Source organism: Copadichromis virginalis, linkage group LG7, assembly GCF_057382275.1.
Source record: "Copadichromis virginalis isolate Kocher_CV1m ecotype Utaka linkage group LG7, C_Virginalis_male_GT1.1, whole genome shotgun sequence".
Classification (NCBI taxonomy): Eukaryota; Metazoa; Chordata; class Actinopteri; order Cichliformes; family Cichlidae; genus Copadichromis; species Copadichromis virginalis.
The window spans coordinates 17089560-17211858 of NC_140624.1; the positions used below are offsets into that span (position 1 = coordinate 17089560).

Genomic DNA, 122299 nt, shown 5'->3' on the forward strand with positions numbered 1-122299 from the left:
GAAGCTGTAGCTCTGAATCAGAACAGAGCCACCTCTGTGTTTTACTGAGTGCTGTTGACTCTCACTGTTGTACCTCACCTGATGAAGGCTCAATCAATTAATGTTACACTAAAATCTGATATCTGAGAGAAGCAAGCCAGGTCACTGTGCTGTTGCTCTTATGTTCTCATCTTGGAGAGCCCAAAATATGACACCACTCTCCAAACCATCTAAATATGCCTCAGTTCATTCCCACCAATTTAGGTGTTTAGAGGTCAAGTGTGTTTGGTTCTTTTGTATTTATTTGTATTTTCAGTAAAATGCAAATTCTCCGCTGTTTACATTTTTCATAACGTTTAGATGGATTGTTGCTGTTTTATACGATCCTCGGTCTATCACGAGAACCAAAAAAAAGACAGATTTGTGGGATTTATGAGTATGGATTTAAACTCCAACTTGCAGAAATGGATTTTTTTTTTTTACATCTAGTTTTGAAATGTTAAACTGTTGGAAGGCGCTCCTTTAGTTGTCCATAAAGATTAACTACTCAAGTGCAGACATCTGGGGAGACTTCCTCAGCAACTGTGATGCTTATGACTCTGCCTGCACACAGCAAACACTTGATGGCTTAAAAGGAGAGTTTGTGAAGTGCCACTTAATATACTGATCATCACCTACTGTAAGTGTGAAAGTCCAGGCATGTCGCTCCATCTGTTAAGAAGAAGCAGTGATTATTAGCTCGCGTTAGGGTTGTTGTCACTGCTAGAGCTGCCCAAAAAGCAATGTGTTCAAAGATTAACCTTAAAGCTTGGAAGATTTGTGCCACTCCCTTTCAACATGTAAATTAATCAGAATGTTTTTTTGTATGTAATTTGTATAGTATATTTTTTTTTCTCTCATTTCTTTTCTAAATGTACTTGTATATTGTTCACATGTTGAAATAAATTACCAATCAATCAATCAATCAATCAATCAATCAATCAATCAATCAATCAATGTATGAGAGGGGGAGGGGGTCAGAGTACTGCATGTATTATTCAAAAACACTTATTTAATCATCAAAAAGAAAGAAAGAAATGCATTATTGACCAGTTGCTCCTCAAATAACTATGACTTTATTTGTTTGAAAGCACCGGATAGCAGTGGTAAGAATCGGATAACAAGCAAGGGCGCCGATGCAGTCTCCTCGTCTGTCTCTGATCCTCCTGACTTTCTCATCCCGAGAGTATAACCGTCATCTGTGGGCTAAGATCAGTGTCTTAGCTGAGAAGATCTTCTTTCCTCATATGCAAGCTATGCAAGTGTTTTATTTTGTGGGTACAGTCACAGGACGATCACGAATGGTGACAACCACGTATTTAATGATTGGTTGTTTTTTTTCTTCTATGGAAGATCAGAAAGACGTGCTCTATTCACACTAAGTTTTCTATAAAGATAATTTTGCATTTCTGCCACATTGGTTCTGTTAGACTGGACAAAAGTTGCACAGTTTTTGTTCAGTGTAATTTTGCAGAAATATTTCAATGATTTTTTTTTTTCCTGTGGATGGCTGAAGGAGAATAGAACAGTCTGGCAGACTGTGGCATAACACTCTTTCTTATTTACATAATATGTCAAATTCACTGGAGAAGCAATGATATTAGAGTCCACTGGTGCTTTTGCAGCTTTTAGTTAAATGTTGGGGGGGGGGGGGGGGGGTTCTTGCTTCTCCATCACAGCAAGAAATTTTTTTCTCACTTAACATAGTGAGATTACATATCCACTATGACAGAAAATAATACACAATCGACATAATCTTCCCTTTGCCTGGAACAGTGAGGAAAGAGATGAGCAGGTAGCTGATAGTGAAATAAATATATAAATTTCAGAATCAATTTTCCTCAAAAGTGTATGTCACAGAGTTCATCAAGCGCCATCTCTGACCTTAGAACTTGAGGCGAGTGAGCGCACCTACATGAATGAATGTGACAATTACGTTCAGGCTGCACTGCGCTTGCTGATCAGATCAGCCCTGTGTTTACATTCCTGATGCCTCCCATTCATCACGTGAAAAGAAGACTATTTTTTAAGCGCTAAGCATCACTATGAATGAATTATGCGATCGTTTTATAGCTGAACGTGGCAGAAGTCCTTTTTGATTTGCACTCCAAAGATAAAGAGGTGTGTAATTCAGCAGTGCTTTTGCTTATTTTATCCATTTTATTTTTTAGACCTAGTCAGCCTCGTTGATTTGTATTGAATCTGGCAGAGATGCAAAACTCTTTATTATCTGCTTTGACTGGCTAAGAGCCTCAATAAGTGGATTGCATACATGTACAGATAGTAGTGCTATAATACGTAGATATGTAGATTAACTGAAATGTCATCTTTCCAACTTTCTTAGATTTTGCAGGTATTATGGGGATTACTGAAACATGCTGCAGAACATAACCATTCAGAAAGCGATGATAGCGCAACCATCAAATGGTCTCTGGCAAATCCTGCAGAGACCATATGTCAAGCAGTATCTTTGAAAGAGTTACAGCTGGGTATTTTCCTCGCACGTTCACATTTTCCTTCAGTACTGATGGCTATAAAAAAATAAATAAGAATAAAACTGGGCTAGTCTCTTGGCGCTAGGGGTTCCAGAAATACCTGCAGGTGATAACTAGCTGAGACTTTGTAGCAGGTGTCCTGTCACCTTCACCATTATCATAGCTGTGGGTGGAGGTGGTAATTAACTGTTGTTTGCCTTTTTTTAGAATGTTGCCATGACAGCTCTCCCTGTCTCTCTCTCTTTTCACCACTATTTTCTCAATAACTGTCACCTACTTCCAAATGTCTCTGCTTCTACATTTTTACCCTCTAGCTATGTGCCATTACACTTGTTCCTCGTTGTTACATATTTTTTTAAAATAGAAAGTCTGCACAATGCAGTTAAAATAGAATCATCTCATCTTACAAATGTGTGTGCATGTGTTTGTGTTTTCTTCAAATAAGGATGGTTTTGATGGGCTGACAATGTCATCCATCACGGTCAGGTCAGTTCATGCACTCTGCCCAGTGGGCGGTGGCCTGCAGGTAACAACAGCTGCAGCACAGTGTCTCAGTTGTCATCGGGGTACCGAACATCAGTGCGACAAGCCCTGCCCATGTCAGCCTGTTGTAATTCAATGGGCACACACGTAAAAACATCCCTGTTCTTGTTGTGCTCTGAGCCCTTTAAAGCCTGTTCTTTGATCGATGTTGATATCCAGGCATGTGGGTTTTAAATTACAGTCTTGCAAAAGAAGAGAAGATTTTTTTATAGTTGGGTTTATTTATAACAGTTTGAAATGATTAGTAATTATTTGTTAGCTGAGAGACAAATGCTTAAAGGGGAACTATTAGAGTCATTTCTGGCTCCATATTTTTATTCTTGAACTCATCACAGGTCATCACAGCGGGCGGCTCCGCATATCGGATTTGGCTGATTTTTTACGCCCGCTGCCCTTCATGACACAACCCCCAAGGGATTGGTGTCTCCTCCGGGGGGCTTTCACTTGTCCTTGTTTATCTTACCTACTGAGCTTGTACTCGTGCAGCCCTTCAGTCCATCCACAGTCCAAAACGAGTCGTTTTAGCTCCATTCTCTTGAAGCCAATTTTCTTCTGACTGGCTGCACCTTGCAGGCAGTAGATTTGAAGAGCATAAGGGAGGGCTTGCTGTGTTGACAGCTAGAGCTGTGTGCCTGACATGACTATATGAAGTATATCTGCTCTCACTGACATGATTCAGAGCCAAGAAGAAAAAAAAATGGAGAGGTCTGACTCCCGATCTTTTCCTCACTGGGATTACTTGCACATATGCTGCCCACAGGATTTGAAACTTTTACCATGTTTAACATGACCATCCTCCATTGTTACAGTGCAAAGATGACAGAAAATACTGAAAAGCATATCAGATCTCTTCGAATTCTCAGAGTTTCTGCAGAAATCCTCGTAATTTTTACGGTCCACAAAGCTATTCTTGCGACCTTTTTCTTTTTAGCTCTTCCTCTTGTCTCATTCAAATGCACTTACTGCAAGTTGCTTTGGGCAAACGTAATTGTCCCGGGAATGTAATGTTAAGGTTCAGCCATGTATTGTGCTCAGAGGGAAATGGAACACTTAGAAATGATTCTCAAATAATCTGTAATCTACTGTACCCGTGGATTTGTTTTTTCTGTGGAAAGATGATTCGGTGTTGCTGCTGTTGGCTTCGAGGTTTCCTGCTCTGTGTGGATTTAGTCATATGCATCTTACAGCGAATAAGCATGTGGTACTACCTCTGCTTGTGCTTGTCTCCCTTCTGTAGCACTATAGCTAGATGCTGAAATTCCACTGTCTTAATGCGGGGATGAGGATGAAAAACGGGTGTATAGAGAGTGCAGGTGGGATGATGGGGTGACATTACTCTGTAATTTAGTGAGTGAGTAGCCCCGTGAACACCAGGCTGCGGCACACAAAAATGAACTCACTTCATATCGTTATGTATTAAACTCCTATTAGGTCAGTCCCAAATCATTCCGGCCCACTTCAACCCCTGACTGTGCTACCTCCCTTACTACAGATGAGTTTTTTTGTGATGACAGTTTGTCATTCAGAGTCAGTCACTGGTGAGTGAGCACCATCATAGCCATGATGGACAGGTCCCTTCGAGGGGACCCTTTCCCCCAAAGGAGCAGAAGCTCAGACTTGTCCAGGTCGAGTTTTCAGGCAGTCCATCTCAATCTGCTCTCAGATGTCAGCCAGGCAGGCATCAATCTGCATGGAGTGTAGCGTATCTGGGAGCAGATAGGTCAAGGAATATGAGGACAGAAGAGTCTGTAGCGGAATGAAGCTCTCGTGCTACTGCGAGGATAGGCAAACTAAACTGGTGGGGATCTAAGAGGTAAGCAATTCTGTTTTGGCCATTTGTGGGTCCAGTGTGTGTTGACAGTGTGATAGTGATAGCGGCAAATTTGACAGGAGTAGAAAAACCAGACAGGTTTTGATAGGGTTGGTCCAAAAGGAGAGAAGGTTGGAGGTGACAGACTAGTGGAGGATAGATAAATGGTAGCAGGTGGGAGCAACTGGAAGTCTAAATAGGAGGCGGGGTATAAGATTGGATTATTTTAAATGGAATTAGATTGTCCAGGTGTTACTGAATGAGCACGTTGTTACCAGTACAAATTGTCACATTAAAAATTATGTCTAACCTCTCTAGTTCAGTGACAAATGAAGTAATAACATGAAAATAGTGTCACGGCGAAATATTTGTTATTTAAAAACCAGGATAACAGATATTAATATTGTGACTGAAAATACTAGTGCAGCATCATCAAAAGGTGAGTATTAGTTGAAGAAGGAGATGATGCTTGAGTAATGATATCTCAGGTCTGCGAAAGCTCTCCTGTGCATCTGCTTGAACACTGGTGATGGAGAACAAAGGCGATAAAGAGCAGACATGCCAGCATTAACATGCTACTGTAAATCACTCAGGCTTTGGGGGCCTATTTTGTAGATTGCTTGCAAGGCTCAAGCGCTTGTTATCTGTACATGTTTTCACCATCAGAGAGTAAAAGGTTATATCTTCTGTATTTCATCTTCAGCTGGTTGATTGAACTTGATTTGATCCTGTATTCTTCTGTGCTGAAATTGATCTACCACAATGATGTCTAAAGTGTGCTGTGTTAAATCTAGCAGACCATAACTCAGACAGCACTGTAGCACATTTTAATGGTTTTACTGCTGGGAGTGTGCGAATGAGGATGATCTGTTTGGTTGTTAAGGATGTTTTACTGAATTAGACACACAGCCCCTGTGGAAATGCAAAATAGCTGTTTTCAAATCATGCAGACTCTTAATTCTAAATCTCTAAAGCAGGGGAGTCAAAAAAGTCAGTCAAAATTGGCCTGTAAAGACTCCAATCCAGCTAACTGAATGGCTTTAGAAAATGTGAAGGGGCGCATACATTTTGGACTTTCAGCTTTTGCTCCTCTATCATGGTCATTCAAAGAATCCTTTCTTTTATTTACCACAGCAGCATGTCTCTATCATGTAGAAAAACTGAGACGTACTGTTGATTTTGCATTTCTTATCTTAAGATATCTCTGGGATAAGATGTGTAGTTAAACTCTTTTACACTGACAGGAGGGAACGTTTGACTGCTCCAGCCCTCTTAAGATCAAAGTGGGCTGCATGTGGCTCATGATGTAAAATGAGTTTGACATCCTGCTCTAAAGAGACACGTATGTTTGCAGGAGCGCTACTAAAACTGACAGTAAATTTCATTCTCGTGATTCCCGCCAGACATCCGCGAGAAGCCGATATTCTGCAACAGCATTGATTTTTTTTTTTCTTTCTTTTTTTTTTTGTACGGTCTCAAATTACAAACTTCAGCTGGTGTTTTTGGAAATCTTTGTTGAATGTACTATATACACTTGATGGACAGACCCGATATCAAGGATTTAGCCATACCAGCGGGCTTAGAGCAGCAGCTTATTAGGTTTTCATTAATGTCTCCAAAGATTCAATAAAAGATAAAGCATCCAGATCTGAAGCAGTGCTTGCCCCTCTTCTTCTGTGTCCTTGGCACAGACTAATTCTCACTCATGCTGGCATATTTATGGTGTGAAGCACAGGTTGACTGCCAGGTTAAAAGATTTACTTTTGAATTTAAGAGGATGTTTGGAGTGAGGGGGGCTTGAAAGAAAGTTCATATTATGTGGTTGGGAAATAGGCCTGTATATATTGTGAGGCTATACATTTACCAGTCTTCAGATATTTTTACTACACTGTTTACACCGTGACAGCTGTCACTTTTATAAAGGTAGCTTCGGATGCAGAAGGTCTTTGTGCACTATGTTCTAAAGTACTGAGGGCAGCAGCTTTATGGCAGTATTCGATTTTTCAGCCATTCTATGAACTCAAGGAATGTCACAATTTATCTGCCTGCCAGCCTGTCCAGAATAAAATCTCTATTTATTGGACATACTGCTGAAATTTGTCATTTCTACGACATAAATCTGGATGTTTTTTGACAATGCCTCGATTTTTCAACCAAAGCTTTCAAGTACAGTTAATCTTTGCATATTTTATGGGTTTGTTGGATTGCCAAAAGTTATTTATTTTACTTATGCACAGTTTTCAGGTCAGAATTGATCTAACATCTATCTTAGGTCCATTGATGAAATTCCCTTTTGCTGTAACTGGTGTTAAGTAAGTAAGTAAGTAAGTAAAGTTTATTTATATAGCACCTTTCACAGACATGTGTCATAAAGTGCTTTACAAGAAAGGTAGGAAAACACAATACCGTCATAAAAACATCATAAAAACCCCGGTCTAATTAAAAGCTTTTTGACATAAAAATGTCTTTAGCTGCGTTTTGAAGGCAGAAATAGAGGAAGTGCATTCCAAACAGCTTGGAAAGATCGGTCCCCTCGAGTTCTGAAAAGAGTGTGGGGGACCACTAAAAGGTTTGGATTCGCTGACCTCAGGTTACGAGAAGAGGTACGTGTACAAATCAAATCAGCAATATAGGGAGGGGCCTGTCCCCGTAATGCTCTAAAGGTTAAAACTAAAATTTTAAAATGGAACCTAAATCTGATTGGTAGCCAGTGTAGCGACATTAAAACAGGGGTCATATGAGCTCCCTTGTTCGAGCGGGTCAGTAGCTTCGCTGCAGAGTTTTGAACAACCTGTAGACGAGCTAGCCCTTTCTTGTTTAGACAAGTAAACAGACTGTTACGGTAGTCGAGTGTTGTAGAGACAAAAGCATGGATTATCATCTCAAGTTCACTTGTTGACATGATAGATCTAAGTTTTGAAAAGTTCCTCAAGTGAAAAAAGCAGATTCTTACTATCTGATTTAAATTTCCCTCCAAAGAAAAAGCTTAATCAAAAATAGCATTTAGATTTCTAAGGTTATGCTTCTGTGAGGAACCTAAATCACCCAGTCGCTGTTTAATATCAGACATTGCACTGTCTGGTGCAATAATCAAAGTTTCTGAACTTTGATCTTATGAACTTCAGAAGGCTTAAATGAGTAGTATAGCTGAATATCGTCAGCAAAAAGATGATAAGATACATCAGGAAACTACAGTATTATCTAGCCTAAAGGAAGGATGTATATTGAAAACAGAATAGGTCCCAGCACGGAGCCCTGAGGAGCTCCCCACAGCAGCTATGTAGATTTTGACATAATCTGGTTTGCAGATACACTAAAACTCCTTTCAGATATGTAGGATGAAAACCAGTCTAGAACAGAGCCAGACATCCGAACCAGGTCTCTCAGTCTGTTTATCAGGATGGTATGATTAACTGTGTCAAAGAAAGAGGTAAGGTCTAACAAGACTAGGACTGTGATGATAAGCTGGTGTTAGTAGGCCAAAGGGCTAAGCACACAAGATGAACAGTTGTTTCCATCATTCTTTGTCATTATACGCATGATCTGCTGCCTCACAGACCTGCTACCGCTGCTGAAGACTTACAATATGCTGACAGGCTGCAGGGTCCTGTGTTCGAGTCTTGCTTCCTGTTCACCCTCTATTCTCCAATCAAAAAAAGGTTGATATATTCCTTTAAATACTGTATAGGAATACTTAAAATGACATGTACTTTAACAGAGGCTTTGGTCTACAATGAACCCCCCTGCTTTGTGCAAAGGCATTGTCATTGCCTGTCTATGGAAGCATACAAACACCACTACACACAGTCATTAGCGCTGAAATTCTCCTTTTAATTCATATGTAAATTGCTGGAGCCTGATTAAGTCAGGATTAAGATAATGAAATTAAACAGCAAAGGTTCAGAGATGGTAAAAAGGTTTTGAGAAGAGTGTGTAAGGCACCTGTGGGAGTTTAGTAACAACAATGTCTGGATGTCTCAGAGCAGCAGTGTTGTTAACCTGTATTGTTACCCTTCTCTGCGGCTTCCTGGGCTTTTGTTTGGGATATTTAGTATCGTTATGTAGTGTAACACAATAAAGGACCCACGCGCACAGGGTTGTAGGTTGAGTATTATTATTTTCAGAGTGTCTTTGCGGCAGCTTTCAGCTCACCTCCCCTTCTGTTTCACGGTGCACACAGTTTTGTCTTCTTATTCCAGCGACATATTCAAATGGAGAGACATGATCAAATGATGGAGGTCAGATGTGTGAGTCAGCCTCCCCTGACACCACACCCTGAACTCACTGCTCCACCCCTCCAGCTGAGCCACAAACCACACCCCACAACATGCTGATTAAAATGATTTCCTTCACAGATTCATAGTCAAATTAATCTCTCTCTTACTCTCACTTATTAGCAGTGCATCAGATGGTAGCTTATGTATTAGTTAATGAGTCACTCACACTTGAATTTATTTAAATTATTGCTAACATATGTCGAAATACAATATATAAGTCAATTACTGAGCTTCAAAGTCAATACTTGGTATGAACACAGCCTGAACTCTCTTACGTTTCTTTAAGTAGTCTTCTTGAAGGACATCCAAAGCTCCACTTTGCCTTTTTTTTTCTGTTCTCTGTCAAGATGATCCCACACTGCTTCAATAATATTAAGGTCCAGGCTCTGGGCTCTGGGGAGGCCAGTCCATGCCTAATAGTACCAGTATTCAGTTGTGCGTTTGGGTTCATTGTCATGCTGGAAAATTAAGCTATTGCCAGTGTGGCGTGATCCACATGGTATTGCATAACAGATGAAAATCTGACAGCATTTTTTTCCACTCATACTTCTATCAGTTTTAACAAATCTGCTTCTCACAAAGGCTCCTGAGCAAATAAGAGGGCAATAACATTATGTTGAGGTAGTAGTGATTTAATTTAATAAAAGCATTTTTTTAATCCACCTAAACATATGAGAACAATCAATGAATTATATTTCCCAGTGAGACCTCATTCTACCAGTATTTTATGGCACCTTATAGAAAAACTATTTATTAAGCATCCATTCACTCTCAGTGAACCCACTGGAACATAATGTGAGCAGAGTCTGATGCCTGACTCCATACGTCTCTCTTTCATGTCTTGAAGTCTCATTAGCTGCGTGCTCTAGGGCTATTGATCTCGAACAGACGTTAATTACATTATCAAAGCTCGAGTTCTATCCTTCGTTATAGTAAACACAGGAAATGAGCATATGAGGCTGGTTTTAGTCATGTACTGACTCGGGCCTCTAAGTGAACCTCCAGTTTCACTGCTTGAATAATATTAATCAATTAATATACGAGCAGCAATAAAAGCTCCTTGTATCTTGTTTAATATTTTCCTGTGAGAGATGCCTTTTGCTTTCTAGCTTCCTCTCTCTTACTTCCTTTACATTTGCAGTGAACTAACAGTATTTTTTCTTGATTGTTAGTTTTTGAGAATGAATCACTGCACCACTTCCTGTCCCAGTCCCAAGATCCACGCTCATTCTGTGGGTTATTATTATATGTTGAATACAACACATAACAGGCAGTAAGCTGATTGGTATCACTTCTAAATACATTACCACTGAGTAGACTGATCATAAATGTCATCTGTGACAATTAAAGATTAATGGATTCAACAATCATACATCGTTAATGATACTTTAAATAGAATATCTACATTGTGTTACTGTGTTCCAGCAGCGTATTGGACCTAATGCAAGTTTTTCTTAGTTAAAGGCTAATTCATCAGTACAAAAGCTCTTTTCCCGTCCTGTTAGCACAGCTGATAAAAGGAGTAATAAATCTGGCTAGCTGGATGCCCGGAAGCATTACCCTGGTACAAATGTCTCAAAGTGGGGGAAAAAAGGCTTGTTTTAAAACTGTCAGAACACTCTCGGGGTTAAGAAATGCAGGCTACTTTATCAAGGACATTTCCAAATTTCGTACAAACATTATATACTACTCTATTCACAGAACACCACAAAATGGGAAAATGGGTCTAACCTTAATGGAAGAAATGATGTCTTCTCTGGTTGAGAAGCAGTTGCCTCACATGACTTCAGCTGGCAGCTTTGTTAAACGGTACCTGCAAACCATCAGGATGTAGGCCTTCTCGCTGTAGTAGGACATAAAAAGAGTTGGAGTGACCCATGAAGCGAGGGATTAAGATAAACACAAGAAGACAAAGAAAAAGAAGAAAAAGATATTAACAGCAGACAAATTAGATTCTAGATGCTTGGATCAAAATTAAGGACATCTGTGAACAGACAAAGACATGCTAGAGGAGTGCTTGAAGTCTTTTTGTTGGGAAGTCTAGATATTTACTGAATTATCCTGATATTTTGACCTGTACTGTAGTGGATCACAGTTGTTTTGGTGATTCTTTGAGTTTTTATGTCTCCTGATAGATTTTAACAACACTCACTAGATGAAGTGACGCAAAAATGACACATTCTAACAACTGTCCTCAGGTTTTCATGATGTTGACATTTTACTTTGTACCATAAGCAGCTTAAATTATATATTAATTAACAAAATTAATGTTTTAATTTTTCATTGCCCTTCTCATTCTCTGATCATTTCAGCCCCAGTTTACTTGGTTTTTAAAAGGTTCTGTAACCCAATTGTGACACAACTTTTTTTTCATACTCCAAACTCAGTCACGCAGAAACATTAACAGCTATCGCACATAATCCAGGGCAGCAGCTACTCTTTGAGCATTAGTGTAGATTAGTCTGAAACAGCGGCTTCTCTGGAGCAATGTTCAACTCGTGTGATTTCTGTCCTTTCAGCTGTTCTGTTGTTCAGCTGTCAGAGCAAAGTGCAAATTCTATCAGCAGGAGTTTATTCAATCCAGTTTTCCCCAGCCTGAAACCTGTGGACCGAGAAAATGGAACGATTTTCCCCCCTTTCACAGTGTTCACGCACCATCCAATTAGAGCGCCGAAACACAAGGGACAGCGCAATAGGCAGGCAGAAATGTGGGCAGTGTTAAAGGACAAAAGAATGGTAGTACGGTAGGTCATAGAATATTATTAGAGAAGGAAGGACACACAAAGAGGCGCAGAAGTGGTGTCCTTGAATGCCAATTATGTGCTTGTATATGAAAATTAATTGAATACACTAACAAATGAAAGTTCACTCTGTAAGTACATGTGTTTTCTATGTGGTGCAAAAACTGAGTATTTTAGAGCTAGGACCAATATATTGCCCAAGATTTTCTTTTGGTTACTAAATCAGATATAAATGTTCAACTGCTCATTATTGCAAATATCCAATTAGCCAATCACATCTCACAACCAGCTCTAGTGTTTACAGAAAATGGTCCAAAAAAGGGAGTAAAATCTCCAGTGAAAGACAGGTCTCTGGGTGAACATGTCTGGTTGATGACCTGATAGGAAAAGACCTATAACTGAAAAAAACGATTACTCAAACTAAACTAAACAACCAAGGTATGCGGAAGAGCATCTGTGAACACACACCACGATAAACATCGAAGCAGAAGACCACACAGGTACACTGCTGTGAGCTAAGAACAGGAAACAGACTACAATTCCCATGGTTTTACTACAACTCAGCAACAGAAGAGGCCTTCCAGCTGTTCTGTTTTTCAGCTGTAATAGCTAATTCTATCAGTTCAATTCAGTTTTATTTACAGAGGCTTATATCACGGCTGTGTGTGTCGAGATGGGCCAAAATCTCTGAGGAATGTTTGAGACTTTAAATAGTAAAAACACTCAAATATCTTTTAAATCGATGTTTTCTTTCAACTGCATTAGGATTGATTTTAAAAGTCCAAGCTGTCTTATAATTTAATTATATACACTTAAATCTATAGATCAAGTTCCAAATCTCTGACATGAATAAAAATGATTAGTGTTGTTGCGATTTGGCACTACATGAATTGAATCGAACTGAGTAGTGCGCAGGATAGTGGATTTCTTGGTTTTTATACCATACGTGAATTCTAGGGTGCATGTCTTTGTGGCATGCACTTTCCCACCAGACAGATCTCCTGCTACATGCTGCCACTGCATCAAAAGGCGTCCCCTGAATCATCGTTAACCTCGGCGAGCAGAGATTTCGTGATGATAGGTGTCGGTCCTTCCCACACAGCACTGATGGAAAGGACCAACACCTTCTTCTTCCAGCGGTCAATTTTAAATCACAGGGAGTGACTGCGTTTCTGCTTGAGTAAGGCAAAAGTGGCAAGTTAACAGTCGCTATTCTTTTCTGGACTCTTTGCAGGTAGAACAAAAGCAAAGTGACAAATATCTTTTAGGGTCGGTGCTGAGCTTATCCATCACTTTGGTAGCAGAGCTGTCAAAAATCGGAGTGTTCGGCAGCCAAATTGGGATTTATGTTTTGTATTTTAGGGCAACTAAAAGAAATAAAAGTACTGACTTTTCTCTGACGCAACTAAAGTGTAGGTTTTTTTGTCTATTTCTAGTATCAGTTAAATAAAAAAGAAAAACACAGCAATGTGTTTTTCAGCAATGTGAAATTGGTAATATTAAAGTGCTTTTCAGTAGACTTAACACGGCTGAAAAAAGATGCAGGGGCATCTCACTCTTCCAAACCTTTTATTTAATATGCATCAACTCCTAATGAGAAGTTTGTGCATATTAGATAAAGATCACGAGCTCGTCTTTTTCTTAAATCCCAACCTTTAACTGTTTTTTATGTTCTCCGAGTCAGACTGTTGCGAGTGATAGCTTTGCATTTTAAAGCAGCATTTAAAATTATTCACTGTGCAAGTAAAGTTCAAGGAGAATTAAGCAACCAAGAAATTTTGTAGTAGGATGGGGGAAAAACACTCAGTGCAGCAATATATCCTATCACATTCTCTTGTGACATGTTATATACAAACTGTATGTTTTTGTAAATACATACAGACGTTCTAAAGAGAACTCTAGTCCCAATTTTAGTAATATCACCATAATGACCAACTGACTGTAAAGAAGAAACTCAAATAACAAGGGAAAACATTTCACTAAGCTAATTAAGCTGGCACATTATTGGAATTATACTTATTATTATTATTATTATTATTATTATTATTGGAATAACATTGATAATCCTTATACACACTGATGGAATGTAATGAATAAATCCACAAGTTTTGCTTTTTTTGGCCTTTGTAGTGTTGTGTTTATTTCTTGTATCTTGTGCTCCCTTAATTCAAACATCTATCAAACAGACATGATTGTGTGGACTGGTGGGGAATAAGTGGACCTAGATTGCCTAAAAAGCACCCTTTTGTAGCTCACTTAAGTGACACATACGTCTTTCCCGTCACTACTGACAACCCAGTGAGCCTGCAAACATGTTCAGCTCTCTTCAGATGCCAAGGCAAAAGTGAGCTGCTGCTGATGGCTGTAAAGACTTGCCTTTTTACAAGTCATCTCCTTTTTTTTTCCCCCTAAATCGTCAAAGCATCTTACACTGCGACATGTGACAAATAGGCCTCTTGCATGCATTCAGCAATCTACTCACATAATATCACACAATGTTTGTCCCACAGAGCTTCTTTTTTGTGCTTTACCAGATTTTAAAATGTGTAATGCTTAGTGTGTGTTAGTGGGGGGGGGGGGGGGAAGGCAGCCATGTATCCATAAGAAAAATGTCATTAACACATTACTGCCAAACACTTTGCTCTTACAAAGACACCAAGAGTCTGCTATCTCTCAGTGAATTACTAAAGCTAATTGCCCCTAATTAGAAAGCCTTGATTAAGGTGCAGCTTTTGATTCAGGAGGAAGCCAGCAGTGATGATCCCCTGAGTTTCTCGCCATTCTAATTTTTCATTTTAGTATTCGTCATTTCTTCCTGCAAAAATAAAGGGGCTTTATGCATGAAGGCAAGTCATTTGTCCATGATTGCAATTTTTCTGGATGGCTGTGTGGATTGCAACTCAGCGACCTCTCACATGAATTGTCTCTATCTTTATTCGTTTTCTAGAAAAATCATCCAAGATGGCATTTTTGTACGATTTTTTTAAGGGTTTCCATCCTTTTGTTAAACGTGAGAGCAAGAGCAGCAGACCTTTAAAATCCAAATGTGAGAGGACACAGCTTATGGGTTTTTACTGTTAGGTGTCAGGTTTGCTCACTGTCCACACCTTAATGTTCATAAATAAGACACCACAGCCGTTTCTGTGTTATCCTTATGGCAGTGATACATTGTTTTAATTTACAGAGCAGTGACAAGATTTGAAAAATGCTTTTAATTTTCCACCACAATTATGACATTCTTTAATTCTCCTTTCAGACGTACAGCAGCGTTCAGCCAGAAGCACGTCAGACTCAACTTTTCATTCCCCTCAAAACACCATAAAGTATTAAACATCGACTATTTTAGAGCAGTCTGCTATGGATATGCTATAATTAGATTCCTATGCTTGAAAGGCCTGCAGGGTGTTGATCATTGTTATTTTATGAGGCATGTTTTTCTCACCAGTTTTAAAATTACCATTTTGTGCTAGCAGCCAAACAGGGACCCACAAAAATTTTTATAAGCATAAAAATGCTTTTATTTGAGCACCAATCACCCGAGGACTATATTACTCTTTTATTGTTTAATTACAGTAAGGAGAAAGGAAAATCATTTTCTTTCTGTTTTTCATGCTGAAGCATCATTTTGTAAAATTCACACATGCTTTTATACATGTTCCCTTTATGATGACCTAGAAATCAGGGTATTTTTTATAAAGAGAAGATTGACATGGAAGAATCAAAAAGCAACTGTCTCTTTACAAAAACTGGGTGATTGCACCCTCTGGTGGTAACCATACATATATATATGTAACGCCTAAAATGACTGCTTAGATTAGACAGACAGACAGACAAACGGGCGCATGCCAAGGTCAGATTCCACTGAGCATAAGATTCAGCTAAAACCTTTAACGCTGCTGTCATTCAGCACAAGAATGAATTCGGCACACTTCCAACTTTGTACATGGTGGCTTTGGTGTGGTAGACAAACAAAAGATTAAACTGCATTAACCTGTGATGAAACTGTCAGTCTTTCCCAGTTGGACTTTCAGCTCAGTGAATATTAAGAGCTTTTAAAACTTGCTCATGTAGGAAACTGATAATTACTCAAAGGATTACCAGAACAAGCTATAAACACGTCAAAATATATTCACACTTAAAGCCAATCACCAAAGAAACACACAGCTGGAGAGAATTTTAAAAAATTATTTATAATATGATACAAGGATATTTTGTGCAAGAGGTTGTTGGTGCTGTAAAACCTGTACATTATGAACAAAAGCATTTAAAACTTAAGAGAAACCTGAAAGCAGAGCATGGCTGCTGGGCCACGATTGTGTCAAATGGCTAACTGTCAAGAGACGAGCTGTATTATACAGTTTCCCCCTGTATACAATGGCTGTATAGGATTAGATTACATATTTATATAAAGTGCAGAAGAAATAAACACTTACAGTGAAAGCCTGAAGTGCTTTATGACTGAGTATAAACCCACCACCGCATGCGGAAAGCCCTGTCATCATGTGACCGGGTGGTCGGGCAAAAACGACCTAAAGACTTGCAGGGCAGTAATCACAAACTGTTCGCCATAGTTCAGCGGCAGAATATGCTGTATACTGTAATACAAAATGTTTTAATAGATTATCTATCTGTGCAATATACTGAATATTAAAAATATCCCTATGAACAGGTTTGAAAAAGTTATCTGAAATTCCCCCTTTTGTCTTTTTTTTTTTTGACTGAAGCATAGCACCACAGGCTCTCATGTTTTCCCACCACTAGATATGAAATAACCTGAAATTCATTCTTATTTCAGAGGAATAAGACCATTTTTGACATTAAAGATATAAGAAAATATATGCACTGTTAGTGACTAGATTAAATGCTTTGTATATATATCTCATAACTCTGTTTTGTCACTATAATGTTTCATGGTTATAAAAAGCAAGTGAATTCAGCATCACAGTCGAGTCTCAAGAATACAGGAGAGCAAAGAGGCATCAAGCGGTCCATCAGACTCTGTCCAGCACCTCTCCATGCCAAAACAACAGCAGCCAGGGATGTGGGTAGATTATCTAGGTCTGCTGGGAACCCTGTGCAAAGACAACAGGAGTTGTAGATACACAGCAGACTGGACCCATGTTTAAAACCATAAAAATGCAATGTCAGTGTGCAATGTGGAATCGGTTGTGAAATAGAAATCGGTGCGTGATATCTGATTTTGGTCCTTACCGAGTTGGTTCTTTTACGTTTCCAACAGTCTGGATTGAGCCTTTTCTGCTCTTCGGCCAGGGCCTTGGCCTCCATGGTGTACATCCTCCTCTCCTCGTTCTTCATCTTCTTCCACTTGTCACCCAGAATGACACTAATGGCTCTGGAGCGAAAGGTTAGAGACAAATCGAGATTCAGTTTTTCAGATTTTTGACATGCCAGAATGTGTCTTTGTTTTCCTTTTAACACCGTCCCGTTTGCTCCTTCTGTCCAGGATATAGAAAAAGCGGCCCGCATACGTTTGATTAAGAAGTGAAACTAAATGTCTTTAGAAAAAAAATGTAATTTAATTTAATCTAAACACTGTCAGCTGTCAGTGCTAAATCTGTGACAGAGTTTTAGAGTGGAACCCCAAGGTGTAGATTAGCCTCATCTACATCTAATGTTTCATGTCCACTCTAACTTTTGACCTAAGAAAATAAAAACAGCTACACTTGGTTTTACTATTGCTTTTTTAACAATTAAAGCTGGTAAGCCATCTGTGGGTGGAGAATAAAGCCTTAATTATAATGTGCTGGGAGACGTGTGTCTTCATACAGGGTTTGGGTTCCTAAATGAGAATAGAGTTTTAGTCCTTCTGGTTTTCTACGACTTGTTTACAGCTTGTCTACATATCAGAAATTCTAACCCACCACTGAATGAACAGCTTCTCTATCAGAAGCATGACCCACAGTGGCTCTGCTGTTTTGTTTTGTTTTTTTGTTTGTTTGTTTTGGGGGGAAAGTTTGGGTTTCTTGGAGTGTTATTTTATCCTTGCTGTCAGGGCTACAGTGGCCAATAAGGAATTATCTTTGTGTTCAACTACAAGGCAACCTCTAACACAAGTTGGCGTGGGAAGGGAGACACAAAGCGACCATAAAGCTGTGGGCATTTTGAATCATGTGAAACTGTTCCACATGTTCCTTCATTGACCTGGGGTCACAATAACCCATTTGGCAAACAGGTCAAAGGGATACATTTTGATCCAAGGTCACAGAAAAATTCAAACTAAAGGTCTGATAAAAATTAAATAATTAAAAACATCTAACCAAAGAACATCTAACCATGACAGGGGGTTGGTTTATCAAGTCACTTAATGCTCACCTATGACTCATTCAAGCATTTAAAAAAAAAAAAATTTTTTTTTAAAAAATCCATCTTGAGCAAATCTGAAAGTCATGTCCCTGAAAAAAGTGCATCAAAGCTCTGGCTGTTAAGTTAATCCATCTATTGCTCAATGAAACCTCATCAGAAGTTATCTCAATTGCACTCAAGAGTCCATTATTAAGGAAGGGAAACAAGGAGGAAAGGCTGAGGTATGCCAAATCAGAAGTAGAAGTAAAGTGAAAATCAGTGAGAACAGGTCTGATGGATCCAAATGTAAAAGTTCAGGTTCAAATCATCGTCAATATGCACAGAGGAGGTAAAACGTAGAGTGTCTACAGCCACCTGTAAAGTATGGTGGAGGCTCTGTCATGGTTTGGTGCTGCATTTTAGCCAGTGCTATTGGAGATCTTGTCAAAACTGATAAAATTATGAAAGGTAATGACAGATTTTGATCACAATAGAACACGAACAGTCATGGTTTGGGCTCCCCAGAGCTCTGACCTCAACATTGTTGAAGCAGTGTGTGATCATCTTGAAAGAAAACAAAACAAAAGAAAACATGCAACATCCAAAAAAAGAGCCTTGAATGTCCTTCAAGAAGCCTGGAGAACTATTCCTAAAGAAATGACCAAAAAAAAAAAAAAAAAGAGTTCAGTCTGTATTGAAAAATAAAGATGTTGATACCAAATATTGGCTTTCAGCCTTGTTAGAATTGTACAGACTGAGTCTTTGCCTTACATAATCTATATATTTCCAACTATGTTTGCACGTTTCATGAAATTATTGCACTTTTTTCATATTTTCCTAGCAAAATATAGAAAAATTAGTGGTGGCACAAGACTTATGCACAGTGCTGTAACTGGGAATATCTGTAAGTATATTGTATTTCAGTGACATTCACACACCTGTTGTCCTTTCCAGGATACATCTGTGTGTACTCCACCCTGTACTTCTTGGCAAAGAGCATGAAGGCATTCATTGGCCGCTTGCATTTCGTAGGTGTGGCACCACTGGCTATCCCTGAGTTGTGGCTCCTGTTCGATTTGCTACTGGAGGAGTGAGGGGAGCTGGAGCGCTCGAGTTTATCACAGTCTGGACTGACAGCACCCCCACTGGACAAGGAGGCCCTCCGTTGACGAGCCATGCTGCTCAGAACATACACCGCTGAGGAATCTAGTGGGGTAAAGTCATAGCTGCAGGAGACAGAAAGGAAGGATTCAATTAACCAATCAATAACCAGAACCTTCTTCTGGTGTGTGGAACAAACAGTATTTCTAAACAGCCAGGTTTCATGTGAAAATATTTACAACTACTTTGACTTATCATGTATCCAAGTGAATGTGAAACGACTGCAAAAAAATTACATGACCATCTAAAGAGCATACCTTCTGAAAGTGTCAAAGACGACTGAGTCATCACAGTTAATGGCATCTGGGTGGTTTGGCGGCAGGCACACATCACCCAGCTGCATCTCATAGCAAGGGATCCCATGGTGCACCACAGTAAGACTTGGATAAAAGGAAGACCACCCTGAAACAGGATATTATATATTAGTTTGATCCTAAAGGTGTTTACTGAAATGCAAAAACTAAATAGATTGGATTCAGCAAATTGTTTAAGTGGAAGATTCTAACAGCAAAGATCAATTTAAAAGGAAAGAACATGTGTTTTTGTACCTTTGTTTTTGACAAAAAAGGGGTGATCCAATCGGCATTCAGCTGTTAGCAGGCCTTCATCTTGTGAGCCCGGGTCAAAGGTCAGTTTCAGAACTGCCTGCCCAAAGGATAATGTCTCCTCGTGGTTCACCAGTTTAAGCCCATCAGAGCCATATCTCTGTAAAGGAAACATAAATGCAGATAAGAAATGTTTCTATTAACTGGAAAAACGTGCATGACAAATTCACTACCAGAGAAGAATTAGTGTAGATACAAATCAGTGTCCAACTGCTTAAAGACTCAGTACGCGAGACACCCACAGTGCTTAATGTAATAGACCACCTGTGATTAAATTTTTTTTTTTTTTAATTAAAAAAAAATTTAAAAACCAAATATTTTTAGAAATCTGTCAAAAACTAAAAATAACTGAATTCATGTTTTTATACCCAAACTTCAGCCACCACTGGAGAATTTAGAAATTACTCAAGCGTAATATTTGACCACTAAAGCTCATTTTTCTGTTCGGGAATGCAGTTAAATTTATTTTAATTAACAAATAATAATTTGCTTTAATATTATTAATATTTATTTATTATTTATTTATTTTGCAAAACCGGAAATTTGAAAATTTGTGGAGTAAAGACACTAAATTGATTAAACAGTTTGTACACACTGGTGGATCGACCATTACAGAAACATAAAAGATCATTTTAGTTATTACCAATACTGTTAATTTAGGACAGCTGTGGCATAAACCTTACTTGGGTGATAGTCTAATAAATTAGTTAATTACTTTACACCAACACACACACATATATATATATATATATATATATATATATATAAAAACGACCATTGCTGCAAATCATTTGAGACTCATTTGTGCACACAGTTACTCAAATTTACTGTCAGTCACTTTCTATAAAGTACAAAGTAAACTACATATTATAAAGCACCTTATACAAGTGTCCACAATGATTTACTCATCTAGTCAGACTATCAGAATTTTTAAGACATACTAAAGGCACCATACGTTGCCATACCTTGAAAGAGGATGAGGATGGAGGCATGCTTTCATCATCTGAGTCATCATCCGAATCCCCGAGTTCATCAGCTTCCTGCCACTCCACATTTGGACCTCGATGGAAGCGCAGACGAGTCCCTGAATAGCAACAGAACAATGAAGCATGACAAATTAGCATAAGTGTGCTGATGTTGCAGAGAGGATGCTAGAAACTGGATGCAATGCTGCTGTTTGGACACCAGAGGTAAGAACTGGTCTTCTTTGCAATTTGTGCTAATCCTAGTGGAAGAAAATGTTAACAAAATCATCCTGAATGAATCTCTAGTTGTCCTCAGCACATTTTGAAGGATTTTCCTGCCTTCATCAAGTGATGACATTTGAAAAAAAAAGTGAATTTTGCATTCATGTTTAAATATCAAGCAAACACTATGAGGAATTTTCAAGACAATTGTTTCAAGTACTTCAAACGTTCACCATTAACTCCAACATGTGTGACTGAATTGACTTCTAGGTGTGTGTGTGTATGCACTGACGGATGCATATGGTCATGTATTCTTATTTATGCACCTTTTAGGAAACAATGCCAGGCTGTGGAGGGCCAAGAGTGAGACCATGCCATGTCTTCATCATCAGAAAACGATGATGACATTGAGAAAACCCCAGACTCTGATTCACTGCTGGCCTGTTTTTGATAATTAAGAAAGACAAATTACAATCATATCAGCATTGAGACAGGTTGAAAATCCATGCTGAGTCTGTCAGAATGAATGATTATCAGGTTTTTGAGTGAGAATGTTAGAAATGAAAGGTTACCCTGACACGCCTGCGCTCCCTGAGGTGGCCTCTGGACGGGTTGGGTGCACTACTGGCTAACGGGGGCCGGGCATAGGAATGTAAACTATTGCTGTTGCCAAAGATGTGAACTGGAGATGATCTGAAAAACAGTGACAATGTCACAAACATCAGTAGTTAGTTTGTTACGCAAGTAGATATATTTGTCACACACTCAAATGCACTTATATGCAGCTTTATGTGATTCTTTTGTAATTAAAACAGATTTTGCTCAGTCTTGGTCATAATGTTGCATGTCCCAACTGCAGTTAAAAATCTGCACAATTTTAGGGGCTATTTTTGCTGTTGTTCTGCTAAACTGCTACTCTTAATCTTGTGAAATTACCCCCAGGTGTACTGGGGTGTACTGTTACTACATGTGTAAAGGCGTCTCTGTGTTTACATCACACATGCAGGCATTCCTTAAACATCTACAAACCTTTTGTGTGGGGCGTCCTTCAGTAGAGGGCTCTGAGGACTGGTGGCTATGTTGGCCAACTCGGCAAGCCAGTTGGTGCTAGGAGAGCAGCTGAGCTCCTGGTGAGACACTGCTCCAACTTGAAATAACCTCGGAGACCTCTGGTCCTCCTCCACCTCCTGCAGCTCTGGCATGTCGTCTAAGGAGATAATTCAGTACTTTTCATACGCATATCTGAAGGGTTCGGTTTGCTTAACTGCAGACTGCACATTCTTTTTGGCTAGTTTTACCATACTCCATGTGGCACCCAGGAGGGGAAGGCAGGTCCTCATTACACTTGAGCGGATCGAACGACTCGTCCATTTTCAAGATGTTCGGTTTCCTCTCTTTCAAAATAAAAAACGGGCTACTGTCCAGCTTACTCAGCATCCATCGTCATACTCTGACACATCATCTGGTTTTGGGCAAAACCAAAAGACAAAGTTAGAGCTAAAATGGAGCTACTGCTGTCATCTGAATCAGGGCTGTGCAATAACCAGTTGCACTTGAAGCCCTTGAGGCAACTGTTGTTGTAATTTTGCACTATATATAAATATATAAATAAAAATTTAGCTCCGTTGAATTGAAATATGAACTAAATCAAAATAAAGTCTTTGCAGTTATAAAGTTGTATGTATGTCTGCGTTTGTTTGTTTTTTTATGGTAATATGGTTTGAAAGAATAATCAACTGAAAGAAAAACACGACTATAACACCCATGAGCTATCAAAGATCATCACCACAGCAAAACAAAAACACCACAGTTAGTACTGAATCATTGCATATCACGTATGACATCAATATTACGGAAAAGGCACAAAGCCTTTGGGAACTCCTTTGTCTCTGAATCGACACAGCAAACCTCTGTGAATAGTCATGTGACTCCCTGCGTGGAGGCCTTGTTTATAAACTTAAAAGGGTTTGACGCATGCGTACCAGAGCTCATTCATTCATAACTGCGCAGCGAAAGCGAAAAATACCAGAAATTCGTCTTAAAAAGTGTCTTACCGACGGTGGAAAACATCGTTTTTGAAAACAAAAGTATGTGAGTGTCAATGACAAAGTAAAATATATCATTCTTATTGGGAATTTATATTGTGTTAATCGACAAACAATGTATGGAAAATCGTTAAAATATAAAGGTGACCGTGACTTCCTGAATTTAACACATTTAAATGAAAAACTGACGAACACTAACGGTCTGCCAACCGATCAAAGGCCGCAGGTTCGGAGACACCGTTGTTTCGACTTCGTAAGCAAGGATACACGAACAACATAATACCGTTCAGAAAACGCTTCAACAGTCTTATATTGTCGAAAAAGACGGTTGGGGACTCGGCCTGCTCTTTCTCCAACATTTAAATGCAGCAGTACTTTCCTTCGCTCAAACCTCGAAGCTCTGGGGTCTAACACTGTAAACAAAAGAATGTCAACAAGTTGAGGCATGACGCAACATCTTTGCCCCGTTCAAAATGAATGACACGAAAACCTATAGAAGCATTTTGACGGCATTTTCACACTATTCAAAGCATATTCTACTAATTTGAAGACTTGTTTTAATACAAACAACTGCTGTCGGATGGGTTTCTTGCAACAAAAACAACGAGCGTCACAACGGAGAAAAAAAAAGCCCCACTGTCGATCTCAATCTTTTAGTCGACGTCAAATTAACGCGTGACAACCTCGCTTAAACATTATACAATAATTGCAAAGACACGAGTCTCACGTGGACCGAGTTAAAAATTACTTTCAACCGTTTATTTCTTCGAAAAAACTCACCAACTTCCCACTTACCAGAGCTGTCGACATCAAGTAACTCTGTGGCATTCACTCGAGGGGAGGGATTGAATGGCTCCAGAGGAAGCTCCCCATTGGTGCGTAACAACGTCAACAAGACGAATTCGGATATTCTATTGGTTGATATGTTTGAGAAAAATAGGAGAGGTGTCCCCTAGTTTGTTGTTTATCCTCTCATTGGATAAAAGTACACGCCTGTTACTAGCCAGTAACAGCTGATTGGCAATAAAAGGAACAATACATGACTATTTTTTTATCTGCAGTGTTGCAGTTACAGCAAGAATCACATGGACACATCGTTTTAAAGATTAAATTCTCTTTTTCGTAACGAAATAATCTCGTAGAAGATATGGGGACTGCCATGAATAATGAGTGGGTCAGTAAGAAACTGACTCTTTCATTCTTTTAACAAATACTAACCGGAAGCACAAATACAAAAAAAAAAATCTTTATTGACATGAAAAGTGAAACATACAGTACTTTTAGCCAGTATTGTGGGTATGCCTTCAAAAATGACCAGTCCTACGGGGAAGGGTGGGGGATAAAATCTGCATGTTTAACCAGTTAAACCATGTAAGCTGCAGACAAAATACAGAAGACCTCAGTTACTTTAAAAAGAGAGAAGTAGTAAGAGAGAGGACCCACTTTAGATTCCTGTTGAGCGTAAAACTGTAGAAGTTGTTGGCAGAGGTAGACAGCAAATATGGATGTCATAATAATGTATGTTTCACCTATGCAAAAACAGTATTACCTAAATTTTACATTGAAACACAGAAAAATGAGTTGCCTTAAGATGTTGCCTGTAATGACTACTGTCTTGTTGGGCAACTTATGAAGTTTAAAGTGGGCCTATTATAATAACAGTAAATACTCCGTTTTAAAATTATACAGCAATGTGTTGTGTGTTGTTACAAAACTATCAGCTATCTCTCTGAACTTTGCTTTTTTGAAAAAAGAAAGAGCATAGTACTCAGCTAACTGCCACAAACACTTAGCAACAGTGATACGTGGTTTATGAGCATGTATTCCAGGGACTCCATCTTATGCTAAACAGGAATGTATTTTTGTAGAAATTTTAGGATACTGCCAAGTTTTTTTGTTTTTTCATAATCAAAATGTCAAAGATTTTATCCTTTACAAACCGTTTACCCTTTCTCAGGTTTGGGCCCTTTTGTACATGTGACGTTTGCTCGCACTTATCCAGTAAGAAATCAGCTTTGGCTTTTGACTTTGACACGCAATGTTTAGAAATTTACAAACGATATATATAATGTTGTACGTGTGGCTATAACACTGTGGAGAAAATGTGAAAGTTAAAAAAAAAATGCTCAAATTACAAACAAGTAATGCACCCAACACCGACAAGTAAAATGCACACTTACATTTTTTTTTTTTTTTTTGTAAGGTGAGTGTTGTGGAAAATGTAATTTAAACAAGCTTTAAGCAACTCTGCTTTGGCTTTACTTTTCGGCCATAACCTTCCGACAACGTGTGTTTTATATATCTGACGCTCAAATGGTTTATGTAGGTGGATATTCACATTTCTTGTAAGAAAATCTGTTTAAGTGGTTACAAGCCTTTTTCCATCCACCCATTTACAGTCCACTGCAGTCGCTTCATGCAGTCTGTTGCTCAATTTCAGGGCTACTTCCAAACAGGGTCACCAGCTGCTCCTCATAGTTAGCAATGTTTCTCTTCATGATGTCCATGCATGGGCCTAGCAATCTCTCAAAGGCTTGAACATCCATGACTGATAAAGAAGAAAACAGATACAGTCAGGACTTGGAGGTGAATTTGAAAAGGATGGTACAAAATAATATGTGTTTTACTGGGAGATGTGCATCTTTGGCGCGATATATGAACGAACGAGCACAAAACTGCACAAAATTTACCCAAGCATTTGACACTCCCCACAGCATAGGCAGATGCAGCTCTGGGTTTGTTTGTGACGAGAGCAAGCTCCCCAAAATACTGGCCCCTGGAGCATGTAGCGATGTCCACCTCCTCTTCTTCTTGGTCTGTTTTTGTCTAGCAGAGAAAAAGAAATGCGTACTCTAAGTTTCCAGAGATTTTTTTTTTTAATCAAAGGCTTGTCTAAAGGGTGGCGGTGCAAACTTACCCGACTTCTCTTCATAGTGATTCTAACCTGGCCAGATTCGACAATGTAGAAGCAATCCGCTAAATCACCCTATGACAAAAAGCAACACAGCAATTGCAAAGGAGCACAAAAACATGTAGAATTTTTAAAAAAAAAAGTCCAATAAAAGCAGATTGTACGAAGACATTATTCACCTGAGCAATGATCTGCTGCGAGTCGCTGTACACCCTGGTGGATAGCACGTCAACTACCTTCATTCTCTCTGACACCTGTGCATGAAACATATTTGGTTTGCAAATGTTTTACTGTAAATATGTAGTACACTGTGTAAATGCTGGAGGACAATGTTAATCTTGACCTCTAAAGATGTAAGCAGGGGTAGAGTTTCAATGAATGCCTCATACAGCTTCCTCTTCTTGGCATTGTTTTTCACTATGATCCTCCTGAATGTCAGACGATCCTGAAACAGATTTAAAATAAGGCTTCATTAAACACAATTTCTGATGACACTGACCCTGGGGTTAGACAAAAACTAACAATTCACACATTATAAAATATTATTCATAATAGTGCTATACAGTAATAAAAATAATAATAAACATAATGATGAAAAATCCCCAACCAAGAAGTCCAGACTGATCTCATGTTGTGTTGTGTTGTGTGCAGTGCCGACGTGGGACAGTTTCCAAATTCGTTATACTATTGCACCAGGTATGACTGTGCAATGACAATAAAGAGTTATCTTATCTATCTTATCAAATAGCTCACATAAAACAATAGTGTGCACTTATAGTTTGAATTTAAGAAAAGAAAAGAAACAGCATCATCCATGTGTCATTATGTGAATGAAATGAATGAAAGGACACCAAGCCTGAACACAAAGAAAGGAAAAATATCACAGACAGCATGGTCAACAAAGCTTGCAGTAACATACTGTGCTGCAGGAAACATATGTGACTGCAGAGGGCGCCCTATAGCTGACAAACCTTTTTCCCCTCACCCAAAGGCGCAAGCAAGGCTGGAACCTCATGGTTTAAAGGTTGCTAAAGTTGGACCCACTTCAAGTTCATATCCTATCGCTTGTTTACAAAATGAACAAGGGCCATAAATAAATTTTCGACTGTTTGACTGGATGCATTTTTTAGCAGCACTCTTCCTCCTTGACCTAAACCAATTGGTGGTCAAAAGGGGCTTCCTGTTTGAGATTAGAGACTCAAATAAAAACAACCTACAAGTCCTCAGGTGAGCACAGGACATGGCAGCAACCTACCCAGCTGCACTGAGAGGACTTAACTGAGACGTTACCCGCAGTTCAGCGATGGCTCTCATAGTCACTAATAAACAGCAGCTTCTCAGAAACAAGTCAGACTGCGACTGGATACTTAACTGGATGTTTTGCCAGTTTTCCTTAAGTAAAATAGCATCCATGCTGAAATGTAACAATAAAACGAACAGAGCCTGGAGGTAAAACAGCTGCTTTCGCCTTAATTTGTGTTCACCTAATGATGGTTTCCACACCGTCGCAGATAAACTCCCTGCTTACTTAAATCATGACAGCTGACAGCACAGCATGCTATAAAAACCCGATTAAGGATCCAACTGTGCCATTGCAGTGGGGTGCGGTGTAATGGTTTACTCACTAGGCACCAAAGGGCTCCAGGTGAAGTGGCGATTATTGTGGCCGCCCTGGGGGTGTTGTACATCAGCGCCAGTTCTCCAAAGCTGCCTCGGTTGTCATAGCAGCCCACCAACTTTTCCGTGCCATCAACCTTCACGAAAATGTTAAACGTGCCACTGAATGGAAAGGCAGCGGGGAAAAAATATCTTCAGTTAGCACAAAACAATGATTTCAGCAATTATTTAGCAACTGTGTTCACTTTTTCAAGTTAAATAACCAACTATGATGCGATTTGAAATTCACGAGCAAGTTAAACCCACCTTTCGATAACGTAGAAGTTGTCCCCGTCATCATCTTGATCAATGATATGTTCCCCTTCCGTGCAGAACTTCTCGAACATGGCATCCAGCACCTGAGACATCTCTTCCTGTCATGGGGGCGGGGACAGCAGTCAGACAGTGAAAGAATCATGCAGAATGCACTCAGAGTTTGTTTTCGAGTTTCCAAAACAAATAAATAAATAACTATCTCTAAAAAAAAATTAGGCACGGTGTACTGGGCATGCAGCAAAAAAAAAAGAAGAAATTTACTGGCCTTGGGCCATGTTTCCCTTTGTTTAATTTAGGATATGGCAGGGCACAAACCAGAGAAGAGCTTATGGAATAATCCACTCACTGGATCCAAATTCTTGAACAGAAGAATGTCCCTACATGCTTCCTGTAGTCTCTGTCTCTGCTCGTCAGTTTTGGGGTGAGTGACCTAAAACAGATCACGAATCACACTTATAACCTCTGAACAGTTAAACCAGTTGTGTAAAAACAATAATCACTGGATGGATGCAGTTTACCCTTGGCTCTTTATCCTCATCATCTTCATCAGGATTGAATGCTTCAGCACACACTGCATGACACAAACACACGAATCACATTTACATTTCTCTTATTGATGAGCAGCAGCTATTTTGTCCATATAGTGTTTTCGACTCTGGGGCAGTTTTCTTGTTATTAGCGACAGTAGATGTTAAAGGTGTTTGTAAATAGAATTGTTAATTGATCCCTTATTAATTGCTTGTTTCTTCCCGTCCGCGAATTATAACGCTGAAGTATACTAGCATCTCTAGGGTCTCTGAGAGCTCACTTCCAGTGGAACTGTCTACCAGGTCTTTATTTGAAAAAGCTTCACTTTTTCTTTAAATGAACTTTTAGATGAATAACGACACCTTACATAACATCTGAAAAACAAATGTTCATCTTCAGGTGGCCCACGGCACAGACTTCATCCCAGTCAAACAAAAAAGGCAAATTCCAGGGATGATTCAGGACCAGTTCAGGCAATAAATCTTTCAATAAAAACAACTTTTCTCATCTTGAGTACAGGAATATGCGGTGATGGATGACAGCACTCTTACCACATTTCCTTCCTATATGTTAACAGAAAGATGGGGTAGTGGTATAAAAAACTTTCAACTTGACACAGGCTAACGTGGAATATGGTAAGTGACCAGCTTAATGTTAACTTAATTGAATCTGTTTTCATTTCATGTGCAAGATTTACGGTTTGCTAAGTAAAAGATGTTCGTTCCCCGTCTGAAGTGATAAGAGGTAAGGTAAATACCCAAGTTATTAATAAATAATTCTTTCCATTCAGAAAGGCAAACCAAGCAGCTATCCAAACACAACTAAGTTATGTGAAGCCGCAACTTTACTATTGCTACATTACTCACTGACGGGTTCGAGACAAAGTGGCTTCACAAGCTGTAACATATCAACACTATTACAATAAGTGGAAGACGGTAACAAAAGACAGATGGAAAAATACTTAAGTATCACTTGTACTGAAGCCAATCTGACGCAGCCTCGCTAGTCATGTGTCACAGAAGGCTTTATTTAATGTTTTCAGCTCAGACACTGTCCAGAGTTTCCCTCCTTGACACAACAGGAAGATGGTAACTCACCTGATGCTCTTCGGATGAATCTGTTTATCACAGGGGCTGGAGAAAAGAAAAAGAAAGATATATATCTGTATTTTTTTTTTAAAGCATGTTAGATTTCACCATAAAAGATATCCATCCATCACAAACTGTTATTGCTAGTAAGGTTTGAGGCCGTTGTATTTCGTTATCTACAGCACAAGTGGAGCATTCTCATTAGGGTCTATATTCATCTGAGTAAAAACTGAATGGGGGACAGCTGCTTTGAAGTGGATTTTAGCCTTTGAATCAAATTTAAATGAGAAAAACAGTGCCAAGCTGCTACACAATAGGTCAGTATGAAATATACATTAGATAGGTCTCGTCCATTAATGGCCTGCCAGCCAGTGATGACTGGGGAATCTCATTGAAATATGGGAGGCATTAATGGTGGTTGGTTGGTTGGGGGGGCACAACAATGACCCAAAACACAGACGTTTAACAACTGCATGCGAGGCATTTCTCCTTATGTAACCATTGCAGCCAGTCTTGCAGAAGCCACCACTCATTGGGATGCTGTGTCAGAGCTCTGGGTTGCTTCTGGCTGCACCTCATTACACTCTGGCAGCAGTCACTGTGTTAAATACTTCAGGAAATGTAGGCCTGTCGACAGCACATTGTGTACTGCCTGCATCTATATAACAGCTAAAGCTATAGGCCTTTATATTTTACAAGCTTTGTCTTTTTTTGGGGGGGTACATATGAAGGGGAGGCCCACCGGGCCTGCACCTGAGACAGAAAACATTTAAACGGTCCAGATGTTTTTATGACTATCATAATTATTTATAAAGCAAAATAAGCCGCAGTGTGCAGGTGCTATTCTCTGAGCAGAAACGTGAAGAGCATAACACGTTCGTGAACCAGCATTGAGCCTCGGTGACCATATATGGCAAATGACAGAGCCGTTGTAAATGTATGGCGGCAGCATCAGCGCGCTCGATGTGGATTTTCATTCTCTCCCACGGCCATCCATCCATCCATACATGCTCACAATTCAAAGCAAAGCATCTCGAGTCAAGTTCAGCATCCCCCCATGACAGAAACACGCACGGTGAATGTGTTAGCCCACCTATGAATTCCTCGTCATCGTCGTCGTCCTCCTCTCCGTTTTCCGAATCGATCTGCATGGCTTCGTCAATGAAATTGACCGCTTTCCCAAGTCTCGGGGCCGAATTTTGGTCATTGCCAAATGAGGCCTCTTTGGTCTCGTTCTCCTTAAGCTGGGTGAAATACTGTAGCGCAAACTCGAGCAAGTCCCTGGGCTGATTCCTCAACACTTCCACGGTAAAGCTCTGTAACAGCTCCGTCAGTCCTTCAGGAATTTCTATACTCATTCCTGTTATCAGTCTATGGATGTGGACAAAACCGGTTTGCTGCGAATTTCAGTGATTCAAAAGCACCCAGATCAGGTTTTCTTCCCGTCGTGTTTTTTGGTTGGCTTTTTTTTTTTAAAGATGCCGAAATCAGCAGACGGGTGTGTAGTCAGACCACCCGCTCAGCAAGCCCTCCACAGCGGATCCTCTCTTTTTCTTGAATGAAAATGGCTCTGGATTTTTGGTCCGAACATCTTCTGCTGCTTCTGGCTAGGAAACCCACGCATGTGACCCAGGAATCCATGGCAACCACCTATCCAGAGATTGCGTACGAGCAGCAGCGGCGCAGAAACTGCAGTCAGTCGCAAAATACAAATGATGGGAAAGAGAAGCCCTGGGGAAGGCTCTTTCAGTCATAGATCGATTTTTCACTAACAGAGATTAGATCAAATATCCTGCGGTCTGGCATGTATGTTTGCCGTGGTTGTTCGCTCATACTTACCCTAAACGATTAAAAATATGATTAAATAAGAAGGGCAACATCGCATATTATTTAAAAAGAAAAAACAACAACAGCAGCAGACATAGCAAGGATAAAGACAAAAAGGTACTGCCATGCAATGATAAACACTGAATCTGAGGGAAATGTACTATTTTTTGTTTACATGTAATTCATATTTAAACAGGTAAACATTAAAACCTAAGGCCTCTGTAAAGACCTACAAATCAATAAAGATTCGTTCTGTATTTTTATTTAGGCTTTCTTCTTTTTAAAGGCGCTAATAAGAAAAGATCGTTTATGATAGTTTAGAGAGTTTGGAGGCTCATTTCTTAGGGAGAAAATAATAATACATGTGCTGGATATTTTAATGTCACGGGACCTGTCAGAACACTTTGACCACGCCAGAATGAAGTTTCATTTCAGAATCAAACGTTCCCCCGTGATATCACGGACTTGTGTAGCTGAACATTTAGAAAAACGGCTCAGACAAAGAAAAAATAAGTCTAGGTCTCAAACTAAAGGCCATTAATCATAGACTTCATATGGGCATCTATCAAGAGATGAACTAATGATGCTTTTCTGTGGGTCACAATATGACTGAGCCACAAAAATGTACATCCATAATATGAGTTCAAATTTGGTTGACACTTTCTCATTCCAGAAACATTTGTAGGAGTGACATGAGTTCACAAGCCTGCAAAACTACATTCTGTCAAACAGCTAATCCAAAGAGCTTAGCAGAACAAGGGGAAGTAGAGCAAAACAAGGGGGTAAGGGTTAAACTGGAATGCAGAGCAAGTGGGAAGTCTGCCCACTTGCTGAGGTTGGGTGACCTCAGGTGAGTTTTAGTCATGGCATGTGGTGGCACTACTACTACAGTGTGAGAAATCCCCCCCAAAAAATCCCGTCTCATATTGTGTTGGAATTTCAAGGCTTCCAGCAGAGAGAAGGTTAGTTTGAGGGAACAGATAATAATTGTGCTAAAGGAGCACAGCTATTATCTGCCATGGTTATCATTCCACTGTGGCTCCACTATGACACCCCTCCCCCTGCTGTGGCCCATATCTGTCACCCTTTATTAAGAAAGGCGCAGCATTTTCTCACTCCGGCGAATGGGAGCATGTCGATGGAGCGACCTGTAATGCTCCACTGCTGCAGTTTAGCTGTTAGCTTTCAAACTCACTATTTCAGACCACTGTGAACTATAAGACACCCCCCACACACACACACACACATCTGAATACAGCACAACGCCATCATTTCATACTGTAAGAGTCAGCTGCACAAACACACACACTGTGCGTCAGCCCTGTTCACTGAACCATAGATCCTGAAGACTGTTTCTACTTTAAGCTTCACAACAGACCAGTGGAGCTTGCATTGGTGTAATTGTTAACTACACTTAAACAGCGAATAAATAAATAAATAAATAAATAAATATATATATATATATATGTATATGTATATATATTTATTCGCTGTTTAAGTGTAGTTAACAATTACACCAATGCAAGCTCCACTGGTCTGTTGTGAAGCTTAAAGTAGAAAGTAGAAAGTAGAAAGAGTCTTCAGGATCTATGGTTCAGTGAACAGGGCTGACGCACAGTGTGTGTATATATATATATATATATATATATATATATATATATATATATATATATATATATATGAAGAAGATAAAAGAACACATAACTTCTAGCTACTCTTCATCAGACGTAGATTGGTTTTTTTAGGCCTGCAATTTTTTCTTTTGTTCTTCACTGGCATTCTTGCACGTGTATTTAAACTGAAGAAATGGGGGGAAACATGTCTTTTTGCAATACTTAAATAATACTTGCCAAGTGAAGTGGGGCGATATCAGCTTCGAAAGGGCTCCGTGTTTTTATTCTTTGGCTTTAACTCAAAAATGTAAAGCTGAAACCTCTTAAGTCAATTTAATGACGTAATGATTGAGTACGTCCTTCTTTAATTCATTGGCTGCTAGAACCCATTTTGAATGTATTAGTGTCACCTACTGGACATCCCACTACATTACAATGTATTGTTAAACTAGTTAAACAGTTGATGTTGCTTCCTGTTTCAAGTGCCATTAAGTTGCCGTCTTTCCTGAGTGTGTTGGAACAAATGTATTCCTTGGGTATTACTAAGGGTAAAATAAGCTTACTGTGTAAAATTAGATAATTAATTCAGTGGTGAAGCTGTTCCACATCCTTGTGGGTTTCATTGGTGCTTTCCTGTAAACCTTGAAAAGCCTGTGGTCTGCATGTTTAGGTCATTGTAACAGATTCTGAGATAAACCCACACAAGTAGATTTTATTAGATTTAGCATTTAGTGTACAATATTAATATAGTCAAAATCACTATATCCAACAATTAAGGCTAGGCACCTAGTTCTGCTCACGTTCATGAAAGAAAGAAAGAAAGAAAGGAAGGAAGGAAGAAAGGAAGAAAGGAAGAAAGGCATGGCTCAATGGACATCCTGTACAAGATGCATCAGTCTTCATGACATTTTACCAGTAAGCCATCTCCCTGGGGTTGCTGTAGAGAAACCACAGGGGTGTCACCCTCAGTGCACTTAATTTTTTTTTTTTTTTTTTTAAATGCATCCTTCCTCATTAAATTTGCATAAATGTGCAACCGAAAAGAACAGTAAAGTATCCTAAGTGTAGAACAGCTCATGTCACCATGACTCTTTAATAAGAATAATAATAAGAATCACTTTATTTATCCCGAGGGAAATTCTTTTGTCATGTACATGCTCAAAGTAGCAGGAGAGACAGAGGAACAGATGAATAAGATATACAATATATACAATAAGAATAGTAGTATAGAGTAATATACCGGTACAGTAGGATAGTGCAAGACATAGTATCAAATAACTCTAACGAAGTAATATATATAACTATAACCTGGAGAATAAAGAACTATCAGTGCAGGCGATTCTAGAAAGTGGCAGTATTGTGCAATAGAATGAAGGGAGTAGCAGCGTATGATGGGGGGATGAAACAAATATTCAATAAGGTACTGTTGGATAATATTGCACGGTCTGAAAGGTAACACAATAACGCTGGTAATAGTCTCAGGAAAATCACCTACAGAGTGAGGAAGAGTTATACAGTCTTATTGCCACCGGTAACGCGTTACTGTAATCTGATTACTTTTTTCAAGTAACGAGTAAAGTAAGGGATTACTATTGCAAAAACGGTAATTAGATTACAGTTACTTTCCCGTAGGAACGCTGCGTTACTAAAACCGTGATTTCTTTTTGTGAGAACGTCTCATGACATTGGTGACAACAGCTGTGTGCAGATCAACAACGGATCATATGAGTGCGGGAGAGAGTATGAACATGCCGTGTTTAAAGCGTGGAAGTACTGACCTTACTTTGAGTTTGATTCCATAAAAACTGACAAAAACATTAGTGTCCATTGTGCGTGGGAAGAAAACTTCTTTTTACACCGAAGAAAAACCCCTAAACTTCCAAGCAAGCACCGAGTGCGCTATGACATAATGGGAAACTCACGGAGAAACTAGCGGATTCTTCCACTGACCGCTGCGGCACACCTGCACCAGGGTAAACCTCCGCCTACATCACTCCTGCTTTACAGGTGAAAATAGAGCAAAAGGACCGCTAGTCTTTGATGTTATTTATTTTCTGCTGTGTTTTACTTGCATCTATTTGAAAGAGTGTAAACACAAAACATATTTTATTTTATGTGCTGGAATGTGCAGAAAATAGGTTTAAATATTAAACAAATTTCTTCCAGTCAGAGAATATTGCATATAATTAAATTTTTGCTTGATGCATAAAGTTAAAAGATTAAAACTAATAAAACAAGTTTTAAAAGGGGACCTTTCTGTTTGATTACATTTTGTATGATGGATTATGCAGAAAAAGTAGAATTGGGCTGAAAGATCTATCGCTTTTTCACCTATTCAGGTTGTAAATTGTGTTTTTAAAAAGTAAGTAATTAATTACTTTTGAAAATAAGTAATCAGTAAAGTAACGGGATTACTTTTTGGGGGAAGTAATCAGTAATTAGTTACTGATTACTTTTTTCAAGTAACTTGACCAACACTGAGCCACCGGTACAAAGGATTTACTGTGGCAGTCAGTTCTGCATTTCGGGGCAATGAGTCTTTTGCTGGGTTTGCTCCGATGGTCCATCATGGGGGTGTGCATGGGGTGACAGGGGTTGTCCATGATAGAAAGCTTTTTTTTTTTTTTTAAAGCATTCTCCTCTCAGACACATCCAGGTTCTCAAGTCTGACACCCAGGACAGAACCAGCCTTTTTAATCAGTTTGTTCAGCCTGTTGGCATCAGCTGTCTTCACCCCACTTCCCCAGCACACTGCTGCAAAGAACATGACGCTTTCCAACACCGAGTGATAGAACATGGTCAGCATTTTCCTACCAACATTGAAAGACCTGAGTCGCCTCAGTAGGAAAAACCGACTCTGCCCTTTTTTGAAGATAGCATTGGCGTGCTTGGTCCAGTCCAGTTTACAGGCCAAGTGTACCCCCCAGGTACCGGTAGTCCTCAACGATCTCCACATCAGCCCCTCTGATGGTGACAGGGTTAGGAGGAGCCTGCTTCCTAAAGTCCATAATCAGTTTTTTTCTTTGTGATGTTAAGTTGTAGGTGGTTTAGCTCACACCACTCGACACAGCTCTCCACCACACTCCTGTACTACTCCTGTCCATCCCTGATTCAGCCCACAATGGCAGAGTCACCTACCAGTGGGGCGTCCACCTGCATTTCCATGAGCTTATTTACATCGCTTCAGTCTGAAAACAAACTGTAAAAAGTGTCATGGCACCCTATGCATGAGTAGATGTATTACACTGCAAGCTACAGCCAGACCGTACTTTTGATATGTTGGGATTAAGATGACTGAAAAAGAATAGTAGCCAAGACCTGTCTGAAAGCAACTCTTTCAGTTTTGAATAAAACCAGAAACGATGCAAACATTTTTCCACGAAACATTTATTTGATCAATAGACAGGATCACATCTTTCCATAAACAGGTCAGTTAAATATTAACAAATTTACAGTCATGAGGAATGTAATACAAAAGAAACAAAAACAAATATTCGCTTTAAAAAACCCCAACCCAGGGACCCCACCCAAAATAATGTGACCACGGTGGCACTGAAACAGAGACTTAAGTCCATTTTCCAGCGCCACTGTTACACGCTCTTCCCTTCAGTGCTTCACAGTTCATCCTTGTCTTTTGTCTGCAAGCATGATTAGAGAAAGGTCAGAAGAGTAAACCACTTCAACATCTAGATTCTTAATTTTACATTGTCCTCAAGCAAGAGTGTGTGAAGTCTTCTTACCGTTTCTTCGTCATCATCCTCATCCACAGTCTCCTCTTTATCTTCAGAGTCATCTTCTGCTGGTCCTTCAGGCTCCTCCTCAGGTTCTTCTTCAATCTATAAAAGAGCCATGATTATTAAACATATCCTACAGTCTTAAAAATCACTGCACAAATACTTAACATTTTACAAAGAAGATTTAAAAAGCAGAGACAAGACTAAACTCAAAAAAGGCTCACTGCTGGAAGAGGAATCATTAGTTCAGACACCAAGACATCTGCTATGCAAATTAGTACACCATACAAGAGCTGCAGTGACTTGCCTGTTCATCTAGTGGTACATTCAAGCTGAGTCGGAGCATGCGCTCTATTCTGTCTCCATAAGCTTTTGTATCAGCGAGCTGGTATCCTGAGCGCAGTGTGGCTGTCTCAAACAGAACCACAGCCAGATCTGATGCAGTCTGGTCCTCAGCATCAGTCTGGGGGGTGTGAGGAAAAGAAACTGTTCAACTATGTGCTCTGATTGGTCCATTTTAAGTTTATTCATGTAATGAACTACATTTACTAAGTAATTTGATGGTAGTCTTAGTAAAGGACCATTACTATAGTACAGATAGACAAAAATGACAGTGGTTAAACTCACATTGACTCTATTAAGCAACTGCTTGACAAGAGGATGTTTGGGGTTGAGTTCTAGTGTTTTCTTCTGGCTGGCGTAATAACTGGAAAGATTAAATGGAAATACAGATTTAGAACAAAGCAATAGCAGTGGGAGTAATAAATGCAAAGATGAGCCCAGGATTAACACTCACTTTGTGGAAATGTCCTTTCCTGTCTGGTAGGCCTGTGCCTTCATGATCCTCTCCATGTTCCCTGACCAGCCGTACTGGCTGGCAACCAAGGCGCAGGGTGAGTTGGTTAGCCTCTGAGAGAGAACAGCCTTCTCAATCTGTTGGGGAATAAAAAAGCAATGCATTAAATGTTGCAGACATAAATGAGCAGGTAGAGCCAAAATTAACTGCTTCTACAGCTGGCGCTCATGCCCCATTCTTTTAATGTCACAGAATTACCTTGTCCTTTAGAGCTTTGTCCTTCAGCCAAGTTGTGAGAGGTTCGAACTCCTTCTCCAGGGCCTCCCTCTTCTCCTTGGTCTTTTCACTCTCGTCAAATTTGACACCTTCCTTGGCCACGTTCTGGAAGCGTTTTCCATCAAACTCTGGCAGTGCCTGGATGCAGTACTCATCCACAGGCTCTGTCAGGTAGATGACCTCATAGCCCTTCTTCAGCAGCTTCTCAACAAAGGGAGAAGACTCAGCCTGTAGTGGATGGAAGAACAAGAGACATGAGAATTTCAGCTAGTGTAGGATAGTTTACACTTCTTTCTCCTGACCAATAAACACACATTCACTCACCTCTTTCCTGCTGGTGCCAGCCATGAAATAGATCTTATCCTGCTTCTCTTTCATGCGCTCCACATACTGTTCCAGGCTGGCCAGGTCTGTTTCACTGTTGGAGGTCTGGAAGCGCAGCAGCTTAGCGAGACGGGTCCTGTTGGAGTGATCCTCGATCACACCCAGCTTGATGTTTGTGCCAAACTCCTTCCAGAACTTATCGTTGTACTGTTCCTCTGCAATCTTCTTAATCATGTCCAGAGTCTTACGGACCAACTTCTTGCGGATAACCTGAAAAAGACAAAGTAGGTAATGACCATTTCATACTGCATTAAATCTAGCGTTAGTTATTCAGAATCTTTAATTTATGGTTTCATTTAACCATGTTCTAGTGCCCCCTGTTATTCCTGAAAGCACTTTGTGATTTGCACTACATAAAAATTGCTTTGTTGCTTCATTATCCATTTTAATCAAAGGCTTCATTGGTTAATGATGACTAAATGATGGAATGGGAAGCGAACAGGGCTGCACGTTGAGCTCACCTTGAGCAGTTTGTGCTGCTGCAGAGTTTCTCTGGACACATTCAGAGGAAGGTCGTCAGAGTCGACCTAACAAAATAAAGTTTCCCTTAATCACAGTGCAGGTGATAATGTAGAGACCAAGCACATAACATTAGCATGAGACCAAATAAGAGTTAAAAATAACTCACCACTCCCTTGATGAAGTTCAGGTACTTGGGCATCATGTCATTGAAGTCATCTGTGATGAAAACTCTCCTGACAAACAGCTGCGAATGGAAGGCATTTACTTTGAAACTCAGTTTTTGGGGAATTGCTGAAAAAGTTGAATAAATCTGATACCAAATATTGCTTAGAGTACACACCTTGATGTAATCGTTCTTCTTGGAGCCATACTCGTCAAACAGCCCACGGGGAGCTGAAGTGGGCACAAACAGGATGGACTTAAAAGTGACCTCACCCTCAGCTGTGAAGTGGATGTGAGCCATAGGGTCATCATTGTCCTGTTGGAAGATGGGTAAGGTTTATAAAAATCAGACATTAGTATACCAGCCTATAGAGCCGGTTTGATAAAGTATGTGTGCCTACCTTTGAGAAGGTCTTGTAGAAAGCCTTGTACTCATCTTCCTCAACCTCCTTAGCAGGCCTCTGCCAGATGGGCTTGATATCATTCATCAGTTCCCAGTCCCACACAGTCTTCTCAACCTACACATCACACAATTATATAACTTTTGAAAAATATACATTTTAGATCAGACATATTTTCACAGACTTCTATTTGAGTAAAATAGTCCACAAATCTTAATGACTCAGTGGGACTTTAACCCACCATAAAAACTGTTAATGATCACACTCACACATAGTCTCAACCACCATTTCTTCATCAACATACCTTCTTTGTTTTTGGTTTGTCTTTGTCTTCTTCTTCCTCCTCTACTTCAGCCTCATCTTCAGAAGCCTCTTTCTCTGGTTCCTCTGCTGCCTCAGCATCTTCATCAATGGGCTCTTCAACCGTCTCAGTCTTGAATGTTAAAAGAAATTATGCAACCGTTTGTTCATTTCCATATTTGTCAGTTTCAGTCTGGAATTAAGTCTGACTCATAGTGTTGAAGGAAATGACAAAGTAGTCACCTTGCTGGCCCACACATAGATGGGGAAGTTGATGAACTGAGAGTATTTCTTGACAAGGTTCTTGATGGTCTCCAGCTCCAGGTAGTCTGAGGCCTCCTCCTTTAGGACAAGTCTGCAATTAAACAAAGACAAGATTAAATGTAAAATTCCAGGCTTTAACATTTCAGACTCATGTAGCAGCATGAAAATACTCTGCAGTTCTTCTTCAATAGAGGCTGTACATTAACAACACAGACATTAACTACGATTTCATAAGCTTTGACAAATAAAATGAGCCACGCATTGAAATTAATTTCACAAGAGCTGTTTAAAAAGATCAAGAAACCAAATCTGGTGTGGGCAAATGTTAGCACATAAATAACATACGTGATGGTGGTTCCTCTACCAAGTGTGTCCCCACGGGGGTCCTCAATGACAGAGAACTGATTTGAGTCAGACTCCCAGATGTGCTGTGTGTCATTGTTGTGCTTGGATGTCACAATGACCTTGTCAGCAACAAGGAAGGCAGAGTAGAAACCGACACCAAACTGTCCGATCAGCTCTGAGGTAGACTGTTCCTCTTCCTGCATCTCGGTCATCTTGTTAAGGAATTCGCTGGTGCCTGACTTGGCAATGGTTCCCAAGTTCTTTACTAGCTCCTCCTTGGTCATTCCAATACCAGTGTCAGTGATGTGCAGCATGTTCTTCTCCTTATCAGACTGGGGATAGAAATAATGAAATTCAATTAGTGGATGCACAGCTTTTCCATTAAAGGTGTCAGCATTCAGTAAGTTAATGCATACCTTTATTTTGATGGTCAGCTCTTCATTTGTGGCCATTGCATCCTCGTTGGTTAGGGACAACAAGCGGATCTTATCCAGAGCATCCGATGCATTGGAAATCAGCTCCCTAAGGAAGATCTGCAGCACAAAACAAAGTGATGAACTCTGTGAGAAATGTCTTAAATAAAAATATGTAGACACAGGTTTGAGTAAAGATTATTCCTGCCCACCTCCTTGTTCTTGTAGAGAGAGTTGATGATCAGCTTCATCATACGGTTAACTTCAGCCTGAAAGGCATGTTTTTCAGACTTTTCCCTGAGTTCCTTAATCTGAGCTGCATTCAAACCGTCCAACTGGATTGCCTCCTCCTCTCTGAAGGCAGACAGATGCAAATACAAACAGGGTAAGAGAGGAGAACGACAGCAAATCTTTGCTGCCAAACAAATCTGTTGTCCTTTCAGATAAGACTGATGATGAAAGCAAGATACATACAACTTCCTATTATTACAGGCAACTTTACAGTAAAACTTACACACCTCTGCCTCCACTGTAACGCCAAAGTGGCCCTGAGCACTTGTACACAAGCTTTATCTTCTTGACCTTGTTCTGCTAAGATTTAGTGGACTTTTCCCTGATACAGTAACTGCAGTTTTCTAGAAAGATATATGGACTTACGGAAAGTAACACCTACCTCTGCACCACTTCATCGTCTGTTCTGGAGCCATCCCTGCTTTTACCCAAGTCCTCCTCTACTGTCCCGTCAACGTCAAATTCATCATCTGCCTTTACAGCAGCTGTCAAGGGAGAAGTTGCTCGATTAAAATTCATTATCAATTACCGGGAACATGTGGTAATTTTAGACTCATTAAGTTTTTAAAGCACTGTGCAAACACATGCTCACAGTCACCAAATTAATTAAGACGTAACGTCTGACCGTGTCAGCCTTTTAATCATTATTTAAACGTGCATGTATGCAACAGTGGAGGTTAGCTAACATGAGACAGCTTCAACACAGGTGGTGTTTCTGCTAGAAAGTTCTGGAAAGGCAAGGAGATTAACGGACACTGGCGTTACTCTAAAATAACAGGTAAATTAAATACGCTCTCCGTTGCTTTGACACCTGCAAGCCTTTTAAAGTCAAGTACAGAGAGAACGTACAAACGCCACAGTGAATGAAAAGAAAAGCAAAAACCAAGTTAGTGCTAGCATACGGGCTAAAGGTAGCTAAAATAATGAATAATTAAAAAAATACCGCTACTCACCAAATGCTAAGAGTGCAAAAAGAAGCCCTATCACCCAGACTCGTTTCATTGTGAGATGCTTCCTGACTGACTGCCTGACGACTTGAGCCTTCAGTTGCTGAGACAATAGCCGGGAGATCAGCGCATGCAGCACTGGCTTTTACAACGAGGAATGACTAGCTGTCTCTCCCACCAAAAGAGTCCACTCGCCTTACCCCGTGACTACCGACCAATGGCTGTGCACCACGCACGACCGTCGACCAATCACAATACAGTCTACGGTACATGTTGTCCAATCAGTTTCTTCAACATATGCCTCGACCCGAAAATCGTGGCTGGACACCATTGGCTAGGAATGAATAATCAGCACATCACTTCCTAAAATTTACCTTTCATTGTAGGGAAAACATCACTGACAGCACTTCCAGTTAAAGTTCCAGAGCCAAGGAACACACTTAGGATTAATAATAGAAAGACGGCGAGTGTTTGGTTTATGGCTCCAAGGCCGTTTCAGTCTCTACAAAAGTAAATGATGCAATATTTCTTGCTGTGTATATGGCGCGTTATTCTGGAATTTTGCATTCCCTTTCCTTTAAATGACTGGATGCATCGTAATGCTGTGGAAGCATAAATTATAATGAATGAGTCTATTTCAAGTTAGTCACCGAATCTAATCCACTTGGTGGCGCTATATAGTTAGCAAGCTGAAATGGCAAATGCTAATGTTTCAGGAACTAGTTCTAAGTGTTCTCCCGCAGATCAGGATATCATTGTGCTGCTTGCTCAGTTTGTTTTGTATCAGGGGTGTTAGCGATCGTGTCAGCAGCGACATTTAATGTGAATCTTATTTTAAAAAAATGACAACCATCGTCAATACTGAACATCTCAAATGTATTACACTTGACTGTCTGACCAGTGTCAGCTCCTATTAAGTGTGATGTTTCTCCAAATGTGAATGGAAAAAAGATCAGAATTAACAATTTAAAGATAAATAATAAAATACTGGGCTAGTACTTTTTTGTTATAAGGTCAATAGTTTGATTTACTACATTACAGTAAGTCATAGTTCTATCTTAAAAATGATTTTTCCAGTCTAATACAATTTTCATAAAGCATCTTTTAAACAACAAAGATTACCGAAGTTCTGTACACAAAAAGGTGGATTACATAATAAAATACAAGATATACACATGTGCGCACATGCCCACACACATCAACCTAAAAGGACTGCAAAAAAACACAAAACAGCCTTAATGCCTTCAACTCTTATGCTGGGTCAAAGCAAAAGAAGAAAAGCTCGTTTCAAAGGTGGACTCAAACAAATGTTGCGCTTATGGCTGAGATAGCTTGATTCAAACATACAATGCAACATCAAAAATCAATTGTAAAATACACAGGAACCAGTGAAGGGAGGTCAGGACAGGGGGAATATGCTCCATTTTATGGGTTCTATTGAGAAGGTGAGGAGCTGCATTTTCTTTTTTTTAAGCAGAATTAATTTGTTTACCCAATTTTAAGTCATAATCCTTCTGCTTACCCAATCCAAGATCATAATCCACAATTCATTGTGAACCTACACAGGAAAAACATGCAAACTCCACACAGAAAGGTCTCAGCTGGCTGGTGGATTCAAACTCTGGACCTTCTTGCGTTTAAGTGTCAGTGGTAACCACTACGCTGCTATATCATTATTAGTCTTAGTCTCTGTTCACAACGATTGATTAATTTAGAAAGCACAGTGGATTCTAAATCAGACAATCAATATGTGCTTGAAGTGCACACTTTCATCTTTAATTCACTGTGTTTAACAAACCCTTTGCAGACACTGTTTAGAAATTACAGCACTTTTTATACATAGTGCCCCATTTTCAGGAGCTTCATGGCCAGGTGAGGCCTGTTCCCTCATTACTCCATGACAAATCAAGGAGATCTGCATTTCATTCCAAGTGCTGAACTTGTATTTGGTTACTCTTCACTGGAAATCTCAATATGAGTTCCAAAGAGATATTGATGCAAGTGAAAAAACAACAACAATCATTACACTAAAACCCAAATACATCCATCAGAGAGATGGCAAAACCTTCAGGAGTGGCCAGATCAATGAACTGATACCTTCTTAAAAAGAAATACACTGGCGAGTTCAGCAAAACCAAAAGACCTGAAAGACCACAAAATAAAGTGGATGATCACAGACTTCTTTCCTTGGATAACTTTGATGAAAGGTTGAGTCTTTTCATTTGAAAAGCTCTCATACGTATGTGAGATACTTAATATCTATCTGAAAATGTTAAATGTTTGGACCGAGAGATTTTGCATTTTCTTTTCCTTTTTTGGTATCAACTAATGAGGCAGACTAATTATGTGATTGGTTTGGTAAGAGCATCCCAGAGAGGAATGATAAGTTATCAATTAAGGAATAGCTTTCCACTTACATTAATATAGAGTAAACTGAACCAGACAATGTTTGTTGTCTTTGGATATAAACCTTGAATTTGGAAAAATTAGCAAAGTCCCAGAGTATCTAGTGATATAAGACTCTAAGCCTGTTCACATGGGATTTCACAATTTCTGCTATGTAGCTAGTCCATCTAGCTAATATTAGATAGATGTGATGTCATCTGCTAAAAAAGTAAGAAGCACATACTGTATTAGCCTAATAGCTATATTGTGAGCTATCTGGAGGTGAAATAATGACTTTTGGTGTTGCACTGATCAAAAGTCTTGAGCCTTCTCTCCACCTCTGCATAGGAGGTGAAAGTTTTAGTAGCGTTTGCATGCATATGTGCACGTCATACTTTCAGTCTGTAAACACGATAGTGCCAAAGGTTTTGAATGAATTATGATAAAACTTTGTAGGGGTGTAGATGATGTCATGTTCACAATCCATTAAAATGTAGCTCACATCCACCAAGGTCTTCAAGGTCAGCTTAAGAATTAATTTATCAAAAATCATCCTGTCATGTCACATTTTACCTCTGACCTCTCCCTCAAGATCAGTAGATTGAGGGAGAGGTCAAATTGATATAGAGCTACTGCAGTTGTTAGTTGGTTAGATATATGGGGCAGCAAGTTGGCATGGTGGTGGCACTGTTGCCTCGCAGCAAGCCTGAGTTCATTTCCACCATCAGGCCGGGGCCTTTCTGTGTGGAGTTTGCTTATTCTCCACGTGTTTGCGTGGGTTCTCTCCGGGTACTGCAACACACGTACACACCTGCTAAGTAGTGTTGACGGTGAGTATTACACCAACTCATCTTGACAATGCTGTACAAGCATACAGCGAATGAGTGCTGATCTTTATCCACTAAGCGGCACTATTTAGCTACTGACTTAAAATATACACCTTATAGTAAACACAAATGATAGAAAAAACACTGGTGCAAGTTTCTCCCACGAATGTGCATATTATTCTACTGCTTGCTCATTCTGTTTACATGTTTATGTGGGCAGCGGAACAAACAGAAGCTAAAAGACACACAACTCTTTCTGATAATCCTCGTCCCAAAAGGATAGATAGATAGATAGATAGATAGATAGATAGATAGATAGATAGATAGATAGATAGATAGATAGATAGATAGATAGATAGATAGATAGATAGATAGATAGATAGATAGATAGATTTGATTCAGCATTCAGTCTTTTATTGCTCTCATATTTTATTGGATTTCTACTCTCTAATAACACATTTACTACGTGTTGGCTACCTGTGATCCCAAATGATGGAAGGGCAGTAAGGAGCAAGCATAAAGTATTAGAAATATGCATCTTATATGCATTTATAAATATATTCAGGCTATGGGAGGCACTGAACGTCAAACGCACGAGCTTCTGATTGGCTGGCTGGTCGTAACCTTACCAAACAGGGAAGTGACGTAAGAGCAACTACACAGCGACAGTTTCTGTTTTTGCCGAGGGAGCCCGTTGCCGCATGCAGTCGGCTGGGGAGTACACCGCAACCTCCGCACGGTCCGCCACGCTCTGAACAAAGCTATGGCGCCCTGGTCTTTGCCGCTCTGTTCTCTTCTGAAACACACGGACTGTCTGCAGAAGGCCAATATTTTTTGTAATGTCGTACAGGGGTTACACCACCACTACCATCCGGTAAGGTCTCGGTTATGGAAACGGAATTTCAGAGCGGTGTCCCAGGGAGTTGGTCAGCTACTCTCCCACGAGCCCAGAGCCGGAAAGTGCGCAGCATCTGTTTGTAGCAGCTCCTTAGACGGTCAGAACACGACAGAGAGGCTGTGGTCTGTTTACGATGAGACCAAAAGACAAACTGGAGGTAAGGTCACTGTTCACAGTGAGGCGGCTCCTCATTAATAATTACAGCCCTGCCCTAAATACAAAGCTGCTGTTTCTTTATAACTCTGTCATGGCTTGTGTTTCCTGCTGACTAACTACATCTCGCCATTGCTCTATATTAATAGCTTCTCAGACAGCAGACTCTAAATGTGGAAAATAGGTTGTACCTGTAACTTGATTTATTTGTGTATCACTGATGCTAACAAATCCCCAATGTCTACATTTCGGAACCTTAAAACCTGCATGTTTATATTTATTGCATTACTGATTAATGATCTTTTTTAAAGGTCAGAATTTGTTGGGAAGTTGACATTGAAGGGTTAAATCAACGCTGTGCTGATGTTTGACTGAGGTGTTCTTTTACACACCTTTTGTCCACTCCTGAATGAGAGTAACCTTGGGAGTTGGTGTGATTAGCACTGTTGCCTCACAGCAAGAAGCTTCCCGGTTTCCTCCACATGTTTTAGCTTCCTTCCACATTCCAAAGACATTCATGTCAGGTGAGTTGGTGACTCTAAACTGGCCATGGATGTGAGATAGATAAAATATGTTTAGGTGCATAGAATAAAATACACGTGACAGTCAATGTAGGCAATATACTTATTAATTATAGATGAAATATATACAATAATGCAAGAATTTATTATAAATATTTTTTAAAAACACAGATGTTAATAATTGCTGTACATGTGTCTGTGCAAAGTTTTGCTGAGATTGGCCCACTTGTTAAGAAAGAGGTAGGATATATACAGATACATTCCTCATCTGTATTATTGTTTATATTTCTGAATTCAAATAAGCTGAAGAAAGCTCTTGTGTTTTTATTTTTCTTCTCAGATCTGATCTCCGTTATAACTGCCAACTCTGTCGACCCAGACACTATTTTTGCCAACAATGAGATGAGTCTGCGAGACATAGAGATCTACGGGTTCGACTACGACTACACTCTGGCATTCTACTCCAGCCATCTCCACACTCTCATCTTCAACATAGCACGGGACATCCTCGTCACTAAACACCGGGTGTGTGTTGTGAATGATTCTACAACCTGACACTACTGATTAAGTCACCCCTCCGCTCCACCATAACTGGTTGCCCACACATGGCCACCCATCCCTGAGCCCGGTTCTGTCCGGCTTCTTCCTTTGAAAAGGGAGTTTTTTTCTTTCCACTGTCACCAAATGCTTACTCGTATGGGTCATCTGATTGTTTGGGTTTAGGGTCTTTACCAAACAATCCAAAGCGTCTTGAGGCGGTGGTTGTTGTGCATTGGCTAAAAACAAAGCAAGTTAATTTATGTAACATATTCTTAAAGGTTGTCAGTGTGCTAAGGTCTAAAAGAAGCTACAACCCTGTTTAAGCTCCATGTGCAAAAGTACATTTACCTTTGTGGGTAATTTATGTTGCTCATTGGTTTTAAGTAAACCTAATGCTTTTCTTGTCACTAAATGTAAACCTTTGTTTTTTTTAAAGTATCCAGAGGGCCTGCGAAAGTACGAATACATTCCAAGTTTTGCTGTAAGAGGACTTCACTATGACGTCCAAAAGGTGAGAGTGGAGCTTCCATTGTCTTAAACTGTTTAGACAATCTAAGAACGATGTGAGGACCATCGGTATGATGATTATATTTAATCATTTTTAGGCATTACTGATGAAGATAGATGCTTTTCACTATATCCAGTTGGGAACTGTATACAGGTATGTGTGCACTTTGTTAATTCCATGTCTGAGTAGTGACCATTTATATGACGATACAAATGACATGCTGTTTAGGAATTTACATTGTTTAATGTTTTTGATTCAGAGGTCTTCATCCAGTTCCTGACGAAGAAGTAATTGCCATGTATGAAGGCTGCCATGTTCCTCTGGAGATCATGAGTGACTTCTATGGCAAGGTGATCAGCACTTCCACACTGTCATGTCTCCACACAGATACTGTAACAAACATAATAATTATGATAATGACTAGGGCTGGGCTATATCATACCGTTCACGGTAATACCGGTATAATGTTGGGCAATGATAGGAAAATGAAATATCGCGACAGAATATGGGTAAAACGGGCATGCGCCGTGCCTTTGCTTACATATGAACATGGCGGCGACGCAGAATGAGAAGAGCGAAAGCGGATCGTTGAATGAAACGGATGAACCAGAATTGGTTTGTAAAAATGCTGCAACTTCAGTGGTGTGGAACTGGTTTGGCTTTCATCCGTCAGATACACAACAAAACACTATTTTTGGTAGAGCATGCTAGCGGGCCGTCGTTATTACCGTGTTTTTTGGAAAATACGGCACACTTAAAATCAATCCTTTGATTTTTCTGAAAATCGACAGTGTCCCTTATAATCCCGTGTACCTTGTTTATGAATTCTGGTTGTGTTTACTGACCTCGAAATGATTTTATGTCGTACACGGCGCTCGAGAGTCTGTCAAATGTTTCAGTACGACTTTGCTAAGCTACAAAGCCGCACAGCTTGATGGATTGTCGGAGCATTACGGTTATCGTAGGCAGGAGCCTCGCGGAGTGATACGTACTGTGCTTCAACATAATATTACCGTATTGTATGTGTATAACCTCTTTTTAAGTTTTGTGGATATTATACATGGTTATGCTGAGGATATGTCGGCCAGTTTTCACTGGAAATGCCTTTTGGTTAAACTGTCAGCAAGGAATTTGCATTTGCACTGTTAATTTTTTATATAACTTTAATGCACTTAAAACAGCTGCTTGTTTAAGTGAAAATACATTGATGGGTTTTTTTTGCAATTATAAAGTTGAGGAGTTGTAAAGTGTTTTGTCTAGTGTCAATTATATCATCAGTTATATCGTTATCGCAGATTTTCAAATGTATATCGTGATAAATATTTTTGGTCATATCGCCCTGCTCTAATAATGCAGAGTTCACATGGCCATACGATGAAACAGTTCATGGACATATTCTCCCTGCCTGAGATGACCCTTCTGTCGTGTGTCAACGACTTCTTCATGAGGCACAACATCGACTATGAGCCAGTCCATCTCTACAAAGATGTAAAGGTCAGCTGTCTTGTTATCGCTGTACCTTGTTTTAATGCAATGATTTAACAGCACTCTCTTTTTCCTGATTGGATCTCGAAAAAGGCCAGTGTGTGTGTGATGAGAATAAATCCAGCCACATGTTCATGACTGTAACTGTATTTACATGTTTCCAGGGAGCGCTGTGGTACTCCAGCCATTCGGTTCCATCTTATATTTAGATCTGAAAAGCAATGTCTAATTTTAGTCAAGCATGCTCGCTTGCAGCCATGTGCGTCTGTTCTCTGGTGGCTCCACGACTTCACAGGGAGACCGGCGAAAAATCTGATCTGCGTTCTCCCTTTGAGGCCAATTGTCATGGTGGGCCTCTCAGTTCTGTGTCACACTGTAGGGTATTTGTCAGATCGCTGTCTTTAAAAAGTCCTCACACTGACTCTCTGTTCCGCTAATGCTTCTCATGTTTGCTCAAGGACACCCCCTTCCTCCTTTTTTTAATTACTTTCAAGCCCATTTTATTCTTTTTTACTTCTTTTGTGCATCAAACAATCTTTGTATATGTTAAACATCCTAAGTTTTCCCTGAGGGGATCAGGATTTCAGGGGAAAGTTTACTCGCACACTCATTGATTCAAACACTTTCTCAGTGTGTCACCAAAGAAACTAAACTCTGGGGCTTTCTTTCTTGATATTCATTTGTATTCACAGATGCACTTGCTTTGTGCTTCTAAGTCAACTGTTTATATTCACAGCAAAGTTGCTATTGGACCTGAATGTTAACATAGCGTCGCTGAAGTTATAACTTGTGGCTAAGGGCTGTTTACTTTTCTTCACAGGAAGCTATTAGAGATGTTCATGTCAAGGGCATAATGTACCGAGCTGTGGAGGCGGATATTGGTAATTTTACTTTGATTTATATTACTTAGTTTGAACTAATGAAAGAAACGATATGGCCACATCTGAATAGTTGCCAAGAAATAAAAACACAATTTAGGCTTAATGAAGCTGTGATTTACAATTAAAAGCATAGGGTTTCTTTTCCCCCTCTCTCTTTTCAGAGAAGTACATTTGCTATGGTGAGCAAAGCCACGCTGTGCTGAAGAAGCTGTCAGCGCAAGGAAAAAAGATGTTCCTCATTACCAATAGCCCTTTTGACTTTGTGTAAGTGAGAGCAAACAGAGTGCAAGTGTTTGTTGACGTGATTAATTAAAAATGTCGTGTATTGGTGTACTAATGTTTAATTGGTGCCGCTTTATAATGCCCCAAGTTTTATGGATGGGCAAACACACATCAGCAGGCTGGTGTTTGTAATTCATTGTAAATCATTCACTGTGAAGCCTTTTGAAGTGTCTTTTTTTCCAGAAATATAACAAGCTTGTGCGTATCCAACCTCGAAAGGTTGAAAAATCACTGAAATTATGTCTTTGATATAATATTTTGTTACACTGAGTTATCAGGATGGGCCTGATGTGTGCTACAATGTGCACGATCTCGTGTTTTTATTAATGTCGTAATTGGAAGAATGGGCTTCATAACTGTGTTAGTAAATGTGTAAATGTTAAAATGAGATGTTGATATTTTAATTAACAGGCAATCTAAGTTGTGCCCAGCTGGGTTTGGATTTGACTGTCCTCCATTTTTATGAATTAACAGGTGGACCAATTTGCAAGTTTAACTGAGTTTACGCTAGCCTAGTGCTGCATTGACATGCTAACCCTAAGCTTAGTGTTATTGCACCCTCATAACGAGCTCTAAGGCGTTGCTGACAAAGTAAAAAGCGGAATCTTTGTTTGCTGCAGGGATCGAGGAATGAACTTCATCGTAGGAAAAGACTGGAGGGACTTGTTTGATGTTGTCATTGTTCAAGCTGATAAACCTAGTTTCTTTAATGACAGGAGGAAGTAAGTAATATGCTTCTCATACTATCTTCATGTTATGTTTTAGGGCACTTAAATAACACATGCCAGTGTGGCTACATTGTGTTGATCGTTGTATAAAAATGTGCATCGCTTTACTAAATATCCAATTTGCCGTTTTGTTTTAGACCTTTCAGGCGAGTGACAGACAAAGGTGTGCTGCTGTGGGACAGAATTCACAGGCTGGAAAAAGGGCAGATCTATAAACAGGTACTGTGCTCATTTAACAATTCTAATAAATCCCACTGGATACACTGCATGATGAAACAAATGGTTAATCTTTCTTTCTGTGTGACTTTGGTATTCAGGGAAACCTTTATGAATTCCTCAGGCTGACCGGCTGGAGAGGATCCAAAGTACTCTACTTTGGAGATCACATCTACAGCGACTTGGCAGTAAGTTGCATATTTATAACAAAGCATTAAAACTACACCAAGGCCTGCAGTGTTAAAAATTATTGTACTATGAATACAAACAAAGAGTGGAACCCCGCTTTGACCATGCAGTGCTTTGATAATGCTCCATTTAGTGTGTTTTCCCAGAACTCAAAGGTCTCAGGCTGGATTATTCTTTACAACAATCTAAGTCTTACCTGTTCTGGAAGAAGACAACAGGGTTTGAAATATACAACTAAATGCACTGAAGCCTAGTTACTTAGACGCTGCATTGGGTTTGGCTGATAAATTAAAGGGAGACTTTTTAATAAGAGCACAGCATCAGGTCAGTTAAACTTTGGGGTATTGATCTGGTCAGTTAAGTAGCAGAGGGGGTTGTTAATAGGTTTTAGTTGCTTTCATGTTAATTACATTAACAACAGGTGCACTAGTGGAGCAACAATAAATCTACCCCCAAAACAGGAATGGTATTACAGGTGGAGGCCACAGAGATTTTTTTCCCTCCTCATATTTTCTGTCTGTTTTTCACTAGTTTTGCAGTAGTCCCACTCCTCCTCCTCCTGCTCCTCCTCCTCCTCCAAGTCCTCCAGTCATACATGCAATTTCCATAAGGTTTACTGTGTCTCCCAGCACAGTCTCAGGAGCATGGAGGAGATTCCAGGAGACAGGCAGTTACTCTAAGAGGGCCAGACAGGGCTGTAGATCTGTTTTTGCACAAAAGAGCAGATACAGAGGAACAGGATGAGAATGCCAGAGCTGCAAAATGACCTCCAGCAGGCCATTGGTGTGAATCTGACCAGACAAGTAGAAACAGACTCCATGAGAGTGGCTTGAGGACTCAATTGGCATTTGCCATAGAATACCAGAAGGGCACCCTGTGCTTTTCACAGATGAGGTTCACCCTGAGCACCTGACAGACATAAAAGGGTCTGGTTTGGGCTTTATAATTGTGGAGAACGTTATGCTGCCTCTAATATTGTTCGGCATGACTGGTTTGGTGGTGGGTCAGTGAGGTCTGGGGAGGTATATCCATTGAGGCAGGGACAGATCTCTACAGGCTAGCCGACGGCACCATGATTCCCATTAGCTATCAGGATGAAATCCCTGGACCCATTGTGAGAACCTACTCTGATGCAGTGGGTGCTGGGTTCCTCCTGGTACATGACAATGCCTCATGTGTGAGAGTATGCAGGCATTTCCTGGAGGATTACATAATTGATACCACTGACTGACCTCAATGTTCGGCTGATCTGAATCCAGCAGAACACCTCTGGGACATTATGTTTTAGTCCATCCAACGCAGCCAGATTGAACGTTAACTGTCCAGGAGTTCAGTAATGCCCTTGTTCAGATCTGGGAGATTCCCCAACCGTTGTCTCATTAGAAGCATGGCCCAATGTTGTCAGGCATGCATGTAACCACATGGGCACCATACAAACTACTGAGTGTAGATTGATCATTTTGATTTTCATCAAATGATCTGGCTTCCTTTCATTCCTAACACATTACACAGTAGGTATCAGTACAGATATCCAGTAGGATTTTTTCCCCCCATTGACATTTGATGTGTTTTTAAAGTGATCACTTAAGTTTGTATGACACACCTGCTGTAAAGATAGATAGATAGAACTTTATTAATCCCTCGGGTAGGTTCCTCCGGGAAATTCACTCATGAGTAGCACAGCACATCACCACCTCTTATCTTTTCATGCCTGTAACTCAGGAACTGGCAACAGCTTGGACAAAGCAGGTTACATATATGTATAAACTTGATTAGCAGTAAAAGCTGATTATGAGAGGTAGATTTTATATCGTTGGCATGATGCCTTGCAGGTGGCAGGCAGCCAGGAGTCAGTTATGTCGTCTTGCTTGTTTAGAGAGATGGAAGCTGGTATTTTGTAGTTTACACTAGTCACAGCTTACACTCAGGCTGTCTGGCTGTGGAATGACCTCATTGCTGCAAGTGGGCACAGAGTAGAAACATTTCTGAGTTTCCTCTTTTTAATTACTCAAGTCCAAAACATGTTCCCGCTTTGGATGTGTTGCAGATGGCATTTTCAGAGGTCATGTTCCTCTTAACTAGCAGATGAAATTGTTATAGTTTAGTTCTGGTTATCTGTCTTTACTTAGACATACTACCGTAAGTACTGAAACACTGTGTGTTCTGTGTTTATTATTGTTTAATCAGAATCAGAATCGTGTTTATTGGCCAAATATGTGCAGACACATACAGGGAATTTGGTTCCGGTAGATGGTGGCTCTCAAGCACAAGCACAGCAATGTAACAAACACACACACACACACACACACACACACACACACACACACACACACACACACACACACACACACACACACACACAAAGCTGTGTAAACCAACTATAAATAACTAATCTAAACTTATATACATAAAATACAGAAATGAATGAGGTGGAATGAATACTACAGAATGTACATAAGGTGCAGTTTCAGTCTGGCAGTGGGAGCAGTGTGACAGGTCAACTGTTAAGAAGGGAGATGGCGAGGGGAAAGAAACTTTTCCTATGTCGGGTGGTCCAGGTCTGCAGGCTTCTGTACCGTCTGCCAGAGGGCAGCAGATCAAAAAGTCTGTGTCCAGGGTGTGAGGGGTCTGTGATGATTTTCCCTGCCCGTTTCCTGGTTCTTGAGAGGTACAGATCCTGGATGGAGGGCAAGGGGGCACCGATGATCCTTTCTGCTGCCCGTACAGTCCGCTGCAGTCTGCTCCTGTCCTGTTTAGTGGCTGCACCATACCAGACAGTGATGGAGGAGCACACGACAGACTCAAATGATTTATTTCCTCCATACCCTGTGCTAAAGATTCACGGCTCAAGCCCCAGACTGAAGGAGTATATTTCTAAATTATTGGCCTATCATGATCATGAAGATGGATCTACTGATCTTTTGTTCAACAGGATCTAACACTGAAACATGGCTGGAGGACGGGTGCCATCATTCCTGAGCTGAGGAAGGAGATTAAGATCATGAATACACCAGAGTACGTCCACATGATGACCTGGTTACAGTCACTGACTGGACTTATTGAACAGATGCAGGTCAGAAACCTAGTATATCATCCCTCCTCTTAGTTTTTTATTTGTATTATTATTGTTATTGTACTTTATAAACTTTAATTTCATTCTTAAAGTTTTTTTGGTTCACATTTATGCACTGCTCTCTAACAGGTGCACAGGGATCCAACGTCTCGAGCTGTGGTCGAGGAGTGGATCAAAGAAAGAGAAGCCATGAAGTAATAACAAAATGTTTTATTTATCTAAAACCATTTTGGATAATTTTTAGAGATATTGTGGAATCGATCTAACCATATCTCGATGGTTGTGTTTTCATATATTACAGGCCTCATACCAAGGACATCTTCAATGCTCAGTTTGGAAGTCTCTTTCGAACATACCACAACCCCACTTACTTCTCACGCCGACTCTCGCGCTTCGCTGACATCTACATGGCCTCCATCAGCTGCCTGCTCAACTACGACTTCCAGCACACCTTTTTCCCTCGCCGTACTCCTCTGCAGCACGAAGCCTCCTACTGGCCCGAGCACGGTTCTGCCGGTTTAGGTGCCTCCTCTCCAGCTCCACAGGACCAAAGCAGAGTGTGATTAGCAACAGAAAACCACCGTAAAAAGCAAAACGCAGAGGCTGAATGATCTCAATCATTCGTTCATTTATTTAATTTTATTTTCTTCAGCATGCCACATTTTGAAGTGAGCTCCAATGGTGACAGTTGATGTAAACTGTTTATGAAATTTGTGCTTTAAATTAGTAATTTATGTCCTTGTAAAACAACAAGTCTTAAGATGAGTAGTTTATGTTTGACAGAATTGTTTAATTAAACGAATAGATGATTTTATGCAGTACAAACAACAGGGGGCAGTCACGCACCGTTTTTGTTTTCTCCTATTTCGAGCTGTGAATTGCACACAAATCATCTATGCCTTTTATGTCCTTTGCATCTGTGGGTGTAATGGATATTTACAGTTACATTACAGACTGCGTTGCCTTAATCCCTTTGTTTACGTTACTGCAGTATTTACTTTTTGCAACACCCTGATATAACTTTGTTGCAATTAGCTTTTTCAGAAAAACATTTGCCAGCCACAATCTCCGTTGATATCATTATTTGCTGCACATTGTCAAGCAAACTGCACTTTGATGTTCTGAGACGTTTAATAGTTTTAGGAGTTCTCACACAGCACAGCCTGTATGTCTCATTTTAGCACGTGAGAAATGTTCAATTTTCTCAGGAGAAAAAAAAAATTGAACATCATCGCTATATTTAGCATGAATGTTGCTTTTTGATGTGTGAAGGAAGCTGCTCTAAGAGGGCCAGACAGGGCTGTAGATCTGTTTTTGCACAAAAGAGCAGATACAGAGGAACAGGATGAGAATGCCAGAGCTGCAAAATGACCTCCAGCAGGCCATTGGTGTGAATCTGACCAGACAAGTCAGGTTTGACACTTTTGTAGGAGATGAGTAAAATGTTTTGTGCTGTAACCGTGGCTATATTTTATTTATATGTATGTATATATATATATATATGTATATATGTGTATATATATATATATATATATATATATATATATATATATATATATATATATATATATATATATATATATATATATATATATATATATATATATATATATATATATATATATATATATATATATATATATATGTATATATATATATATGTATATATATATATATATATATATATATATATATATATGTATATATATATATATATATATATATATGTATATATATATATATATATATATATATATATATATATATATATATATATGCTGGAGTTTTTAAAAAAGGAATATCAAAGGGAAAATTACAGTGGCCACAACCATGACCTCATAGTCTTGGTCTGTAGTTTAAATGATGTGTTTATGAAGTGTTTACTTACGGTCTATTTCATTATTTATTAAACTGGAAATGGCCTGATCCTAACCCAGTGATTATGTCGTCATTTAAAAGGGCATGATCTGATCTGCCGACTTAATTAGCACGTATGTGTTCACTGAATGAGTAATCCATTCATTCTTTGCTTATGTTATTGGTATTATTACCTATACAAACAACAAAAGGTTTCATAGTTGAAATTTAATTTTCAGGACTAATTGCACCGGTGTTAATAACCACTCGAGTTTCTAATTACAGTTATAGCAGAGGGTTTATTGGGATTAATCCCCCACCCAAATCGTGTTACTGACTAATTTACCGTATTGCATCTGGGGCTTTAACTGTCAGGCAGGTGCAGGCTCTGGGATCTTAGAAAGAAAAAAAAAAAGCCTAGTGCTTTGACAGGGATCAAAAATGATCAAACCAATGATATTGGCTCCTGAGCTGAGGAGAGAGTATCTGGGGGTTCAGTCCCTGACCTCATAGATGCTTCATTAAGGCTGGATAGTTTGGGCACCATGGACACTAACAGCACACCTCTGAGCTCCAGCTCTCCATTCCCTTCCATCCAAACTGAGGTGGTGACCGTACCACCAACCATCTTCCCTCATGTGGGCTACAGCATCCTTTCTTTCCTCATGTTCATCAACACGGTGCTATCAGTGTTTAACAACAGTGTGGTCATAGCCGTGATGCTGAGGAATTCGGCTCTCCTACAGCCAATGAACGTTTTGATCCTCAGCCTCGCTGTGTCTGACCTCATGATAGGCCTTTGTGGCTCCCTGGTGGTCACCATCACAAACTACCAAGGCTCCTATTTTATTGGACACACAGCCTGTGTGCTCCAGGGATTTTCAGTCAATTACTTTGGTAAGTTTAGTTGTTATATGCGGTGTTTTTGTATGTGTGTGTTTCTGGAGTTCAGACTTTCTGTCTGTCTTACTGCCTTTGCTCCATAAAATCACATTATATTCTACCATTCTTATGCAGGTGACACTCAGTTGTATCTATCATTTTACTCTGATGATGTAAATTCTGTTCTCAAACTAATGAGCTGCATTGATTGCCGTATGCCTTGAAACTTTTTACAACTGGACAGGGACAAGACAGAAATACTTGTAGTTTCTTATTTATTATCCCTGTCTCTGAAACACAGTGAGCAGTGAGCTGAGTCAGGGACCTTGGCATTATTTTGGACAGTGATCTCAGTTTTGATAATTACTCATTTAACCAGAACTGCTTTCTAGCACTCAAAAATATATTAAAAGTTGGAAAATTCTTATCTCAAACTGACTTTGAGAAACTGGTTCATGCTGTCATATCAAGGATGTTCGAATATTATAACGCTGTGTTTTCAGGACACTCCAAATCATCAGTAGAATTACTTCAACTCATTAAAAACGCAGCAACCAGAATTCTTAAAGGTATGAAGGACAATGATACCCCACTATTGAAGGCACTGCACTGGCTCCCAGTACAGCATGGAATTACCTTTTAAATCTTTTTAATAGATCACAAAGCTCTTAATGGTTTGAACACCCCCAGTACATCTCTGACTTGCTCACTGTTTATGACCGAGTCAGACCTCTCTGGTGATCAGGTGTAGATCTTGACGTTCCTAGAATCAGATCCAAATATGCTGATGGTGCTTCTTTTAGATACTGTTGTCCTGCTCTTTGGAACAAGCTGCCTGCTGACCTGAGATCAGTTACATCTGTGGCAACATTCAAAAATAGACTCAAAACCTTTTTTGTTCAAACAGACCTACACACAGAGGTTTATATGTTTGTTTCTTCTGTTAAGCACATTGAGTTTACACATAATAAAATGTAGTGTATGAATCCAGTTGCCACTGTCATTCTGTCACAGTGAGACATACTAATTAAAATTACTAATGCTTTAGATTTCAGTGCCAAATCACAACAACAGTTGCCCAGGGAGCTTCATATTATAAGGTAAAGACCCTTACAATAATCGAGAGAAAATTATCCTTGTAAGCAAGCATTTAACAGTGGAAAGGAAAAACTCAATTTTAACAGGAAGAAACCTCCAGAAGAACCAGACTTAGGGAGGAGCCTGAAAGCTGAAGGCTCTGCTTCCCATTCTGCTTTTAAATATCCTGGGAACCAAGAAACATTAGAAAATCTTACATTTTTGGAGCATCTTTTTTAGCATTTCAAGAAATGACTTTTGTTTCTTTTGTGTTTTATGAATGTTTTCTTTGCATGTAGAGTTTAGTCACGTGTCAGATTTATCAGATATCTTCTTCATGACACCCGAGCATACTCAAAAATCATTGGAGTTGATAACTCTATAAAAGAAAAGAAATCCGAGTATGCCTTGAACTGTCTAAATGTCAGTTATGTTTTCTTGTTGTTGTCTTGTCTAGGTTTGGTGTCTCTCTGCACTCTTACTCTTCTTGCCTATGAGCGATACAATGTGGTATGCAAGCCAAAAGCTGGTTTAAAGATGAGGATGCGGAGAAGCATCTTTGGCTTGCTGTTTGTCTGGATCTTCTGCTTGTTTTGGGCTGTGGCGCCATTATTTGGCTGGAGCTCCTACGGACATGAGGGGGTCCAGACATCCTGCTCACTGGCCTGGGAAGAGAGATCATGGAGCAACTACAGCTATCTCATTTTCTACACACTCCTCTGCTTCATTATTCCAGTTGCAATCATCATCTACTGCTACTTTAAACTGCTGAAATCCATGAATAAGGTGGGTGTGTAATAGCTTTTGCTTATTCATTACACCATTTAAGCAACATTTAAAATTCATGCATCTATCTATGTTTGCTTGCAGTCTACCGCATGCATAGTAAAACAAGTAATTAGCTTTTAATGTGGCCCAACGTTGCTCTCTTCTAGCTGAACAGGAGTGTGGAGCTACAAGGTGGGCGTTCCAGCCAGAAAGAGAATGATCATGCCATCAGTATGGTGTTGGCTATGGTAGTAGCATTTTTTGCCTGCTGGCTGCCCTACACAGCATTGTCATTGGTGGTAGTTATAGATCCAGAGCTGCACATTCCTCCTCTAGTTGCCACCATGCCAATGTACTTTGCCAAGACGAGTCCAATCTACAACCCCATCATCTACTTCCTTTCCAACAAACAGGTAAAAGCACACAGGTACTACTGAGATAAAATCTTGATTGTGAACAAAGATTGAAGAAACACTGTTTGTGAAATTATTGCTCATATTTCCTGACAGTTCTTGTTCTTGGTTGTTTTTTTTTTCCTATCAGTTCCGTGATTGTGCTCTGGAGGTGCTGTCTTGTGGCCGTTACATTCCTCATGGGTCCACCAGTGTCAGCATCCGCATGCACTCTGTGAACAAGGGGAGCTGGCTGTCCTCCTTTGGCAGAAGCGTCAACACACACAGCAAGGTGTTGCCTCTGTGACAAAAAAAAGCTGTCATGGTTGTCAGCGTTCACTGGTGCCTCATCAAGAAGACAGACCAGGACACCTACAGACTCGAGTCTGTCACAGAGGTACCAACGTTGTTAGAGAACAGAATCAGCTCAGAGGCTGACAGGGATATTCAGAAGGTTGGACAAAAAAACGGGAAACTTCACCACAATAAAATGCTGTAATGCAACCCAATACCATGTAAATGTTGTGTTATTTTTTTGTTTTAAATGTATTTTCCTGACTAGAATATTATATTGCGTGGTTATTTTGTAGTCTCTTCTTTTGATCTGTAACATTTTACTAACAAAACCAGTGATGATTTTTACTTATGAATTGAAGGAGATATATAACAAACAGAAATACACTACATAAAAAATGTATGTGGTTTTCAATTTCTTTCCATTTTTAAACACACTAGGATGGTTAAACACACCCAGACTGCAGAGAAAGACTGCGGGAAACTGAAATCCTAGACTTTTTTTCTTTTCTTTTTTTTGCATAAATTTAATGCAGTGGCTCTTTTTCTACTCATTTTACTCATATAAGACGTCATTTCCTATTTTTCTTCCTAATATTGTTGAACTGTTGGGTAATGAATTGTTAATTCATGCATATAGTAGACTGTGTGACCCTTTTTACATTAGGAGGACTGTTCTGGGAATAGGTGATCTGTTTTTATGGAAACTATACAGCACACCATCCTCCTGTGTGATAGCATTATGCAACAACAACAAAAAAATTTGAATTAAAGTCAACAGTAGCCAGCTCCGTGGTCTAATCAATACTGACAGCTTGGTCAAATAATTTTATTTGTTTTTGGATTATGCAATAAGTCCTTCCTTTTCCCAACTCTCACACTTTCCAAACGCCTGCTGCACAAAAACATTGCTCCGGCATTATTTCTTTGTCGAGCGCCTTTGTGAATACGCAATGTACTCGGTAAAATTATTATTTTTTATTCTAGGGAAATAGCAAAGAAAAAATAATATGCTTAAATCAGTTTTTCTCTACCCACAAAATCGCATTAGGAAAACATGAGAAATTTCGGTGCACTTGTTAAGCAAGCTTGCTGCACAGCTCACCTTGTGCATGTTTTAACAATGAGTAGTCAGTCAGGCAGTAAAAGACTTTCATTTTACTTGGTTAGCCTGCTCTGTGGTCTGGCAATTTTTCATTTGTATTATTTTGTGATTTTTCGTCTGTGTAGACAGTTCAAAGGGGCATTAGGCGGTTCAGAGAAGGGTAACATAATAAAATCTCTGGGTCTGATTCAAAGGCAGGACATCGTGTCCCACGTGACACGTTCCTGAAGCAACGATGAGTCACGAAGAGAAAAATGCATTGCTGATTAACGATGGAGTAAAAGCACCCAGTTGAGGAGAATTTTTTTTCACTCTTGAGTTGGTGCTAACAAACAGGATAATTAATTTAAATCAATCACTGTAACAATCCATCATTAGTTTTACTCAAAAATTACTATGTGACAAGTCAAACTTCAGCTTTGAGCAGCTGGACCGTTCCGTCTGTGAGCAGCAGATCAGTTTTTCAGTGGTCCTAGTCAATGAAATCCAGCCACTCAGTCTCAGGCTTCAGGAACAGCCACAAGCACGGCGAAAGAGCTAGTTTCCCCTTTGGCGCACTGTAGTTATAAAACTGTAGCAGTATTTTTTAAATTAAATCTACACGTCACATTACATCACATTACACTGTGCACAGCTGAGTGATATCTTTCAGGTAATTGTTTAGTGCTCTGCTACAATATTTTACATTGTCTTTTTTTTTTGTCTGTATGTAAGCTTTGTTATATTAGTGTGAATCTGTTTCACTCTCTTGCTCACATTGTTCCCACCCACCTGTTTGGTGCGCTGTAAATATTGCAGATGGGCATCTGCTTCGGAATAAAGTGTTTTTGATCTTTTATCTTGTGGTTATAAGCTGCACATTGTCTTTGGCGTCCAGATATTGTCAGATGTGCGATAACTGATTTTGTTCTTTTCCAGAACTTCTGATTTGATTCCATATGTTACTGGAAGATATTTGATCAGCCTAATATGTTAGATGATCAAAAGCAAAATGCATTATATATTAATCTAATCCCAGATTTGGTGTAGTCCATAGCTTGCATATTTGAAGCAAAGAGCATTTCACACTTTATCTCCAAACAGGATTACACAGTGTCGTGCAATAATCCTGCAGCATTGCTCGCTTTATATCCTGAGCCAATTCAAGAACTCCCAAGTCATCCATCTGGCATGCTTAATGCAAAGCTTTTAACCTTTGTGGTGCACTGTATTAATATGACACGGACAGCTGTTCAGTTCGCACATATGCGCACAGTATCCTGTGCATTACAGTGCCATGCCGTCATCATCGCCGCATTATAGATTTGAACCCCTGCCTGTTTTTTTTTTTGTGTTTTTTTTGCAGTTATATCAGGATTGAGACAATGGTGACGTAATTGCTATTTAATTAACAGCCATCGTTTCCCCCCAGTTGTCTCTGCTGTGAATACACTGCAGAGCTTTTAATGAATGTGAACACTGAGGACTCCCAGGTGACCCGCCGGTGCTGTCGAGTGATAATGAAAAGGGCGGATTCTTTGGCGCAAATTGTCTGAGCTACAGGTTTACCAGTTAATATTATTCATTCAGTGGCGATAAGGGACGCAGGCTTGACGTGCGTTTGGTCAGCGTGGAAAGAGTGATGATAAAGAACTAAATATGTTGGCTCTTTGAATCCAGAGATGAGAGGCGAGCCCACACCTGCACTAGACTCTGGGAACAATACAGCCTTGGAGGAATACGTTGAAATCGCATTTGTGCTGGCGAACAGCTTTATTCTCTCCAGCACTTCTGTTGTGGGGGCTGCGGCAAATGTTTTTGTCATACTGGCGGTGTATCGGCAAAAGTCCCTGCAAACTTCCAATAACGCGCTGGTGGTCAGTCTGGCTGTTATAGACTTTCTGAGATGTGTAATCGATTGCCCGGTTCTCTTAACCATCGTTGTGAGTGTGTATCGAAACAGAAAAGTGGACAGTTTCATCTGTGATGTACAAATGGCCTCTTTTTCATTCAGCTGCTGTATCCAGTTGTTAACACTGGCGTGCATAAGTGCAGAGAGATACCAGGCCATTGCACAGCCCTTCAAAGCCAATCAAAGGAAAAGGCGAATTAAGGCGCTGATTCCTCTCACATGGACCTTCGCTATTCTGGTGTCTGCTTTTTGTGTGATATTTTTGAGGGACTCACCTTTGCATATGAAATGCCAACGACAACAGAGAGAAACGTTATTCTCTTTTGACAAATTTGGGCTTTACATGCTATTCCCACTGTGGGCAGCGTGTTTTGGTGTCATCATTGGATTCTACGCTCGCATATTTGCCCTGGTGAGATCACACAGCCGTAAAATATTTGACAAAGGTACTTTTACTCTTGCTACAAAAGACAAAAATGAAGAGAAGCCGGAGACAGAAAAAGCCGCAGTGGTGGAAAATGAATGTGGAAGATTTGAGCAAAACCCCACTTTGAGCTTAGGCAATGCTCAGACACAAGCTGAATCAAATTCACCCAAAGAAAAATCAGTACAATCTGTCTCCATCAATTCAGAGGATAAGAAAGAATTTAAAGATACAGTGAAGATGAGCAATGCAGAAACAAAACAAGCTCGGCCCCTTCCAGTACAGGCTACAGTGCTTACTGAGAAAAAACCTTTAAAAACAGAGCAGTCAAACCCCCATGTCATGAAGGTTGAAGTGAATCTGTCAAATGGAGATGCTGATTCAAATGTTAAGAGCTTAACCACAAAGCGGGCGTCAGTCAGTTTCAACACACAGGAACAGTCCAAAGACAGACTGAAGTCTGAAGAAGAATCCAAAGAAAACAGCCTCCTGCAGCCCCCATCATTGCCTGCACCAAATGTAAATTCTCAGTCTACTACTATCTTACTGACAGAGCCTGACCAAGCCCTAAACAACAATGAAGGAGAAACACTGACTGTTGCCTCACAGGCTCAGGTGACCGCTTCACCTCCAGTCTCAAGCAACGTCCCCGAAACAGAAGCAATGCAACTCCCTGCAGCGGTAGAAGGGGCTGTTTGCATGATGCCTTCAAAAGCAAGTAAAGAGAGAGCAAACAAAAAGAAAGAGGGCAAAATGGCTAAACGTGCTGGCTATATAATTCTAACCTTCCTCTTATTCTGGTTACCACTGATCACAACGATCCTGGTGAATTACTTGGTTCACAAAAACACAAACTCACAGGTAAGTGCCTGCAGAAATAGGCTTGTGATTTCTCTCTATTATTGCAGGGTCATTACCTTACAATACAAAACACGTCGGGGGGGGGGGCTGTTGCTGTGATTTAGTGCTATGTAAATGAAATGGGATTCACATGAAAATCTCTGTTGTGTTATACAAAGTTAATCTAAAGATCTCTTAATTCTTAAAATTGCCTATTGTTTTTCAGATAATTATCATTGAAGACATGGAGGTCCTGTCAGTGTCTGTTGCCTGCATCACATCACTAAGTGACCCAATCATATATGCTGCAGTAAACCCTCAGTTTTCTTCAGAATTTTATCGGCTGAAAAACAGGATGAAGTCCATATTTCATAAGAAAAGATAGACTTTCCACCCCTATAAACATCTTTTAAGTGGCTCTAGACCCAATGACTGTATTCATATTCGCTGTGCAAGTGAATATAGAATTTAATAACGTTTGTCTAGTCATTGTCCAAATATTAACTAAATTAAATCCCAGTTGTCAAAGTGGGATTTTTCTTTTTTTTTTATTTGGGTATAAGAAGCTTATTATTTTATATGCCGCTGCGTTATCTTAGATTTTATGCAGGCTGACTTCTCAGCAGTTACTAAACACTGCAGAGCAGCGGCAGTGCATGCTGTGAGAAGCTGCCTGGACTAACGCAATCAGCTCTGCAGGGGGGGTCGGTGCTGCGCTCTCTGTCAAACAATCACAGAGGCCTGCAGTCTGCCTCCAGAGACCCTGCAGCCGCGACCCACCGCTGGGCCAGTCAGGTCTTCACATGTCCTCCAGCAGCACCTAATTATTATGCCATTCTGTTATAAAAGATGCTCTTTGAGTGGTCGTGAAAAAAACATTATCAGATCTACCTAATTATTTTCTTTCTTTTTTTGTAAGAAAAGAAAAGACATGGGTCATTTAATGGATGTTTCCATAGAGCTACAGTATTTATTCTATCCACTGCACCAAATGCACAATGTGTGTGATCATTTGTCCCCTTTTCCCTTGCCGCTTACATATGTGGTCCGTGACAAGACTTGTGTTTCATTAAAAGCAGAATTTACATCATGACATACCAGGCTCACTTGTTTCCTTCCCACCAATCTCGTTTTTACTGACAAACCAACAAGAAGCAGAGACATACTTTAATAAAACAGAATTCGGCAATGAGAGCATGCAAATCCTTAATTCAACCAGTTAACAGACAGAAAGAGAATGCCAACAAGTGTCAACTAAATCTAGAAATAAGAGAGGAGCCAGCTTCAAATGCGGTTGAGAAAGTCCTAACTGAGATATTTACAACATGAAAAGTGTACAAAATGGCCCTTTGACACAGTAAACTCCACTGAGGCTTGCTTTTGAATATCATAAGAATTGGTAAGTCATTGGGATTGATGCTCAAAACTCTCTCATATAGTTTTCAGTCCAAATACCACGTGTCCACATTAGGGTTAGTATTAGTTAAGTGCCGCCGAGAACATTGACTTATGTTTCTACCTTGTGACCTAACTAATATATACCCTGTATAGTTCTCAGTATCAATTATTAACTAACGACAGCGGCTGTCACACAGATCCATATCAGGATGTCAAATATGTAAGCTAACACAGAATTCGTCATTTGACTTTCACTTTGCACATTTCACAAACATGGTCAGGATGCGTAGTATATTTTACTCGTCATCGAGCGATGTTTTTCAACTAGTTAATGAGTCAGTTAATGAATATTCACAACAGTTATCCATTCTGGTGGATGTACGATTTTTGGAATTTACAACAGTGAGGGGAGCGTTAGAAAACATGTCATTGAAGGGGGTTGGGGTTCAAAACAATCGATGTAACAAGCAGTGAGTGAAACGAATGTCCCGCGATGTGTAAAGGAGACTGATTTAATATTCACAAAGATCGCCTTCAGGCAATGAATATGTGTGCTTTGTCATCAGAGGCCATCGAGAATGACCTTTAAACATCCGCATTTCCTCCTTAAATCATAGACAACAAATATGACTACATTACATAATCAAAAATAAAGTTGTTTTTCTTTTTTCCTCAGTATTTTTAGGCAACGACGATGACCACGCGTTCCTCGCCCTCTTCCTTGCTCTTGCTGTGCTTGATGGAGCAAGATCTGCTGGTTCACTTCCAAGGCAGCTGTCCACATCATACTAATACCATGCAGAGTTTGACATCAGATGAGATAACAACTTCAAAAAAACCCTCGACCTCTGTTAATCTTATAATCCTTCTTAGATTATGGCAGGTTGATGCTCGGTGGTCCCTCTCCTCAGCATCTGGTGCTTCTTGAGACCAGTTAGCCGACCAGATAGGCGTGACATCTACAAGGCAGATACTCGGACAATGTTGCTCTGAGAGTATGCTGTGGTGGTGGAGCCGTCCCCGTCTGATGAAGTCACCACCGGGGCAGATAAGCTGACCATGGAGGGAGTGATGTAAGGTTCATCACATTTCAAGGGCACGGTCTCGTCGAGTTTAGCGTTCAGGCTGGCGCGACTGTGAAAGAAAACAAAGGAATTAAAAGAGGCTGAAAGGTCTGAGCTTGCAAAATGTACACGGCACAAACCTGTTATTTAATATGTTCTTGTACAACGTATACACGAGTGAGGATTGTATACAGGCATGAATACACGCCCTCTTTATGAAGTGGTTCATCCTGTGATGCGTATGCTGTAAAAATCCTACATTTTTAATTTACTGTCCGAGAACAGTCCTTTATTGTAAATACTGAAATGATGTTCCACACACGGTAGACGTTTTCAGAGCAATAGCACCAGACTACTCCACCCAGTTTGGAATCGCAGATTCTTTTTTTTTTTTTTTGACCTTCTGAAGTAACAAGAACTGCAGATCATTTATATTGTACTTGCCTATGGGAATGGGTTTGCTCAGGGGAATCTGCTGCCACCCGTTGTAATGAAGAGGAAGGGTATTTAATTTGTGGTACTCACAGGGGGGGAGAAAAAAGACCTGTTACTCTGCATAATTCACTGAATGTGCTTTCAACAGTTTTCATGAGAGCAATTAGGCAGGAAGCAGTTCCAGTGAAAAACAGTGAGGATTATTCCGAGATAACAGGAATACTGTGCTGGGATAACAGCATTAACTACAGCACGTTAGTGCGTTTATGTCAATACAACCTACATACTGTATATATGCCAGCTGTACTGTCGATCTTTTTTTCTTTCCTTGTGCTTGTAGCTGCTTGTTCATTTGTTGCTCTTTGCTGTTGCTGCATATCTCCACATTTATTGAGGAGGGAAGAGGTGACATCACTTGTAGATGTATGATCAAATCAAAAAACACACAAGTCATTCATTTAATTTCTCAGCATCCCAAAAAGCACTGTGAAGTCAGAGAGACTACATACCTGTTAGCCACTGGCCTCTCTCTTATCTGTATGGTGCTGAGCTCCTGGTTATTTGTGCTGGGCAGGCTGAAGCTGCTCTTCTTTCTATGGCGTCGAGAGCAGCATGAGCCCAGGCCGTGCGGAGACGAGGACACGGAGGAGGTCCGGGAGCCGGACTTGTTCATTACGGAGACCTCCATGCAGTTTGCCTGAAAGGTCTGCTCGTCCACAAACTCGTGATTCTGGAGAAGGAAAAAAAATTGGATTCAGTGTTGCTTATGAATCACTCTATTACATCGATGATTGGCTCTGCTCAATGATGAGTAAAGATGTTTCACAGTAAAGCTTAAACAGACTGAACAGAATCCACTGCAAAATTGTTTAATAATTGGAAAATGAATCATCAAGGGAATAGAAATATATTGGCCCAGATGTCCATATTAAGTGCCATCTGTGAGAACATTCACAACTGTTATCGCTGTGAAAAACGAGCAGAACTTGAAGGTCAGCCTTCAAGTGTGTTTCGGGCCCCGCCAGCAGGTGGCAGAGAGCGGCTGTGCAAGATCTGATGCCGTGCCTTGAATCTTATAGCTCACCTCTGTCACTCTTGGTCTGCTCTCTGTCTGTTATCTATAATGCACACTGTAAAAGACCTGATGTAAACCTTTTCATCGCCACGGGAATAGTGTGAAACCATTTTTTGGAGCTTTTCCCAGATGAGAGGCAAGCCGGTTAATAGGAGAGGGATCATCTCATGACAAGAAAAACTGATTCACTCCCTGCATACGTCTGTTTGCAGAGTTTAGATCTGCACGAGTGTAAACCTCATGTCAGAGCAAAGAATAAAAGAGGCCCCTGCATCTCTAAATTATTGATACAGTAAAATGAAGTACGCCGGTTTGTTCAGATGAAATAATCCTTGTGGATGGCAGAGCCACGGTATCTTTAGCATGTCGCTGGCTCGGGGACTCAACATTTCCCAGCCCCATTTAAAGCTATTTTTAACTTAGCTGAACAGGAAATAGATTGTACAGTCTGAGCATAGATGAAAAAAAAAGTCACTTTGTTTCTATTTGCAACTCACTGTAACAGGTTGGAACTACTGATGATACAGCGCAGACTGTAGGAGTAATGCAATGAAAGGAGCTTTTTTCCCCCCCACAGAGAGCTATTTTAAACCGTGTGAAGTCTGTTACCAAGATAGTAAAAAATGAAAAGTACCAAAGCTTTCATCTTCCAATCGACATGGCTTTAAGGTCTTCTAAGATTTTTTTTGTCTGTTTTTTTTACCGTGGTCTTTTCCAGGCAGTGCAGCAGATGATGATGCTGGCTCTCGAAAGGAGGGCTGGGGGCCTTCCCCACCAGGGCTTGTCCTGCCTCCTTGGAAGCCTTGATAGAGTTAAAAGAGAAAAACAAAACAAAACAAAGAGAAAACCACAGCAGTGTAGATGAGCAGGGTTACAATCTGCTAGTACACAGTCAACAGCAAGTAGCTCGGCGATGTAGTGGCGAGGACGCAAAAGCACCGAGAGTTGAAATGCTGATCTGTAGCATGGCAGCCAGTCCACTGAACCTAGTGACACGGCGACGTTTTAGGGGTGGGTGCACAGAAACTGCGACTAATCGCAGCGTCTTTACGCTGAGAACACTGGTTTTCTTATTCTTTCACAAATTTGATGATAAGAAGCAGGAAAAGTCCAATTCGAGGTGAAATCGCTTTCAATGCGGCAGCAGTGGCACACCTAGACACAGATCAAACACAGCGTACCAAACACAGCAACAGCATTCTGCACCATAATGTCACCACACATATGAGACACACTTTATGAAGCTTTGCGCGGCTCTGGGATGGACGGTATGCTGTATTAGTCTGCACTACAACCTGGGATGCTCTAGAAAATACGCACAAAACACACAGCAGATCCAAAAAAACACCCCCCCCTTCAAAAAAACCCCTCCCCAAATCAAACAGCAACAAAAAACAAACCAAAACAGAGTTTAGAGGAGATGTGGGCTGAGCGGACAGCCTCCACAGGTGACATACTGTCATGTAAGCCTTTGTCTCCCTCCTTCCCCTCCAAACCCTGTTGGACAGACATGCAGAGCTTGGTTAATGAGTAAGTGTGAGTGTAATGGCTGAGGCTCCACCAGAAGGCAAGTATGCCTGCCTGGTCCTCCTGCTGCATGGACAGAGAGAGGGAGTGTTGACAAGGAATGTCAATGCTGCAGCTGAGAGGGTTGATGTAAGAGAGGACGATCACACTGAAGCACTGGAATGACAGCAGCCCCTGTGTTACAGCATGAAAAGCTTCCCCGTGTGTGTGTGTGTGTGTGTGTATAGTGTGTGGTGGCATGCCCCCCCACCCCCGACCACCCTACCCACACCCCTGAGCAGAGTGACATGCAAGCATCAGCGAGGCCCCGGTCAGTCAGCCCCCACCCCCCACCCTCAAGCCGCTGCTTGGCCCCCAATCCGGTTTACCTCCTCCAGTGAGTCGATCAGGAGCCCATTTTGTTTGTAGCGCATATAGGCATTAGTGCCTCGAATCTTCACAGCACGGATTCTAGCGAGGCGAGTTTTCTGTTTGAACAAACAGACCTCTGTTTTAGCCTCTGACAGTTTGTCCGTCACACTAATTGGCTACGTCTTCCTCCACCACCCCTCCTCCCCACCCCGCCCTCTCCACCCGCCCCGGCAGCCGCAGTATTTAGTGGAGAAAGGGTATGCCCAAATCTACGATTAGGAAGTTCTGCCTTAGCAAACACTTTTAGAAAGAAATGCACATATTGCTATCGAAAAAGCTGCTGACACAATACTCTGAAGATCATTTGTTCTGTCATTGTCATTCGCTCTTTTATTTCCCTCGTTCCCCTCCCACCCCGAAATATACTTAAGCAAGTCAATACACACATACGCTCAATAGACACACAATACACAGAAGCACAATAAAAGATTAATATTCTGGAAGATAGCGTTTGCCCTGTCATTCTGTTACATGCGGATAAGACAGGGACAGAGAAGAGGGGGAGAAAAAAGAGGGCAGATAGAAGCAAAATAAAGACAGATAGGGGGAAAAGGAAGACAGTGGCAAAGGAACGGGGAAGGCGGGGAGCCAATACCCTCTGTGCTCGTCGTTTCTCTGCCCGCTGGCTTTGGTGGTAGATACGGCTGAAGTTTGACACTATGACAGGGACAGGCAAGGCAATGACCAGCACCCCGCTCAGAGAGCATATGGACCCAAACACCTTCCCTACGATTGTTTTTGGCACCATGTCACCGTACCTGAAACACACACAAAACAGATAAGAGTGAGCACACTGGGTAGGAACACAAACAGGGAAAATCTTCCACTCAGGAGGTTTATTTAGCATGTCAAGTTGTTGCGTGTGCCTAACGGTATTTTTAATAGTCTTGAAGATAGTTACGGTGACCTTGGGATATTTCACACCTTCAAATAAAAAGTCACACATTTGAAGTGGGCGAAGAATAAATAGGACTCCCTCTGATGTCACCTCTCCCCGGCCTAGTTTCTACACGCCATTGCGATGTTCCTCTTTTAAAACACTGTTTCATATATAATTACACACCTGCTGGCATCGGCTAATGCTTTCACGTCGTGACCAAATGCGCTACATATCCTCCGTGACCTCTGTTAGCCAAACAGCTTGTGAAAGATACAGCGAGTAGTATCACGTTGAGTAAAAGCAAAAAGGGGAAGGGAGCAGTGTGATGCCGAACCCCGGAGAGATCGATTAAGTCTGTGGTCCTCGGCGACAGCCACCGGTGTGTTTTGTTCTTATTCCCACATTAAAATGGAATATGGAGACGCAAAGGGAACCCAAAAATTCAACACAAGGAGAAAAGAGCTTTTCTGGCACACATGCATGACACTGATGAGGAATGTTTCATGGTATACCTGAGCACAATTAAAGCATGTCATTTTTCAATGGTGAACAGGCTGCATTCAACAGATTAAAGGCTGCGCTTCTGTCAGGTTGGACTGACTCATCCCCAGTCCCATCAAATTAACGTGCCTGTCTTCTGCTAGAAAGCCAAATCCGTCTCTATTCAAGGCAAACCTGAAATCAAACTGTTTTCGTCACCTCGTTTTCTTTACTTTAGCAGGCACCCTCAGCACCACTTACTACGGTAAGCACTAAAACCAAGGATACCAAACTGAAGAAGAGAGACACTTCCTGACTTTCCCTGAAACTTTGTTGTCTTTTCACCTGTTTTATAAAAGACATAGCTTTGGAGATACTAGGCCATTATATGCTCCTATTTTGATGACAAAATTTGATTTAATGCCAACATGTGCAACAAAGGTAATTCAGGTCATTCATAAACACTGTTATAAAATGATATCGCAAAATGTAAAAAATTTGCAATACAATCCCAGGCATGTCTGAAAGCAAGAGACATGCCTGAGGCTAATATGTTCACGAGCTTTTGAAAAACTGCCACAGTGAAGGTTTTAAAAACCTCAGTTTCTATTTTTAACATGTGGTCGAATAAAACGTGGATTTTGTCTCACAATGTTAAAGGTGTGCAGCTTTATTTCCTTTTTTGATGTTGGACTGTGCGCCGTGTTGAGCCTGGGTTATGCTTGATTGCGGACACGGACACAGATAGCTGGACGGCCGAGTTGTAGTTCTTATTATACTTCTTTAAAGTCCACTGCCTGGGCGCGTGCGTAGTTGGTGCACTGTTATCTAAATTATCTGCGCTGTCACAAAATTTGGACAACCTCATATTCAATGTTTGATGATGAAATTTATGTTATGGGGCCCAAGCAGAAATCGTGTGCACGGAAAGTAGAAATCTCGCTTTATTGTTTGTGGACTTTTAATTGGCCAATATTTCTTTACGGTTAAGGTTATATTACCACTTGTTCTTTTGGTATGCATGAGATAATTTTTTGCATGTGGACGGCGACTTTTTTCATAACGAATTTGGAAAAAAGTCCCCGTTGCCTGAAGCCTAAAATGGGAGCTACTTTAACAACCTCTAACAAATCACAGTGCTTTGTAAAACATGCTAGAAAACTGTCTCCACTAAATGTGGAAACGATAAATTCAATTCACCTCATGAGGCACAAACACGCCGTCTATTACAAACAGGCTACAAGGAGGAGATGCTAGCAGCTGGTGATGTGCAAAACACATGTAAACAAATGACTCCACCGAGCTTCGGGAGAGGACTTGCTAGTTTCACTCCATGTGACGGGAAGAGCAAATGGTGGACGGAAATTACTGATGCGATTACAGGTGGATAAACAGGGTGGTTAAAAAGCTGGATCTAAGATACAACATCCCAGGTAGGAAACATCTTTCAGTTTTATAAGGCGACAACATTGTGCAGCTACTGAGAAGTTATTTATACTTGAATTTTCCTGGGAAAATGCTACCTTTGCATTTGACTTGCAATAGATTCACACTTCAAACTAGGTAATGTGTCATCAGTGAAAATGTGTCCTCATTGTAAAGTTTCTTCAAACATTGTGATATAAGGTTGAGGCTATAATGGCTGCCCCTAGCACTCAGGAGGAAATGCTGGAAAAAGATGGAGGTATTCCTTCTCAAAAAAGGCCAAATCAGATCATTTTTGTGTTTGCTGGGTGGTTAAACAAGCTGTAGCCCCTGCTACTATATACACATTTCAATATGGATTTTTGTATGGACGATGGATTTTATGTAAATAACATTTTTTCTAGTGCTTTACCAGCTCACTGCTAGTTTATTACAAATGCATCCAATGTAGTATATTATATATGAATTTATGTTTTTTTTCCTCATTCATTTATGACATGTGTGGGTTGCATAGACTACCAGATAGTCCCCCCTGGGACAATAAAGACAATTCAATCCAATTCAAACATTTAGCTGCAAACACAGTGACATCCTGTAGCCACATGCACATCTGATTACTTTTCAAGATTATTACTTTATCAAATAGAAAATCCCGATGTCTCCAAGGCAATTAACAGATCCAGGGAAAAAATCTGCAAATTCATTCGTATGAGCATAATCTGCATATTCACAAGCGGCTCTGTGCTGACATGCTAGGCCACCAGCAGCACTGGGACTTAAAATGAATGATTCAGGGCACGTATGTTTTCCGTGTCATCTAAACATCTCTCCGTGTGCTGCAGAGGACCGGCAATTCACACGTTCGCAGGTGGGTGAGATGAATGAGTGAGACCCTAATGCGCAAATGACCTGAGTAGACCATTACCTCCCGAGAGTAAGATGAATGCAGGTAGGAAGGAACATCAGCATTGCTCAGTGGCTGTGACAGTAGTCCGTCTCTCAAGTGAGGCAGGGTAATGTGAATGTATCGCTACACGGGAGGTTGACTATTTCATAAATGAAGTTGTCTAATGCCCACAGACGTCTGCTTGAGTCATTAGCTTCAGGTTTCCATCATGTTGGGCCCAACAGTCTGGGCTTTTACAGAGCTCGGGCGGAAAGATGTAAAAGTGGACATTTTAATATCACGCTTGATGGGACTTCATGTACAACAGTTTGCTTTCAAGTTGACTAATCTCGCACAGATGTCATTAGTTTTGCAGTTCATTACAGGTCAAGTCATTTTCCTATCTAATGGCAGACAATGACTGAAAGCAGGTGTCAATTATAGGTTCTGGATGTGCTGCTGAAAGCCTATTAAGAGATCCATAAAAAAATGGAAGACAGCATTCCCTCGCATGTACTTTACTGCGGCGAGTGGAGTGATGCAGACACGTCTGTTGTGGAATACAGTGTGTTGCAGTGACTGTCTTCTTTTGGAAGGAAAGCCTAGCAGCGAGCAGATGAGAAAGGAAAGCAGCAAGCGCACTCTGGAGAGAAACAGTAACAGTGATGGATTGTTCATAAGGGAAAGCTGAGATACACAAAGCCTCGTGGATGATGGCAGAGGTAGGAATTAACAGCAGCTGCAGATTAAAGTAATGTTCCTACTTTGTTCTTGTTGTCTCTAAGTACCAGGTACTCACATTTGCTACCCCTGCTACCCTAAGCTGACACGGGTGAGACACAAAGACGGATGACCGGATTCTTATCCTCACTGCAGAGGATGAAGAGGAATGTCGAGATGACTGAATATCAATTCCCCACTTCCACCCACCTAAAACCATACTGTGCTCGCGCTGGCGCCGGCCTTTAAAAACAACGCATTCTGTAGAATTGTCCGACAGCGAGATGACAGCATTGCAGATGAAGCTCGGCGCGCCGAGAGAGAGTGAAACCGCGGGGTTGCCTCAGACTGTAGGAGAAATGTCAGACTCAAAGGAATATTTGAATTCTAGAAACGGGGGGATGAATGTCCTCACCTGGCTTTGGATAATAGACCAATCAAACATTCATGAGTCCCTGTATCAACCTGCGTGGCAGAGTTTGTGCAGTTGACCTTAAAAGCAGTGCGGTATTCCATCAGGGGTGCTCTGAGACACTTCTGTACATGACCTCACCGCCTCACAGCTAGCGCCAACACCTAAAAACAGGGACACGCTTGGACACACAGGAACTGACACACAGTCAAAACAGACGCTTGTTTGTGTGTATATGTGTGTGCGTAGGGCCTTTAATTTGACATATAGTTAAACCAATCCTCCTTCCTAAAAAAGCAATCTTGTTCCTTGATTGTCTTCCAGAACCCTGTGTCTGAAATCTGACTGCCATCTGGTTAGTGGGAAGTGAAAAAAAAAAGATATCTGGATGACTTTGCAGACACGTCATTTGTTTATTTCTCTTTTCAGAGACAGGGCAGGTTCGTTTTTTCCCCCTAAAGATTAAACTAAATGAAATGAACCTTTTCAGGTAATAAACTATGCCTAAATGGCCTTTTCTGGTCATTTGTACCACTCTGTCTGCTGCACACAAATAGGGTTTGGTGGCTGATAGAAATTACAAATCCCTACTTTAAGCGAGCATAAGCTCAGGTTTCTGAAATAAGCACAGAGGCCTGAAGTAATCACACTGCTGTCCCAACAACTCACATTCCAATTGTGATTACTGCCAACAGCTTACCAGTGCTGACAATTAGGATTCAAGGAGGGCTGCGGCAGATCTTTCAGAGGCTTCGTCAACAGCATCGAAGACCAGTCGCCCAGCGGCGCCTCTGTCGCGGTCTTCCTACCCTCCTTTTTGTGGATTTTAGTACGAAACTAGCTCACACACTGCACAAGTGACTATAGTAAAGTGCATTAATCAAAGCAAAGTGAATATCTAACGTTCAAAAAGCCTCACAGTGTTCGCCTGTGCCGATAAGCGATCAAGGTCAAGGTGTTCAAAGGAAGAAGAATCCTATGATTAAGATAGTGAAACTGCTGGACTGTGAGGTGACATCCTATTAAATCCTTCATGGTAAAGACATTAAATCTCACTTTCATCAAACCACACTTTGATCTACTCCAATTTGATATTTCAGTGAGAAGCAGTGGAATGAAACTAATTTAATTATTAACCGTTTTGATTTATCAGCTGATTAGAATACAGATGAGTTAAGCACACTGTCCTTATCTTGTGCGCCATCTATGCATGTTGTTTTATAGCAATAATTACAAAGGGACCTGCAATCTGAAAATCTGAATCTCAAATTAATTTCGGTCTCATTTTCTTCCCTGAGACTGATTTAACTTCACATCCCACTCAGCATTTGTCTTTTATGCTCGGAAAGTCACAATGAGCTTACTGTGCTAAAACAAGGCTTTCATATATTATTTAAAAAAAAGGACTTTTATCAAGCAATTATGTGCAGGTGAGCCACTTTTACTCTACATTTTCTTAGACTGGTAAACTCCCACCGTGCATTGTGAATCAAGTCTCCTCAACACGTCTTTGATCATTCTGGGAATGCACAATTTTCTGTTTGACCTTCACCAAAAATCTCATGGCGCACCGACTCCCCATCATGCTTCCAGAGGTAATTCACTGGCTCCGTTTCACAGTTCAGTGGTTTCTACAGTGCAGACAAGCCCTCCAAACCTGTGAGACCAAATCCTGTCAATTATAGTGAAACTCTGATACTGTCACAGACTGTACCAATCAGAAGTTGATAATGACAGCGAGAGGCAATAAAACTGTGCGGGGACAACGGGACAGTGGCAAGGTCAGGAAGTATTAGGCGCTCTTGAAGTGAAGACATCTCTTGTGGGCAGTGCTGTGAAACGTACCACAGAGATTAAAGTGTCAGAGTGGACGCAACATTAAAATCTTCTCTAAGGACTTAACACAGACTCTTCCAGATATTAGCCTGACCAGTTGAAACAGTCTCCATTTCTTTTACAAGTCATGACAAGAAGCAAATGGAGCAATGCTGCACAACAATACTGCTCTCTGTACCTTCTCCATGAGGCTGAAAGAGCACAATATTCATCCGTGCTGACAGTTAAATAATAGATGTTACCCCCCCACCCACCCACCCCCCACAACAAAAAGAAAAAAGTAATTTTCCTCCAGAACTCTATCATACTATGAACTACGAATCGAGAATTTGAGGAAAATAGATTACACTGCCTGGATGTCATACAAGGCATATGAACATGAGTGACAAGAGGATATAGATTCTCTGACATTGTATTTGTGAAGACTGCAAGATTCATGGGTTACTGAGAGGTTGTAAGGGTGCTTATGTCATATTAAGAGCCTTCATTAAATGTTTGTTTCTAAAAACACAAATGAGCTGACCAGTCGGCCATTCTTTTATGTGCCAGTAGGTAGTAAATCTGACCATGTAGTAAGAAAATCGAAGCTGGATAGACATTCTTGTATGTACAGATATACAAGGGCAAGTGAAGGTAGCAGAATGAAAGAAAACTCCCTCTCTCTCGCACTCATAAATTTATATCATTGATGCACCAAATGTGCATCTGTTTCGTGTTTAAAATAAATTAAAAATATTAAGGACATTTTGTATTTATCTATTTCCACCACGAACAGACTGCAAAACAGTACAAATTAAATCTTTGTAATTGCCAGATAGACTGGCACAATCTTTGGAGGCTCGCACTCAATACACGCTAGCACACCTACAGTATGTACCACTGCAATGCTGGGAGACACACCACAAGGGTTCAACAGTCTGACACACAATAAATGAACATGATCTCCAGCATGATCCCTGAACACAACATATCATTCCTGATGTTCTGCACCGCATCTCTGGCAAGAGGCCGGGAGCACAACATTCAAAATGCTCCCTCTCCTGGGTTTGGACACCAAAGACTGATGGGATTAAGAGTGTGTGGGCTGATAGGACTCTGCTCTGATGCTATCCCTCAGATATACATCATTATAGAGAGGGGAATCCCACAGGCACTGGGATTAGCCCGCTAGATTTTCACTGCAGGTGATAAGGGAAAGAAGGAGAGGCTGGCAGAACTACACAACATAATGGGGAGAAGGAAGCACAGATAGGGGAGGACCAGAGGACCGCACTGCCTGGTGTTATGCATGCGGTAGGAAAAACAGGGTGCTCAGGTATGAGTAACTGCAAACAATAGCTACAGGGAAGGACAACTTTGTGATAGGTGCCTGTCGCAGTCTCTGCAGGCAGTAATGCAAAGGCTGCATTTTTCTGGCTGTTTGCTGAAATGTAGGGAAAAAAATCAAATTAAAAAAAAAGAAGTGTGGAGCAGATGCGCGAGATCATTTTTTATGATTTTCACAACCCAGCTGAGATCCGGTCTCTGCAGATTTGTGAAAGCTGACGAGTGGAGCCAAAGGTTGGGATGTGAAGTTTGTGGGAGCAAGAATGTGTGGCTTCGTGCCAGTCAGTGTTAACGCATAGTAAATGAAAGCTTTTGTGGTGCTGCAGTGTCTATATAACTTTGATCCTCCAGCTGAATGTTCACCTCAGAGTCTCAGGAACCACACAGACCTAATAAAGAGCGGCAAAATTCCTCTCTTCGAACCACGAAGACACAGATAAACCATATAAAATAATCCCTCACGTATGGCTCTGGCAAAGGCACCTCAGCTCTCTCTCTCGCTCACATATCAAACATGTATTCCCTCACCCCTGCAAATCCCAGCTTAACCCTCACCCTGCAAAACCAGGCAGCTAGTTATCACCGCGGCTTTGACATTAGCATGCACGCCCTCTCTCATTTGGGAGATCTTCTTAAGAGTCAGGGATGATAAAAAGCTTTCCTCTTTACCGCTCTTCCGCTCCTGACTTTGACTCACCCTTCCTCTGCCTGGACCTGCCTGCCTCTAACTATGAGTTGGAGATGAAACGCTTCATTCACTTTCTTTTTCTCCTCCTTTTCTATTATCATGCAGTGCTAGCACAGCCCTGCTTGACATTTTTCTTTTCTTCTGCTCCTCTCCAGTCTCCAGTCTACACCTGCTGACACTTGAGAAACAAGCGCAGTACTATGCAAAAAAGCGCCCTTTTCCCCCCATTACTGTATATGCCGAGTCACCTCTAGGCCCACTTGAGCTCCTTATGGTCATAATTACAACCATTTCCTTGTGCCAATTGCTTTCGATAACTAAATGAAAGGCTGTTTTGTATTATTAAAAGTTTTAAGAGGGTTGAGTGTTGACCTGGACCAAGAAAAATAGCATGCCACCGTGTAAATATGAGAATTATGATTTGTGGCTATTAAAGCGAGGCCTGAGAGATGCTTTAATCAGTCTGGACATGATGAAACCAAGGTAAGCCAACTCAAACATTGCTCAGAATCTTAATTTGTCATTGCATGTTTATATTTCTGCCCATCCGCCTTACATCATTCCAGAAAGCCAAGGGCTAAAAATATATTCCACAACGTCGGTATAATACTTTGATAATGCAATTACACTCCTTCGTGACTGAATGGGGAGGGCAAAGGAACATGAAAGACTGGGCTGAAAGCACGAAGGGGCGACAGAGCTATGGATTATAAGGGAACGTGATAATAAAAATGAAATCATCAGACACTCAAGCGATTATGCTAATGAACTCGTTCTGTATTCATCGTAGGTTAATCTGAATGCTGGCAAAAGAGCAGTGGCATTTTCTTGAACGCCGAAAGCTTTCATTGAACTGGCAGCAAGTTACCTCACCTCCGGAATCTAAATGCCGGAGGCAGGGTTAAAGGTGAAAACTGAATTTCTTAAGATGATCAATTAAGGAAAAACTAGCAGTAATGACAGCGGTTGCTGTGTTCGTGGCATTCGCCGCATTAATACTTGTGTTTTTTCCAGTCTAAAGTAGAAAAAAAAGTACACTTCAAAGTAAGATGTGGCTCTTAAAGGCAAAATGCACCAAAACCAGCTTTCCTTAAACTGAAACACAATAAACACCAAAACCAGTGGCGATGCTCAGCTAGTATTGACCAGACGAGATTTCAAAGGGAACCTTGTGACCTTTGTTGTCTGGTCAGGTGATGAAGCGGAGAAAAAAACGTGAAAGGTCTTGTGGATTAGTGCCTCTGTGTTGGAAAGGGGAACTGGTCCAGGAGCCTCATCACGCTGACAGCAGATTAGTGCTCCGCGGCGCCGCCAGAGCAGACGTCACAAGATTAACTTTGATGTGCGATTCCACGCAGAGCAGCCGCTGGATATCAGCTTCCTCCACCAAATGGCCCCTTTTGCCCTGACTTTGCAGAGTGTGCATTCACAAGCTACGTTATCTAAAAAAATCTGCTCATTTAACAGGAGAGTACAGCGTCACCAGGCAGAGGTAAAGATGTATAGCTCTTTTTTGGGCTATATGTCCCTTTAGGTCTGCATTTACAAGTTTCATTATGTATCAATTCATCACTTTAAAGGGTGGGGGGGGGGGGGGTTGGGGTTTTTTAGATGACATAAGGGTACTCCATCAATTTTCCAGACAAAGATCAGTTTTATAAGGAGGAGAGCTACTTGTAAAAACAGCTGTGTAATTTTTTCTGTGGATCTCAAAGGAGGTTTATCTGGTGTATATATAACCCCTGACTATGTCACAGCAGTGTCATCAGGGTTATCTGTACTATAAGATAAAGCCAGAGTAGAATGGGGTTTGAAAGGTTTAATGAAACAGTCGCCTGTCGAATGCCTCACAACTGCACATGTAATACAAAAACGAGTAGGCCATTAATTCAGCAGCTGTTTAAACTATTGAATTAAAAAAACAAATTGGAAATGCCCGTCACAATATAGCAGAGCTGAAGGTGATGTGGCGATCCACCATTTCAAACTCAAAGGTTATTCGATTTCCAATTACAGAAGACAAATAAAAGCTACCCATTTGAGAAGCTGACATCCAAAGTAGTCAGCTGACGTGTCAATTGATTCATCGTTATGACAAATGATGAAAATTGTGGTGTTAAAAGCTCCAGACAAGCTAACCAATGGACTGGCTTAAAGGGTTACTCATGAATCAAGTCGAAAAATGAATTTTGGTCTTTAGCTGCGGGCATGTTAACGTCATAACAAATGGTTAAAAGAAAAAGACTGAAGGTAGGCAAAATAAATAAATAACACGAAAAAAGTTGCAGGATAATACGTGTTGAGGAAGAGAATCAATTGTCCTCAGGCTTTAAAAAAAAGTTCTGTATTCTGTTTGAGCTGCAACTTTAAATTGTCTGTATCAGCTTTTTGCACCAAACAGCTGCAGCCTCTCATATATCGGTTCACTTCCTGTATACACAAGACTATACATACATTCAGGATGCTTTGTAAGTAGTTACAGTACTCAGGGCGTAAATGGCCTGTGCCAATGGAGCATTGTCTTTGAAATAAATATCAAGGTAGAAAAATACAGCTGTTAAAAATTATATATGTATATATAAATATAGGAGCAGTCGCCAGTTCAAAGGGACACTTCAAAATCTCACAGTAAAAGTGAGAGGAATAGCCGAGGTTGTAATGAGACGGAAAGAGTGGCGAAGCGTAAAAATGTACTGAGCGCGCTCTCTCCCAGAGAGTGTGGACGGCAGCCAGACCAGCGACAGCAGCGAGCCCAGATAACAGCGAGTACCAAGGAAGCAGCGAGAACCTGCAGGGAAGAATTGGGAAGAGCTGAAGCTCTCCTAACAGCTGCAGACTGGCCCCCGGGGCAGAGCAGAGCTACTAGCTGCGGCCCTATCTACCATCGCCCCACCTGCACCACGCTACATCACGCACATGGGGACATCATTACTTTTTCCATTTCACTCCTCGAGACTTCTCCTGTCAAATCAAAAAATGACATGAAAAGTAATAACTCGGGGGCCGTGGCGACAACAACAACACAAGCAAAAGGTCATTTTGCCAGTGAAAATTGGTCTTGCATCCACACAATCTATCAGTCATCAACAGGTTTATTGCAATGTCTGCATTAACAGCAGGGGTGGCTAAAAGCCAGAATTAAACCGACCTAGGCCCAACGCGTGCTTGATGACACAACTCCCATTATTTATAACTTCGGCATCTTTGCCAGCGCTGAGGACGAGCTTCCTGGTGAATAATGATGTTCAAACTTGGAGGACAAGGCAGATAAAGGCACAGCTTTGGCCCCCACCACAGACAGCACATTCAAATGTACCGTTATCAAACGTGACTGAATGAAGGTTATTCGTTTTAATCACACCACAGCACGCCCTTCCTTCTACTATCCCAGGGGGGTTGCTATATTTAAGCACTTTTTCATTCTTTCTCCTTTTTTTGGTCTTGGCTAATGGCAAGGCAATTGCTATGTGGGATGTTTGCCCTTGAAGAATCAGACAACATAAGGAGACATTTATACATATTGTAGATGTGGCGCGAGCAAACTGTATCATATTCGGTGGCTACTTTTTTGACTGTGTCATGTTAAGAAATCAAATCCCAGCCTCGTTATCCTTTATTTCTCTTTTTTTTTGTGATGTTTTCCCTCCGACACGTGTTGGTTTTAATACCTGTGCTGAAAGAAAAGCTGTCTGTCCCGGGAGAGAAAGAGCAGGGACATTCATCTCTCATTTTTCCCACTTTCTAATTGGACTTCTCCATCTGTTGAGGTCTACAAATTGTCTTCTGGGGATGCTTTAGCTAAACCATCCTATCAAACACGCAAATACAGGAGGGACGCTCTTCTTGGAGCTCTGCCATAGCAGGCACTGAAAGAGTAGTGTGTGTGTGTGTGTGTATAAACCTGTATGATGTATGATTAGTCCAGCAGCATACTGCCTGGAGATAAGTAGATCTACGTGATGCGCTGAACTCTGATTGGAAGCTGGCAGAGTTGGCTTCTTGGGAAATTAATCTATCTAGCACGCAGCAGATCTGTCAGTAACAAGTGACATACTTTAATAAGAATTATTTCACCAGATGACAATGTGGATGGGTGCCTGAAAAACGGCGTCAGTAGTATTGACTGTTTGTCACATATGCATCTAATAAATGTTTCTCCTCTGCAGTCCCAGAAGAGGTTGAGCAAACAGAATCTAAATCTGAAGAATAGGCAAAACTTTTTTGGGGGCGGTGGGTGGATTCTTTTCCAATTCTCACTCGGAGCCGTTAATGATATGGGAAATTGTGTTCCTCATGCTTGTCACTCTTTACATCCCATTGACTGGGAGTTGAATACTCAGGAGCGAGCAGTGGAACGTGTGACAGTGTATTTGTGGTGATGATTACAGCCCATTAACTTTGATGGATGCCATTTCATAGAAAAGACGATGGGAGTTGAAACAACAGCAGCGCAGCTTGTTTTCTGTCTCTGACATATGTGCGCAAAAATCTCGGGGAAAGAAACTGCAGTTAAATCCATGTAAAATGGAATTTTTGGATTCAAAATGAGACCGTGTTTCCTTTGGAGGTTACTGAATGTCACATCTGACACTTTGATGCTGGATCAGTTTACGTGAAAGCTCGGGTATGATTGTCCTGCGACCTCCAGAGGACAGTCTACCACAGATTTCACCATATAATACATTGCCAGTGAAAATACTGTGAGACGCATATGTGTGCAATTAAATAAGGCTGAGCTGGTTCTGGAATTGACTGCAGTGTCTGCCTTTATTAAGGTTAACTATCTGGGCAGCTTTTTTTTCCTCTGCACAACTCACTTTGCCTTTTGGCCTCAGTCAAAGTGAGATACATTCCATTTGTCTGTGTTGGTTGTGTAAAGATAAGAGAGTGTATGCCAGAAATCTAACTCTTAAGCTCCTTCGTGGGATTACAGACGATTGGCTAAGAGGAAAATACAAATAATCATCAACTGTTTACGATTTCCCACTAATACCTTTGAAAAAGGAAAAAAAAAAAGATGAAAATCCCCCACATGGAAATGCAGTCCTTAACTGAGATACTCCTGTGTAGGACACCTGCAACAAGATTCACAGGCAGGAAATCCTCTAGATGGGAGCTGGACCCACACTGCAGTAACACCCAGACAAGCAGAACAATCTACAGTAGCTACCGTCTATCCCTTTTCAAATAGCGCTTTCGAGTATTGTTGTTTTTACATCCAAGAAATCCAACCAGCAAAACATCAGAAGGCACTGATAGGCAAGATAGGATTGGAATTTCTCTCCCTCTCTCCTTTTGGACCTTTAATATGTCTGCCTTGTTTGACCTTATTAGTTTTCTGCCTAGCGTCCCCTGTGAGGCATGTAATCACTAAAATAGGGGCTTAAACTGTGGGCTAAGAATCAAGCTTTTTTTCCCCCCAATGATTAAGAAGTACTCTGTTCTTCTACACAGAAATACTTTGTTTGAACTACATGTTCAGAGGATAACACAAAGTCGTCCTTTTCAAAAGATCTGTATAATTCTATCTATTATATGGATAACATAATGCACCCAGTTAAGCAAAAAGTGTCAGCCTAAGCCGCTGTGCTCACGCACCTCTAACCGACAGTGTTTTCTCTGAATCACTGCCCAAAAATTATTCATTAGACACATCCAAGTGATAGATGGTTATGCATCTGTGGACTTGATATTAACTGGGCAATAATAAGTTTTTTGGGCAGACAACGATCAGCGATCACTTTCACCGCCGATTTCTTTCTCCAGAAGTCGATGAATTCGCCCCAAGTTGTTCTGTGCTGTAGCAGGTGACACATTATCAGGGGAACACAGACATCCCGCATGGGTGCTTTAAGTAATGCTCAGCACAGTGATTCAGTAAAATGTGAATTAATCAAGGAGATAGCCAGAGAAAATACAGCTGAATACATTTCTCTAATAAGATATCCTGTAACACTGATGTCAAAGCAATCAGACGTGAAACTCCTTCAGTGTGATATTTGAGAAAATTAAGGGGTCTTAGTATTGAATAGTTATAGTTATATATTTTAACAAAACAAAGTAACAGGGTGTAATTGGATTACAAAAATCGGAATACTTCTACAGCAACACAAGCACTGTGAGGCTGTAGTCAAACATATGGTTGCTTTGAACAGACTACGTGCTCAAACCTGCAGTACCAACATGCTGGTGTTAAGTAATGTCACCGTTTTACAGTAGCATGTCAGGACGCTCATATCTGGATATTGCAGCTATTTTTCTTTTCATTTCATCATAAAACTTTATTGATCCTGAAGGAAATGCATCAGTGTTGGTCAGCGATTCACACACACAATAAAATAAAGTGTTTGCTCTATAAAAAAGACGAGAATAAATCAAATAATAAGTCAAAAATATCTTAATTAAAAATACACTCGCTCATCCTTAAGGTCCATTAGGTCCACAAGGTGCTCCTGCACTTTTCTAATCCTTCCCCCTGGTAAAGTAATGGGAAAGTCCATTTTTGAAACAGTTCATGGATTTCTGTATTAGATTTCAAATCTCTCCATACATGTGCTAGAAAATAAATGTAGGGATGAGTTTGCAACACACAATTCCAATGTCATTTCCTTTTTTTGGAACACCTTTCAAAAGTAATTTCTTGTAGAAATACAGTGGTGCGGGTCCGGGTACACACCGGCTCACTCCTTGGCGGCCGCTTGTCGGGGCCTGGGGCCTGGGGCTCGCTCGGGCCCCTTTGGAGGTGGGGTGCCCCCGGCCTCTCGGCCTAGGGCTCGGTCACTCAGGCGCAGCTGGGGGCCGGCGGAGCTCACGGGCGCGTCACTGCAACTCCCCCTGACTTCTGCTCCGCGGCTGCTGGGCGAGCCCTCATCTGGGACTCTCCTCAGCTCTTACTGGGACAGTGGCGCGGCTGCCCCTCTGTTGGTCTTCCATGGTCTCTTGTGTTCTGGGGGCCTCTGGATGTCTGGAGTTTTGATCTCCTCCATACCCGCTTCACACCCTGGAGGACGGGGCTGTGGCCCCCCCACACTCCCTAGCAGATCATTACATGGAGAAACCTTTGGAATGCAAGCATGCTGATCCACACAGGTATGCACACATGGGTATTCACAGACGCGGACTAAAGCTTTCTTGGCTGCTGCCTCAAAGCACACTGTGCGCTGTCTATCTTGCGTGCTGCACAATATCGTTTATTACTTAGTAAATACTGATATCTATGACTAGCTAGTTTATTGTGATGGTGCTTTGTTTTCTCTATTATTATGTTGCTCTTTGTTGTTTGCTGTCTCCTCTGTTTGTTTTTTTTGTTTGTTTGTTTTTTTTTCTCCATACAGGTGACCCAGGAGTTCTTTTTTTTCTCTCTCTCTTCCCCCCCCTTCTCACCGTCTCTTCTCCCCTTTGGTTTTCTTTCTTTCTCTCCCCCTCTCTCTCTCATTCATTCCCCCTGTCCTATTTATTAAAAAAAAAAAAAAAATGACAAAGGATGAACTGAAGCTCTGCCATCACGTAATGTCGCATACTGCTGTTTCTGATGTCATTTAGAAAAAAAAAAAAAAAAAAAAAAAAAAAAGAAATACAGTGGTGCACGAGAGTTTTATTTTTGTTGGGGTGGTACAAATGTTGTTTTTCATGCACTTTGCTACTAAAGTTTTGTTATTTCTCTGATATAGTGAGGAGCAATCATAAGAGTTTTTATAAGTTTCAACAAAATCTTTTAGTGGCAAACAAAAGCAAGATTTTGATTGTGGCAGTGGTGCCTCTGCCAAAGCTTTTGGCCACGATGCACTTCCTTTCACTGCAATTCTTCATTGTGTTCATTAAACAGTTTGTGTGTCATTAGTTCAGTTGGACTGTGTTTTTTGTGTTGTGAAAATAAATGATCAGAATTCACAGCAAAAGCAGATTAATTTTAAAGCCAATTCCCAAACTTTTTCTTGCAACTGTAGATGTGACTAAAGTGGCGCACTGACTTACAGATCAGCTTTGCCATTCATGAAGCCATGCCAGTAAATTGGCTTAAACAACTTCTGCTTCTAGCTGTTTATACAGAAACCTGGAAGGAAAATACTATGCTTTATCACAGTGGGACAGTAAATTACGCTCAATACACACAAGAGACTGACACTGATATGTGCTGCTTTCCGCCGGTCGTGTAGCTGCTCTGAGTTTACGGTGGGTGGGCACAATGAACCAGCATCGCCGGTTCCCTCTGTGAAGATTTAATGCTCGGTTCTCGAGAATGTGACAGCAAAGAGTTGATTTAACACTCTTTCTGCAGACCGTAGTTTGTGGTAATTTAATTGTGTCGCAGCGTTGTGTGTGACTGAAATGTTGATGAGCTAAAACAACACCTTTCTGAGACATTAAAAAAAAAATAATCACACAATGAAACACTATAATAGTCACAAGCTGATCCTTATTGCAGGCCTATTGCGCCGGGATCATTCAGACTGCCTTTATTTACTGCCTCAGGATTTTAGCTCTACAATATCTCATCAAAATGTTAAAATTATAGAAGAATACTAATGAAACCTGTACACAATTGTTCTTTAAAGATTTTTGAGCGTGCATTCGCTCAGCTGAAGCTCCGAACCTGACGTAAAGTGATGGCGCTGCAAAATCGCAACCTAATATGTCATCAATCCACGTTGGACAGGAAGGAGATAGTCACAGAAGGATAAAACGGTGAAGATTTGGTGACACCACCGTGCATGAGAAATTCGTTTGAGGTGAAAGGGAAACATATAGGCCCAGAGCTCATGCCCTGTTTAGTTTCTGTTTGACCAAATGGCCTACATTAGGTGATATATTTAGCTATTTATAGTAGCTGGGGCAGGCAGGAAACAGCTGCCATGTGTCAGGGTGACAGGCTGACATCCCTCATCTCAGCAGGACCTCCCTGCCAGGCAGACAGGAGGAAGCTCTTTATACCTAAACTGAAATGGGACATAGCCTCTTATCATTCATACTGCATACAGAAACTAATAATCTATGGAGCCTGTGGCAAAGACTCAACAATGAAACTGGGTTAACAGTGGCTAGCATGGGCAGCTCGATTCAAAGCCAGACTCGTGAGCTTTGCACAGCTCTGTTTTCTTTCTGTTTTTTCTTTTTTTCTTACAGAGAACACTGTGGATTTCATTCAAGCCGGATCAGTATTGATCACGAGGAGCTTTTATTGTGGCATCTTGGCGGCGTAAACTGGCACAAGATTCCTCAGTTCTGATGAAATAATGTGTTGATTCACAAGCGCTGGAAGAAACGTTCAGGCTGACAAACGGGCAGAATCAATATTCACGACTTCGCTCGAATCTGCAGGCGTTCAGGTATTACGGATGGCTGTAAACAAAGTTTCCATTAATGTGCTAGCGTCAAGGTCTTATTGTTTTCTCGAAAAACTCATGAAAACCCATGCCTTACGTTTGTTTGGGGAACATGAAAGTCCATATTGATTTCAGCTTTTTTGCAAAACGCATGGCATTAAATGGCGTTAACATAACATACTGCTGTACAATAAAAGTCTGACACAGCCAAATGAATGTATGCCGTGTAGCTTTTAAAAGTAGATACTTTAAAAACTGGGGTAGGTGTCAAGGTAATGTGCTTCTCTCATTTCAGCCTAGTTAATGTTTTGCTGAGAGGCTTTAAAACCAGAACCGCTTTCTTTTTAAAACCTTATCTACAGTGAAATCCTATCGCTCTTCAAACGAAGTGTCAGAAAAAGCACGAAAGCAAAGCACGACTTTGAATGCTTTTTTGTTTCTGTTTCATTCACGCAACAGACTGATTGTTGCTGTTAGCTATAATCTCTGAATCTCTGCTGATCACAGATGTAGGCTTGTTAGCTGAGGGGTATTTCTGATAAAGAGACAAATGTCAGGGGGAGGGAGATTCGCACTCTGGCATTACAAAAGCTGGCACCATTTCAAGATATTATGTTTGCTGTGCTGTCCCCAACGCTCGAGAGAAATAGTGGGTGCAAAGAGCAACACATTTCTCCCAAGCTCCTCACAGAGACGGGCGAGCCTATCGTTGCCATCGTCTGCGAAACTCTTCCGCCCCACGCCCGTGCTGCGACGTCGGATTTTGAGGTCAAGAAGGGTGCGAGGGCTGGTTCGGTCTTGAAAAAGCAGTATGATGATTGCTAGTTCCACATTTATTGTAGTGACGGTGGCATCTAAAAATTTAAGAAATAAAAAAAGGTGACATTTTCTCCCTCAAACTACTCCATGTTGCATGCCAATATGGGCGCTGTGCAGTGTTCACATAGGAACAGTGGGCATTAAAAATTTTGCAGCTCACCATGAAAACAAACACAGCTTGTACTTTGTATGCTGATTAGTTTGAGAGCTACACAAAGGTAATAAGTGCAAGGGCATTGGCTTGCATATGTAAAACTCAACAGTTTATTATCAGTGACTTTTTTCCCCCCTCCGCAATGTTAATGTGACCATGTGGCTCATACCAATTAATTCCTTTGTTGTTTCAACACCATATTGAGCTGATAATGAGTTTGTTGACCTCATGGTGAAACCCACACCATGAAATTTTAAACAAGTAAGTGGTACTCGCTGTTTTTCTCCAGGGAAACTTTTTAGTTGCTGTTCTTGTAGCTATAAAAAGGGGTCTGTGCAATGTGTGAACAGTTTTGGTGTAGCAAGCAACGACGCTACACTTAAAGCATGGTTTGGTTGATTGGCAAGAATCACTTGATTAGCTCTGAATCATGATTATGTTAGATAAGCACTCAGCTTAGGTAAAAATAACTATTTTGGTAAGGTACCTAAATGATTGCAGTAAAAAAAAAAAAAATTCTCTCACTTTTTTAGTGCTACTTGCTGAAATTATCGATGCTGTCACTGTTATTCGGAGGACAGTGTCAAATAAGAAAACTGCTTCCACTCAGTAGTTGTTTGCTGTAACCAGCTCCTGTCAAGGTTGCTCATTAAGAACATATATGGGTCATATCTTTCTTCAAACACAAGCAAACGATGCTGCAAAGAAACACAACAGAATATGACAACACACACACAAAAAGTAAAACTACCTCGTCTAGTGTGTCAATACATCATCATCAGCAGGATCAATAACGCACAGGCCGGTTGTTCCTTTATTGCTGTGCTTGCACATGGCAGTCGCTTTGCTGGTTCATAAAAGTCACGCAATATTATTTTCTTGTTTATCATTAAAATTGTCTCGCACTTTAGCGCACGTGTAGTTATTTTATTAATAAAGAACTGAAAAAAATAAATGAGCAACGTCGGAGATGGTGAAGATATCCTCAGAAAATATATTAGCCTCATAAATCATGACAAGTGGTCCTCTGCTACATATATTACCTCCGTGAATATTACCACCTTTATAATGAAAGGCCTCTAATTGATATGGGTGATTCTGGGATTATCGCAATAATAATGCATTGCACACCCTCTGTGTGTTGTGCTGAATACATTTTTATTGATCTTGATATGATAACTGAATTGATCTAATGCTAAGCTCTTTGTAAAATATATGATTAAACCTAAGAATCTATTTAGAGTACGTTGTACTTTTCAACAAAGTGATGAGGAGGCATTATGTGCGTCTGCATGGCAGACAAGCCATTTTCATCTGTATGTAAATGCTGAGTATGTAAATAAGCCATGCAGCACCACAGAGGGAAATAGCTGTTGGGCTTGGATTTATCATTTGCAAACTGTTTGATCCTCTGATCTTGTGGCACATATACACATCCGATGTCTTTTTACAACATATCAAATTTCAAGATCATACACAATCACATAACAGGCGATATTTCCTCGTTTCATTCATTCACTCAGGCTGGATCGGGGTTTCTTGGCTGTTAAGATCGGGTGGGAGTGGAATCAGGCATAACAAATGCTTTCTAGCAACAATGGAATCTAGGTGATGTTTTTTTTCTCACATATCTCCTTATTTCCTAATGCAATGATGCCGCATTCATACGGTGCAACTTTAATCTTGTTCTGAAAAATTCCATTAATCTCGTACGTTGCTCACAATACAAAAGAAGAAATGCTGAGGAGTTGCAAAAAGAAAAGAAAAAAAAAAGACACTGGTGCCATATTTTATATCCTCGCACTGCCTTACCAAGGCCCAAGTGCAGAACATGCTAGTCGATTTCCCTGCTTAATGCAGCACATTGAAAGTGAATTAATGAAAATCCCCCCTCGTGGAATGAGTGTTATTGGGGCTGCCTCGAAGATGGGCTGTCAAAGAAATCGAATCAAATGGGGGGGACAGCCATTTTGTCCTTGCCATATAGATTATTTATCAATCTGACCATCTGCAGTGACGCATGCCTGCTTTTAGAGTCAGTTCACATACACAGTAACCTGACATCAACCTACCAGCTGGCCATAATCTGTTTTTCAGTTCAGGGTTGACTGACCGCAAATGCATTTTCTTTCTGACGCTGGATTTTTTTTTTCAGTGAAATATATATAATTGAAAACTCATTTAACACCCAAATAACCAAATAGAAACATCTACCTTTCAAAGCACAGGAGTATGATGTAATAAATATGCAATATGTGAATGGCCTTAAGATTTTAATCAATCATTCCACTTCAAACCTTCAAAGCACCCTTTTAAATCTCTAACTGCCAGAGTGAAACTGTTTGAGCAAACAAAGAGGAGAAAGAAAATGCAGGGGCTTGCGTGTTTTCAATTTAGCACTTTTTTTAAATGGATTCCTTCTTTCACAATGATCTTAATCTCCTCTGAAGAAAGCTGCCTGGTACCCTCCCCTCGCTTCCACTCCTCCATTTCGCAGTCATTTGCATGGGCAGAAAGGAGCTCGCACAGAACACATTTCAGTGCCAGGTTCCTCTCATTAAGTCACCTGTCACTTCAGGACTATTATACCAGCCTCGTATTAGCGTCACCTCTCCTCCCCAATAAAGCACCTGGAGGACCGCCGTGAGCCCACAGGCTGACGGCGGCCTACACATTTCACATTAGCCACTTCTGTTTTACACGGCGCCACATCACGTCGCTCAAAATGGATTACTGATTTTCATAATGTGCATAACATACACAATGGCAAGTGGTGTAATTTATTCTACTGAACACAAAAATTACACCAATTGCGCTACATAATCAAACGCACCAAATGTTCTCGCTGACTGCCGAGCTCAGAAGGGGGGAAAAAAAGAATTAGAGGAAAAAAAAGAGTGAAAATTCTCTGCATTGGCTGCCAGGGGCACGGCAACTTATCCAACCGCATGAGGACTATATCATCAAGAATGCGTTTGTTATCTCTTGGGTACAGATACAGTAAAAGGCCCTCCAGATTGTTCCTGCACGTTTCAATTACATTTGACATGCGGTGAAGGGTTTCGACTTCAAAAAGCTTCGCTCTCTGCACCACGCTAAACCGTGAAGCTGATGCTTTGCGTTGTAGTTTTCGATCGCCAGGGGGCTGAGGTGTCAGAACTGGCAAGCATGATAATGGTTATACTTCTGCTGGCTTATGGGCCCTACAGTGACCCTCGTGTCTGTTAACCTTGCTTTCTCTGTCTTATAAATCCTATCCTGAGAGGTTTATAGGGCTCACTTGTCAAGCCGTTCCGGTTGTATTTGGTGGGTGGAGCTGCAGCACAGACAAACGGCATGGTGATAAATTCTGCATCTGTTGAGTGACTACAGCGTACACGCGTATTTGTTACACCGCAGGACAATTTACATAGTAAATGTCACAACAAATCAGTAATTATAATGACCATTCCTCCTAGGCATCTTGGCGGGCAACGAGTACATTTCAATATATGGAAACTGTGTGTGGGCTTGCGTGTTTGAGTCAGAAGCTCGAGCCTATCGTGTCTATCAAAGGTAATGTTTGCCAGTGTCCAGAGGAACGTGTCTAGGTTTAGCCTACGCCAGACTAAGCCCTGTCCTCCCCACTCCTCTTCCCCTGTGGGTTGCGCTTGGCTTCCACCGTTTTCACAGCTGCTCTCAGCAGTGCACTCCATTACACCTTAAATCACTTAAAAGATCTGAAGCACCAAAAACTCCCTCTGCAGCTAATTCACCCTGACCATGTGGATCATCCAGAGAAAATAAGAGCAGGAAAACACTGCAATGTCTGATTCCAGCCTAATAAAGTGCAATACCAGCTTAAATGAACAATATTAAATCAAGACACTAAATTATACCCTCAGACTCACTTGCCGTTATCAAAGATACCGCAAAGCTGCAGATAAAAATCTCATATTTTACACCCAGTTCTTGAAGTTCACGGCAGAAGCAGATTCCTCTTTGTTGGATATCCGAAAGCAGCCACGGAGATTAGGCTCAATAAAGAAGGAGGGATAAGTGGGTCTTGTCCTGTGTTTGGTGGCACAGGGGAGTAGACACACAGAGGCATGACACGCAGCTGCACAGTGCTATTGATTCTCCGCTGGTCTCCAGGCACCCTTCCCTTTCATTCAGGCTGCCTGCCAAGTGCCTCTGAACAGGAGCCCCTGCTCTCCCAATGTCTGCACGTCTGCTTAAGCACAATCAATGGGCCATCAGCAGGGGAGAGAACGCACACCACAGTCTTTACTTCCACGGGGTGCAAGTGAGGGGAAATTGAAAATATATGTAGTGGAAAGGCATCATGATATCATGCAGGCATAAAGCATCATTGACTAACAGAATGAAATCAAATGCTTTCAAAGGCTTCAAATGGAGGTTCCAGCCAGTAGTGCACCCGCTAGTCTCTAAATAGCTTATTTGCCAGCGAATGAAAAGACAACCCCATTCATATGGGTCTAAATACCTATTTGTCAGACGTGGATCAATTTTTCTCCATGCTGAGCTCTGATACATACCATCAGAATACCTCATTTCCCCTGATCAGATAAGCATCTGAAGGTGATTGGAGAAGAATATAGCAGATGCTTTTCTTACATCGCTGTATCAGTAGACATGACTCTGGTTTGTAGGCTTGTATGAGATGTGTTTTTTCAGAAGCACGCCTTTAAAGACAAGGATGGATCGTGAGAAGGGGCTGACTTTGTCTTACACTGATGAGTATTCAGCCTCTCCAGCAGTGGTCCACTATGCAGCATTCTGCAGCACTGTAAGGCTTCGGTTCAGGTTGCGAATCTGTCAGCCGGGCTGTCATGGATCACAATGGAGTGACAAAGATGTCCCCATTACCAAGGACATTTCAGTTTTGTTCTCTCGCGGCAAAAAACATCTTTTTCAAATCCATCTAGAGCAACACAAAGACTCCGAGCTGAATGCAGCAATATCTTTGTTTCTCCCCAAAGATAAATAATGAACCCTCTTACACAACTCATCCTTCACCCGCGCTTTGAATCCAAATGGAAAGCACGGCCGATGCAGCATTGTGTACGAGGTGGCTCGCTTCAATCACCAGATCGTGCCCATTACTAATTATGCTCTCATTGGTCATTTCGAGGGTGAGTGGTAGTTCGACTGATATTGAGTGAGCACAGAGGGAAGAGTTGTATGCCATTAAGAAGACAGAAAATCCACTAACTCAGTGTCACCCGCAGCATGAGCACAGATAGAGGGAAATGTCACCGTTTAATTATATAACAATTACAATAATGATAATAATAACAAAATATGCTGCCTGCAGAGCTGAGGGGTACTCAGGTGCTGAGTGGCTGCATCAATGCAGATGTGAAGGAAGACAAAACACAAGAGGGATTATTCCCCCCCCAATCAGGTTGTGCGCAATGTGGAGATCCCTGTGTCAGTTCAAACCAACAGTAATAATGATAGTAGTACAAGAAGGAATACATTTTGAACTTAATATTCTCAGGACTGTGCCTTACATAGCTCCAGCTTATGCACTGCTGCAGACACACACACAAGTACACACTGCCAGAAGCAATTTGTTTTTGTAGTGTTTGCTTTGCGATGTTGTGATTTTGAAATTAAAACCCGGGCCCTAATTTCTGTGTCATCAGCGAAGAGGAGGACTAACACTGGCTGAGCGGCTGTGCTCAACCTCATACGAGCAGCAGCAGCGAGTGCTGAAGCAACCGGTATACGTTGTTGTGTTTTTCCTTTAGTGTGATTGCGATTCCCCCGTTGCTTAAACTCCGCATTACCTTTTTTGTTGATTTTTGTTTTGTTTTGTTATGCGAGCAGGCATCAGGTCAAACATATCGACGGTGACAAAAGTTTGCAACACACAGAGGTGGTCCGAAAGCGCATCACCAAAGAAGACTGGGAATAATGCTCATAACAACAATAATAATAATAATAACAGCAAGCCACACAGTGCAGCTGAGCGCGCTCATCAATACAAATTAATTTGATGTAATCGTCCAACCCGAGTTTAATTATTCTATGCTACATCAGCACGTGGTTGCGACCGGCGGTGTTCGCGAGCATGAAATTGGCATTCAAATATTTACTGCACCTTGTTGAAACGGAGAGAGGGGAGCTAAGAGAGGGTGAATGAGAGGCGGAGAGGAGGCGGTGCAGGGAGAGGAGAGGTGTGTGTGTGTGTCCCCTATACGTTGCTTTGCCTTTAATTTGGCCTGTTAATGCGGTATGTGGGAGCGTGGTCAGTGAGCTGTAGTTTGTTTGCTCCTATAGCTCGACAATAAAAGCGCCTTTTTTAAAGACACTGCGGTAACCTTTGGAAAGGCATTCGACCCTCAGAAACCGGCAGGGACGGTAGCTTACCCTCAGAATGATAAGAGGTGCTTGTGAGGGGCAGGCTCGCTGATTGGGGAGCGAATCGACCACGGAAGCTTCTATAAAGCACACTGCTCCTGCTCTCTGATTGGCTGAGCATTAATACGTTCAATGACCCACACCTGTGGCCCAGCTACAATTTTCTAAAATATTTTTATGCAAATTAAGATCTACTAGCTAATTGTAAGTGCTCGTTGAGAACACTACTACATAATAATTGTTTAATTGTTGGTATTATTGCAGTAATATTAATTTTGAATTTTTTCATTGTTGTGTGTTATGTGTGTTTATCGACACAGTAACAAAGCCGAGCTGGTGAGTTGTGGTGTGTCTCGAGCGCTTGAAGGTTTTTTTTTTTGTTTGTTTCTTTTGTTTTTTAATGGACTTTTGCAGCCACCTACCCCAGTGTTGTCATGGTGACAATGGTGTACCAAAAGGCTGCGGGGATACTGGTGAACTTGCTGGCCGTGGAGCCTTTCTCCGCATAAAACATAACCGTGGCAAAGATAATGATGGCCATGGTGAGCGAAAAGAGGAGGAAGCCCAGCTCGGAGGCGCAGCTCTTCAAGGTGTAGCCCAAGATGCGCAGCCCAGCGGAGTGCCGGGAGAACTTGAAAATCCGAAAAACCCGGAAGACTCTGAGGGTGACGAAAGCACCGCTCACCTGGTCGTTGTCGGTCATCACCAGGCCGATGTAGTAAGGCATGATGGCGACCACGTCGATGACGCTCATCACACTTTTCATGAACTTGTACCGGCTGGGCGCCGCGATTAATCGGAGGAGGTACTCGACCGTGAAGATCATGACGCACGCGGTGTCCAAACAAAAGAAGGCTAGAGCGTAACGGTCTCCACAGGAAATCTCCTTTGACCTGTTGGGCAAAGACCCACAGGGAACCGTCTCCACCACGTTGGCCATCACTGATATGGCAATGAAGAACCCCGTGACATAGTAGAAGACCAGAGCCAAGGTGCTGGTGTGGGGGTTTTCAAAAGCCCGCCACAGGTACTCCCGGAACGTCAGGTTGACTGGCGTGACGTCATTGTTCATGTCCATCTCCTCGTCATCCTGAAGCCTCTCCGCGTTTTCGCGCCTTCGGTCTTTGTACTCCTCGTAGCAGCAGTCCCCGATGATCTCGGGAATAATACCAAAGAACGCGAGCTCCTCGTCGTACGCGGATATGCATTCTTGGCGCGGATAGTGTAGTTTCCCCGTGCGGTAGAAATTGAGGATGTGTCTGAAGATGTCAGGGTCGCGGTCGAAAAAGTATTCGTTCGTCTCCTCGTGGAAAAAGAAGTCTCTCTCCGTGCTCCCCAGCAAAGTGTCCGGGTACCTCTCCAAAGTGGTTCGCCACGTTTGAAACTTGGTCCCACTCACGTTGAGGATAATAAGTCCGTCCTGGGCTTTCCTCTTGTCTTGAGGAGGCATGGGCATCGGGGTGCTCGCCACGGGCATCCATCCTATGGCCGCTGCTCGGGCGAAGGGAAGCCATGCCGCTACACCTGCTGCCATGCTGACCTGTAGTTTCTTTTTTAAAACGACCCTGCTCCGGTTATCACAGTGCTACGGCTCGGAGATGAATTGCATCTGCAGGAAGAACAGATAGGGACAGTGACGGTTATAGGCTTGTGGAGCAGAATGTGATAAGAAAACGCATGAGCCCATTTACTTTTACTGATACTCTATGGTGTTATGCGCAGTATCACTCTCCACAGCCTTATCAACAGTGTAACTGTTCAGTTATGGAAGCCCACTTTGCGGCAGAATATGAATTAGATTTCGATCATCATCCATCAATAAAAGCAGGCGTGTTTCTTCTTCTTTTACCCTTCTTTTACAAAAAAAGGGGGGAAAAAGAGTAAGAGAAAAGGGGAAAAAACACCCACCTTAAAGAAGGTTTCTCTTTAAACTGCATCCACGGCGAGTTCAATAAATACCTATCATAGGAAGAGAATACTTGCGATTCCGCCACCCATCTATGTGTCACTGCACCCAGACGAGAAGGGGGGGAAACAGTAGAAAAACGTTGCATCAACAAGTTAAACAATTCAAGCGCCAGTGTTTCAACAGAGCGGTCATCTGTCCAGGCGCGAGCCTTTCTTTTTTTCTCTTCTTGACATCCGCAAGGCTCATGTGCACAGGCTTTTCCTCCCGTTGCAGCTACTCCTCAATAAACTCCTGTTCCTTTCGTCGACTGCAAGACCATCCTCCCCCTTCCTCACCAACAAGCCCCGACTGTGGAGAGAGGAGAGAAAATCGTATGCAGAGAGAGGAGTGGTCCTATATCTGCACCCAGAAATTCCTCTGCTGCTTCACTGTGGGGGGAACTAATCAATGCGTAATGGTGGTCTCAGTAGGCGGCATCGCCAAAACCTCAAGTTAACGCTTTTGTTTGTGTGTTTTTCCTCTCGTTGCACACCAGGGACTTACTCTCAGCCGTATATTACTCCGCTCTAATATTATGCATATTGTATAATGTCGCCAATATAATGACATGTCTTAGATAGAGTGGTTTGTTTTCTATGGAGGTCGTAATGAACATCGGCTTTATGTCGACGCATTAACGCACATATAGTTCCTCAAGGCGCATTTTTTTAAATGTACTCGTGTATTTTTTTTTTTACCAATTTAGAGGGAAAAAAGTAAACCTGACACCACTCTAGCTTAAAGGAACACGTGAGTGCGCGCATACTCGAAATTTTCTGACTGTAATCTTCAGCCTGAGTTTGTTTAATTTTTTTCTACATAAAAACAAACATCCGATCTCAGATCTGCAACAAATCCTGATCAATACGGTTTCCTGGACTTGCACTGTTGTGTAATGCTGTTGAACAGAGTTACACAGCTTAAAAGGTCAACATCATTGGGCTACACCGCTCTACTGACATTTTCCAAAATAACCTTAATCAATTATATGTCTGGCGTGCTCTATAACGTAACAACACTGGCTTTCCAAGGGAATCGAGACAGCTGTGTCCACTGTGTAACACGTGTTTAGACTCAGGCCATGTTTGGCTGTGAAAACAGCAATTTGGGACATAAAGAGCACGTTCCCAGTAAGGATTTAGCTCCCGTTTTAGCCAGTTTTGTTTTTCAGCACCGCGGACAGCACCCGTGTTGTCCGCTTCTCGTGCAGACGCCTGCGTGCAGGTTACAGATTACAGGCGTGTTTTGCCCTGCAGTCACATAATTGTAGAGCTTCTCCAGCTTCAGCCAAACGGTCATGCTTAAGTAAACGCGGTTCCTTGGAAATGGACGGTCAGTGCAGATATGTGGATTCACTCACTTTGGCAAATTTACTGCAGCTGTTGCTCTTATGTAAAGTACTGTAATTTGTAGCAAATGAATAGGAAGGGGCTCCCTTTCTTGCCAAAGGACAGTTTGGCACTATAAATGGCTCCTGATGGACACATTAGATGTTGCACCAGTTTGACCTGTGGCCTTTTACTTTCCAGATCTTCAGCCAGTGCACTACATTCACACCCAGCCTCTGTTCCCCTCTGGCACCATGCCGGGTTTTTGTAGGATGAATGCACAAGACTGTCAGAAGTCCCATTAGTGTATGCTGAGCATGTCAGAACACACTCGGTGTTCAGTTTGAGCCATCGGGCCCAGGGGCTATGTATTCATCAGGGCATTTAAATATTCCAGCGGTTGCCAAATGGCACCAAACACAGGCTGAGGTGGTTGCCAGACTAGCTGCAAGCTTGTCACATCTCACATAGCATCAGTGTTTTAGTTTAAAAGGAGGTAAATGTGGTTGTTTAGTATCTACATATGGTATAATTTAGACTGCAGAATTTCTGCCATTTAATAGTTGCTTTATGAAATGAATACACGATGAAGCAAATTAACAGCTTGGGTTTTCCTTTTTTTGCCTTTTGTTCTTTATATTTCTGCTTGCATTCAGTTTGTAAAATCAGTCATCCCAAGATATTCCAACAAGTGAATCCACCATTCAACCATATGTTCTTTTTGAAAGAACAGTACGAACCTGTCATTTTGCACAGTTTCAGTCTGTAACATGATAGGAGGGTCAGAACGACATCATCCAAAGTGCCAACGTGCAGCACTTTATGAGCACACTAATTTTCAAGAAGCTCCAAGGTCATTTCAGATGGCTGGTGTTGACACAGAGCTGTGCAGATTATTTAATTACAATGTCTGTGTGTTTATGGATTTAGTCTTTGAATCATGTAATTAGCATTTGTCCTTAACAAGGTTGAAAACATCATCCTGGTGTTTTTGTGGTATTTTGTTTGGACGTCGGGTCATAAATGGAAATCTTTGATGTGGACTTGAAATGAATGCATGTATATTTTTAAAACAGTCTGTAGTATTAATCATAATAATAATGATGATGATGATGATGCATATAATTACACTCTTGTTCTGACTATCTAGATTGTGCTTCCTGACATTTTGATGTTGTACTACTGAAGTGACTCGGAGGCTTTAAGGATTAGGTTGTGTAACAGAATAAATTCTGTAAACGGTTCCTTAAGTGTTGTAACCCAAAGGCACGAACCCAAAACAAACACACACTGTCTGATAAACCCTTAGACATTCATGTGGGCTTACACACACGCGCACAAACATACACAGCTATATTTTTTTGGATTTGATCCATTGACAGTAGCAGTCTGCCCGCTGTAGTACACTGATGCAGCCCACACTGCAGCCTGTTTTCTGTATTCCATATTTAGTTGGGTCCAGCTCAGTGATTGAGATGATTAAACAGATGAGTCCCCTTCACTGGATATGCGCCAGGACTTGTTAAGGAAAAAGCCAAGAGGGCAGCCACCATTTGATTCGGGTCATCAATAGAGAAACTCCAAATATTTGAAACTATTGAGGCAGTCTCAGAAGTTTAGGCCAGAAATAACTAGTGAGCACGATGAATCATCTGCAGTACAAATACTCACAGCAATGCCTACACCGCCTTTAAGGAGAACCCCATAGGCGAACACTCTCCAAAGGCTTTGATGGAAGGACAGTGGGCTAGTTTAACCTGATAATAAACTTTACATTTATAGACTTCTTCAATGAGATGCGGGTCCATGACAAGCAGTATAAAGGTAATAAATAAAAAACAAAAGGATGAGCTGTAAAAAAAAAAAAATCCCAGTTAGAGAGAAAATGTCAGAGGAGACTTAAACAGGCAAACTGCACGTGTAGTACCCCATTTCGGGCTTGGCGATCCCCGGGCACGTTTTATGAAATGCTGCTAAATGAAGTCATAATTTGTCATCATGACCTCTGAGCACAATGACACGCTGATATCCTCAGGTGAACAGCCCACAGTCACACCGCCCATCTCCCACCACGTCATCTCCCTCAGCTGCCTCTGCCTTTTCCTTGGCTCTAATGAGTTATTGACCCCCTGCGGATGTGTAAAATAGAACAGGTCTTTTTGTCTTTTTATTGCAAATGCCAGCTGGTGTGTTAGTATCTGCATCCGTGCGTGCGCGCATGCGTGTAAGCGCACATTCATGTGTGAAGCTATTTATATGCGTGTTCATGTGCTCCAGTATGTACTGCAAGGAAGGGAGTTGCCCAGAGTGGGAGGCTGATGCTTGAGGACTTTATGACTAGTTTCATCCCTGTCAGGATTGTTGGGATAATCTGTAATTTAACAACTGCTGGTTGTCAAGAAGCTGCAAATAGGACATACAGGGTATGTGCGCTTCAAAGTACCTGTATTGTGTCATTACAAGCATATCATTATTTTTGTTTTATTTATTTTCTTGACTTGACACTGCTGACATAACTAAAACAATGAAACTAACAGCACTGGGGGAAAAAACATACATTTGCTGTTTACAAATCTACTCATTAATTCAATTTATCATTTCTATTCAGGACTTTCTGCTCGGAATCAACGAGAAGGGGACAAGCGTTTCGCCCACTGGCGCATTTTTAATTGTTTTCACCCAACTCTTTCTCACTGCGTCTACAGGGAAAGTGGCTCTTGTCATCTGGTGAAGAGGTGTAGAAGGCATTGCAAGGGGAACGGAGGTGTCTGTCACTGTGAGTGCTTGTGCCTATAGCTAAAACAATATGCTGCAGCATGTCTGGGGCTCTGAGAAGTGGAGTACATCACTGCACCATCAGCTGTGTGAGTCCCTTAACTACTAATGCACAAGGGCGCATCAGCTGGAAAATGTAAAGCGTGGCCGTGAGACTGAACTGAACCGTACTTTCCCTTACCTTGGCTTGTCTGTTCAACCTTTTTAGAATCTCTTTTGGCCTTGCAACGGCACAGAGGAATGCATTATGTGTATGTCTCTCAGTGTGTAATTAAAAACCAAAGCCAGCATGGTGCCCAACTGGCAAACCCTTGTCGAAACAGTAATTCTTTGCAAGGGCATTGAGTTGTTTACCCGCCTCATCTGTTGATTGCGTTCCCCATTGCAGAGGTGCTGAGCAGATGCTCTGTGTGGATCTAAACACAAGGCTTTTAACAGGTTCTCACTGTCTGTGTGTGCAGACGCAGCCTCCAAACGAAAAAGAGCTCTTTTCAAATGTGGCAAGTGTTAAAACCTTTATGTTCCAGTTGCTTCTCTGCAATGAAGTGATGGTGAAGAAAGGACTTGAATTAAGAAGCTTCGAATCAGATCACACATTCATCAGCACACTGTTCCTCACGTGTGTGCTCGAACTGGAGCACAGGGGATAGCAGTTGGAAAAAAGGGGAAAAAAGATCGACTCTCCTTCAGTATAGAAGTCATATTTGTTTGGCAGATGTGAGGTACCATTTCTCCGGATCATGATTGCATTGCCATTTCACTTGATTGATACGTAAATGTCACTGGCTTTAATAGTTCTGCCTCAGACAAAGGTATTCTTTTTTTATTCTCCTTTCCTTTCTTCTGTCTTTCTTTTAGATTATCTGGGTGACCATCCTCCCTTTAAGTAATAGGATACATTTCTTTCCCTTGATTTTGAGGATTCAGCTCAAATCCAGAGTGACTCGAGTTCGAGTATCATGCTAGGAAAAGCTTTAATTCCAAGATTACCATCACCATCATTACAAGGAACCGACAGTGCGACAAAGGGTCAGGAGGGGATCAGACTCTGTGGAAGGGTTGTTTATTTGGGCAGTGGCAGTGTGGGCTTCTCCTGACGTCATTTGTCGGGACTTGGCATTGGTTGGCCTGACCAGTGACATTTGCTTTCCCACCATGTGGCCCCTGTACTTTGAGGCCAGATGGCAGATGATGCCTCCGAAGCAGACGACACACAAACACCCAAGCGAGTGTATCCACACACACACACACACATGCACGCACATGCGCATGCACACACATATGTGCACAGACAGACATGCATTTACATAAGCAAGCACACACACATGCACATAGACTGCTCACAATCAAGTCTCCCTTCTCTCAGCAGAGGGGGGGGGGGGGGCAACAGATCGATTTGTCACCCAAAATAATTTATAAAGTCCTGATAGAATGCCAGAAAGTAAACTTGGGGAAAAGTGGATGTATTATGATTGGAGCCGGGTAGATCGATGCTTTCCTCTCTCTGTGAGGCTCAGCTTGTTTGTTCAGGGTGAAATATCATCATGAAGGCACAGCTCACAGCTCTTACACCTCCCCCTTTATGTGCACTGCAAAATTTGTTCTTCGTTCGCTCTCTGTCTCATGTCCCCTTCTTTTTTTTTCTGCTTTTATCCATACCTTTGTCCCACATGAAGAAACGGTCAGTCATCTGTGAACAGCATACAGTGGAACCACCGAACAGGGATTTGTCATTGAACCAGGTATCTGGTGATTTTGTCCAGGGAGACAAATGTTGATAGGCACGCTGTACTTGAGCGTTGTTGTTGAGCGCACATAAGCGTGGCCTATTAACCCGCAGACAGGAGGCAAATCAATTTACTAGCTCTGAAAGTTTTATCAATCATAAGCATCGCGGCTCGGAGGAAGACGGAATGAAGAAGGGCTTTCTCTAAGTACATCATATCAGTAAACTGCGATAAGCATCAGCACTTTAATCTGAAGCTTCTTTGAGCCGCTTTTGTCAAATGATTTCTGCCTTACTAGAAACCGCACAAACCACAGTCGCAGAAAATTATATGGACGGAGGGATGATGACAAGGAGCGCGCATGGTGATTAATCCTCAAGAAAAGCCAATTGTGAGCTGCTTTTCTTAGCTTCTTTAATTATTTCTAATTTGTCTTCCTGCCGCATGTTGTGTAACTTCCGAGGCTATAAATGAACAATTCTTTTTCAGCGAGAAATTGATTCCGAGTTCACAATTTGTGGAGGTTTATTTTTAACCTATAAAGCACAGTGTGAACTGGTAGCATCATTATGAGGTCACAGAGGAGGGTATTGGTAAGATAACAAATCAAGCAGAGGAACGGAGCTGCACACTGGAGGGGAAAACAATTCATTGCTTTCCACTAACTTTGTATTGCATATAGGTTCCTTCTTGTCGATTCTTTCTGCTAGCATAAGAAAACCTAAAAAAAAAGGCCTTTAAGTCTCAGCCTGATGGGATGCACTTGCAGCAGTGTAAAGAACCCCAGCTAAGCAGGTGAACTGAAAAACCGAGCGTTTCAGGAGACAATAGTGGATAGCAGCAATGAGATGTGAGGCATCAGCAGGAAAAATGGGAAAACTGTGGGATCTGAATGCTCAGTATGTCTACGTGTGCTGCAAGCAATTTGTCAGTGAAATGTCCTGGCATCATGCAAGTTGTATGAAAGTGGAATTTAAATCATTTAGAAAGGTATGAGTAACATAATTTGTGCCCTAGAAAACTACAGTAGTTTCCTGTAACACATAGCTACATTTTTTTTAACCTCTAGCCAGTTAAAGGGTTTTTGTTTGTGTTTCAGACCTCAGTTGCATATTGTAGTGGTGCCTGTTTTACACTCCAGTGGGTGTGGTTTGGTGGCAGGAAGCACTCTGTCATTATAAGAGCTGAACTGTAATGTCAGTAGATGACCTGGGTGCAATTTGTTGGGGGTGGGCAGCTATGAATCAGCTCATCTCACTTTTGTTTCATAAAATTATGTATTTATTTAGTTATTCATTTTAAGCTTCAACCTCTCAGATTCTCACCTTTTTTCAGGGATGATGGTGATGATGCCTAGCAACAAGAGATTACAGGTTCTGGCTATGATTTTCGAACAACAAGGTGAAAACTCCAACAATGAGAGCACCATTCAGTCATCCACCCATTCACACACTGGTGATGGCAAGCTACATTGTAGCCACAGCCGCCCTGACAGAGGCGAGGCTGCCGGACACTGGCGCCACCGGGCCCTCTGACCACCACCAGTAGGCAACGGGTGAAGTGTCTTGCCCAAGGACACAACGACCGAGACTGTCCAAGCCGGGGCTCGAACCGGCAACCTTCCAATTACAAGATGAACTGCCAACTCTTGAGCCACGATCGCTCATATCATATATATATTCTTGAATGCCAGGCAATTTGATGAATACAGTGAGTACATGTATCAGTTGATAAATAGGTGAAGGATGTTCTTAATCTGTGCTAACAATTGTTCATTGATCTAAAGTCCTGAGCCACTCAACTCTTTATATTTTGTAAGAAAATGGGAAATAGGTGGAGTGATTTATTAAACCTACAGAGAAATAGTCTGCAAGGCAGATTCTAATGGTCTTGAAAGTCAATATTTGTATAACCACCTATATTATTTAACATAGCCTGAACTCTTAGGCCTCCCTTCTATAAGTAGTCTTCAGGAATCCTTCTCCATGGCTTCAAAGCTCTTCTTTGGCTGCCCTTCTGTTCTGATCCCACTCTGCTTCAGCATGTCATACTAGGGGTTAGCATTGGTGCACGAAGCAGGCTCTGATGAGAGTTAACATGCTTAAAGTCTCTATTTATCAGAATCAGAATCAGAATCAGAATACTTTATTGATCCCTGGGGGAAATTATTTTTTGTTACAGTGCTCCATTTTAAACCAACATATTACAGTCAAGTAATAAAGCACAGATAAAGTGGTGGGGGTAGTGGGATTGGACTGGCATTAAGGTTGCACACACAGGAGCTCTGCAGAGAAGAAGACACAAAGTTGCTTAAATGGAGACTGTGTCTTTTTTGTCTTACTTGTAGGAGAGGTGAGCTTGAGCCCCTGGTGCAGCTCTTGAGCGGTGGGTCTCCAACAGAAGTGGAAAAAGTACAGATATTCTATACTTAAGTAGAAGTACTGATACTAGTGTTAAAAAAAAACTCCAGTAAAAGTCAAAGTACTGATGAAACTTATTTACTCAAGTAAAAGTAAACAAGTACTGGCTCTTAAATGTACGCAAAAGTTAAAGTAGCTCTTTGGTTTATACCTGCTGTTTTTGTGAAAAGCTCACTGAACCGTGTGCTATAGTAATGTAATAATAATATAATATTAGTAGATGGGAATACAAACTTTGTTTTAGTCTAAATTTTAATAGATGTACTCAACTTCAGTCAGTTGGTAGGAGCATGAACAGCAAAGAAGAAGGAAAATGTAGACGGGGGGCTTTGCTCTAAACAGGAAAATGAGTATGAACAGGGTCAAAGTGGTTAAAGTTAGGCACATGGGGAAGCCCTACAATCAGTTGTAGTGGCTCAGCATGGGGAAAAGAATTACAACAGAATCATTTATATTGAGAGCTATAGTGAATTTTTTTAATGTACAGACTGCGATTAGCTGATTTGGGCTACTGCTGCTCTGAGGTTTACTGCTCTTTGTGGATTTACACAAACTAACCCTTTTATCCTGCATTAAACTGCAGAGTATTTTGTCACATGCATAATGTCACATGTACAGACCCAATATCTGATTTAAAAACATGAGGCGTTACTTGTAGGAGTTAAATTTTCAGTTTATCAGATACCACTGAGGAGTCCTTTTAACATCTTTCTTATCTTTCTCCATCTCTGAGTGAAGTTAGCATCTTTCTTTTCTCTCCCTGTCAAAAACAGCAGCTGGACCTTTAGCTAGCAACACAAACTGCAAACAAACACTTTGTGTGTTTGCTGATGTTTCTTTAAACTGATAGAAATGCCGCATTTAAATTTAGCTGCCACTTTAAAAATGTTACTCCCTTTATGCTCATCTTCTGTAGGGCTAGCTAGAAGCTCAAGTACCTCAGCAACTTATGGACATCTGGACTCGTTCCAGTGTTGTGCCAAAATAAATAAATAAATAAATACATAAATATGTCCCACTTTAACCCCAGACTATGGGACACGGTGCCTCTTCCATCCGTTTTTATGCAACATCCGCTGATAATATATGAACAGGACTGTCTTTCATGTGTTACTGTTTAGGCTCAAATCAGTTTGATGTTTGAAGGCGTGCGGTGACATGAAATAATAACTCTCCTCAACTCCTCAACAATCCTTACTCTTTTTTCAGTAATAAGAGAACAAGACAATTAATTGAAAGGAACAGAGAGGCTAAGAGTTAGCTGTTGAAAAATACTTGTTACGGGATCAGAGTCGGTGGTGAGGAACCAAGGCAGCCTTCTGCTTCAAGATAACCTCCACACGATGAGCTGATCTGGAGCAGGTGCAGAAAGGACTGGAAACTCCACCCAAGGACGACTAATATCAGTGAAATTAAACTTAGTGTCAAAACCTCACCTTGCAGCACCACAACCTTCGGGCTCCAGGGAGGCCAATCTCTGACTAATAGTCTTCCATTTTTGTGTTTTTCTGTCCAGCTGGGTTTTTTCTGTATTGGCAGTGTGTTTGATTTCATTGTCATGTTTTAAAAAAAAATCACACACAAATTGTGTACCAGAGGCTCCGATGACTGCAGCAAAGCCAGACTGCAAGCCAGAACCCCGTATGTCTGATTTATGTATAGAGTGGATGTATATCACCAAATTATTTTAAATGTGGGGTTGTGGATGCATTACTATCACTTAGGGGGCTAATGGTACACTTGATATGATAAAGACACTACAATATCTATCTATCTATATATATATATATATATATATATATATATATACATAAACAATCAGATGATCCCTTTTAACAGGAAAACACAGAACCAGGCTCAGAGGTAGCCATCTCCCACAACTGGTTGAGGGTGAGGGGAAAGATAAGAGAGAAATGGGAGGCAGGACAAAAGACCCACTACTGAAGGGAGAGCCAGAGTTTAATAATTACTAATGATTAATGCAATAGCGGTGTATATCCCTGTAGGGAGTGAAAAGATGTGAAGAAACGCTCAGTGCATCATCAGAAGCCCCCCAGCAGCCTCAGTCTACTGCAGCATACTCAAGGGATGGTTCAGGGTCATCTGATCCAACCCTAATTATAAATTTTAAGCCTAATATTTAAAATAAAGAGGGTGTCAGTCTCCTGAATCCAAACTGGGAGCTGGATCCACAGAAGAGGGGCCCAGAAGCTGAAAGCTCTGCCTCCCATTCTACTTTTAGGAGCTCTAGGAACTACACGTAAGCCTGGAGTGTGAGAGGAAAGTGCTTTGCTGGGATAATAAGGTAGTATGAACTTTTTAAAGATATGATGGGGCCTGAAATTAAATTAAATTTTGGATTTAACAAGAAGCTAGTGAAGAGAAGCTAATGTGGTAAAAATATAGTCTGTCTTACTGGTCCTTGTTAGTACTCTCTCTCCAGTGTTTTGGATTAAGTGGAGGCTTTTCAAGGAGCTTTTAGAGTAGCCTGATAATAATGAATTAAAATAGTTAAGCCTAGAAGTAATAAATGCATGAACTAGTTTTTCAGTATCACTCTGAGAAAGGACGCTTCTAATTTTACAGATGGAAAAAGCAGCCCTACATATTTACTTATGCACGTTGAAGGATATATCCTGATCAACAATGACTCCCACATTCCTCATGGTGTTATTGGAGGCCAAGGTAATGCCATCCAAAGTATCTGTTTAGAAAACACGCTTTTAAGATTTTTAAGGCAGGGTATATGACCCCAGTTTTATCTAAATTAAAAAGTAGAACACTAGAGGTGATCTAGACCAGCAGTCCCCAACCCCCGGACCACGGACCAGTACTTGAGGCTTGGGCGTGAAATTTATGGTTTTCAGGGTTTTTATTGGTTTTCATCATTATTTTTTTTAATCGTTAACTCGGTTTCTCTGGGTCTTTTGCCCTGTGTTATGAATAAATCTTTATTTTTTTGGTACTGGTACTGGTTTTATTTTGTTGTATTTATCCGCGACACCTTAAAGACCGGTCCGTGAAAATATTGTCGGATATAAACTGATCCGTGGCACAAAAAAGGTTGGGGACCGCTGATCTAGACCTTATGCCTGTAGTTTAATTAATTAGCATCATGTGGCTTTTTGGATGCTTATCATCTACGAAGCAATGACAATATATACAGAGTTTTTTAATAATATTATCTTGGTAAATGCATTGAGGAAATCAATGACTGGTTGTGCCACAATTTTCTCCAGCTAAACAAAAACAAAACTGAGGTAATAGTCTTTGGCGCCAAAGAAAAACGATTACAGGTCACCAGAGAACTTCAATCTATACATCTAAAAACCACAAACCAGGCGAGAAATTTGGGTGTAGTGATGGATGCAGACCTAAACTTAGAAAAACACATTAAGACAATAACAAAGTCAGCTTACTATCACCTCAAGAATATATCAAGGATAAAAGATCTGATGTCTCAACAGGACCTGGAAAAACTAGTCCATGCATTCATCTTTAGTAGGCTTGATTACTGTAACAGCATCTTTACAGGTCTACCTAAAAAATCAGTCAGACAACTACAGCTCATTCAGAACTCTGCTGCTCGAGTCCTCACTAAGACCAAAAAAGTGGACCACATCAGTCCAGCTCTGAGGTCCTTACACTGGCTGCCTGTCCGTCAGAGGATAGACTTTAAAGTTCTGATGCTGGCCTATAAAGCTCTGAATGGTTTAGGACCAAAATACATCAGTGACCTCCTGACCCAGTATGAACCATCCAGATCCCTCAGGTCATCTGGATCCGGTCTTTTATCAGTTCCCAGAGTCAGAACCAGACACGGAGAAGCTGCATTCAGCTTTTATGCTCCTTATATCTGGAACAAACTCCCAGAAAGCCTCAGATCAGCTGAAACACTCAGTTTATTTAAATCCAGGTTGAAGACTCACCTGTTCTCAGCTGCATTTGAATAAAGCACCAAATCCACACTTTAAGCTTAAATTTCAAAACTTACATTTAACTACTGATTTTATCTACTGTTCTGATTTTATCTGTTTTGATTTTATATACTGTTGTTTGTTTGTTTGTTTGTTTGTTAATTAGTTAGTTAGTTTATTTGCTTGTTTTATTCAATTTTAAATCATGCTTTTTATTTGTTCTTGTTTCTAATGTCTCTGTAAAGCACTTTGAATCACCTTGTTGTTGAATTGTGCTATACAAATAAACTTGCCTTGCCTTGCCTTGCCTAAAGAGAGTATGTATAATGTGAAAAGTATTGGTCCCGACACAGAACCTTGTGGAACTCCATGAATAATTTTTCTGGGCGACAAAGGCTTAAATTATATTAGGTTTATATGCACAAATCAAAATCTGTCAGATATACTCTGTAGTAAAATTTTGTGATTAATTGAACATTGTACTGAGGTCTAACAGGACAGAGATGAGTTCATTGTCAAAAGCTATAAGAAGATCATTCATAACCAGGGGTGCACATAAGTGGTCCGCAGGTGTGCACGCGCTATCAAAATAAAAGACGTGAACCCGATAAGAAGTTGTAACACGTGTTTGCGTACATATAAAAGGCACTGTTTTTGTCCACTAGAGTGGGATTTTTACGGCATATTCTGCACCACATCTCTGTGTGTTCATTATTTGTTTGAAGCCAGCTCACCTCCTGCAACCACTTCTCCGAGAATACACACTTCTTCTTCTTTTCTTTGGAGGTGGAGGAACACCAAAGTAATTGCTTAAAGGAGCTTGCTTCTCCGACATCTTTAAGAGTTCTAAACAAATGTCTGTCCTCCTCTAGAAAATCTTATGTACGCAAACGCACGTTGCTGCTTCTTATCTGGTGCGCGTCTTTTCTTTGACAGCGCATGCGCACCTGCGGACCACTTATGTGCAGCCCTGGTCGTAACCTTCACTTGTGCTGTTTTTCTACTGCTATAATGGATTCAGATCCTGACTGAAACCCTTCAAATAAACCATGCCTCAACTGATTATCCAGCAGTTTCACAACTACCCTTTCAAGGAATTCAGCATTTTGAAAAGAGATAATGAAAAATTAATTAAAAGATTGATAGCACTCATATCTCATTTTTTAATAGAATGATACAGCCTGCAGCAGGTTTGCATACCTTAGCATAAATACTAGCTAGACCGTCATTGTTCAAACATCACAAAGTCTGCCTAGAATTTTACACCATATTTGTTTATCTGTCGAAAAAGGACAAAATTTAAGAAGAGACTGTTTGTCATACCATGTAGAGGTATGTACCACTTTCTTTCCTATTTTCACTCTTGGTGCAGAACTAAGTTAGCCAAATGTGGGATGGGTAGATATGACAGCCATGGTAATCTTTTCATCTTACTCTCAGCAAGAAGGTAGGCAAGTGTGTTCCCACAAATGTTTATTTATTTATTTATTTATTCATGTGAAGCATCAGAGTTAGATATAGTTATATACCACTGAGCGAACCTTCTAATCAGCATCTTTAGCAAACAGTGTGTATAGAGTAACAGGGAAAAGACCAGTATGGGTATATGTCATAAACTCAATAAAACTCAATTGAAATTCCATTGAAGACACGATTGTCTTACCCTTTAAAGAAAATCTGTACATGGAACAGCTTGATACAAAGATAATGATGTATTTCAGTCTTGCAGAAAGAGCAATATAACAACTGAATGGGTGAGCTGCAATGAATAACGAGATAACCTGCCTATTAAAGATAAAGCGGAGGTGTTGAGGTCGTCAGCTCCTGAGCAGCTGCTATTGGATGGCAGTTCAATTTAAAAGGGGGTGGACCGTCCTTTGAGAGTTTTGTAATTAATCAAAGTCCCCCTTTAAACTCAACTATTTCACATTCAATTTTATCTGTTCGTCTCCCACGTGCAAAGCCCTTGTGTGATGTGAGCCCATATCTTAATTACTCTCAGATCACTGATACCCCCCCACACACACTCACAGTATCTCTTGAAGAGACAGAAAATCATTTTACAGCTGAGCAGATAAGTCCCCGTGCTCCCTTTAACAGTCGTCGTGTCCCCCCCGCTTCCCTCACCACCACCACCACCCCTCGCCGAAGCACATCTGACAGTGTTTTAATGACAGACAGACAGCGAAGGGCCTTGTTCTGATAATTCCTCAGCTACATATTCAGAATACCCCCAACCCCTCCTTGCATTTGTGATGGATTTCAAATGGAGCCCTTGCAAAAATATTATAATTTCAAAGCAGACATACATCGTTAACATGTTATTAATGGCAGAGGCTGGTGGAAGTTGGCTGCTACTGTACAAGTTTTTCAAGTTGAGTGAAAGATCATTATGGAATGTGTGTTTGAGCATGGAGCATGGATTTTTGAGCGTTTACTGAAGATGTGTCCGGCGTTATTATTGACCTACTCCAGGGCCACAAATCACTGAGTAGAATTCGGTGTCATGTTCTGCTTAATGCACCATTTTATCACGTTTTGTAAGGGGGGGGGGGGGGGGCATTTTATGTTTTATGCTGAGCCGCCACCTCTAGGTCAGCATCAGTTCTAGCTTAGTCACCCAAAGAGTTAAAACTTAGGCATGGTTGGATGGTTGGATGTTTCTTCTTCTTCCATTTTTTTGTGGTGATGCCTTTAACTTTCATATCATGATCATAGGAACCCTGTCATAACTTCATCACTGAGTGCTTTCATTTATCTTTCACAGGGAATCAAATATTTGGACACATCCATGAGCTACTGCTGTAGAAAGTAATTGAAGAGGGATGTTTCTGTTCATGAATATCTAAATGGAACAACGTTTGGACAGAGAGCATTACTGAAATCACATGAAAACATTGCCAGAGTTGGACTCTTGCTCACAGTGCACACAGTGAAGTGCCTGGAGCTGCTTGTCAGATGTTACGATGGCAAGGAGCACATACAGACTTTAGAATGACACAGCGGGTGCCTTTTGATGCTGAAATAATTCTAAAACCTTCATTCTATAAATAAAGCTGCCACATTAAGACGCAACATTTTGATACGCTAAGACATTGGTATCTTTTTTTTTCCTACAGAAGGGAAAAAAGTGCCCGAGGGCAACGCTGAGGCTTTGAGAGCAGCTCAGGGGCTACGCTACAACTCAAGCATGTGGTTAAATTAACCAAGAGGCTGAAACAAACACAAGGTGAACGACACAAACTGAACTGCTGATATTAAATATATTTCCACTTTCTGATCTGCCTGAGCGGCACCATAAAAGCACTTCCATTTCATCCTGCCTCGGTGTGCCTCGCGTCTAAATTAGAGTGGTAAAAACCCCATTTTATTACAATTTAACTTTCTCATTATGGTTGAGTTCACCACCAGGTGTATAAACATCATTAGATCAACTTTTGCTGCATAAAGCAACACAAATATTCACCTGCAGCGGCTTGGTTTTTTTCCCCCACTGGCGGATGAATCAGCATGCCGTTGTCTAATCACCTCCTTTCGCTCTTCCAGCTTGTTACTGGCTAATCATGCTCATTTAAATAGCTCACATGTGTAATTACTGCTGTCAAGCAGTCCCAGACCTAACAGGTCAGCTTGCTCAGAGGGCCAAGCCCATTATGGAGACGTTAAGTTATGATCATAGCTATAGACCAGCTGTAGTAATACAGCCCAGGGGAACAAATGCCAGCGTCTCTCACTGGGAAAATAAAGTGTTTGTTTAACATAAAACAAGGTGCTTGTATGGTGTGTGTGTGTGTGTGTGTTGCTTTGATTAGCATAAATGACCATAACTCATTTATGGCTCATCAGTGGTTGCTGTTTTCTAATCAGACCATTTAGGTAAAAATCACCAGGCTCTAGTAATGAAAGCGGTGACTTTGTGCTTCTGTTTTTCTTCCAACAGCAAATACAGTTCAGTTTTGTTGGTCAGAACAAAAGACGATGATGATGAAGAGTTGATTGGTTTTATTTTTCCAAGGTTGTGTGAGGTGGGCTAGAGCCTAGTCACATATTGGGAAGTGTCTGCAAATACCGTACGAAAGGTTGTTCCTATTTAGGATGCGGAGAGTGACACTCTGAGGATTAGCCGCAGCTTTTTCCGTATGGCAAAAGCACTCTCAGGACACCTTCAAGTTTTTCTCACTTTTCTTTTACTCTCTTGCCACACTCCCAGGAGGTGAAAGAAATAAGCCCTGAACTGCTGGAGGAGAGGAAGAATGGGAAGTGAGAACATGGTGAACACAAATTCACAAGGTGTTTCACTGAGACGTGGGTGTGTGTGTTAGCTGCATGTATGGGAATACACAGGCAGACATCTGGGGATCTACTGGTTCCTGCAGGCGATAAAATAATGTTAAAAAGCAGTGCAGATCTGCAGCTGACTGAACCAGTGTTATGGCTGCTTTATGAGCTGTGCCCATCCAATCAGAGCTCTAATTAAGCAAGAACAGTGGTGGTGGAAATGGCGAGGATGTATTGTTTACCAGAGCCTCAAGACTGCACTGTGTGAATGCTGCAGCACCATGTTGACACGGCCGTTTTATTATAAGCAAATAGCTCCGATTTTTTTTCCTTTCTTTTTTTTTTTTTCCTAGCGTCTTCTCTGCTTTAAAGACTCTTGGTGAGGTACACCCAGGAGGCTGTACATTCTATTTCATTTCCATTTGAAAAACAGCGCAGTGGAAATGACAAATGCATGAGGCCTATCGAGAAGCCTTCAGGGCAGTAATGTAAATAACAGAAATTAATCATCTTCTCCAAAGAGAGAGAAACACGCCTCACAGTCACAACAAAGGTCACAAATCTGGCCTATGCCTTCACATCTTCCAAACAAGAAATGACAGACTTCTGACACGCCACTAATGCTTGAACGTGTGGTCCGTTTGTGTGTGTGTTTCCACAGCGTGTGTTTTCATGCGTGTGTGCAATCGTCTTCCTGTGCATGCCTTATTTTTGATTGCGCGTGCGCATTTTCGAGCTCGCCTTTGAATTTGTTTCGTTTATTTGTGTGCGAGTGTCAGGTTGTGCACGTGCATCTGCGTCCGCACACACCTCTGTTGTCTGCGCGAGCGAGTGTTTGGTCGCACATTCTCAGAATACCTTTTTCTCCGAGGCTGAACCATCTACTTTTAGCTGACAGCAAATAGTTGAGCAGAACCAATTTAATCTTGTTTTTCAGTCCAGGATGACATACAGGGGAATAAAGCAGTGAAGCTTGTCCTAACTCTCCTGGTGGAGGCAGCCACTGCAGGCAGACATTCACTGAGGAATAGATGGTAATTGCAATGTGTTGATTTGAACTTTATAGGCATCATGGGAAGCTATGGCAACGCAGTGTAGTATTACTTTATACTGGGCAGAGACACTCTTCAGCCCTCTTATACTTAGTGTAACAGCTGCTGGGGAAACTAATTTGCAGCTCGGGAAAATACTACCTGACAGATCGATTCACCAGTTGTGCCCACAATTAATGGACGACTCACTCTCGTGGAAAAAAGAAAGAAAGAAAATAAATTCCTCCGGGTAGCTTTGGCACAGGGGAAAGGTGGCATAAATGCCGCTCTCCTACAACTCATAAATGTCACAATTAAAACAAACCACAAGCTCTGTGTGCATTACAAAGCCTCTCAAGGGACAACTTGACATTTGGACAATCAAGTCAAGTTTCTCATCGCGAAGAAAGTCGGCTTTTTATGTACCCTGGCGAGAGCTTGTGCGTCGCAGCGTTACTGCACTCATTTGGAAAAAAGGAGGCAATTGCGTCGGAAATAAAGCGCAGGAGAATGTTGCACATATATTCATAGCACCAAGAGCAAACCGAAATAGGCTTTTTCAATGACAGCGATCTATACATAGAGCTGGTCTGTGCTGAAGTGTTGGCGGTGAAGAGCACACACCAGCTGTCAGTGTGAGGAAAGAGAAGAAAATAGCTTTCATCGCAGAGGGGAGAGGACTGTCGGGCCACTCGGAGGCAGAAACTGAATCAGTCATACATTTTCAAATAAATTCACATGGGAAGAAGAAGGGAATGTGCAGGAATTCAGAGTGCTACGTAACGCAACCTGATCTGCTGATGATCCCCGGGAGGAATCTGCAGATGAACCGAGTGGAGCCACAAACAACAAATCCTTTGAACTCCTGGAGTCCAAACCAGATTAACAGTGGCTGTGCACCAAAAACAGTCAATGAAATTTTAAAAGCAAAGCCTCCCTGATTGTTTTACATAACACCGGGGTAGCTGCGTTTGTGTGTCGACTCCGTCTTGACTTCCTCCGTTCGCAATGGCTGAAGCTGCAGCTTATTCTTGCCCTGTTGCTTCTGTTTTTGTTGATGGACAAAATTATGGGATTTGACTAAGAGGATTAAAATGACAGCAGTTAATGAGACACAGCTGGGACTGGATCACAACACACAAACTGTATCGCACCCCCTCACACTAACCCCCCCAGCACCACCATAAATATAGACAAACACACACACACACACACATAATTTGGGCATGTACATCAGCGCGTGCACACATATTTGAGCTCCCTCTTATTTTCTTCACCTAAAGACCCAACGACAAGCTGCCAATCACTTTCACATAATTCTTATTACACAGGGTTTATTATCCCTGTCAAATGAACCAGATTAATTATGTCTTTTCTGATGGATTTGAAGTATTTAGCCTAACAGGGCACACTGGGAATAATAGCGTAATTGTAAGCTCTCCCTAACCCCCTCCCCTGTCATGTTAAAAAAAAAAAAAAACCACAACAAACAAACAAAAATGCTCCATTAAATGTTCGTTACAGAGAAAGGGGCAATATATGCACATGACAATGAGACTCCGGATGTTGCAAATGTAATTCAAGGTTGAGCCACATCTCATTACCCACTTGATCCATGTTATTATGTCTTATAAAGTCTTCCACCATGACAGGATAAAAAGGAGAGGCTGGCATCGGCAAGACAACATTTTATTGCTTTGTTGTGATGTAGAATTAATGCCCGCCCGGCAGAATTGATAGTGACATATTATAATCTAGTAAAGTTGATACGTGCTAGCAAACAGCTGTCTGTTTGCACATAAAGCAGAGCTTAAGCAACACTGGGGTTATGTTTCAGTTCGCACTACAAGTGCAGTTGGTGTTTCCTCGGCACGCAGCCAGCAGCAGTAAATTCGGGAGCTGTAAAACTAAAGCAGTGAGCTGAAAGACGTCAAGAGGGTCCGGCGCTCTGAATGGAAACAACAGAATCAGATGATAATTTTCTGTGGGCTTCTTTGTCTTTAAGAGTGGCTCATTTCTCACTTCATAAAGTCATCCAACCCACTGTTAATTATTAAGGGTTTAAAAGCAAATGATCCACATAATCCAGAAGTATTTTTTTAAAATGAAGACAACGGGGTTGTGACAGGCATAGTTGATACTCATACCCAAATAAGATGTCTGTCTTTACTCGTGGATTAGAATGTAAGAGTTAGCAGTCAGGGGAAAGCCTACATGTTTAAAGTAACTGTGTGTAAAATCTCACCACTAGATGTCAGTAGATTGCACATTTTAAGTGCGTAATTCTTTCGAGGCTTCCAGGTTTAAACCTAGATCGTTAGTGAATAAACTCTCGTACATTGTGAGAATGTAATCAAGCTGTTTATCAGAGTTAGCTGACATAATGTTAGCTTAAAACCAGCCGGGTTGTTGTCAGCTCTTCAGAGGTATTGGGGTCACATGTCTAATCTGCTGGCAATAAATATTTATGCACGTTTTAATGTCCTAGAGCAGCGGTCCCCAACCCCCGGTCCGTGAGTCGTTTGGTACCGGGTCGCGAGAGTTGAGGCTCAGGTGTGAAATGTATGGTTTTCAGGGTTTTTATCGGTTTTCAGCGTTATTTTGTTAACGTTTTTTATCGTTAACTCGGTTTTCCTGGGTGTTTTCACGTGTGTTATGAATAAATCTTCTTTTTTTCGGTACTAGTTTTATTTTGTTGTATTTATCCGCGACACCTTAAAGGCCGGTCCGTGAAAATAAGTGAAAATAAGGAAGTTCAAGTTGTTTCTTTCACATCTGTGGTGAAGGGAAACCCATCTCTGACGATTAAACAAGCTCTTTCATAGCTTGAATCTGAAGCTAAAACATACATAAAAATTTGCACATGAACACTTACGAGTTCTCTTGTCCTCTGCCTTTGGCGTACTAAATGTGTGACTGGTCTCTCTCGGCCCCTGTATTCAAGATGGTGGGACAACATGGCAGCTTCCACAAACTGGCGCTCGCTCCTGTGTATAATGGTTTAATTGCACGTTTATGAGAACGTGCGAGTTCGTTAGAATACATAATCACCCACTAATTAATGTGTATTCATGAGTACAACATTGTTTTTTCTATTAAGTAAACTCAAAATAACAACTGAGGGTGCCTTTAAGGGTTTATGTTTACTCATCTTTAATTGAATTTAAACACTTTATTTTGTTAAATCACCACTTCTGCTGTACATGAATAAATATCTGTAATCTGCATGGTTGCGCTCTCTGCCTGTAGGCACAACAATGTCTCTGTGGTATGTAAATGTCACCATGTGATATTCAGTGCAGCAATTATAATATCCTACATATGGAATAGCTTTCGTGACAATATTAAGGATTGATTTTCTGTGATGATCATTGTCATGATTACATCTGCCCCCAGATTTCCAGAAAGTCAATATTTTCATTCTTCTGCCTTCATCAGTCCACTGTCGAGTAGTGAAATCTACTGAATCGTTCTGATGAAGATGGGGGAAGGGCACGAAATGTATTCCGCTACGTGACGTCTTTATGAGCAGCCCGTAGCATACTAAAGACAACACGCTTAATTAAATTCATGGGGGACTTTGATGGGCATACATGACAGTAATGTGACTGGACCATCTCGATAATGTAATATGCATGTTAATAAAGAGGCCTCTAGTTTAAAGTTTTAAAATAATGTAAGCAACACGCTATTAAGCATGGCCCGGAGCATGTCAGCGAGAAGCTGCACTGCATGCTTTTTGGTGGCTGCCCTATGCTTTTGTGTGTGTGGGTGTGTGGGTGGGTGTTTTAATCTATGTGACTTTGATGCATTATATTGCATTTTCTCTTACAGCAGTCAAAAAAGACATTACCTGTGCGAGTTTGCTGCGGCGTGTTATTTCAGATCCCTCTTATCTTTCAGTCTTACAGAAAGCCCACCATGAGGTTCAGGCTGTTTTGTGGTACAGTGAAAAAAGGGGTGACTGTAGAATAATGAAACTTTGATATAACTAGTTGTGGTTCATGTTTTGAAGCGATGCTGCGCTGGTCAGTCGCATACAAAAGATAAAATGAAAAGTAGGGCTTTAAATCAGAGGGAGCTCACAGCGTTAAGGCTGTGGCCGCGAATTCTGGTTACATGGTGTGATGTGGGACCAGGATTGAGCCAGCCAGATCAGAGGGATAACCCATTGCTTCGCAGTTTTCCTGTGGTCAAGCCTGCATGACGGGCATGACATCTCACCGTGCAGTGCTGTCTGCTTGTATTAGCATTCAGCAATTAATTTGAGCACTTGTTTAGACTGTACACAGTGAATCTGCTTCAAATATTTGAAATCATGTCGCCCCTTGAAAGCTCAAGGGCCGCGGTATTATTTAGCTTGGCCCGATGCTGTGATGAATAAGTGAATTTCTGCAAGTGTGCTCAGAATGCTATTATGCTAATATTAACAGACAAGCCATCTGCAAGGAGTGTCGAGTAGGATATGCTTCTTCTTTTTTTCCCTTCAGAACTATTTCTGCTTATTGGAACATAGATTTAACCACCTGTGCGCATATGTTAATACAGCATTTTCAAAAAAATCTGCGCCTGTGACCGAACAAAGTGTTCCGTAATAGGAAATGGGATACTCACTGAAATGCAAAAGACAGCACAGGTGGTGCCCAATGACCCACAGGCCCCTATCATCTCCAGGTTTAAAGCCGATTGAGACCAATGACTTTGACTCTTACAGTAAGAGGGAACAAAAAGTTATGCTTCCATTTGGAATCAGCCTGAGTTTCAGCCCACACACAGGGCACGCTTCAGTGGTCTGAGAAATTATAGGATACCACCCCTTCCAATTTCACCATCACTGGACCGGGCTGTTGCAGGCTTCTGAAACAATTACCCCAAGGGGACCAGAGCAACCTTGTTTATACCTCATTGAGCAGCCACAGTTCCAATTTAGCACAGGTAATTACAACATCGTTATCTTCTCCTAAATCTTCACCAAAGGTGCTATCACAGAAAGCTACCTTTGGCTCAGCTCGCCATTTGGACAGTGATCGAAACAAACACAGCATCAGTATGCCCAGGCATTTCTTGGACGGGCTTATGTTCGTTCTCCAGGTGTCGGTGACCCAGCGCAGCCTGCTCACCCAAAACACATCAGTCACACTAACACACATCTGTCGTACTGGTCCAACCCACTCCATCACAGCACACGGCTGGTCTCTCTCCTTGAATGTCCCACCCCGCTTGGAGAGGACAAACAAATCGTCTGATTTGCCTCTAATCTGCAGTCTACCCTCAGCAAGGGCTGCCGTCAAATCGCACATCAAGGACAAGCCCTCCGCAGGGGGGCTATCCATTAGCACAGCATCCTGCATTCACCATAGTGCGATGGGGACAGGGCAGAGGGATACGCTCCAATTAGAGATGGAGACATGGGGACTTTGCCCCTGACATGTCCCTGCTGCTCCACAAAAGAAGTGTGAACACACCTTTCTCAGAGGAAAAAGGACGCTTTTTCTCCCTGTCATTTCTCCTGCCTCGGGCTGTTGCTGTTCATACACCTCATGAAGCTAAACCATTTCACATCACGCTGTTTCTTTTCGTGTGCGTGGTGCTGCCTGCCTGTTCGAGTCTGCTCTGTTCGAGCATGAATGACTGGCCAAGCTTATATGTATGTGTGTATATGGCAGAAATGTGTGCCTCTTGCTTTGTGTGAAAATGCTTTCTTAGGGTGGGAGGTCTTTGGTATGCATCTCTCGTTGGAGGCTTCCATCAACAGAAATCCATCCCTCTCTATAGTGCAGCAACTATTCAGCAACTGGTTTGAGGGCTTGGACCAGCTTCATGCTTTACGCATTTGCATGCTGCATGAACACAATCTGCTGACGCCCATTGGGAACTCCGTCCATCCATTTGCATTGTTTTTACACCCCTACACGAAGCTAACCAATTTGCGGCCGTAGTCCGTCTTGATTTTTAATCGGCTTACGTGTAAGAGACACAGACAAAAGCAGAGCAACAACAGGCTAATGAATATTTCATCTATATGAATAAAACACATCGCGGTCCTGATTCAACTACAGGAGAGCATACCTTTCACTGGTCCCGCGTGTGCCTGTGTGTTTGAAAGGAGAACGTTGAGCGCTCAGATATGAATGAGTTTTTGCGTTAAAAGCAACTCCAAATCCTAACTTTCCAGTGGCCCTCAAAGTCCAGATCTACACAAACAGAGAAAATCCAGCATATTTGGTTGATTATGCAGTGTATCAACTATGCATGAAGCAATTACACAGCAGAATCTTCAGGCTTGGATGGAAATTGAATGGATGCATTGCTACAACAATCCCTCTCTCTCTCTCCCTACATGTTCATTCATTAACCCGGCCGGGCAACCATTTGTTTGTGCAAACACTCGTTTAGCTGTTTGTTTGCTGGTTCATTTCCCCTTTTTTTTCATTATTTGCTCCGAGAGATGTCAATGTCTTGTGACCCAATCTTCCGGGATTTCCATCTGAGTTGAGGAGACAGCCGGCATTGACAGATAGAGGTCAAAGGTAGAAGATGCAGGCCTGGGGACAAGGCTCTCAGTGACAGAGGAAGGAAGATGAGAAATAAACTGCAGAAGCTTAGATTGATAGGAGTTTAAGGAGCGGGAGGAAAAATTAAACTCGGGGGAGGCGGGGAGGGAAGGAAGAAAGGGAGGGTGGGAAAGGCTGGATCAGAGTAGATGGAAAAGAGAGAAGAGAACAGGAGTCAGCATGATAGGGGCACACTGGAGAATGAGTTTTTTGCCCCGAGAGCACCATCTTCAAAAGCTTTTGGGGGCATGCCTTTACACAATTTTACTTTTAACATAATCCAGACTTTTGTGTTTGTCGGTAAGTGTGTGTGTGTGTGTGTGAGAGAGAGAGAGAGGGAGAAGCATCTCGATGCAGAAACCCCCCCCCCCCCTCATCTTCCAATAGTCGAACACCAGTGCTATCTTTGACGGTAAAGTTATGCACTGCATTAGGATGCTCTCAATGACCTAGAACAGCGATTTGATTGCTTCATCTGCAGTCAGTTTTTTTAGGTTGTCTTTAATGTACTTTTGTTTGTCTGCTTCTCTGTTTTTGTGTCTTTATGTGTGTGTGTGTGTGTGTGTGTGTGTGTGTGTGTGTGTGTGTGTGTGTCTGTGGGCCTGTCTTCCTTTCTTCCATCTGGATTCTTTTAATCCCATTCTCTTACTCTAATCCATCTTTCTCAGCCTCTTCCTCCCACACTCTCTTCCTCTTTTTTTCTATGCTGCTGGATCGCTGCACCCAATTCACTTGGCATCCACTCGAGATAAACATGTTGTGGTGGACAGACGCCTGGGTCCCGGTCCGGAGGAGCGGTACGGGGAGGACAGACTGACGTGGGTGGGCCCTGCCCCGGTCCCAGCGTCAGCAGAGACAGCAGCGGGCAGCGTCAGCCACTCGGCCAGATGGTCTCGAGTCGAGTTCTCGCCACTGTTCATCAGATGCACCCACGCTCTCTGTCTTGCCTCGCCATGGCCCCCAGCATCATGTCACAGTGGAACCAGAGAAAATTAGCACCTAATTATAGGCTCCTCTC

The 122299-nt window shown here is 41.2% G+C and overlaps 6 protein-coding genes and 1 pseudogene across 9 annotated transcripts; 3 read left to right on the forward strand and 4 right to left on the reverse strand.

The window, feature by feature from the left end:
- Positions 1-16053: 16053 nt before the first annotated feature.
- Positions 16054-24063, reverse strand: hbp1 (HMG-box transcription factor 1). 3 transcript variants are annotated; one of them, XM_085462208.1, is made up of 11 exons: positions 23981-24063; positions 22439-22602; positions 22170-22347; positions 21713-21833; positions 21467-21581; positions 20919-21037; positions 19897-20053; positions 19606-19750; positions 19126-19413; positions 17096-17237; positions 16054-16956 (listed from the first exon to the last, which is right to left on the reverse strand). In XM_085462208.1, the coding sequence occupies exons 2-11, from the start codon at positions 22575-22577 to the stop codon at positions 16939-16941; spliced, it is 1422 nt and encodes a 473-aa protein (XP_085318334.1). In that variant the 5' UTR covers positions 22578-22602; positions 23981-24063; the 3' UTR covers positions 16054-16938. The 3 variants fall into 3 exon arrangements, with proteins under 3 accessions (XP_085318334.1, XP_085318335.1, XP_085318336.1); XM_085462209.1 differs by having other exon boundaries at positions 23966-24028; XM_085462210.1 differs by lacking the exon at positions 23981-24063 and adding an exon at positions 23469-23654.
- A 352-nt stretch (positions 24064-24415) lies between these two features.
- prkar2b (protein kinase, cAMP-dependent, regulatory, type II, beta) lies at positions 24416-31311 on the reverse strand. Its single transcript, XM_085462211.1, has 11 exons — positions 30738-31311; positions 29654-29689; positions 28547-28599; positions 28375-28458; positions 28020-28126; positions 27722-27875; positions 26440-26541; positions 26276-26350; positions 26103-26171; positions 25876-26011; positions 24416-25733 (listed from the first exon to the last, which is right to left on the reverse strand). The coding sequence occupies exons 1-11, from the start codon at positions 31000-31002 to the stop codon at positions 25600-25602; spliced, it is 1215 nt and encodes a 404-aa protein (XP_085318337.1). The 5' UTR covers positions 31003-31311; the 3' UTR covers positions 24416-25599.
- Positions 31312-36453: 5142 nt separating this feature from the next.
- Positions 36454-42042, reverse strand: hsp90b1 (heat shock protein 90, beta (grp94), member 1). The gene is made up of 18 exons (XM_085462207.1): positions 41866-42042; positions 41295-41397; positions 40834-40975; positions 40625-40741; positions 40209-40540; positions 39843-39954; positions 39604-39732; positions 39300-39416; positions 39077-39214; positions 38903-38980; positions 38736-38801; positions 38215-38484; positions 37873-38118; positions 37615-37751; positions 37446-37524; positions 37126-37281; positions 36825-36920; positions 36454-36722 (listed from the first exon to the last, which is right to left on the reverse strand). The coding sequence occupies exons 1-18, from the start codon at positions 41912-41914 to the stop codon at positions 36699-36701; spliced, it is 2391 nt and encodes a 796-aa protein (XP_085318333.1). The 5' UTR covers positions 41915-42042; the 3' UTR covers positions 36454-36698.
- A 3680-nt stretch (positions 42043-45722) lies between these two features.
- On the forward strand, positions 45723-55580 carry nt5dc3 (5'-nucleotidase domain containing 3). Its single transcript, XM_085462212.1, has 14 exons — positions 45723-46126; positions 46984-47168; positions 47620-47694; positions 47789-47844; positions 47951-48041; positions 49048-49185; positions 49997-50057; positions 50219-50321; positions 50960-51061; positions 51205-51286; positions 51385-51471; positions 54405-54545; positions 54675-54739; positions 54847-55580. The coding sequence occupies exons 1-14, from the start codon at positions 45835-45837 to the stop codon at positions 55106-55108; spliced, it is 1740 nt and encodes a 579-aa protein (XP_085318338.1). The 5' UTR covers positions 45723-45834; the 3' UTR covers positions 55109-55580.
- A 1293-nt stretch (positions 55581-56873) lies between these two features.
- On the forward strand, positions 56874-61752 carry parietopsin. Its single transcript, XM_085462213.1, has 4 exons — positions 56874-57299; positions 58819-59147; positions 59297-59542; positions 59673-61752. The coding sequence occupies exons 1-4, from the start codon at positions 56948-56950 to the stop codon at positions 59826-59828; spliced, it is 1083 nt and encodes a 360-aa protein (XP_085318339.1). The 5' UTR covers positions 56874-56947; the 3' UTR covers positions 59829-61752.
- LOC146704819 (uncharacterized) lies at positions 59844-64460 on the forward strand (annotated as a pseudogene).
- A 561-nt stretch (positions 64461-65021) lies between these two features.
- On the reverse strand, positions 65022-97759 carry LOC146704820 (A-type voltage-gated potassium channel KCND2-like). 2 transcript variants are annotated; one of them, XM_085462214.1, is made up of 7 exons: positions 97212-97759; positions 95726-96912; positions 70581-70743; positions 69943-70041; positions 68751-68849; positions 67482-67702; positions 65022-66607 (listed from the first exon to the last, which is right to left on the reverse strand). In XM_085462214.1, the coding sequence occupies exons 2-7, from the start codon at positions 96835-96837 to the stop codon at positions 66433-66435; spliced, it is 1869 nt and encodes a 622-aa protein (XP_085318340.1). In that variant the 5' UTR covers positions 96838-96912; positions 97212-97759; the 3' UTR covers positions 65022-66432. The 2 variants fall into 2 exon arrangements, with proteins under 2 accessions (XP_085318340.1, XP_085318341.1); XM_085462215.1 differs by lacking the exon at positions 69943-70041.
- Between the last annotated feature and the right edge of the window lie 24540 nt (positions 97760-122299).

What these genes read in the sequence shown, in the direction of transcription:
- hbp1 (XM_085462208.1), bottom strand. Translation starts at nt 22,577, where the DNA reads ATGCTGAGTAAGCTGGACAGTAGCCCGTTTTTTATTTTGAAAGAGAGG. An exon ending in CATCCTCATCCTCTTTCAAG is followed by an intron (nt 20,054 to 20,918) that starts GTATGGCAACGT and finishes TTTCCTTTACAG; the next exon opens with AGATATGGCTCTGATGGGCT. An exon ending in GTCTTTGACACTTTCAGAAG is followed by an intron (nt 19,414 to 19,605) that starts GTATGCTCTTTA and finishes TGTCTCCTGCAG; the next exon opens with CTATGACTTTACCCCACTAG.
- hsp90b1 (XM_085462207.1), bottom strand. Translation starts at nt 41,914, where the DNA reads ATGAAACGAGTCTGGGTGATAGGGCTTCTTTTTGCACTCTTAGCATTT. An exon ending in AGCTGACCATCAAAATAAAG is followed by an intron (nt 40,541 to 40,624) that starts GTATGCATTAAC and finishes TTCTATCCCCAG; the next exon opens with TCTGATAAGGAGAAGAACAT. An exon ending in ACAAACCAAAAACAAAGAAG is followed by an intron (nt 39,417 to 39,603) that starts GTATGTTGATGA and finishes TGTGATGTGTAG; the next exon opens with GTTGAGAAGACTGTGTGGGA.
- nt5dc3 (XM_085462212.1), top strand. Translation starts at nt 45,835, where the DNA reads ATGGCGCCCTGGTCTTTGCCGCTCTGTTCTCTTCTGAAACACACGGAC. An exon ending in TGAGTGACTTCTATGGCAAG is followed by an intron (nt 48,042 to 49,047) that starts GTGATCAGCACT and finishes CTAATAATGCAG; the next exon opens with AGTTCACATGGCCATACGAT. An exon ending in AAAGAAAGAGAAGCCATGAA is followed by an intron (nt 54,740 to 54,846) that starts GTAATAACAAAA and finishes CATATATTACAG; the next exon opens with GCCTCATACCAAGGACATCT.
- parietopsin (XM_085462213.1), top strand. Translation starts at nt 56,948, where the DNA reads ATGGACACTAACAGCACACCTCTGAGCTCCAGCTCTCCATTCCCTTCC. An exon ending in ATTTTCAGTCAATTACTTTG is followed by an intron (nt 57,300 to 58,818) that starts GTAAGTTTAGTT and finishes TGTCTTGTCTAG; the next exon opens with GTTTGGTGTCTCTCTGCACT. An exon ending in TGCTGAAATCCATGAATAAG is followed by an intron (nt 59,148 to 59,296) that starts GTGGGTGTGTAA and finishes GCTCTCTTCTAG; the next exon opens with CTGAACAGGAGTGTGGAGCT.
- LOC146704820 (XM_085462214.1), bottom strand. Translation starts at nt 96,837, where the DNA reads ATGGCAGCAGGTGTAGCGGCATGGCTTCCCTTCGCCCGAGCAGCGGCC. An exon ending in GTCACCATGACAACACTGGG is followed by an intron (nt 70,744 to 95,725) that starts GTAGGTGGCTGC and finishes TGTGTGTTTCAG; the next exon opens with GTACGGTGACATGGTGCCAA. An exon ending in TGATCGACTCACTGGAGGAG is followed by an intron (nt 68,850 to 69,942) that starts GTAAACCGGATT and finishes AACTCTATCAAG; the next exon opens with GCTTCCAAGGAGGCAGGACA.
- prkar2b (XM_085462211.1), bottom strand. Translation starts at nt 31,002, where the DNA reads ATGAGTATAGAAATTCCTGAAGGACTGACGGAGCTGTTACAGAGCTTT. An exon ending in TGTTCAAGAATTTGGATCCA is followed by an intron (nt 28,127 to 28,374) that starts GTGAGTGGATTA and finishes CCCCCATGACAG; the next exon opens with GAAGAGATGTCTCAGGTGCT. An exon ending in AACTTCTACGTTATCGAAAG is followed by an intron (nt 27,876 to 28,019) that starts GTGGGTTTAACT and finishes CTTTCCATTCAG; the next exon opens with TGGCACGTTTAACATTTTCG.